General features: G+C 39.7%; 1 protein-coding gene across 1 annotated transcript; it reads left to right on the top strand.

Annotated features, from left to right (window-relative positions):
- Window positions 1–33,136: 33,136 nt before the first annotated feature.
- Window positions 33,137–101,002, top strand: LOC124553826. Its single transcript, XM_047127813.1, has 9 exons — window positions 33,137–33,233; window positions 35,380–35,466; window positions 38,374–38,436; window positions 41,733–41,825; window positions 43,403–43,495; window positions 50,771–50,818; window positions 63,683–63,745; window positions 90,480–90,517; window positions 100,964–101,002. Exons 2-9 carry the CDS (start codon window positions 35,398–35,400, stop codon window positions 100,965–100,967), a joined length of 471 nt encoding a protein of 156 aa, XP_046983769.1. The 5' UTR covers window positions 33,137–33,233; window positions 35,380–35,397; the 3' UTR covers window positions 100,968–101,002.
- Window positions 101,003–144,179: the final 43,177 nt, after the last annotated feature.

Below are 144,179 nucleotides of genomic sequence, written 5' to 3'. Positions count from 1 at the left end.
TGCCCCACGTGTTGAGCAATTCGGCGGTACGTCCACCCGGCCTCCCGCATGCCCACTATACGCCCTCGCTCAAAGTCCGCCAACTGCACATACGGTTCATGTCCACGCTGTCGCGGCATGCTACCAGTGTTAAAGACTGCGATGGAGCTCCGTATGCCACGGCAAACTGGCTGACACTGACGGCAGCGGTGCACAAATGCTGCGCAGCTAGCGCCATTCGACGGCCAACACCGCGGTTCCTGGTGTGTCCGCTGTGCCGTGTGTGTGATCATTGCTTGTACAGCCTTCTCGCAGTGTCCGGAGCAAGTATGGTGGGTCTGACACACCCAGTGTCAATGTGTTCTTTTTTCCATTTCCAGGAGTGTATTTTCTTACACAAGGTTGTGTAAACAGCTACTTTATCTCCCTAAATGAACACTGACATAACAAGATTGAATAGGCATTTTGTTGATATGACTGATTTGAGGAGTAGTTGGAGGAATAGGTCAGGCTGGAAGGCGTCAGTTTCGTTGCATGTGGCCGAGCTGAATGTGGAAGCAGAGTATTAATAAATTGTCCCATACCTGTGCAGATAGTATTGTATGGGTGGGTAAAGTGGAAGTGGTGGGGCTTTCATTGTGTGCAAGCACTACCTGCTTGGTGGATGCAGTTCAACAGATGAAGCAAAACTTCTAAGCTACAGTTAGTGGGTCTGCAAAATATAATACAGTCAGCTCACCTTTAGTACAATTAATAATGTAACTGACTGGAGTATCTAACAAGTGAACCACCACAATAACAGTTAATACAACTGCTGATAGTGGATGAAGCGATTACTGCAGACTGAGGGTGTCACTCCTTCAGAAGAAAAAAATTGACACACCTGCGGCTGAGAACAAGACTGATTCTTGGTGGGTGCTAAGTTATTTTGTGTTACGTGTAACATATTGATATGTAGAACAGCGTGATGTCTATTTCATGCCATATTTAATGCACTTTTTGTTGTAAGAACAAAGTGCAAGGTAAATTCAGAAAGCACATACAGAATAATAAACAATTACCTTATTAGTGCAAAACAGTTATTGTATGTAAACTACAAAAAATGCAGTAGGGAATGGCATACTGTCTTTCAACCTCATACAATAAACAACTCTAGTTTATTTCATGAGAAATATTTGAGACCATCTAACTAGGATTATTACATGACTTCAGTATATCATTGTTTGTTTACATGCTACACAATGACTGAAATGTAAGTATTAAATTATATGGTCATCTTTTCATATTTACTGTTACTGCTACAAATGCATATTCTTGATTTTTATTAATGACTTACCACAACAGTTTTAAACAGCTGATACCATATTATTTGCTGATGATACCAGCTTCAGGGAAGAATGATTATGAGATGCAGCAAAAAACTGACAAAACAACATAAGTGGCATAAAAATGGTTTAAAGATAACTGTCTAGTTGCCAATGACAAGAAAACTGTATGAACGAAATTCAACTGTATGAGGAACAAAAATAGGACCAACCTAAAATTCACATTATCGAATAGCCAAATTCAGCAAAAGAATCATACAAAATTTATAGGATTATGGATGGATGAACATCTAAGATATGAAAACATATAGAAATGCTTAACAAAAAATTAAGTAAGTACTGTTACATATTAAGATTGTTTAAAGATTGCTGCTATACTGAAACAGTGTTAACTGCTTATTATGCATACATGCATTGTCTACTGAAGTATGGTATAAAGTTATGGGGAAATACCTCTTTTGTGAAGCAGGCTTTTAAGCTGCAAAAGAAAGCTGTAAGATTAATAAATGATGCTGCTCACATAGCACCATGTAGAGGTATCTTTAAGGAATTAAAAATCATGACATTACCGTCAGTGTTTATATTTGAAAGCATCTGCTTCATTAACAACCATCAAGTTTCAGCTTTGAATAGTGAGATTCACAATTATCAAACAAGGAACAACAATGACTATCATAGGAATGTTCACAGAAAAGTCAATATATCAGAACAGTGCTGTTTACAAACCAAAAATTCTGTACAGTATATTGCTAGATAGCATTTTAAAAAATGCAAAACAGTAATACATTTCAAAAGGAACTAAAAAGTCTACTAATTAACAACAGCTTCTACAGTATTAATGAATACCTGGAATTTTGCTCAAATTTGTAGGTCTGCTTCATTACTCTCTAAATAAAAATTCATAATTATCAACCATTCCTACGTAAAAACAAACTTCTTTCGTCTATATATGTATCTAATTATGCACTTAGCTTTTGTGCCATATGTTACTACGCCTAGTTAACTAAAGTATTGGTTTTAATAGTTTTAGTGAAATCAACCAAGGGGTTTTGCTAGCTATTTGCATGTATGTATATAATTTTATAATCAAATTAAGCAGAATTTCGTTTTTGTTAAGAAGATGCGTTGATACCAATGATAAGATTTTGTACACGATGTAAATATGTAATATTTTATACTGTTCTGTACTATAACTCCAATATCATGAATGTCATAATACAGACACTAAATAAATAAATAAGACAGATCCAATGAAAAGGAAACAATTTACATTTCTTTCATAGGACAGTATTACATATACTCAATTATATTAGTAAGAAATTGCAAGAAACAAATACACAAAATTTGGAAGCGAACAAAGAAGTCATTGTGTGAGAGTCTGCCAGAGCAAGAAAGGAACTGTGATTATTTATGGCTAGTTTTGGGCAAATCACTTTTCTGGGGTTCAATGTAATCAAGAAGCTAGCTGTTGTTGTATGTACAAAATCTCCTTATAACAGAAGACTATACAAAGTAATGACAGTGATGTGCTGCTGCCTAAGGATCCATCTTTACCCCTTTGTGGTGATGACTCATGATTATTCTAATATATGAATGTCAGGTCTTTAAAAAATATAATTGGTAGTCTTAATATTCTCTAGAGTGTAAACAAGAAGACTACATTATCATTATAGCTTATCAGTGAAGATAAGCTACAACTGCATGTATCATATGGGTGAGGCCTTTGATATATGCCAGTTCTGTCATACTGTGGTAAATCAAGCTGGTAGCCTCCATCTATTCTAATTACACCCCAACTGCTACCAATAATTTTTCCTCTCTTTTCCGTCTATGGGCATCTTTTGGTTCTGATTTTCAATAACATTCATATGTGATGTAGGCATAAATCTTCTAATTTGTTAAGTAGGACAGATTTCATTGTTACAGTTGTAGTCTCAGTACCTCACAGCAAAAACACAATTCATTTTTTTTAAACCATGTTAATTAAAGGTTTATGATTAAAACTTTTACGTTAGTAAATAGCAGTGAAAATATTTTGAGATAATAGATAGATTTGGTAAAGATGATACCACTCACTGTAAAGACTCGCATTGCAATTTTTCATTAACATAGTTAAAATTTTGTGGAAATATTTAACTTACATGATAATTATCATTTAAGTTGAGAAGTAGCAACATTTTACATTGCAGATTTTGACTCAGTGCATTTAGCTTTCATATTTGGCTGCTATACTTCAGCTACTCCAGTTTTTATGCACAGGATGGCTTACTTCATTAACTGATTGAGCACTTAATTATGAATTTTACATAATCTACCGTGATGTTCAATACTGCGCTTGCATCCATAAATGGGTTAGTACCAACGCAGATGCATAAAATGATTCAGTATACTTTCCCAAAGTCCTAGACTACTATACTTTTTACAAACCAAATTGTTGGTAATAATTGTAGTCTACCCTAAGTGGCGATTTTTTCCCTATCACGTTAAAATATTGGTCATCATCCAACAATAGAACCTTGAAAACAATATGTGAAGAAGTGAAACCAAAATTGTGGTGGTGTGTACAGTTTTGAGCAAATACCATCCTGTACTCATTAAGATTTTCATCTTTATGACTACAGACTGTAAACGGACACTTTCCTCTAGCTTGTTAACAAAATGAATAGAGAGAAGGATAGGAAAGATGTAGAAGTGAAAGCTGTAGAACCCAGCCAGGACATGTTTGAGCCAAGTGAAAGTGTATTCAGCATAGGAAAAGTAAAAACTGATACTTTGCAGTTAATTTGGACGAAACTTGCAGTTAATGATCAGTTAACTATAATAAGAACACATAATGATAGCAAATTTACTTCACTACAAGGACAATTACATGACCTAAAAATGGACAACGATAGTAACATGGATAGAGTGCAATACCAAATAGACCAACTTAGCAAACAAGTTTCAGAGCGAAAAAGTGGGTTATCAGAGGGATTAAGAAATGTGAATGAAAATGTTGATGTTTTAGAAAATAAATGTATTGTTTTGCAAAATGAGTTCATTTTGAAATAGTCAAAGAATGTTAGTGACATCAGGGTTAAACAGAAGGCCATAACAGAAAAAGTTTAGACAAAAAAAATTTAAATGTTGAAAACAATATGCAAAATAATGTAAATGTTTTAGATCAAAAAATTTCAGCAGTTTAGGAAAATTGCATTCACAGAAATGTGTATTCAGACACTGGTATTGTGTGGTCCAACACTCCAATAAATTGTTTTCCATCAGACAACTTACATCCAGTCAAATTTCTGCACCACTGTAGATCTGTGTCAGGCATGAGTGTCAATCAAAAATTGAAATTTGTTAAAAGATGCCTTGAAGGTGAAGATCAACAATGGGTAAATTTAATTTTAAGCCAGTGGGAAACATACCCAAATTTTGAAAAAAAGTTTTTCAAATACATTTTGGAAAGAAGCTGAAGAGGGGAGAATTAAAAACGAATTTTTGAATAGTCCTAATTATAGGAATAGTGAAAGTACTCTGAAAGAGTTTTGTAACAAATAACTTAAGAAATTAACACACCTCAACAAACCATTTGACAAAATACATGGACTGATGCACTCAAAAGAAGATTACCAGAAAGGTTGCAGTGACATTTACAACGTGGACCTGACGATTGTCTTGAACAATTTTTATTATACATTGACAAGCTGGATAGAGCAGTATGAAGTATGAACCGTAACAATTGGAATAATAGAAAACACAATGGGAATCATTGCAGAAACAGAGATAATGGTAACTTCTATCAGGATCAAAATGTTAATAGAAACAGAAAGTTTGACCATCAGCAGGAAAGGCATTATGGGCATTTAATAGGAGAAACAATCATAGAAGTAACTACTTGGGAAACAGCAGTCGGCCTCAATGAAGGTTCACACTTTTGGGGCAAGGGAGCACAACAAGCATAGGACCCCCAATTTGCACCTGCCTTTAGATAATAATAACAATATTAATTATATAGTACAGGTATCTGAAGGTGAACAGAAGGAATATCAGATTTATCATTTATGTTTTGATAAAAAGTTTGGATTCTATGTTTAATTATGGTGATGTAGATACTAATCACAAATCAGAATGTGAGCGTAGTGATAATTTTGATGTATGTACTAACAATTTCTGCTTGGTCAGAAAACAGTGTTACTGATGTATGTAAATCTGGTGATGGCTGTATTGGATCTGAACTAGGTGATATTTTTGATATTGATGTGAAATAGAGCTGTGAAATAACTGAGGTTGGTAAGTCTGAGACTGATAGCTTATTGCAAATGAATGTAGGTGAGGTGAGTGACTTTGATGAAGATGAGATTTGTGTTGTTAATGATGTTGTTGACGAAATAATTTTGGAATAATATGATGATGATGATAATGATGGTGATGTTGACAGGTATCAGGTATTTGTGGAATTTAAGAATAATGAAGTTTCAGAGTTATTTGTGAATAATGTTGACAGTGCAGTAAGGCAAGTGGTGTATCTAATGATGTAAGTGAGAGTCATAGAATACCAATCCAGTTAAAGCTGTTTTTCAGAGCAATGATTCAAACAGTACAGGTAACTTATCTGTAAGGATAGAGAATAAAGGTGAAATTTTTTTGAAGTTTGTTTGGAACCACATTAATGATAAGATAGATAAATGTGCACTCTGGAATAAGTTAACTGTAGTTAGTCAAAATTTGTATCCAAACTGGTGGTATGACGTAAAAGAAGTGTAATTTTGACTGTAACATATTTTGTGTTCTTTCTGTAATAAAATGTGTTAGTTGTGCTATGGAATCCCTTCACTGTTTTCAATCTTTACCTGACAATATGAGCAACCATTTTCATTCTGTGGTACTAGTAAAGACAGTGTGGATGTAGCAATTGATGAAACTGAAAGTGATCTTTTACATGAAGTGTCTAAAAACAGAGATGATGATTCAGATTTTGGGTGTCCTTGCATTAAGATTAAGATCGACAGGTGGGAAGGTAACTGTTCAGTTGATACAGGTAGCCTGATTTGTGGTATATCTGAACAATTTAGAGACAAGATTGAGTATAGTAACAATTTTGTGGAAATTCCCATCATAGATGTAAAGATAAGAGGAGCTACCAGTAAGCAAAACGAATTGCTATAAATCTCAGTTAGTTTAACGTTTAGTATAGAAGATAAAACCTTTGAACATGGATGCTTAGTGATGCCTAGTCTGGAAGAAAATATAATTCCCATATGGGTTGGATAGTGAAAGTTGAGGCTTGTTTTGGATGGAATGCTAAAGAATGGTTTTTTTGGAACCTTTAAGTAATACTTATGTGAAAAATAATTTCTGTATTTTAAACTGTGAGAAAAGTTCTTACTATTTGCAAAACATTGTGAACCAAGGTGAGTACCAGATGTCTGATGACGATATAGATTTTGATGAGACAGGATCAAGATTTTGAAAGTGTAGTAGATTCTAAAGTAAGGGAAGCTACAGCTCCTAATGACCAACAGAAGGAACAACTTTAGAATTTGTTATTGGTGTTTAGAAATGTGTTTAGTGAAAACCCAGTGTAAGTGAAAGGCTATCAGTGCATGCTTTCCCTTAGAGATCATCAACCTTTCTTCCTCAAGGCATATAATATACCATTTTCAAAATGAAAAGATGTAAAGAAACATGGGGCATAATTGCGAGAAATAGGAGTGCTTACAATAATCATTTAGTTGCAGTAAGTAAGAGAAATGGTGGTGTGAGAATTGTTTTGGCCTCTAGAGATATTATTAAATTTCATGTCAGAGTGAATGACCACCCTGAGAACATGAATGAGATGTTACACAGATTGGATTATGTAAAATATGTGAGTAGTTTGAACTTTACCTCTGGCTTTTACCAGATCCCACGTGAAATTAATTCTGGAAAGTATGCAGCATTTTTGTGTTGAGGTAAGCGTTTTCAATACTGTGTGGTGCCATTTGGGCTAAATGTATCTGTAGCTGAATTCATAAGAGCTCTGGATTCTGTCTTGGGAAGTGAAGTGAGTTCAAAATTAATGGTGTATGTTTATGACAGTCTGGTCACTGAAAAGGTTTGGGAACGACATTTGGAAATGTTAAGAGATAGTGTATAGCTGTACCCTGCTGGATTAGTTGACTTATGTGGGATTATACATGTTGGGTAATGTAGTCATACACCTGTCAAGTACATCAGTGTTGTGACAGATTTGTAAATTGTCAGCCAAACTGCCAAAGACAGTGATATTCCAGATAAATATTTGTTGCTTTCAAGCAGAGGGATTGATATGCTAATACATCATATAACTTTAAATTAGTATGTCTTTTTTACCAATTTTAAATGATTCTATTAGGCTTTTATGTATGTAGTTTAGTTTGCATCAACAATTAGCAAATAGTGTAGAAGACTTTAACTAGTACAGACAATATAACACGACGCAAACATTTCAGCTTTCATATGCTGATTTTGGTCCTCAAACTACTCGATTATGTCATCATTCAAAGCTACTTATGACTGTGTTTACCTGTATTTATCCTGAGCACTGCAATATTGTATCAGACTGGAACTTGAGTTGTAGGGAAAGTCATGCTTAACTCTGTTTTGGGTACCTTTGGTCATTGCGACAACATTTGTGTACTCAAGGAGTCCGTGCAATGATTGCTTGAGGCTTCTTATAATTATTCTTTACATACGATTGCAATGATTGTGAATTTTATTCATTTTCTTGTGTTGAAACATTTTTTGCTTGTTTGTACGGTTTGGTTTGGATTCATGGTTTGGTACCTACATCGTGAGCTTGGACCCTAATATTTTTTCATTATTTTATCCTTTTATGAGTCAACATCTCCTTAAATACTCTGATTTATGTGGTTGATTGATTTTGTGCTATATTCCTCCTCATGACTGTAGTTTTGACTTTGTATTATTTGTCTTAGGACAGTACGTTCCACAGATCTCAGAATCTGAAAGCCATGTCCTGATATATGTGCAGGAGATATTTCTCTTATGTTGTCTGTAATGTGTTAGTCTTAGGACAGTACGTTCCACAGATCTCAGAATCTGAATGCCATGTCCTGATATATGTGCAGGAGATATTTCTCTTATGTTTTCTGTAATGTGTTATATATCAGATACTTCTATACATCTGTATTCTGTCTTTTGGCATCATTCTGTACACCTTTTGGCAAACCTTATAGCCTATCATAAAATATTGTAAACATGTTCTTTCCTAATTCTGTGAAGGGGGGGGGGGGGATATAGTAAAGGGAGACCCTCTTCTAGCATTACTTTTCTGTAAAGAAGTAGACAATATTAAAAATAATTACAACTTTTTTAAACAAATTAATATTATCTCAGCTGTTTTTTCAAAAATAATTTCACATGATTTTATACACAATATATTTCTGGCTAAAATGCAAAAAAAGAAACTGGTTTATTTTCCTTGTTAAAAATCGATATGTGTTAGTTTTGAATGTACAGTTAAAATTACTTTTATTTTAGAAATATTTGAAAATTACGAAATATTTGGCACACTTAAAATTCCTATTATTAGCTGCACAGTGTGAGAATATTTATTATATTTATTTCTGGATTCATTTATAAAGTAATGATATACATTGGTAAAGATTCATTTGTCAAGAAAATTTGTAAACTCTTTGGAATATCGTTAGTTCTGCATAGTGATGGGCTAAACTGCAATTTTACGATATCAGTGATCTCTCTGAATGCTACTTTTCAGTATCTGTTATTCTTAACTGTGATTTGTCGTAGTTAAGAATCGCAGTTAACAAATCCGGGTCTTGTAACCCTCCACACTCCTCCACTGCTATTTCTGTGACTCCTGATACTTCAGTGATTTCTGTGACTCCTGCGATTACTGCCACTCCTGTGATTTATCACCATATGAAACAGTTGTCCACACAGAAAATTGCATCTCAACAAAAGTGTCATTAGTAAGTATGTTTTATATTTGTTCCTCCACTGGCTTTAATTCTGTACTAAAGAAATAGTTGTGAAAATATTAATAGTGTCATTAGTATGTAAGAAACCATATAGTACCATAATAGTTTGTGTATAGAAAACGAATTCTAACGTATTTTATGATCACAAATAACCCATCTACATTTCAGTCACTTACTATAGCAATAATGGAAAGTATCATTGTCAACAGATCTGGAGAAATTGCTACTGCGTCTTTAGATTGTCTTCGTCAGACGAGAGGTTAGTTTCTAAGTGTTTCGATGAGCTTAATTACTTAAGTGAGATCGTTCTTGCAAATGTGAAACATCCCCCATTGAGTGGCATTCATTACAGGAAGTATTAGCAATGCTACGCTGCCAATTACATTGCTTGTAATTAGTAACAGCAAAATTGTTTACTAATCCTTGTGATTTAGCAGACGCAGTTCCGACTGATTCCTGGTTGCTGTCCGTATCTATCCACATCACGGCTCTTGAGAGAGAATCATGAAGATTCAAGACAACTCTTAGAGGACTTGCAGTTTAAATGTGCCATAATTATGAAATAATTGTGCAGAATGAGTGATTGAACTGAGTTTAATTGAAGTTATTATGTGATTTTAAAGGAATGGTAAATAAGCGTTAAATACTGTGAGTGAATAATGAAAATCTCATTTTCCCCGTGTTAAGCCATTCTATACCTGTAAATTTTCCGTCATTTAATTACTGGTAAATAGTTTTCCCATAATCTTGGTGTGGTGGCGCTGACCTGTAACATAGCCCAAGGTTTAGAGTACGCATTTTGAGGCCGTTGATATGGAAGTGGGCAGCAAGGATTTTCCAGTTAAATCAGGAACATTTTAAGTGCAGTGCTTGAAGGTGACACAGGAAGAGCTTACTTGTGCAGGTGGTTGTAATGTCGGCAAAAACTTCTTGTGTGTGCATTTGCCTTGTAGAATACCACGTGTAAAATTTTTCTCCAAAGTCTTGAACTGTATCGGAACAAAAGTGAGGCGTTCATATGACTCAATAATATTGTTTTCATTTAATTACACTCATACAGATGTCTCAGTTCTGCTGTGTTAACATTGCAAAGTCCTGTAGGCATGTGGAGTATTAACCACAACCATTGTATTGGAATCAGAATCAAACATGTTTTCGGTTAACTGTCTCTAAATGATATTTTCAGGAGAAAAAGGTAATGTTGCTTCTTATTTTCACAGCTGTATTTGACCAACCATAACTGGTGTTGAATGTGCATGTTGTGTTGTCATATAATATGCCAACACAGTACATCGATCTCGTGAGGCAGAAGGTTCTTATAATGAAGTACGAACATCGGGCAACAGATGGCACTGTTAACTGTGTTTTTTAGTTGATACTTGCGACTTCTAGCCACGACTTGTCACTCAAATCGCAGCAAATTCCATAGCATAACACCTGGTTTACAGAAAGCAGTACAAAATTTGGCCAATAGATGGCACACAACGTTGAATGTGAAATGCTACTTGCGACTGCAAATTGTGACTGAAATCGCAGTTAGATTCTGTAAAGTTGTTATTTGATATCTGTGACTTCTCAATCACTGTGATTTCTAACATGTACGCGATTTCCTGCCCATCACTAGTTCTGCAGAATGGATTAGTAGTGGGCATGCCTCTGATGTGATCAGACGTGTTTTAATTTTGGAAATAACAATGTAATTTTCGGATTTGAAGTGGAAATTTTAAAGACAGTGTGATATAGAAAAATGAAACAAAATAAGAATCACAGAAGCAGAAATTTCTGCACAGCCAATACTTCAGCATTATTTACATCAATTGGAACCATGAGAACCTACAGTGTCAAAAATTTCACCACAGGAATCAGCCCCAAGACATGAAGAACTGGAGCCAACTGCAAGCAAAAGAGATAAGCAAAAAGTTTGTTGTAAATCTCACTCCTCTTGAAGTTTATTAAAAGTCAGCAACAATCAACAAATGATGTGATGGAGGGGTAGATTACAAGACTGATGTGCTACTGAAGAGGCATAGCAGAAACTACATTAATCAGGTTGGTGGGCTTACAGTACTTGTGAAGTACAGCATCCTTGGTGTGGGTGACAAAAGCATAGAAAATGCAATTGAAGCAGCTGCACTGTTACAGCCCTCATTAAAAGCCATAACTATATTTTTGCACTGTATGTCAGGCACTAATATTGAAGCATTTGCATAGCCCTGGGAGACAATTGAGTAATTTTTTGCAAAATGATCTAAGTACACGAGATACATTCTTGGTGACATAAATATTGATATAAGACTAAGGCAACCACACAATTTAGTTTTCTTAAAATGCTATGATTAGATGACTTGTATTGCATTAATCATAGCTCATAATAATTTTTCTGTTGCCATCAGTGTTCATTAACGATACTTCATAAAATGTCAGGGTTTTGACTCTCATCATGTCCTGAAATGAAAAATATCCCCCTCCCCTCCACCCACAGAGTTATCCTACTGCCTACTCAACTTATATGATATCCTTGGCTCTCCCTTTTCCACCCCTGCTCCAAACCAAGTGCCCCAGGGGACTTATCCTGCGATAGATGCAAGACCTGACCCACACCACAACATGCTCCAATCCTGTCCCAGGCATCTCTCATCCCATCAAAGGCAGTGACAAATGTGAAAGCAGTCATGTGATCTACCAATATATCTGCAACAGATTTCTGGCATTCTACATGGTCATGACCAATAACAAGCTGCGTGTCCACATGAATGGCCACCACCAAACTGGCCAAGAGACAACTGGAACACCCAGTTGCTAAGCATACCACCCAGTATGATATGTTTGAATTCAATGACTGTTTCACTGACTAGATTCTTTCCACCCACCCCATCCCCACAATCTCAACCTTCCCTATCCCCTTCCCTGCTCCCACTCCAGCCCTACACAGCCTACTACCCCACTGGTGCACTGGCAAAATCCTTTTCCCATGTTCTAGATTTGTAATGACCCTAAATTATTGTTGTTCACATTTCAAAATGTCTACATGAGCAATTTTTGTCAGATCTCCATGAGTACATAAGATGCACATAAGTTGTTTTTCATTGTAAGTGTCAATTACTCATAGTGATATCTGAAACTGACATCAAGATTCAATGTACAGTTTACTGCAATAGGTGTGCAAATGTAGCCATTGGTAGGATTGTAGGACTCAGTTTTTGGATTATGCTGACTCTCATTTGTAATATCACAGTTATTTTGCTTTGGACTCTGCTATACAGTACTGAGAAGTTCATAAACCACGTTGCTTATTCACTACCTGTATGTTGTAATTTTACTTAAAACAAATTTCAATTACTGCTCTTAAATTATTTTGGCTGGCTATTGTACCACTTGCACCTACTCATAAATTTTTGTTTGTCTGAAGTAATAGTATTTCGATCATTTATCTTATTACACATATTTGACTAATCTTTATGGTACACAGAAAATAAAAAGCAACTGTGAAAGTAAATATCTTTTTCATGCTTTCTTTTATCATTCCTTACACAAGGTCCTTCCTACACAATATCATACCTACTTCACCCAGAGTACGTTTTTGCAGCTCTTTGTCTGAAATACATATCATGAAATATTTATGCTGGATAGTACATTTGTGGATGTAGATCTCCTGCAAGTGTTATTGCTCTTTGTTACAACAGTGTTCTGTTACTGCGAGTTCTAACCCAAAGAAATACTACTATCATAATGTGCTAACATTTTGTCAAAAGGAGGGAATTATGGGAGATCCAGGAGTTACTATGCTTATCCCTGAACTAATTAAAAATTTGATGACTAACACAAACTGAATTCAATATTATTCATCTGTCAAAGACAGTTTTAATCCAGGGAGGTACATAAATGCAGTGAATGGTTTTCTGTATCTTTTTATTTATTCTAATGATATGAATATAATAGAGGGAAACATTCCACATGGGAAAAAATATATCTAAAAACAAAGATGATGTGACTTACCAAACGAAAGTGCTGGCAGGTCGATAGACACACAAACAAACACAAACATACACACAAAATTCAACCTTTCACAACCAACGGTTGCTTCATCAGCAAAGAGGGAAGGAGAGGGAAAGACGAAAGGATGTGGGTTTTAAGGGAGAGGGTAAGGAGTCATTACAATCCCGGGAGCGGAAAGACTTACCTTAGGGGAAAAAAAGGACAGGTATACACTAGCGATGAAGCAACCGCTGGTTGAGAAAGCTTGAATTTTGTGTGTATGTTTGTGTTTGTTTGTGTGTCTATTGACCCGCCAGCAATTACGTTTGGTAAGTCACATCATCTTTGTTTTTAGATATATTTCTATTTATTCTATTTGACCTTCAGCAGTGCAACGCTATTTAGCCTAGATTGCCTGTACTTGGGATGTGTTTATTCTTTATAGATTCATCACCACAACAAACTCATTGCATTATTATGTAGACTGTACCATGATTTCATTACAAGATGTGCATATTATTAATATATATATGTTTTTAGCCCCCACTTATAATTTTAGTTTTCCTAAATTTCCCTGATGAGCTTTTAATTGACTTAACAGTAACTCTGACAGGCACTCTGTGTATGTAGAATAGAAATCTTCATAGAATTGAGCCATTTCTCATACGATTTGTTCACTTCATGAAATAGAAACAAACTCTTCAACTGTCATTGAGCACACTGTACAGTATAGCATTTAGTACTGCAGTTTTGGGCAACCCGTTTTTCGGTTGGAAAGGAAGTTGCTTACAAAATGCTTTTCTTTATGTGCACTCCTCTCTACACAGTTGTATGGGTAGCCGCATTTTATGTTTCGTGCATCACTGGGAAGCTTTTCTTCATCATTCTGGACTCTACAGTTGCTCACTGAAAATCTAAACACACTATGTAACATTACTAACTTGGTTACATTGCTGGTATTCTTTGGTAATGCTAAGCTTTTGAAGTCCCATTCTCAGAAACTGGTTGGAGATGTAATCTAATATTTCAATGGTGGACACGAAACCACTGATTTAAACTTGAGATTACTTCACATTTCTTAGCGCCAAAACTAATAATGATGAAGATTAACTTCTGCTATCAACTATTTTCATAGATCAAATATATTCAAGTAAGGTACTACACTGGTTGAATTGTAAACACATTCAAGTCTATAAAAATGTAAATGTTCAGAAAATACCATTTGAAAGAACTGAGTCACTGAATCTTCACTAACACTTTAACACAGAAAAGTTACGTGTTGTGTGGACAACTACAGACAGATTTTTTAACATGTCCAAGAAATGGTCACAATGAGTGACTGTAACATTAAGATCTGCTAATATTCGTGACTTTGACATTGAAACGTGGAATGGATGAGTGCACTCTATGAATTTTTACATTGAGACATTAAGAGGGAAAAAAAAGCTAATCATGACTCTGCCTTGGAGAACTTACTATTACGATTACTAGAAGCTAAATTCCAATTACTATATAAATGTCAAAATTAGAGGCAATGACATTATGAGGAAGCAGGTAATAATTTGGTTTATCTATGTGGTAGACGATTGGGAAGTAAATAAAGTTGGATGGATTATTTTATTCATACCATGTGCTTTGCCGTGGGTATTTACTGAGTCTCTTGTAAATTTCACAGGATAGTAGTTTTCTTCAGTTCTTAAATGTCAAATTACTCTGATAGCCAGAGCAATTTTTCAGTTCAGAAAAATTAGAGCAAGAATATTATAAATACAGTTGTGGTATTATAAAGATAATCAAAGGTCCTAATAATAATACTATTTTCTGAATGGTGGAAATTTTAATTACAAATAACTTTTTAGTTAATGAATTTTAGCAAATAATAAAATGTTTGATGAAAGAGTGAAATGAGGGCCTTCAAATAATTTGTCATTCTGGAAATAAAATTGTTACCTCATGATATGTTTCTGAGCATATGGCTTCCAAATAAAGTAAATTACCGATTTATCCTAAAGTACCACATATAGTGAAAAATGAACAATACCATTGGCATTAGCAGAACTCAAATAAACTGATGAATAATTAATTTTACTAAAACATCACCTACATAAGAATTTTGGTGCTTTATATAAAGTGGTACATCTACTACTAGCAAAATATAAAAAAGAAATAAAAAATGTCTGAGGAGTAGAATCATAGTAAATGGAATTATTCCAACTTGCTAAAATTCAAGTTCCTCATCTGTACAGTAGAAGCATGTCTTCTGCTGCTCCTACCTTAAAAAAGTGAGTTCTAAGGTTCTCAGATCCTAAATGGCACATGTAAATCAGTGTTTATGAAGTTACTGTTGATTGCTTTAGCACTGCAGATAAACTAGCTGGATTATGAAAACATGCCAAATTTAGGGAAATCTTTAACCCAGCATATAGCTGCGAGTTTCTGAGGGGAATATGACATTATAAAAAATAAAATGCTGTAAAATAATAACAGAGCACTTGTGTACACAGCACACAGTTCTACAAAAGCAAACTTAGTAACAGTGGCATACAAGATGAGTCAAATTAATATGAAAGATATGAAGAAAGTAAGTAAATATTCATTAATACAGAAGTAATAGGCATAGTTGTTAACTCATTTATTCCACTGTAAGGCAAGGTGGTCAATGTCTTTGTGGAAAAATGTTTGCAGTTGCCGCCGGAAACATAATTGTACCCAGGCATGCATCTCATTATCTGAAGCAAAAGGACAACCATGAATGTCTTTCTTCAGGGCTCTGAAAATATGAAAATTACATGAAGAGAGATTTTGACTTTATGGAGAATGTGTAAGGGTTTACCAGTGAAATTTCTGCAGTGTACTCTATAGGACCTTGGCAGGCATTTTGTTGGCAAGTTGCTTCAACTATGCAGCATAGTTTTGCTGGGAAGGCTTCACACAACCTCAATTCAGTCCCAAACTCTCCCCATGTTATTTCCATATTTTTGAAGCCCTGAAGAAAGACATTCTTGGCCATCCATTTGCTTCACACCAAGAGGTGCACACATGAGTACAGTCATGGTTCCATAGGCAACCATAAACATTTCTCTGTGAAGGGATTGACCATCTTGTTTCACAGTGGCATAAATGTATTCAAAACTATGGTGATGACATCTTCAACTTTTGTAGTCCTGTCTTCCTCAGTTGCCTTTATTTTCTGTAAGGCATCATCAGTGGCCTGGAATATGTACATATATTAGCTATTTTATTTACATTTTTGTCACTGTGCCTATAGGTTATAAACAGTTCTGGTGGTTGGCATTTCCTATTAAGTAGTAATGTTTTGAACTGTACTTACAGGTTGCATTGACAGTTTCTTACATATTATGCTCTTGTTGTTCTTCTTCTTATTTGCGGTTTTTTCCACATTCCACAGCACTATGCACTGAACGCTTGTTTTAATGCAATGTTTTGGTTTCTGTCGCCGACTGTCAAATGTTTTTGCCAAAGATCGAATCTTATTGCCAACCTTATGAGTGTAACTATTGAAGTATCTGTGGTCTGTTCGTGTATGCATTTGTGTATGTGTGTGTGTGTGTGTGTGTGAGAGAGAGAGAGAGTGTTTTTTGGTGTGACATTAATTTTATTTTATTTTATTTTATTTATTTATTTATTAATTTTTTTTGTTTTTTCTTTTTTTTTGTTTTTGTCCTATGTATATGTGTGTGTGTGTTTTGGTGTGATATATATTTTTTTGTGCTGTGTGTGTGTGTGTCTGTCTGTATTTTGGTGTTATACAATTTTTTTAATTATTTTCATTTCTTGTTCCATGTTTGTAGGATGATGGTTGTAGTGTTTTAAATGCTCTGCAAATGTGGAATGGTTTGTTTCATACTTCCAACATCTGATATGTTCTTTGTATCTTGTTTCAAAATTCCTGCATGTCATACCTATGTATACTGCATCACAACTTTGACATTCAAGTTTATATATCCCTGATTTTTGGAATTTGTCCCTCTTGGTAGCTGGCTGGCTTAGGTGTTATTGAAGGGTTTGGCCAGGCTTATATGCTATTTTGAAGCCCTGTCTCTTTAGGATGTTTGCAACTCTGTGTGTTAGTTTACGTGTGTAGATCATGGTGTACCATCTGGTTCTTTTCTGTGTGGTGTTGTCATTGTGTATGTTTGTTGAGTATGTTTGTAAGTTTTCAGCTTGTGAGTTCTTTTGTATTGTGGAAATGTTGTGTTTGTTTTTTATTTGTGTTTTTATTTTTTGATTGAGTCTGTGTACCACATGTGTGTCATACCCATTGTTCCTAGCTATTTGTACGATTGTACTCATTTCTTGTTCATAGTTTCTCTTGCTGAGTGGGATTCTGTTTAATCTATGTAACATGTGTCTTAGTGCTGCAAGTTTCTGGCTGTGGGGGTGGTTGGATGTGGAATGTATTATTGTGTCTGTGGCTGTTGGTTTTCTAAAGATGTTAAATGTTTGTTTTCCATGTTCTTTTTTAAATGTAATGTCAAGAAAAATTTTTTGATTTTCTTTTTCTTTTTCAAGTGTGAATTTTATGTTCTGATGAGCTTTGTTTATTTCTGAATGGAGTTCATCTATTTTTTAACTTGGCTCATCTAACAGACAAATGATGTCATCCACGTATCTGTACCAATATATGATTTTGAAACTTTCATTTGTGGCTATCTTATCAAATATCTGATTTTCAAGGTGACTGATGAAAATGTTTGCTAGTGTTCCTGATATTGGGTATCCCATGGGCAGTCCATCAGTTTGTAGATATTATTCTTTCTCAAACTGAAAGTAGTTTTGTTCAGTTGTCAGTCTGAGCATATCTGTTATTTCTTTTATTGCGTCTGTGGTGAGGTTTCTGTGGGATGAGAGATTTTGTTCTATGATTTCTATTGTTTCTGTGATAGGGATGGATGTATACATATTTTCTATATCGAATGAAATCAGTGATGCTGTGTGTGGTACCTGTATGTTCTGTATGTTTTCTATTAGGTTTCTTGTGTTTATCACTGTTACGTTGTTTTCTACTTTATAGTGTTTTGTAACTAACTTTTGGAGGTGTTTGGCTATGAGGTATGTTGGGGCTTTCTTGAAGTTGATAACAGGTCTCATTGGCATTCCGTCTTTATGTACTTTCGGTTGACTGCGGAGTGTTGGTGCTTGTGGGTTTTTCTGTGTTAAGTAGTATTTCTGTTTGTCTGTGAGTGTGTGTTCAATGTTTTTCAGTGTTCGTTTCACCGTTGCCTAAATTCGTGTAGTTGGATCTGACTTCAGTTTTTGTATGGCGTTGGTGTTTATGTATTCCTTGGTTTTTGTGATGTATTGCTCTTTATCCATGGGTACTGTTACATTTCCCTTGTCTGCTCTTGTTATTAATACGTTATTGTTTGTTAACTTTTGTTTTAACCTTTTTATAGTAGCTGCTTCTGTTTGGTTGTACTTATTGTGTGTCTGCCTTTTATTTCTTCTTTTACTAGTTCTGTTGTCAGTCCTATGTTTATTTCACAATTATTTTGTTGTTCTTCACATGCAAGGATGTGTTCGGTTTCTACTATGAGATTTTCTATGTATTGATTGTTCACTTTGCTATTGGTGCAGTATTTCAAACCTTTTTCCAAGAGCATTTTTTCGTTTTCGTGTAGTTCTGTCTCTGTTAGGTTAACTAAGCGTGGATGGAATGTGTGTTCGTGTTCATGTGGTTTCACATTTAAAATGTAAATGTATTTTTGCGTCTTTTTTACTGTTAGTTTCATTATCTTGTGTTTATGTTTGTTTTGCAAATGTTTCATTGCTGTGTATGTGTTGTGCTCAGTTTTTTCTACTAGTGCCATGAAAACTGCGGCGTTTCCTACGTTTTTTGCCAATTCTAGATGAGTCTCATAGAGCACCATGTTTAGGTGCTGTTTTTTCGAATAGAGCATCTTAATTTCATGTAGTAACCAATATCGTTCTGCAAATGATTTCGACTTTTGTGCCACTGTAGAACTGTTTTTAACCGCTACATTAATGTAACTTGGAATTAAATCGTTCTTTTTGCATGTTTTGTTGAATTTTATATGCTGTATCGTCTTATGGAGTTTGTCTTTAAATATGTCTGCTTGTGTCTGTATATGTGTGGATGGATATGTGTGTGTGTGCGAGTGTATACCCGTCCTTTTTTCCCCCAAGGTAAGTCCTTCCGCTCCCGGGCTTGGAATGACTCCTTACCCTCTCCCTTAAAACCTACATCCTTTCGTCTTTCTATCTCCTTCCCCCTTTCCTGATGAGGCAACAGTCTGTTGCGAAAGCTTGAATTTTGTGTGTATGTTTGTGTGTCTATCGACCTGCCAGCGCTTTCGTTCGGTAAGTCACATCATCTTTGTTTTTAGATATATTTTTAACACACACACACACACACACACACACACACAGAGAGAGAGAGAGAGAGAGAGAGAGAGAGAGAGAGAGAGAGAGTGGCAACTATCCTTTTCATAATATTATCAAACACTGATCTTCCTTTTTATTGATGTGAGATGACAAAGCAGTCCACGTAGAGTTACTGGTATCACTATTCCAAAGCAAACAACTGCTTTGTTGTTATAACCAGTGCGTGACTTGTGATGATATGACATATCGATACCTCTGATCAAAAAAGCATTAAAATATTGTTTAAGACATTAATTTTAAAAAATTCTCCCTGGTAGGTCACAGTAATGGCACCTTTTTAACTGCTTTTATTTTTATTTTTTTAAGAAATCAAACACTGGTCATAACTGTTGCCATTTCTGCTTGTTTTATTTTGTCAAGATTATGTCATTTCCAAAAGGTCAAACCAAATTGAACATATCTAGAAGAAACTGTTGTAATTAAGTGTTCTATATCATAGCTCACTATATACTCTCACAGACTGATCAATGTGAAGTCACAAGCAGAGGAGAGGTGACATGAGGAAAGAATCAAGGAAAAAGAACTGAATACATGACAAATAAGAAGCTATGTATCATTAGCTGAATGTATTATAATTGGCTCATTATACCTTACGCCAAACATAACAATATTGTGAAAAGGAGAATTTCTACTCACTATATAGCAGAGATGCTAAGTTGCAGATAGGCACAACAAAAAGACTGCCTCAAATATTTAGCCAAATATAGCTTCCATACCAAGAAGTCCCTTGCACACAGTCTAGCACCCCATGGTAGAGCCGGCCGCGGTGGTCGTGCGGTTCTAGGCGCTCCAGTCCGGAGCCGCGCTGCTGCTACGGTTGCAGGTTCGACTCCTGCCTCGGGCATGGGTGTGTGTGATGTCCTTAGGTTAGTTAGTTTTAATTAGTTCTAAGTTCTAGGGGACTGATGACCACAGCAGTTGAGTCCCATAGTGCTCAGAGCCATTTGAACCATTTTGAACCCATGGTAGTCGTATGTGCAGTGAGTAGTGGTCCCACCTGAAACTTACTGAGGGTCTCACTGAAGCCTTCACTAACTGTAATTATCCTCTAAACCTTGTACAAAAACAAATCTCCCAAGCCTTATCTTTCCAGTCTCCACCCACCTCCCAAGGTCCCACCATTTGGTCACAGAGGAGCATTCCCCTCAAAGCACAGTACCACCCAGGACTGGAGCAACTGAATTACATTCTCCACAAGGGTTTCGACTACCTCTCATCATGCCCTGAAATGAGAAATGTCCTGCCCACTATCCTCCCCACAGTGGTATTATGCTGTCGACCGAACCTACATAACATACTCACCCGTCTCTTCACAACTCCTTGCCTCATGGCTGATACCCCTGTAATAAACCAAATATAAGACCTATCCTACACATCCTCCTACCACCACTTACTCTAGTCCAGTTACAAACAACACCTCTCCAATGAAAGGTAGGGCTACCTGTGAAACCAGTCACGTGACCTACAAGGGAAGTTGCATTCTATGAGTGCATGACAACCAACAAGCTATCTGTCCATATGACATCCTTCATTTCAATGACTGCTTCATGGCCTGTGCCATATGGATACTTCCCACCAAAACCAGCTTTTCTGAATTGTGCAGACAGGAAATTTCCCTGCAATATATCCTACGTTCCCATGGCCCTTCTGGTCTCAACCTTCATTACTCATTGTCTTCTCTCATCCAGCCCCTTCTCTGTTCCAATTCCAGCACTACACAGCCGTCATTCCTCCATTGCACTCGAGTCCTTTTACTTCTCTCCTTTTCTGCTATTTCCCCTCCCCCCGTGCCCACCCCTTTCTCCACAATCATCTGTCTAACCTCCTGACTGCCCTACCCTCTATCTACCTCAACCCTGCAAGCTCCCAAACAGCACATCACTGTCCACCATCCCTTCCCTACTATCCCTCCCCCTATCCACCCCAGCCTTCTCTTTAGCCCCACCCAGTCACCACTCCCAACATTCACTGGTGCTGCTCCTCGCAGTGTGGCCTCATTTGCCTGAGACAGCAGTTGTATGTGTGATTTGCATCTGCATGAGTTTATATATGTTTGTTTGTCATCAAATCAAACAATGGAAAATCCAGGGTGGAATGTAAAAATACCAGAGAAGGAAAGTTGCTACTCACCATATAGTGGAGATGCTGAGTCGCAATAGGCACAACAAAAAGATTCACACAATTAAAGCTTTCAACCATTAAGGCCTTTGTCACCAGTAGACACACATACACGCATGTGCACACACACTCACGTAAACACAACTTGCATACACGTCTGCACTCTCAGAGAGCTGAAATCACACTGCGAGCAGCAGCACCAGTGCATGATGGGAGTGGCGACTGGGCGGGTAGGGATAATATGGTGGGAGTGGCACACAGTGAAGTGTTGAAGTTTAGACGGAGGGCAGGAGAGAAGGTGCAGAGGGTAGAGGGGGAAAGTAGCAGAAAGGAGAGAAATAAAAAGAAATTAAAAGACTGGGTGTGGCAGTGAAATGACGATTGTGTATTGTTCGAATGGGAACAGGGAGGGGGCTGGATGGGTGAGGACAGTGACTAACGAAGTTTGAGGCCGGGAGGGTTACGGGAACGTAGGATGTATTGCAGGGAAAGTTCCCACCTATGCAATTCAGAAAAGCTGGTGTTGGTGGGAAGGATCCATATGGCACAGGCTGTGAAGCAGTCATTGAGATGAGGGATATCATGTTTGGCAGCGTGTTCAGCAACAGGGTGGTCCACGTGTTTTTTGGGCACAGTTTGTCAGTCGCCATTTATGGCAGACAGCTTGTTGGTTGTCATGCCTACATAGAATGCAGCACAGAGGTTGCAGCTTAGCTTGTCAATCACATGACAGGTTTCACAGGTAGCCCTGCCTTTGATAGGTCAGGTTATGTTAGTGACCGGACTGGAGTATGTGGTGGTAGGAGGATGTATGGGATAGGTCTTGCATCTAGGTCTATTACAGGTGTATGAGTCATGTGGTAAGGGATAGGGAGCAGGGGTTGTGTAAGGTTGGACGAGTATATTGTGCAGGTTTGGTGGACGGCAGATTACCACGGTAGGAGTGATGGGAAGGATAGTGGGCAGGACATTTCTCATTTCAGGGCATGAGGAGAGGTAATCGAAACCCTGGTGGAGAATGTAATTCAGTTGCTCCAGTCCTGGATGGTACTGAGTTACGAGGGGAATGCTCCTCTGTGGCCAGACTGTGGGACTTTGGGAGGTGCTGGGAGACGAAAGATAAGGCATGGGAGATTTGTTTTTGTACAAGGATGGGAGGTAATTATGGTCAGTGAAGGCTTCAGTGAGACCCTTGGTATATTTTGAGAGGGACTGCTCATCACTGCAGATACAACGACCACAGGTGGCTAGGTTGTATGGAAGGGACTTCTTGGAATGGAATGGGTGGCAGCACTATCATAGCACAGGCCTACATTGATGTTTTAAGCATCTTCTTGCTTCCCACTGTTGAAGAGCAGTTCAGGGATGGCGATTGCATCTTTCAATATGATAAAGCATCTGTTCACAATGCACGGCATGTGGCAGAGTGGTTACACGACAATAACATCCCTGTAGTGGACTGGCCTGCAAAGAGTCCTGACCTGAATCCTATAGAATACCTTTGGAATGCCGACTTTGCTCCAGGCCTCACCAATCGACATCAATACCTCTCCTCAGTGCAGCAGTACATGAAGAATGGGCTGCCATTCTCCAAGAAACCTACCAGCACGTGACTGAACATATGCCTACAAGAGTGGAAGCTGTCATCTAGGCTAAGCGTGGCCAACACCATATTGAATTCCAACATTACCAATGGATGGTGCCACGAACTTTTAAGTCATTTTCAGCCAGGTGTCCAGATACTTTTGACCAAATTGTATTTATTTTTGTACTTACTGATAAAGTTTCTCTTTCGCTGTATGCTCCTTCCATCTAATAATTTGCAGACGCCGTTCTTTGTTTACGAAATATGACTTGAGTACACTTATAATGTGTTATGACAGTGAAAGGAACCTGTGACCACTGGAGGTATTTTATTTTACTTATTTTATTTTTACCACTAGAAATTTTTTTTATATTTACAAGAAACACCAAAACCATCTAAAATAGTGCTTTGCTTCTCCACCAGTGTGTGCCACAAGGTCCTCCAAAAAATGTTAACACAGCACGTACATATTTCATACCACAATCTAACAAGTCACGGTACTTCACCCCCGGTTTTGTTGCTTACTATCAGGAGCGTGCCAGGTGGCCAGTTAAACTGTTGAGGTCAGCATGATTGTGAAAACGAAAGTGAATAGTAGTTGCTTATTTTGGTTTGTACAACAGTTTTTACAAATGAGAAGATAACAAGCAATAAACTGCAGCAGCAACAAGATGATACCACATCTGTCTTTTTTTAGGTTTCCTAATGATCCCGAGAGGTATATACTGTCATGTTACTAAAGTATCACCAGGATTCGCTTGCAAACTACATGTATATAGATGATTAATGTTTGTTTTTAGAAGTAGACTACTAGACGTCAAACAAAACCTGTTCATTAGTATAGACAGTAATAAACTCGTGTGGAATGCAGTTAATCACACTGACATTCCAAATAAGCCACCTCAACTGACAGTATAGAGGAACCTGCCACAAAGGTACAACTATCTAAAGCTGTAAAACACTACTATGGCACAGAAGCAGCCAGTTCAACTCTCCATAAATCAGTGCCAGATTCATCTGAATCATCAACACAGACCTGCTTTGAAGATGAAGTGGTGAAATTAAGTGCAGTTATTTGTGTCTAGAAAAAACATATGGAGTATTGAATGTGCAGATCGTAGACTTCGAGCAAAACTATCACGGGACAAGGAAAGTGGCTGTCATTTATAAGTTCAAATGTGTGTGAATTACCAAGGGACCAAACTTCTGAGGTCATTAGTTCCTAGGGATCCACATTACTTTAACTTATGCTAAGAACACGCACAAGGACTCGAACCTCCGGTAGGAGGGGCTGTGCAGTCAGTGACATGGCGCTTCTAAACCCACGGCCACACTGCACGGCTCATTTTAAGTAAAGACAGCAACAGAAACTGTAGCAGAAGTATCAATCGAAGGAAAAACAAATTTTGAAGGCTATAGGGTCCCAACATTAAAGAAAAATATGCCCTTGGCTTGTGAAGCTAAATTAGCATGCCACCTGCAAGATGGAAAGACAAATATAAACTGTTTGCTATTTTATGTTTCCATCAGTGCACACATTACAGAGGTATGTGGAAGGGATACAAATTAAATTTGGGATAAGTGACAGTATGTTCCATCTTTTAATGCAGAAGGTACAACATTTCTCCAATACTGATAAACTAGTCCATATGTCAGTGGATGAAAAGTCTTCAACGACAAATTCAACATATCACAGAACTTCTGACAGTGTCATTGGCTTTGAGGACTTGGGGTTTACACTCACAGTATATTTCTCCCATTACTTGGCAGTTGCTTGTCCCACTTAGAATAATATAAAGATGAAGGTCATATTTGTGGCAACAGGTGACAATGGCAAACACAGTAGGCCTAAGGAACGACAAACGGGGCATTGCCCCCTTTTTGCATGTAGAAGTACATGTCTGATTTTATTTCATGTTCCTTACATCGAACTGTGTTGGGTTCACAAGGACACGGAACATGTCAGTTTTTTACAAATACAATATGACAATCTTACAGCATGTGAACATAATTATATAAAAATTTATACAGTAAATTCTTTGAGCAGCAATACAGAAAAGGACTATCCATATTTTCTTAGAATCATTAAAGAAGATAACAAAGGTACATACAGCAATAACTCATTTCATTGTTTTACTACATTTACAATAATTTTGTAAAAACTACCAGCATAAGATTAATATATAAATAACTTAATTCTTTTGAGTGTATTTAAGTATCTGATCCTCCCAAGTGAGGAAGATGATGCACCGGCTGAAGAACCAGTAGTCGGCTTTTACAACAGGGATGACAGAAGTGGCATTGCAAAGAGTAATATGATCGCAACACAGTTTCTAATGTAAAAGCAGCACCAGATGCCCCATCACAAACATATTACAACAAATGTAAGTAAAACCCTATTGGATAAAAATTACACACTAACAGCTTTAGTTACTACAAATTTGAAGGTTTAATGTTCAGTGTCTAAGAATTTCATTCATTCATTCTTTATTGATCAACAAATCATTTTGTTTACAGAGTACTACATGTTATGGGACAAGTCATACTTGTGAAACATTTAAAAAATACACAACACCAAATAAATACACCTATACTTACACAATTGTATGATAATTATAGATTACAAGATATAGTGTTAGTATATTCAAAACTTGTTTGAAATTAAGGTCAACAAGGCATAATTAAAATTACTGGATGAATTTAAAATCAAATTCAGTACAGATAAGCATTATGCAATTTATACAATAGTTATGATTTGCTGGATAAATATAAGTACATACAAGTAGATCAATTTTAAACAGTTGGTTAGGACTTGAAGTACAGAAACAGGACAAAGCATGCAATTTGAAGAAATGATTAACACAATACAACCTACATGGTTCCTAAAATCATTTAGAATAAAGTCAAACAATTACTGCATCAGCTAATTTTGGTGTGAGTAAATTTAAATCCATAACATAGTGTAATTAGTCGCGCAAGTTAGTTTATGGGTGACATGTCCAAGGTCCTTAATAATAAACATATGGAAAGATGACCAAGTGTGACAGTCCCAGGCACTCTTCCTAGCATTGTAGCCAAATCACACTGAAAATGTTGGGGAGGCAAACGAGAGACTGTCTCTGACTGGCAGAACACTGAAGATTTAACAGCACTACAAATAAGGTTGCTTACAGTACACCTTTCCATCCTCTGCCACAGAACTGCTTCACAATATGGGATCCTTGTGTGACTGAAGACCCCAAACGAGTTTAAAGGCAGCTCATTTTGTATTATTACAAAATAGAGAGGTGTGTCATATGCAAGTTTGGGTGGCAACAAAACACAGGTACTTTGCTTTGTGGTATGAGGATGTCATGAAATGACAGCTTTCTCCTGTAAATGTGAAAATATGTGGAACATCATAGAAATGAAAACGATAAATCTGAACCCACACTAATTGACTGAAGTGAATTTTTCCCCACATGCTTCAAGTGGAACAGGAGAGGAAGTGGTACAATGAACTAGCTGTCAGGCCCTTGTTTGGGAATTGCATATTAGTCACGCAGCTGTAAATCAGTCTCATGGCTTATCTGATGGGAAGATAATGAACTTTAAATTACCTCTCATTTTCACCTAATTCTGCTGTACTATATTGAGAAATCTCTGACCAGTAACCACTGAATCCCACAGAACAATCTCTGAAAATAAAAGCTAATTCACATCAAAAATAGACACCCAAAAATTTTAATGACTGGTCAAATAGGTGAAAGTTCAATTAACTCTGAAGATATTTCAATAAATTAATTAGAAAAATATCAAATTTATACACAAAATAGGACAGAATGAATGCAAAGGTAATTTTACAAGAGTTAAAACAACTGTGCTTCACTATGAATGACACTTATAAATTAATGCCTAGCAGTTCATTGTAATCTAACAAAGCTATGAAGAAACTGCAAGACTAAAATTTCTTAGGGCCGATAACATGCCGAGCACTTTTGTAAAACAAATGACAAAATATAAAAAATGAGTAATGGAATTTTTTTTATTATTATTATTTTTGGAGTTAAACAGGACAAATGACAACAGCCTAAGAAACGTATCTCCAGATATGTGAGAACAAATGAACAAGCAACATCTTAGCAGTTATAAATAAAAGTAGCCTTCTCCTCCCTCCCTCCCTCCCCCCCCCCCCTCCCCCGCCCCGTAAGGGCGGATTCCAAAGGCAGAAGCATTCATCAGCATGAGCTTTTCTGAAGGAAAGACATGTTTAGGAGAAAATACTGGAGGAAAAATACAGCAATGAAAGAATGACTTGCCACACAGTCCCGAATTGACCGAAGTATCTATTTTGGGACAGACATTTAAAACATCAGATTTTGGTTTATTTGCAGAATACAGGGGAAATGCAATCAGTCTACAAAGAAGATTGCTTATAAGTCACTTTTGCCACCCACCCTAGACTATTGCTCAGGTGTGAGAGACCCATACCAAACAGAAAGAGGTATATTGAATATACAGAGACTGTCTGAACAAATGGTTACATGTTGGATTCATGAAAGTCACACAGATGCCTTAAATGAACTGGTAGACTAACAGTCACAAAGTGTCCCAAGAAAGCCTACTTAGAAATATTTAAGAACCAGCTTTAAATGACTGTACTAGCCCTCTACATATAACTCCTGTAGGGATCAGGACAAGATTAGACCAAGTACAGATCACACAGAGGCACTTAAACATACATGAACATAATGGGTAAATTAATAACTGGTACACACTCTCTGCCATGCATTTTATCAGCAATAGAGCAAGTGGTAAATACCTATCAAATTCCAACACTTATCACTAACAAACCCCTATTTAAAGTTTAGGTATCTAGCAGATTTCAAGACATAATTTGCAAAATTTGCCATATGTAAATTATAAAAATAGAAAGGGCACAATATAAACAAAAGATTTAAAAATGAAATTTTGGAGGATAGCTCATCCGAGCCTCGAAATACTTCCCAAGGAGCATATTCTGCTCCAATGTTGCCTCTAGCAAAGAACGTTTCACTTCCAGGCTTGCCGGTTTCAACTCCAGCCTCTCATTTTCCCTCTGGTCTCTTTTTCTGTCTTTCCCACTCCATCTCAAGCCTCTCCTTTAAATAATTGCTCCTCTCTTCTTGGGAATCTCTTGATGTGCGACTCTTGACTTTAAACTTCTTGTGAGGGGGGATGGATGTACTTGCAGAGTCCTTAAATATTAACATGCAGAAAAATTGCTGACATGCTCATGCAGAAGTGTGGCATGGAGAAGTATTCCATCATAGTAATGTTAGCACTTACCCAGCAATGAAAATAATTTAGTACATGAAAGAAGGCACTAAAAAATACAGAGTTAAATCAGATTTGCTTGGATAAAGAGAATGAACACAATCAAATAGCAATGCTTTTAGGCACAATATTGTTACTGAAAACAGTTTTCATATCACTAATAAACCAGTTTAATGTAAATACCTCTAGAAGGAATAAGGGAAGACTATACATGTCTGCAATACTTAGAGAGGGTAAAACTGATATTAAGGAATGAAAAAATAAAGGAACTACAGTGCTTCTAACCAATTAAATTATTGGCATTAATAGTGTACAAATCAAACTGGGGTCATATTTGCTTGGAAGATTACTACATACAAAGAAATTTGAATGGAACTGTCAATGAGTGCACTGAAAAACGAAAAAGGTCACACAAACATCCAACATACTCCCACAGTTTCCACTGAGAGAACTGACAAACTGCATAACTTCGGACCGAGATCTTGCAAATAAGAATCAAAATTTTTTTTTATATTTACAGATATTGGTAAATCAAAATTGTGATACCTCCAGTTACCTTGGAGGATGAATTGAAAAATTACTTACTCACATAAACCATAAATTGAAGGATACAGAAAATAGGGTCATATACAACAAAAGCTATGAAACTGCAATGCTCACACCCACATGGACTCTTAGCATTTAGTAATTAACAGCTAGGACAGATAACCTTCGTCGTGTATCCTGATGGCCTGGAACAACCTGGTCGCTTGGTTGGTCGCTGCCTCCGCCACAACGTCTAAACAAAATAAGGCACTGTGTTAATGTTCATTGAAAACCGTTATAAACTAGAAGTCTCTTGAAGTTCATGTGATGACTGTATGAAGTATCGAATGTAAAGTTACATTCGATACTTGCACCATCAAGCAAAACCTCCGGGTAATTGTCGCTCTTGTTCTGAAAGATATCGTCCATAGCTTTCATATACACGAAGTCTTTCCGACCTCTCCCTAATTCCTTGTTGTCCATTGCGCCCTTATAAGAACGTAGCAAACATTGCCATTTGTTTTCATACTGCGCTGGCGAGAACGTCTTTCCCAAAGCTTTCTTGATATAAGTGGACATCGCGTCCCATAATTGCTGCTTCCGCTTCAGATCTCGGGTCTTACCGAGCCTTTGATTATGAATTCTATAGAATTCAATTACTTTCAGTGCAGCTTCCCTGTCCCACAATGCTTCCGGTGTGGGACGTGAAAGAAAGGGTTCTTCCGCACAAGGTGAATGGAAAACCAGGAACTCGTCCGTTACATTGTAGTCTGAAAATAACAAATATATAATAGAGTTTCCATATTCTCACCCATAATTAACATACACAGAACACTTTTTACAATTAATTAACAAATAATCTTACTTTGCATCACCTCGTCCCAAAAAAAAAAAAAAACATTGCTGTTGCTGCTGCACATGGTCGACGCTCAATGGTAACTAGAGGTGGCAAAAAATAACGTAACTGATAGAAATAACCGGTTACTGAAAAGTAACGGTTACTGCAATAACCCTTCCTCTGATACAGGCAGTTATTTCAATAACTGTCTAATGTCAACAGTGCCTCACGCCAACTGTTGACCGAAGATCGTACTACGCTTTCCCGTCAACTCACCGGAGATCTGGCTAGGAACTAAGGAGGGGGTAGACCATTTGGAAGGCGTTCTATAGGCCATGGGACTAACTGTGAGACTACGCGCCATCTGTTGATAAGAACTGTGTACTATATCGTGCGCCTTCGTTACTTTTAGCACAAACAATTAAATAAAGTTAATGTCCAAGCGGTGGCTGATACGAGCTGCAGTACAGGCATTAACAAGTACAGTCGTTCCCTTAAGCCACCGCCTCAGATGTCAATTTAGCTTGGACGGGTTGTATTTGTATAAGAAGAGGTACCAGAAGGAATTCAAGTGACTACGGAAATAACTGTCAGAGATAGGTATTTTCCTCTGGCAGTTATCGTTATTGGCTCACAGTTCTCACTCTCTGGCAGTTATCGGGCTACGGGGCTACCATTACAGGTAACCTGGAAGTTGGTAACGGAATAACTGTGTGTCTGTGTTCCCAATACAGTGACTCCAGTCTTAGACCCCGGTGATATTACAAAGACGATAGTTACTGGAGCGAACAAATATTTACGTACTTCTTCGGAAATAGCCGCTGGCCATTGCGAATGACAAATAGCATGTCAGAAAGTATAACATAATACAGTTGAATATAATAATTATTATCCTCATCATTTGTCAGGAGATTGTCAAAATATGTGAATATGTCACAGTAACTGCTAATATTTACATAATTGATATACTGTCAGAATAAAACACAGTTACGCACTTTTAAAAAATTTATCATACACAGAATACCCGATCTTGACTGTTGCAACCAAGTTCTGTCAAAACTGAAATCTAGCAGAATTTTTATCTAAGCTGGTCTCTCAGTCTCTGTTACGATATTCATCTACAGAGTAGAAGGAGGGGTCAATGGAAGCGTCTGATTCCACCCGTCTGCTTCGACGTAAAGGTGTGATTGTGTGTGAATGTCATTACAGCACGGTGTTTATGAGTTGGTTTTTGTGTCTGTGTAGGGGGTGGGGGCTGCCGATCTAGTTTACAGTGCCGGAATTTGCTGGTGGTAATTATTTTTTTTTTTTTTCTACCTGTGATGTTTTGTGTATTTATGGAGTATTGAATGTGATTTAATTTATGTACGAATGATTGATTTGTGGACTTTTGGGATTGTGGTTTTATTTTTCACAGTTGTAGGTGTTGGTTTTTTTTTGCATCAGTAGCTGTGGTGCACCTATATAGGTCACCGGAAATGACCGATTCCCATTTTCATAGTTGTATGTGTTGATGTTTTAGTATCGTCATCTGAGGTTGACCTATGTAGGTCAAGGGAAATGTCCGATTCCAATTTTCATACTTTTAGTTGTGGGTATTGGTGTTTTAGTATGGTCAGCTATGGTTGACCTATATTGTTCAAGGGAAATGTCCGATTCCTACAGATTTTTGTTGGTGTAGCAAAATGCTGTATTTTTTCTTTTTGTTCTTCATTTTGTGTTTTGGGATCATGGCTCTTTTTTTTTTTTTTTTTTAACTAGCTTGTCCTCACCCTAAAACCCCCAACTTCCCGCAGTTGTCCCATTGGTTTGATTGTATTTTTGGTGGGAGATGTTATTGTATTATTGTGTTTCGTGTTTGTTGCCATGTGTATGTAGTGACGTCATAGACACACTTAAAGTAGCCATTTCCGGCATATTGATGACGGGTGGAATCAGACACTTCTGCATCAAATAGTCTTTCAAACACACTGTAAACCGTGCTTTATCTGGAACCAAGTTTTTAATGGTTGCTGACTTGCTGGCAGTTTATTGAAAATGCATGTTCCTGAATATTGGACCCCTTTTGGACCAAGGTAGTGATTTTAGTTCTCTATGTAGATTGCTGTTCCCATTTCTAGTACTGACATTATGTATTGAGCTATTGGTTGGAAATTTCATTAAGGAATAAATATACTAGGTAGCAGTGGTTAGAATACAAAGTTCCTTGAACAGGTTCCTAAATGATGTTCTTGAATTTATACCACAAACGATTTTTATTACACGCTTTTATATGCGAAAAACTTTTGCTACGTTTGAAAGTTACCACAGAATACGCTCCCTTATGAAGTAATAAAGTGAAAAAATGTGGTATGCCCTTCCAACTGAATTTATTATCGAGTTGTAGTCCCAGAAACTTAACACTGTCAACCTTTTCGATCTGCATGTCTTCATATGTTATAAACATGCTGTAGCTGGAGAAATCGAGCAGTTACCAAATCTGACATAAAAACTGGATTAGCGTACTCACACTTTCCCCAATAGGACTAGCTTCTAAAGCACAGAAGTAAACGAATCTGTCACATTACGTATATTTTTTGTTGTATTACAAGGCTGTACACTTTATTCTATTATGTGAGCGGCACAAGAAATTAAGCTTCGAATTTAACCTACAGTACTCAGTTTACATATTACTTCATACTTAAAAACGCACGTTGCTAACATTTTACTTAAACAGTGCTGTGGCGAAGTTCCGCGTACTTTCTGTCGCAGCTGCGAAGATAACATTTGTAATAGCGACCGATAACCTACAAACATATAATATGAAACACTAATAATCGTTCTAACATCAACTAAAATGTACCCAGAGTTAATAAGCTAAGGTTATGACAAGATTCATACGACATTCCTGCCATTTTTCACTACTCGCAGTTGTACTGATAACTAAACTGATGGATTCGAACTATGTCGTTATTTAACTGTAGCCCCTCGGAGTATTCGCCGAAAATCAGCTACCTCTCACGTGAGTCCAACCAGAAATGGGCTGACGGGAAGTGTACGAGCAGCAGAAGTGAATCTGAAGTTCTCCCTTCTTGCCGCTTGGAGCGCTAGTGTCGCTCCAGCTGTGAAACGGTAACAAGTAACAACTTTTAACGGCAGTGCCGTTTAATGGGAGACTGTGTCAAATTACAAATGTAAACCGTGGAGATAAATAAGCAAAGGTAACAGTAAACTTGTTGTTTCATTCAATCACATATTTATTATTCTTGTAACTGCATGGGTCACACGAAGCATTTTCCATGTATTTTGTTACGATGTTCTGACAATAGTTGCAATATTGTATTAATTTAACGGCATTTTGCCTGGTATTTGAAGTTTATTTTGTGTATCCAACGGGCTGTATTTAAATTATCGTTGGGGGATTGGTTTATGGTTTGGGTTAGTGCGCGAATTTGGTTGATGCTTCTATTATGTTATGTTTTCCAAAAGAAACAACTTAATAATAATAATAATAATATTTATTCAACATCGAATAATCAAGTACAATCCCTATTCCCTAGAAATAATACAGTTTCAGGACATCATACAGATTATTCTTCTGAATACGTCAGTTTATAAATTACAAACTAAAGATTTGTTTGTATTAATATATTTTACGTTTTGTTTTCCATAAGCTTGTAATTTTTCGAAATGGACAGAGATCAGTAACTTTGGTACGCAGGTACTCCCTACGTATACTATACATCAATTGTGAAAAGTACAGGTGCTGCTTGTAGCCCATAGCGTCTTGTGAGTTACTTGCTATTTTCGTCCCATCCGATAAAATCTCTACATCTATATTCTGTAATCTGTAACTTCGTAAAAGAGACGATTTGTATTTTCGACGTTTTTTCAACAGTTTCCATATGTTGTGATCTCCAGTGAAAGTGGTAAGTCATTTATAATTTCTGTAGGAAGGACGACCTACGACAGCAAATTTCTCACTCTCACTATTTGGTTACCTTAATCGGTATTTCTGTTGTGATGTAATATTTTTTTTGTGAAGGAAAGACGAGGGATAAGAACAGCGTTTGTTATGATGTAATGTGATGCTTGTCCGTACTACAGTGGAGTAACTTCGATAGTATTGTTCAGTCGTTTAGTGCACATAGTTACTTCATTTCAGGAATGGGGCATCAGCAGAAAAGAAATGTTGGACATATTCATTTGTTGTGGCTATTTGGAATCATTTTAGTATCCTATTACTTGATCTGGAAATCGTGCACCAACAACAGTTTGTATTAAGATGCATTTATGAATGTTTAGTGTAAGGATAATGCTACATCTTTGCAGATAGATGTAGAAAGGAAGTAACTAGTGTAGAAAGAGCTGCTATATAGCCTAAATGTAATTGTCACCATGGGTTCACAGTTGAGATGGAGGAGAGGCAATAAATATGTTTAGTAATAGAATATTAAACATAGATGATGATAAAAAAAATTTTGATGGTTCTTGAAAAAGTACAGTGCATGTGGTTCCTTTTTTTTGCGTGAATGGATAAAAAATTCAGCACTGCAATATTTGCTCTAATCTGGGTATTCAGTTATGCCTTATAAAAGGAAAGCCTTACTGGAGCAACTGTGTCAAAAACACACATTAAACATATAATAAAATGATGCTGAACATCTCTTGTAGTTAGATTTTCATTTTGTACATAACTGAAGACAAACTGCAGACTAATGTCCAAGTTTAGAGGTTAAGTACTGAAAGTGCCACATACATGATTAAGAACTGCAAATTCCATTTTGTTCTTACCTGCATCAATGAGAACTGGATTATAACATTTGGATAATCATATGCATTCTGGTAGCCCCAAACTGAATCCCAAAGATCGAAGTCTCTATTTCAACTTATCTTTCTTAGTCTTTAAAATTGTGGTTGATGTTAGGAGCTGATTTTCAGTAGAAAATCCATTTTCCATTTATTAGTTGCTTTGATTCCTCATAATGCTGTAGTTACAGTCCTGTGGGAAAAAGCAATACACATATCAAGTAATGCTCACAGTAGTGTTATGTAGCTAGTGTATCTTAAACAAATGTCAGAAACAAACAGCATCAATCAGTTCTAGCATTTGTTTCTGTGGGATGGATTTTGCAAAACACTGATTTTCTCTCATTTTGAGATTATATGTATGACACTTCGTAATGAGGAAATGGTAAATCAGTTCATGTCATTGGACTCCTTTCTTCAGGTAGTGTAGAATTTTTCTAGTTTAGTGGTTCATCTGCTGCAGCCAGTAATGGACTGAAAATACTGCCTTTGAGCTGTATCTCACATTAATAATGGAAATTGAATGTGACTCTTTGTACCTGGTTCCTTGCTTTTCAGGGGCTAATAACTGCAGTAATGGACCACCAGAAAACTATTCGGATAAAAGATGAAACAAATGAAACAGCAGGTTCACCAGGCTCCATTGTAAGTAGTTACTTTGTAATTTTATTACTGTATTTTCATTAATTTCGGTGTGTGATATGTTCTGTGAATAAACAGAATTCATGTTGTATTGCTGAAAGTATGCAATAAAATATCCAGTAAGTCTTCGAGGTCACACACATCTTTTGCAGCACTATGCATAAATTGTAATATGTGTTAAAATTCACAAATGATGCAGGGGAGGTTTTAAATTTAATTTTTGTAAATGTAGGCAAATTTGTAATCCACTGCTTATTTCCAGTGATAACATCTTTGTATAAAATTAAGCTATTATGACAAAATAGTTCACGAGTGATTGGCTGGATGTCAGTTCCAGTAAGCACAGTATTTCAGTAAGTGTCCACACTGCCATCACGCAGTGTGTTGACTGTTAGTACGGAATTAAACAAATGGTTCAACACTGCTATGGCAACTTTGATCCACACTGTCCCTTTCATACTAACCTAGACCTTCAGCTTTGCTACAGATCAATTTAATAAATTTAAGCATATTCTTAATGCACTGGCAGTGGTTGTATGTTTGCTTAAAGGCAGATTTAATCTGAACTGATACATTTCCGTTAAGTGTCATCTTTAATCTACAATGCAAGAATGAAGATGGCATATTAATGAATATCAGCAATGTAATTTCAAAATATAGCAGGTTCAGGTAATGCATTATTACATTCTATACTTGAAAAGTGGACAATAACTAGACTTGAAGACAATAGATGCTTTTCATATGTTGTGCTACAGGAGAATGCTGAAGATTTTTATAGGGAGATCCGAGAGCTAATTATGAGTAAGTGGTTAAAATTTAATCCACAATTTGACTAAAAGAGGTTTGGGATAAAAAAGTAGAGAGAGACAAAGGATTGACTTCAGTAAGCAGGGGCAACTGCAGTAGCTGCAGAAATGGACTACTGGGGAGAGCTGCGTCAAACAAGGTTTAAGGCTAATCACAACAACAAAACAGTGCATTGAATAGAAATTGTAATTTCAGTATTAACAGTAAATGTTTTCTGGAACTGAAAAATAATTACAGGTCTAGTGAACAATACAAACTATTAGTGTAGTTTTTTCAAGTGTATCATATGTTACATAGGTGGTACCTTGGAGTTGTGTTTGTGTGTTCCTATTCTAGAGTGTGTTTGTCTGTTTTGTTTATGTCACTAGTTGAGTGGTGGCTTGAACTGTCTTTTTGCTATGCCAGCATAGGGCTAGTGGAGATGCTGGTCACTTAAGGAAAGCAGTGATGTGGATTGAGTCCTATACTATACCTGTAGCAGTTATATAGTTACAGCACAGCCTAAGGCCTGTGTTAAATAGGAAGGTGATAGTCTAATTGTGGTTTGTAAATGACAATGAATGTTTTTATAACAATCTTTTTCCATAGTTACCTTTGTGCATCTGATGAAAACCCTTGTTTTCCTACTGTAGTCCAGTATTTTCAGATTTTTAATATGTCTACAGGTGTTAACCGCACTCAAAACTTTTCTTCTGTAGATCCTGATAGTTCTTCAGTTTTTATTTTTCTAATATTTGCATATTGTTGGTGAAGTCATCCATTGAAAATTTCTTAGGGCTTGTATTGCTGCTGTGTTAATGATAATCGGTCTACCAGTGCTCAGTCAAGATATCTAATTGTTACCTTGAAAGAAGTTTGAAGAGATATTTACTGTGAACATTGATTTAAGAAGTTAGTTTCATATAATAATGTCTTGCAGTAGCACTTCTCTCTGAATGTGTAAACTAAGCCTCAATAAGATCAGTAACAGAAAATTCTGTAGTATACATTAATTTATTTTTCTGATACTGTATACATGCACCCTGATATATTCCAGAGTGTATATATTTGATGGTAGCAAACTTATGGCAAAAGTAAGAGGTTGTACATTCAGTATTGATGTTCTTTTTGTAACTATCTCTTCTACATACATCAGTTCATGACAAATGACATTTGTAGAATTGTGAGGATGTTACACAAATATTAAGGAATTTTTGTTGTAAACAATATAACTTGAAGTTTGATTCAAACTTTTGGTTGCATTGTAAAAGACTTGTTGCTTCCTTTGCCTCTCTCTTCTTGAATGTTTCCACAGACTGGTGACAGTACAAATGTAAGAACATGCTCCATAAATTGGCTTTGCAAAAAAATGTTGGCAGATTAGCTGTATATGTTGACAACATAGCAGACAGTATGCATTGAGTCAAGCTAGACTTTACATTCATTATAAGTCTGGCCTAAGAATAACAGTGTAGAGAAATGTGTTGTCCAGCTTTCAACCTTTTTGCCTTGATTTTATTTCATTTCTCTTCTTTGTATTTAACTTCTATTAATTTTTCTGAAAATTCGAGGATTATCTTGCCCATTTTCATTCTTTAAATGGTAATGCATCTACTATAGATAGTGCATTGTGAGCAAGTTGAATAATTTGTGATACAATAAAACCTGTAATTTCTGTGATAATAATCTTATGCCACTCCCATTTGGAATAACCACAGAAACCAAGATACACATGACATTTATCTTTTGCACTACTTCAATTGTGTAAGAATACCTGTTTTTCAATAACTCAGTGCTGTATTAAAGAAACTACCTTGGCTGTTTCATCACTCAGAAATTATTTGTAGAATAGTTCTGTAGTGACGAAGATGTTGAAAATAATGTGATTCTCATAATGTTAATTTCATTCTAATTGAAATACGACAAATCAGTTTTCCATCAACCAGAATTACTGTCACACAAAAGAACATATACCGAGAACTGGCAATAAAATGATAGTTGTGACATTTATTAATCTTGACAGTTACTTCAATTTGACTTCAAAGATGTGAAAGTTCTTAACAGTGTGTGGAGATTATGAGTGTTTAACTGTACTCATTTTGCTTTGTTTTGCTGTTACCACAGGTCCAGGTATACCACTCCAGTGTGAAAATAAAGGAAGAATGGCAGGAGACTGGGAATCAAGAGGTAATTCTAGTATTTTTGTGATTGAGTAGAATCTTCACAGTTGTGGGGAATGTAATGGAAGAGGTAAGCAATATAGCTATGTATTAGTGTCAATGTTTGTTCAGTAATGCTTGTAATGACGACTGACACAATATCATCATTTGCCCACTTGCGTCAAATATGGCATTGAAGACTAAATATAGTATTTTTTAGGCATTGCTCTATATGGGTTGAGGGATTGTCTTCGTACAGGAACAGTAATTTTAGTATATACATTAGTAGAATTATTATCTTGTACAAGGGCATGCTGAAAAGTAATGCCTCCACATTTTTATGTAAGTAGTGTCAACGCTTTTCAAATAAACAAGCTTTGTTAACATTTTACATCTTGTATGTTTGACTTTGTTGACAGAGCCACAACCTCACCTCTGCTCTCACTGCTTCAGTCACTATCTAATCGAAGTCCATGAAGGTATTGTTTAGATTAGGAAACAAATGAAAATTGGACGGGTCAAGTCGGGACTGTATGGAGGATCATCGATTACATTGAACCCAAGCTGCCAGATTGTTACAGATGTTGCAGCGCTAATGTGTAGTCGGGCATTGTCATGCTGAAGGAAAGGGTGCAGCATGTATGAACACTCTTTGAATTCAAAACCTGATCACAGTACACTGCTCCTCATGCACCAACACAGTTAAGTAACACATGTTCATGTTATGTGCTATAATCCAGAGCTCTCTAGCAGCAGATGGTTTGAATTTGGGTCAGTGGAGTGACAAAGCCAATCGAGGTATTTCATATTGTGCACATTACTCAGTCGAGTAACATGTATGACATGTAGTACCTCAACTGATACTGAGAACAGAATAAAAAAAATTGAGGCATTACTTTTTAGAACACCCATGTATATCCAAACAAAAATAAGATGTATGTGTGATTGTGTTGATGTATGTATAAAGTATGCATGATAGTTGCTGCAAAGCCCTGGACTTGATCAGTCATTTCCTACCTATTTGACCAGTTGTTTTGATGAGTAAAGTAACCACAGATATTTCTTTGACTGAATCAGTTGTCATTCTCATGGGAGGTGTGCTTAGTGGGCAGAGCAAGAATGAGAATTCATTATATCCTGTGAAAATGATGATGAAGTATGATTCAAGATATGAATGCTTTTCCTTGAAAATACTCCAGAATATCAGGAAACCCAAAGTGAATGTTGACACTTCCCAACACACTGCTGATTCATATCACCAACTGAATCAACATGATACTATATAATATCCACATGTACAACAATCTGGCAGTTTTTGTATTTTCCGCCTAAGTATAATCTATTATTAAAATTAAGCCCCATAATAGGCTTCTGTCCTTCGTTCTCTCTTCTATATTTCCATAAACCCTTACAATGTCATATACTTCAATTTGTTTCATTATCCTTGTTATCAAGGTATTTACCCAAGCTGCATATCAACTCTGTGTGCCTTGATTAAATTTTCTTCACTCTTTTTCATTTCTATGTTTTCCTTCATTAAATATTTTTTACTCTTTTCATTTCTACATTTTTTCTATGTGGAAAATCTAAAGGAAGATGTACAGATGGAGCAAACTCCATCCTGCAGAATGTGAGGTGTTAACAACTGCAGGGCCTCATTCATTTGGTCCCTACATCCAGTGTTCTCTGGATCACACACAGTTTACATTATAGTGCATTTAAAATTAGTTGCAACTTCTGAAGTTTGGCTCAGATCGACCAGCCAGTGCAGCTGACTGGTTATGTGCCAAGCATGCCTGACGTTTTCTTCACCTACAGCAATATTCCATGCTGGCAACTATGCTTCCCTCCACTCACTTTGTACTGAACTGTCAAAAGTCTCAACTAGTTTGAAATACGTTATAAACAACCTTTCCTTTCGTGCGTTGCATAGTAGGCCTTTGCTCTTCCTTGGCCCTTCCAGGCTTCGTCAACCTATTGGTTGTGCATTTGCACTACTTAATAGTGATGTTGCTATTGGCTGACTACATCGTGTGTCCTGTGCTCTGAATATCTGGTGTCATCGGGTGGTGAAATAACTGACTGGCTTACAAAATTGCGTCACAATTTTAGTGCTTCAGAAACTAACATGCTGTGTTGGGTTGAATTCGAATTTATACTTTTGTAATTACAAAATGTGAAAATGCAGTGTACATGTTGCTGCACATCAAAGATGTTTCTGAGAGTGCGTTTTTTTTCTTTCTTTTAAAATTTTCTCTGGGTTTTGCTGTCTAAGGTGCTGTGAAGAAGTGGTGCTGGTGTCTAAAACCTTAACCATTGAAAGGATTGGTATGTTTCACAGTCCCGCGGGATTTATCATGGTGAAAGTGTATGTTCGCCCTGGGAAGAGTGTATTTTTAACCAGGATTTTTTTTCCTTCTCTGCATATACACCCTGTTATAAGGCAGAGTTTATCTGTGCCCATGCTATGGACACTCTGTTGTGATTACTCAATTATGAACGTACCGTTATGTCCGTTGCACTGCTTTCAGTCTGTTCAGAAATGTGCAACTATCTCCTTTGCATGTCTTCATTTCCTCCTATTTATCCATTTGAAAAACTGTGTCAGCATAGCTCCAGAGTGAGGATTTGAGCTCAGGAGAATGATAATTCTCGTTCCTGGCACAGGATTTTCTTGTAAAAAAAGTATTGTATTGAAATCATGTATCGTTAATGTCAGGATGTTGTAGCTGCCCTGTCTCATTATTAATCACTACATGCAGAGTCCTTCATTAGATAGTTGCATGATGAGAAAGTTCTTATCACTACTTTTCTGTCCTAATGTACGGATATCACTTGCACTGGTGGTAATGCAGAATTGGTGGAACAGGAGGTTCTGGTTGTCACTGATGGTAGGATTTTGACAAAGTAGACAACTAACAGGAACTGAAGTGTAGATGATAGAAAAAATTGCCATGAGCATACATAAACAGTCCATGCAGCAGTCCAAATCATGCAGTGTAATGGAGGTAAGATCAGAAACTTAGGACCTCTGCCTGCCTTTTGCAAGCAAGTGTGCTACCAAAAATGCCCTTGCCTGTGAAAGGGAAAGGTCTTACTTCTGAGTACGAGTCCTGCACACAGTGTTAATCTGCCAGTGAGTTTCAAATTGATGCACATTCTGCTTCAAAAGGAAAATTTATTGTATTTGTACGATTGTTACTTTTTCAGCAATGTAATTTTTTATGAGAGGTGCAGTTGAAGACAAATCCCTCTTAATAGTCATACAGTAGTTACAGAAGTTTATGTGCAAGCTTTAAGTGGGTAATTAGTTTCCTTTTTCAGTTACTTCAAGATCCATTAAAAATTGAAGATCCATGTTATGACATAAAGGAAGAGCCAGGACTAAAACTGAATGAGAGACTCTCTGAGCATAGTGTAAGTTTTCAAATCAGTGTTGTTTTATGCTTGAGTTACAGCAAGACAATTATGAATGTAATGGCTGCATATAGTTAAAAGATCATAGATGGAGAGCCATTCTAACCTATGATACAGTAATCTGTAGTATTTGTGTAAAATTTCCATGACTCTGGTTATCCTTGTGTTGTACGTGTTAGCTGTTGTTGTCATTGTTGTGGTTGCATGTCCAAACATTGGTTTGAATGCAGCTCTCCAGGCTACTCTGCCCTGTGTAAACCTGTTCAGCTTTGAAGAACTGATGCAACTTACACCATTCTGAATTTGCTTACTGTATTTATTTCTTGGTCTCCTGTTGATTTTTAGAACCCCCCCCCCCCCCCCATGCCTCCACCCCCGTGTGCAGACTTCCCTCCTGTTCTAAGATGGTGATCCCTTGATGTCTCAGAATGCATCCCGTCAACCAATCCCTTTTTTAGTCAAGTTGTCCTGCAAATTTCTTTTCTCCCCAATACCAGTCAGTGCCTGTTCATTAGTTATGTGATCTACCAATCTAATCCTCAGCATTCTTCCATAGTACCACATTTCAAATGCTTCTGTTCTCTTCTTGTCTAATCTGTTTATCCTCCCTCTTTCACTTCCATATGTGGCTACACTCCAGACAAATACCTTCAGAAAAGAGTTTCTGGCACTTGAGTCTGTATTCAATGTTAACAAATTTCTCTTCTTCAGAAACACTTTTGTTGTTTTGGTCAGTCTATATTTTATATCTCTCTACTTGTACACCTATCAGTTATTTTGCTACCAAAGTAGCGAAACTCATCTACTACTGTAAGTATACTGTTTTCTAATTTAACTCCTTCTAACCTTTGACCAGTACAGCACAGCATTATTTGGATATACACTGGTAAGGCAACACTATAGCTACTCCCCACCATGAGAGTGAATGCACTGTGCTGTGTACACAGGGCTGTGGGGGTATTATTATGCTAAAGGAAACATATACCTGGGCTTCCATTGAACCTCTAGTAGTAACCGAATACACTGTGATTACTGTGGATTGTGTCAATATGGTTCCATTGATGCTTTGTGTTTCATAGTGGTAATGCAGATTTCCAGCTAGGTTACTATCCATTTCAAAAGGCCAGAATGATACTGCAGTGGTTTGAATAGTATTGCAGTGAATGAACATCCATGGTGTGGCAACCAAATTCAACTGATGTGCATCCATGGAACACATTCCAACCCTGAACTCAGAAACCAACAGTCCATAATTCATGGGATTTGCAGGAGTTAAATTCTAGGCAGATCTAGTGCCATATACCTCGAGAAACCTACCAAGAAATGGTCAAATCTATGCTATGCAGAAACACTGCTGTACTGTATTGCAGATATGGATCAACACACTTTCAGCCAGATGAGTTGATGTATTTGCTCAACAGCATGTGATACTATAATATCTGGTCAGAAAATTAACTTTATTAAATTACTCTTTGAATAAGATACGATAATCAATGAAAAGTATGATGATCTTCATACTGAAATATTGAGAGCTATGTTGTATGCACATAATGAGAGGTTTTGTTTTCTTTTCTCAGTATCTGGAAGACTCATTTTTAGCCTCGGGGTCCACTGATTCTATCAAGGAGGATCCAGTACTAACTTCAGGAGCAGAAGAAACTGAGAATTTTGTAAGTATTCACATCTTACAGATGGATTGCATGTGAAGTGAAAATATGTCATTTGGTAACTGTGGAGTACAAAGGATACATTACAGTGAATTTAGCATAGTTTGTACCTCTTGGTAGTTTTGTAGTATTGTATTATTCCACTTGAATTATTGTCAGTGTTTTGCTGAGTGCTCTGAGTAGAATTTCAACAGAGCTGTAACAATATATGTAGTCATATTTTCACTGTCACAGGTTGATATCAGTTACACTAAGATCATGATAATCCAGCAGATCCAGTAGTCCAACATGTGCCAGATATTTTCCCGTATTCTTTGATCATTTGCATGCCTTCGAGAAACATTGAAACCTTTTGGTGTGACATCTTTTCAGCAACAATTGTTTGCCTAACTGATTGATTATATTCTCATCAAGATATGCTAGTTATAATATTGGCTTTGTGCGAATATCAGTGATACTTCATTCACTAAACCTAAGTTTACAGTACTTATTCTTGCATCAGTGCTTTGGTATTTTAATTATTTAATGAAGTTGTAATGCTGTGTTAGTATTCAGATACTTCTATGACTGTCAGACTACACCACAGTAAAATGTTTGTATGTACAGTGAACATGTTTTCCAAATAGAGCAAAAGTGCACCTAAAGCAGCAAAACACAAACATGTGATTTTGACAAGCCACAAAAAGCTGGACAACATAAGCAGATTGGAAAAAAAATGAGAACCAAAACGGTATTATGAGTGAACTGTGATCTAAAATGATTGAAGAAACTGAAATGGAAAGCAATGTAAATGATGATGTGATTACAGCTGATTGCTCTGAAATTGTAAAAATGATAAATTCTGTATCTACCAGTGAACTGAGTGCTTTTTCAGGTGACATTAAGATGGATTGACATAGGCAGAAATTCAATCACGGAAAAAGAGCTGACTGATGATGTGATATTATACAAGTGTTGTGAAGTCACAGGAGGTGCCAGAAGCTTAGAGTGACGAAGGAAAAATGTCTGAAGCTAACGTCTCTTACATTGAGACTGTAGAAGCCTTAGACACTTAAGTGAAATTCGCTAATAGAAGACAATAATACAGTGCTTCTGAAGTTGTGAATCTGAACATCACGCAAAATAATTGTTGTCAGAAAAGGGCTCAATCAAAAACAAGTTGGAATTTCTGTAATGTTCAGGGTGCTCAGGAGATAATTTCAGTTAAACTGTCAGCGGTAGACACCAGTCTGGCATATTCCACACCCCTGAGGGCATCAAATAACTGTACTATTTCTAAGACAGTGATTCCAATTAAACTGCACTAAATTCTTGACAATAATCTTTATTAATTAGCTTCATCTTGATATCCTCAAACCAATTGTTCTTATTGTATTTTGTAACTAGCGTACAAAAGATGATTTATGCACAGTATATTGAACTTCTCTAAAACTTTGAGCCTTAAACTGTTGTAATAAAGCAATATACTATTTGATTTTTAATTCAATTTTATTTTTATAGAAAAGTAGTTCTTTTTCTGATACAGGATGTGGCCGAAAGCTTAAGTGTAAATGTATTTTAATTTTGCCTCATTGGCAACGAGGCATGTTATCTTTACATTAGTAGCAGTCTTCTATGCACTTCAGTAACTTTGATTAATGTGTTGGAGGCAAATACATTGGGCTGTTACCTTGTCAGTGAGTCTCTGTATTTGTGAGTTTGTGGCAAAGAAATTTCCAGGGGGGGGGGGGGGGGAATGATTAAATAAGCTAATATGTACACAGACTCAGCACAGTGAACTGGGGAAATAGTGACTGTCCTATAAATTTTTTTATTATATACTTTAGCCTCATGTCACACACATGGTATCATTAACGGTTTTAATTTATGACCAAGCTGTTATCAGATGAACTGTGCAAAAAATAAAGAAACACAGAGGTAGTAAACTACTATAGTGTGTTTAAAAGAAGTTGCGACATTTGACAATTTAGTGAAGAGCGAGTGTAGGGAATCATAGTTTACAATCGGTAGTGATAACACTGTGCGTATCTTAGGTTATGACCAATAGTCAGCTGCCAGGCAAACATTCTTTGACAGTAAAGAAATGACAATACTAAACAGAGCAGTTATATCAATGAATCTTTAATACCTACTCACAGTTATAGATTAAGTTGAGTGACCCCAAGGGAAGAATCATTGCTGTCTTCCTCAGAACTAGAACTGGCACTGGAGCTGACTGAAATGACTCTGTTCCATCTGTTCTTCCAGCAGTCCTTCATAAATCAATGTCTCCTGAATTTCCTCCTTGGAATAGCTGACAATTCAGGATCAATCCTGTGGGGTGAAGTGTGCAATGGCCTCTTCTTTTCAGCATTTCAACCTTAATGAGCGTAAACTTCTTGGTGTCACTTGCCACATTACCTCTCACCTGGACCCATATATGATGAGCTAGATTCAAATGAGCATGATGCAGAGGAAGCCTTGATTACACTATGCTCTTTAGTGTTAACTGGTTTGTTGACCTTGCATTGTGGAGGTTTTGGCTTCTACAGCATAAGTTCCATTAACTATGCTTTATTCATGCCAAATTCAATTTTATCTCATGGAATGTTTCTTTGTACACAGTGCATAAACTCAATTTCCTCCACTTCATTGTTAGTCTTATCCATTACAGCAGAGTGGTGTGGTACATTGTCCATTATTACTATCGAATTCAGATGAACATTTCACAGCAGAGCATCTGAAAACCACTCCATAAAAACTGTGGGATTCATTTCCTGATGATAGTTGCCTTGATTCCTGGAACAGCAATAAACAGGTTGGAATGAAGCCGTGAGCAGAGCTAGCAAGAAGGATGCCAATTCTGCCACTCTTGTCTAACTGTGCTTTGGATATTCCTTGTGCTGTGTGGTCCAGCCATCCTGTTGTCAATGTGTGACGCACATTAAGCCATGTCTCGTCCAGTCTGTTATGACGACGACGAACAGATTGTCACCAGTGTTGATCGGTGGCCAATGCTTAATAGAAACATATAAATCACAGCAGGTTTATCAGTGACATCGATAAGGAACTGGCTGCATGGTCTGGGTCTGCATTGACTAAAATAATTTGTAGTCATTGATAAAAAAATAATACATATTGTACTTAACTGGTGGTACAGGATTCTTCATATTCTGTAGGAATATAATTACAAACAGAGATCTATAGAGGCATGACTTATGCTGTACTTGAAATAAGCTCCTTGTTAGAGGTTACTTCCTATCGGTTGCAGGCTATACTACTCTCATACTTGACGTTCTGAGCAAGAGTGGACATGTGCTCACTATAGACTTGTTACAAGCCACAGAGCGATGCTAGTCATGACTCGCGGGTCCAGTGTTACTATTACAGGCTATGGTCGATAACTGCAACCCCTAACAAGTGTGGTATCAAACGTTGATCCCACAGAGTCTCACAGTGTCTTTAAATGAAAGAGACCAAAACCAAGCTTGTGAAGACAATTTCCGATAGATGACCTACCATTAAACTTGTGTGCTACTGAAACCGGTTATTCCTTGTGTTAATAATAACCATAAACATGTCAGCACATTGCATACTTGTGTCGATCTTGGCTACCCACTTATCAAAACTGCTTTTCTTGCCCAGAGTTTCTAGTAGAGAATAAATTGGTGTTGCTTCATCATTTGCATCTTCCTTTTTTTCCTTCTCCTTCCCAATTCTTAGCACCATACACAGGTCAATGTAAAGTGCAGCAGTTGTTCTGTACACCTCTTTTGTAACATCTAAAACCAGATAGGCACTTTTGCACACATGTTCATGATCTTGTCCATAGGTTGGAATTGCCTTTCTAATGCTCAATACCTTCACAGCCAATGAGCGTGTTCTTAGATAACCTCTTAAATTGTGAATTTCGTTTTCAGACATGCTGCACTGTTACATGCAACACAAAACACTTGTTCACAAAGCCTGATCACTGCAGAACACTTCAGTGCCAAGGAATAGCACTTTACCACAAAAGCTGATGTACATAAGTGCATCTAATGTGGGACAGAACATGCTACTGTTCATTGAAGGTCTGGAAATGGGCACTTTGCCAACGGTACCATTGATAGTGTGGTAGGTAAAGCTGGCTTGCCACTGGTGATATCTGGGCAACTGCTTCACATCCTGCTGTGAGCCAAACATCAAAAGTCACCATTTATTTGAAATGGTATGAGCTCAACGAGTCATTGGAAGTCCCCTACAGAAAAATTGAAACATGCTGTCTCTATAGTCACACATAATTGCAAAAAGTTGCTGATGCAGGATGTCATGCATGAACTGACCTCTTGATTATGTCCCTAAATGTTCAGTTGGATTCGTGTTGGGTAATATGGGTGGCCAAGTTATTTTCTCAGATTGTCCATAATGTTCTTCAAACCAGCTATGAACAATTGTGGTCTGGTGACCTGACATCATTGCTTGGGAACATGAAGTCCGTGAATAGCTAGAAATGGACTCAAAGTAGCCAGATATACCATTTCCTATCAGTGATCATTTCAGTTGGACCAGAAGACCCAGTCCATTCCATGTAAATGCTGCCCACACCATTATGAAGCCACCACCAGCTCACACCTTGTTGATAACTTGGGTCCATGGTTTTGCAGGGTCTGCACCTCACTCAAACCCTGCCATCAGTTCTTACCAACTAAATTTGGAACTCACCTGACCAGGCTATGGTTTTCTAGTCACTTAGGGTCCAACCAATTTCCTCAGGAGCCCAGGGAGCCACTGCAGGCAATGTTGTGCTTTTGGCAAAGGCACTCACATTGATCGTCTGCTGCCATAGCCCATTAATACCAAATTTTGCTGCTTTGTTGTAACAGATACGTTTGTAGTGCTCACGTTGATTTCTGTGGCTATTCCACACAATGTTGCTTGTCTCCTAGCACTGACAGTACACACACACACTGCTGCTCTCAGTGATTAAGTGAAGGCCATTGGCCATTGCGTTGTCCGTAATGAGAGATAATGCCTGAAATTTGGTATTTTCAGCACACCTTTCACACCATATATCTTGGAATATTGAATTCCCTAATGATTTTAAAAATGGAATGTCCCACACATCTAGCTGCAACTACCAAACCACTCCCCAACCATCAGGAGAAGAATGTCTCATGTACTGTACCAAATGTAAGCAAACATATAATTGTGGCACAGTTCATGTTTTTATTAATGTGGCTGTTTTACCAAGTGCTCAGACTGATGGACTGTATGCTGAATTTCATGGGACCTTACGGCAGCAATGGCCTGCATTGCATGGCCCTTCATGCCTTCTGGATTCTTGGTTTTCCTTGTAGGCTTCCTATTTTAATTTTCACCACAGATAAAGACCAGATGCATTAAGGTTGGCAAGACGCAGGCCATTTTATATTTCACAAATGATCACTCTAACAATCTAAAAGTATTCTGTTAAGAATATCTGTAATTACTTCTGTAGAATGGATAGCACATTAATTTTGATGGTACTAAATGGATTGCATTGTGTACATTTGGCTCTCTTTCCAGTAACTGCAGGAACATATCTCTTATGAACTGCAGAGACTTGCAGCTATTTAGAACACTATCGATGAAACAGGTGCACAACATACAATTCCTCAAAAGGCTGTACCACACATTGACAGATAAAGGTTGTTTATTCACTTTTGGCCAGCATAGTTTTTAGCTGACCAGTGGGGCATGATGTAAACTTTGATTTGCCTGTGGCTTATAAATAATACTTAATGTAAAAAAAAAAAAAATCTGGGGTGCTACTTACATTCATGTTCATCTGATTACTCTACTGAAGTTGTCTTCTCCCTTGACAAATTTTAACCCTCAGCCACACACTTGCTGCATTATTTCTTATTGCCTTTTGATGAGCCTGTCAACTGATTTCTTCTTGTTGTCAGATAGTGCCAAATTTGATTCAGTAATCACTAGTAATCAAATCTACAGCCTTCTTCTGTAGTAGTATATTTTAAATGCTTCTATTCTCTGTCACTATCCATCATTATTATCATCCATTTTATTATGTATCATCCATGTTTCACATCTGTAGAAGGCTACACGCCAAACTAATGCCTTCAGAAAAGACTGCCTAACAGCTTCAGTCTTAACAAAATGTTCCTTTTTTCGGAAGTGCATTTCCATGCAATTGCAAGTCTGCATTTTATAACCTTTCTATTTTGCCCATCATCAGTCAGTTTTCTATTCAAGTAGCAAAACTCGTTTTCTACAGGTAGTGTCTCTCTCTCTCTCTCTCTCTCTCTCTCTCTCTCTCTCTTTCAGCATCACATTCTTTAATTTCACTTCATTCCATCACCCTTGTTTCATTTTTCTAGATACTTATCTTACAAGCTCCTTTCAAGACCCTGTCAGTTCCGTTCGATTTTTCTTCAAGTCTTTATTTGTCTTTGATATGATTACAGTGTTATCAACAAACCTTAGTTTTTATTTCTTCTCCCCAAACGTTAATTCCATTACCAAATCTTTCCTTTGTTCTTTTACTACTTGCTCAATGTCCAGTTCAAAAAACATGGGGATGAGCTACAACTCGACCACACTCGCTTCTCCACTACTGTCTTCCTTTCATGTCCTTTAACTTTTACAGTACCAAACTCATTTCGTAACAACTTGCAGATAAGTTTCACTTCTCGTGTTTTAGCTGTGCTACCTTCAAACGTTCAAAGAATTTCTTCCAGTCAGCATTATCAAAAGCTCACCTAACATCTAAAAGTCCTATAAACAGAGGCAAGCCTTTCTTACCTGCTGAGGTTAGTTGTTGTGTCAGTATTTCTTCATGTGTTTCTACATTTCTCCGGAAACCAAAATGAACATCCACAAAGCTGGCTTTTGTAATCCACTACATTCATGTGTAAATCATTCATGACATTATTTTGCAATCATGACTTCTTAACTGATGGTTCAGTAATATTCACACCTGTCAGCACCTGCTTTCTTTGGAACTGGAATTATCACATTCTTATTAAATTCTGAGAAGATTTTGTTTATTTCATATATCTTACATGCTAAATAGTTTTTTCCTCGTGAATGACTGAATAAATAAAAACACTGGACTTACACTTAAAGAGAAGTGATTGATATTGAGTCATGTTTTAATTTGGTACATGCCATTAGTGTATTCTCCTCGTCCTCTTAGAGAAAAGTACTTTATGCAATAAATCATTTGAGAGTTTCGTAATGTTGTGAATTTAGTGTGTGAATTTACTGCATGTTCAATGGTAGTAATGAGTATCTAACATTATTTCTTTCTTATAGATGTTCAGCGATCCCAAATATGATCCTCTGGGAGTAAAGACAGAGGAGGTAAGCTACTGCTATGTTTTAAGGTCTGTTAAGTCTTTCTTTTCTCTGGAACATAACTATCTCTTGTCTAGTTTCTAGCTTGTGCACTTAGTGGAAGCTAAAATTTCAGAGGAGGAGGGTGTAGTATTCATAAAGAGAAACACATTCAGCTTTATGTGCTACACTTTTTTTACAGGTGGATACTAGGGGAAACACAAAATTCATACTGCTAATCCGTAGTAACTTTCGAGGTATTGGGATGTCTAACTGATTACAGATGAACATGTAGTTTTATTGTATATGATATCTGCAGGAGAAATAAGACACCTTGCTTTTTGGAATGATTAACCCAAGTTCTGCAGTTACATAAGCCTTCACTGTACTCGTAGCATTGTAGTTTGTATTGGAAAATGTTAAAACTTCTTTCAAAAGGAAGGAAATTTCAACTCACTCACTTTTCAGATTATGGGATAACACAACTGAGAAGGAAATGAGAAGGACATGTACTTTGTCATCACTCATTTCACCCATATTTATAATACGTGCAAGGCTTGGCCAGAAATAAAAGTGGGTACTCCAGATGTCCAAGCATTTAGAAAGAATAGCATTTTGGTGCAGATTGGGTAAGGCATGAGCCATTTATATTACTGTAGTTTATAGATAGTGGTTGGCACAGTGGAAAGAATACCAAACAGTTATCCGAAGGTTATATGTAAATTGAAGGTTGAGAGGGGTGGAATGGAAAGGAAGGGGGAAGGATCACTGCTGTCAGCTGCATTGGGACATTGTGCGGAATCAGCAGCGACAAGTGAAAACACATACGTCAAAATACGTTTTGCATCACCCCAGTTCCCAGAACTTCTGAAGACAGACATTGACTGTGGGTACTGTATCACAGACAAAAAACCCTTTGACTGTTCAGGAATGTCACTAAACCTGCCCAAAGATGTAAACAACCAGGCATGAGCAGTACCTGTTAGGTGGAAGTGGTCCGACAGCCGATCAGTTCCGGTTATTCCACCAGGAAGGAGGTACAGGGCTCATGTTGTCTGTAGTTCAGCCATGCTTAGACAGTCAATACCACATTTTGATTGTGTCTGCATGGTTACTTTGTGCCAGGAAGGGCTCTCAACAAGGGATGTGTCCAGGCATCTTGGAATGAACCAAAGCGATGTTGTTCAGACTTAGAGTTACAGAGAGATATGAACTGTCAATGACATGCTTCGCTCAGGCCCCTAAAGACTACTAATGCAATGAAACCCTGACAACAATGCCACTCTGCTGAATAATGCCTTTCGTGCAACTACAGGATGTCTTATTATGACTCAAACTGAGCACAATAGGCTGCATGAAACACAAGTTCATTCTTGACTTCCATGGCAAGGTCCATCTTTGCGACCATGACACCATGCAGTGCAGTACAGATGGGCCCAAGAACATGCCGAATCGACTGCTCAGGATTGGCATCACGTTCTCTTCACCGGTGAGTGTAACGTATGTGTTGTGACTCGCCGATCATTCAAAGTGCCGCCGCGCAATTATGCGCGTCCTCTACATCCGGCGCTGTCTGCCAGCCATGCAGCAGCCACGCCACCTAAGCGGCCAGCCATGCAGCGGCCGCTAGACTTGGACTCAGTGTTCATTCGAATGTTACCTTGTTCACATGTGTTGCTTAGTCAACTTACTTAGTGACTTATATGTGTTGTGTCGTTTTGAAATATATGTGTTCAACTTGACGTTATAACAATTGGCGATGAGGATGAGATTTTTCCTTTTCATCGTTGACCCACCAGTTTCCATGGCTACTGTCGCGCAACTATTGCAAGGTCTCATTGACCAGCAAATGCTTATAACATCGGCGATTCACGATTTGGTCGCGGCATCTAATGCGGGCCGTTTCTCGTCGTTGCTTATACCTCCTTTTCCTCCTTACGACGAGACGGCGGAAGATTGGTCTGATTACCAAAAACGTCTTCGACAGCACTTCCTGGCATTTTATGTCACGCACGAACAAACATGTAAATCTCTGTTCCTTTCGTGGATTTCACCGCAAATGTATCGGTTGTTGTCGCAATTGGCTCCTTTGAAAGATCCTGTGTCTTTGTCTTTTGCTGAAATGTGCTCACTTCTGCCCGCATATTTTCAAAAGCAAACAAATGTGGTAGCCTCTTGTGTTGCCTTTAATCATTGTCAAAAACAACCGCATCAATCCTATCATGCGTGGGCGGCTGAACTTCATGGCCTCAATCAAAAGTGTCAATTTGTTACTGACGTTCATAAAGAATCCTATGCCGATTTCATGGTACGGGATGCTATTATCCGGTCGGCGCCCGACAAAGAAGTTAGGCAACGTGCCCTTCAATTGGCAAATCCAACTCTAGATGAAGTCCTCTCCATCACACAGTCTTTTGAAATTTCTCGCATCGCTGGGGTGCAAATAGAGGCTTAGGGTGACGTCGCGGAAATACAACCTCCGTGCGCTGTTGACAACGCGTGCGGCATGTCCCTGCCGGCCGACGTGGCTGCAGTAGGCTCCCACGCGCAGCCTCGGCCTAACTGTAAACAACCCTCTAAGAAACTGCAGCAGAACCCCTGGCAACTTCCTTCATGTCCGCGGTGTTTTACGAAACATTCACGGGAGGAAACATTCACGTTGGGCTGTGTGTCACAATTGCAAAAAGAAGGGTCATGTGTCTTCCGTTTGCAAATCAGATCGCATCCATGATGTTCATGAACATGACTCTGATTCTGCTTCTGTGTTGTCTGTCAATTGCACTTCTTCCCTTTCAGGGAAGTTATTCCTCACTGTCCAAATCCTTGGTAGGGATGTCCACATGCAGGTGGATACTGGTTCTGCTGCCACTATCATCAATTCTCAGACATATCTTCAGTTGGGCTCTCCACTCCTATCACCTGTCACTTGGCAATTATGGACGTACAATAAACAGAAGATTTCTCTCTTGGGACAATTTAATGCTGAGGTATCATACAAATCCGTTGTTCACACTGTTCCCATATTTGTGGTCGACCAGAGTAATGCAGAGAATCTTTTTGGTTTTGATGCCTTTCACGTTTTTGGGTTCTTTATAGATGACTCTGTCAATATCGTCTCTGATGCTATTCCTTATGCTCAATTGGATTCGTTGTCAACGACATTTTCGTCCCTTTTTCCACCTGGGTTAGGTGGCGCAAATGACTTTGAAGCTCATCACGCTCAGACCCACTGCTCGGCCTAAGTTTTTTCGGGCACGGCTCATTCCTGTGGCCCTTCGCGATCAGGTAAAACGGGAGCTGGATCATCTCACTACTTCGGGGGTCTTGCTTCCTGTCACTTCCAGTGAGTGGTCCTCTCCTGTCGTCGTTGCTAAGCCCAATGGTGATATTCGTCTCTGTGGCGATTTTAAAGCCACTGTAAATGCACAATGCCTCATTGACACTTACCGTATGCCCCGACCTGAAGAATTGTTTACTAAACTTGCTGGAGGCCAGTATTTTTCTAAAATTGACCTTTCAGAAGCTTATCATCAACTTCCTCTTGATGCTGCTTCCCGGCATTTTCTGGTCCTTAACACACCTTTCAGCCTCTATCAGTACCAACGTTTGCCATTCAGGGTTGCCAGCGCCCCTGCTCTCTTTCAGCGATTTTTGGAACAATTATTGCTCCCTGCCCCTGGGTGTATCAATTACATGACGACATTGTTGTCACTGGCTCCACCACTGACGAACATCTTCAGAATCTCCGCACATTTTTGCATGTCTTACAGACCGCCAGTCTTAAGTGTAATCTTCAGAAATCGCAGTTTTTTCAGGCATCTATTACGTACTTGGGGTTCCAACTCTCTCGGGATGGTATTCGTCCACTTCAGCAAACTGTCACGGCGATTGATGCCCTTCCTCGCCCTACATCTGTTAAGGAACTGCAGGCTTTCTTGGGGAAAATAGCATACTATCACAAGTTTTTACCATCTGCTGCTTCGGTGGCTCAGCTGTTGCATCGACTGTTGCATAAAAAATGTGCCTTTTCTCTGGTCCGCGTGATGCGATGCAGCTTTCCAGAAATTGACGACTATGCTGAAACAGGCCCTGTGCCTGGCTACTTATCGACCTGGCCAACATCTTGTTCTTGCCACAGACGCCTCTCCATACGGGGTCAGTGCAGTCCTTGCGCACCATTTTTCTGACGGCTCTGAACAACCCATTGCTTATGCCTCCAAAACACTCACGGATGCCCAACAAAAGTATTCTCAAATTGAAAAAGAAGCTTTGGGCATTATTTATGCTCTTCATAAGTTTGGTGTTTTTCTCTATGGATCCAAGATTCATCTTGTTACGGATCACAAACAACTTGTTTCCTTGTTTCATTCATCATCGTCACTTCCCAACAAGGCTGCACACCGCCTCCAGTGTTGGGCTCTTTACTTGTCTCGTTTCAATTATGAGATTCATTTCCGGCCGATGGCTCAACATGTGAATGCTGATGCACTGTCTCGCCTTCCCATGGGTCCTTATCTGGCATTCGATAGGGATAAACTTTTGTGTTTCCACCTGGATGTTGCCGAGCAGTGGGTTGTGGACGGATTCCCCATCACCGGGGACCAGCTGGCGGCTGCTACGGTTTCTGATCCTACCCTCTCCCGGGTTCTACGCTGTATTCAGAAGGGTTGGCCAGATTGTCCATCCGCTAAGATTTCTGACCACTACTACGCTTTGCGCTACCACCTCACGGCTAAAGATGGTGTTATCCTCCTTTCCACCGACAATGCTTCGCCGCGTGTTGTGGTACCTGCATCTTTGCATGATTCGGTCTTGCACCTCCTTCACCAAGAGCACTTGGGTGTCTCTCGCACAAAATCTGTGGTGCGCCGCCATGTGTATTGGCCTGGCATCGACTCTGAAATAGCACACATGGTCGCTGCCTGCGGCCCTTGTGCGTCACAGGCCGCATTCCCTGAAGTCATCTTTGTCACCGTCGCCTTCGCCTGAGACGCCCTGGGAGCGCATTCATGCTGACTTCGCGGGACCTTTTTTTAGGTACTTATTGGCTCCTCGTAATTGACGCATACTCTAACTTTCCTTTCATTGTCCGTTGCATGTCACCTACCACCGTGGCAATCACAAGTGCTCTCACCCGCATTTTTTCTTTGGAAGGCCTTCCCTCTACTCTTGTTACTGATAATGGTCCACAATTTGCCTCTTCTAAATTTGCGGATTTTTGTGCTTGTCACGGCGTTATGCGTGTCACGGCCCCTCCGTTCCAGCCACAATTAAACGGTGAGGCTGAATGACTGGTCTGCACATTTAAGGCTCAGATGTGGAAACTCCTGACTTCTCCTGCTGCTGATGATGCGCTTCTCCAGTTTCTGGCTTCTTACCATTTCACCCCCATGGGCGACCACAGCCCGGCTGAGCTCTTACATGGCTGACAGCCCCGCACGCTACTTCATCTTCTGCGGCCTTCCAGCTCACGGCCGCGGGTGCTTTCGCTTGGCCGGTTCACCGCCGCCGATCTAGTCTGGGTATGGCGATATGGCAGGCGACCAAAATGGAGTCCGGGTCGCATCTTACGACACCATGGCCGACACCCGTATGAAATCCATACGGGACACGGGTTTTACAGTGCGTCATTCGGACCAGCTTCGGCCTTGTGTGCCGGCAATGCCTGTTCCGAATGCCGCTACACCACCTTCGGCTCTACCTGACGCTCAGGATCTTGACATCTCTCATTACTCACAACACAGCCCTCTCACCATCATCTCGGTGCCAGTACAAGAACGGACGCCACCAGGAGATGTGCCCATGCAGGAACCGGATGACCATCTACTGTCAGAGCCGATCTACTCGCCTCCTTCTCCTACGGATGCCGACACATCACCCATGTCTCCTGTTATATCAACTGGACTTGCCACAACGGCACATTGGTGCACAGGTCCGTAGCAGATTCGACCCCTACGTCTCCTGTCATCTCAACCCGTTATCATCGGGGACACTTCCATCTGTACGGGAAGCCTCCTCCTCGAGAATTTTTTGGCCAGTCAAACAATGCCTATGCACGTTAGCAATCTCCAGGCCACCTCCATCAAGACCAGTGAAAAAATTTCAAAGGGGGGAAAAGTGTTGTGACTCGCCGATCATTGAAAGTGCCGCCGCACAATTACGTGTGTCCTCTACATGCGGCGCTGTCTGCCAGCCATGCAGCAGCCGTGCAACCTAAGCAGCCAGCCAGGCAGCGGCCGCTAGACTAGTACTCAGTGTTCATTCGAATGTTACCTTGTTCACATGTCTTGCTAAGTCAACTTACTCAGTGACTTATATGTGTTGTGTCGTTTTGAAATATATGTGTTCAACTTGATGTTATAACAGTATGCCTTCAACCAGACAGTCGTCTGAGATGTGTTAGGAGGCAACCCGGTCAGGCTGAACGCCGTAGACACACTGTCAATCAAGTGCAGCAAGGTGGAGGTTCCCCTCTGCTCTGGGGTGTCTTATGTAGAGCTGACATACACCGCTGGTGGTCATGGAAGCCGCCGTAATGGCTGTACGATACGTGAATGCCATCCTCTGACCGATAGGGCAACCATATCAACAGCATATTGGAGAGGCATCTGTGCCTCATCATGCACATCTTGTGATTGACTTCCTTCAGGTAACGACATCACTTGACTAGTGTGTCCAGCGTGTTCTCCAGACCTTAACCCTATCGAACATGCCTGCGATAGATTGAAAAGGGCTGTTTATGGACAATGTGACCCACCAACCACTCTGAGGGATCCACTCTGAATTGCCATTGAGGAGTGGGACAATCTGCACCAACAGTGTCTTGTTGAACTTGAGGATAGTATGTTACGACGAATACAGGCATGCGTCAATTCAAGAGGATGCGCTATAAGGAATTAGAGGTACTGGTTTGTACAGCAATCTGGACTACCACCTCTTAATGTCTTGCTGTATGGTGGTACAACATGTAATGTGTGGTTTTCGTGAGTAATAAAACGGTGGAAATGATGTTTATGTTGATCACTATTCCAATTTCTCTACAGGTTCTGGAACACTCTGAACAGAGGTGATGAAAAACATTTTTTTATGTGTGTATATACCAGACTGTGCTTTAAACTTAGGATCTCCTGTTTGCTAGGTAGATGTGGTAATCACTGCGTCATCCGGGTCACAGTGTTATTGCAACTGCATGGATTATCTCGGCTTGCCTCATAGCTGATCCACACTCAAATTGGGCACCATCTATCCACAGCCCTTGTCTATTTTCTCAATATTAGCTTTTCTGAGATTTGCACAGGAGGTCAGACGTATTTGTGGATCCGCTCTGAAGGAGGTGGATTCATTGCCTAGCTAGGCCTATGAAATTATAGGAATGTGTGGTGCCTGCTCTTTCGGACATGGACAGGAGCTGAGGATAGGTGGTGCTTGCTGGGAGTGTGGATCTACTGTGAGGCAAGCCAATATTGTCCATGCAGTTGCGATAATACTGTGTCTAGGATGGCGCAGTGGTTTTCGCACCTACCTAGGAAGTAGGAGATTCTGAGTCTGAATCCCTGTCAGGTATACATTTTCACTTGTCACTGCCGATTTCCTTTCCTTTCCTTTATTCCCCTCTCCACCTTCAATTTACGTGTAATTTATAACAGCTGTGGATACTGTATGGTGTCTGTTATTTCAGACATGTCCAAAATAGCAGACACCCCACATTTATATAATTCAAATAATGTTGGGACAAGTCGCTATGAGGATGATTCTTGTAATCATTCAACAATATTGTGAAAGTTGCTGCTCACTATATAGCAGAGATGTGGAGTCACAGTTAGGAACAAAAAAGACTGTCAAAATATAGCTTTCATCCTCTAAGGCCTTCATCGGAATTAAATGACAATCACACACATACACACTCGTGTAAATGCAACTCATGCACACGTGACTGCAGTGTCAGGCAACTGAGGCAACACTGCAAGCAGCAGCTACAGTGCATGATGGGAATGGTGACTGGTTGGTGGTGGTGGTGGTGGTGGTGGTAGTGGTGGTGGTGGTGGTGGTGGAGGTGGTGGTGGTGGTGGTAGGATCTATAGAACAGGTCTTACATCTAGGTCTATTACGGGGTTGTGAGCCATAAGGTAAGGGGTGGAAGTAGGGGTTGTGTAAGGATGGACAAACATATTGTGTAGGTTCTGTGCACGGCAGAATACCACAGGCATGGACGAGTATATTGTGTAGGTTCAGTGGATGGCAGAATACTCTGAGTGGTTATTCTGCAGTCCACTGAACCTACACAATATACTCGATATCCCTACACAATGCATTCCCAACCCCTTATCTCATGGCTCGTACCACTGTAGTAGATGCAAGATATGTCCTGTACATCCTCCCACCACCACCTACTCCAGTCCGGTCACAAACACCACTTATTCCATCAAAGGCAGGGCTACCTGTGAAACCAGTCATGCAATCAACAAGCTAAGCTGCAACCACTGTGCTGCATTCTATGTGGGCATGACAACCAACAAGCTGTGTGTCTGCATGAATAGTCACAACTGTGGCCAAGAAACAAGTGGACCACCCTGTTGATGAGCACACTGCCACACGTGACATCCATCATTTCAGTGACTGCTTCACAGCGTGTGCCATATGAATCTTTCCCACCAACACTAACTTTTCTAAATTGTGCAGTTGGGAATATTCCCTGCAATATATCCTACGTTCCCATGACCTCCAGGCCTCGGCCATCATTAGTCATTGTTCTGTCCTATCCAGCCCATTCTCTGTTCCCATCCAGCACTACACAGCCCTCATTCTTCCATCGCATCTAGATTTTTTCTTCTCTCCTATTCTGATGTTCTCCCACTTCTCCACTGCACTTCATCTAACCTCCCAACTGCACATACACTATGTAATCAAAAGTGTCTGGACTGGTGCCCTAAATCAGTAATGCTGGAATTTAATATGGTGTTGGCCCAACCTTAACCTTGATGACAGCTTCCACTCTCGCAGGCATATGTTCAATCAGGTGCTGGAAGGTTTCTTGGAGAATGGCAGCTCATTCTTCATGGAGTGCTGCACTGATGAGAGTTATCGACATTGGTCGGTGAAGCCTGGCACGAAGTCGGTGTTCCAAAACATCGTAAAGGTGTTTTATAGGATGCAGGCCAGGACTCTGCAGGAATGTTATTGTTATGTAACCACTCTGCCACAGGTCGTGTATTATGCACAGGTGCTCGATCGTGTTGAAACATCAGTTGCCAGCCTCAAATGGCTCTTCAACAGTTGGAAGCAAGAAGGTGTTTAAAACATCAATGTAGGTTGTGCTGTAATGGTGCCATGCAAAACAACAGGGGTGCAAGGCCTCCCCCCCCCCCCCCCACCCCCCTGTGAAAAACATGACCACACCATAACACCACTGCCTCTGAATTTTACTGTTGGCTATACACCCACTGGCAGATGACGTTCACCAGGTAGTCGCCATACCCACACCCTGCCATCGGATTGCCACATCATGTACCATGATTTGCGACCCCACTCAAAATTTTTCTGCTTTTCAATCATCCAATATTTATGCTCTTCGCACCAAGTGAGACATCGTTTGGGATTTACTGGCATTATGTGTGGCTTATGAGCAGCCGATCAAGCATGAAATCCAAGTTTTCTCACTTCCCGCCTAACTGTCATAGTACTTGCAGTGGTTCCTGATGCAGATTAGAATTCCTGTGTGATGGTTTGGATAGATGTCTGCCTATTACACATTATGACACTCTTCAACTGTTGGCGGTCTCTGTCAGTCAACAGACGAGGTTGGCCTGTCGGCATTTGTGCCATACGTGTCCCTTCATGTTTCCACTTCACTATCACATCAGAAACCGTGGACCTAGGGATGTTTAGGAGTGTGGAAATCTCTCATACAGATGTATGACACAAGTGACAACCAATCACCTGACGACATTCGAAGTCTGTGAGTTCTGTGGAGTACCCCATTCTGCTCTCTCACGATGTCTAATGACTTGTGAGGTCGCTGATATGGAGTACCTGGCGGTAGGTGGCAGCAAAATGCATCTAATATGAAAAAGTGTGTTTTTGGGGTGTCCGGATACTTTTGATCATATAGTGTAGCTGCCCTACCCTCTTTGCACCTTGTCCCTGCATGCTCCCCAACAGCACTTCACTGTCTGTCCTCGCTACCCTACTATCCCTCCCCCTCCCTGCACCCGCCTCATTATTCCCATCCAGTCACCACTTCCATCTTGCACAGGTGCTGCTGCTTGCACTATGGCCTCACTTGCCTCAGACTGCAGTCAAGTGTGTGTTAGTTGCATTTGCATGAGTGTGTATGTGTGTGTTTGACATCTAGTTTTGACAAAGGCCTTACTGAACGAATGCCATATTTGTGACAGTCTTTTTGTTGTTACTATGAATAAGAACAATCCACATAGAGACCTAAAATCACTTGCCTTGGGCCAAAAAGGGATCCAGTATTCAGGAACACACACTTTCAACAAATTGCCAGCAACCATTAAAAACTTGCTTTCAGATAAAGCACAGTTTAAACAGAGGTTGAAAGAATTTTTGATAGGCAACTCCTTTTACTCTATCAATGAATATCTTAACAGAGACTGTTCAGCCAGCTTTAGTAAAAATGTCTGTTAGATTTCAGTTTTGACAGCACTTTGTAACAACAGTCAAGATTAGGTAAATGTATTGATACTGCATAACAGTGTTTCATTGTGACAGCATGTTAATTCTGTAAATATCAGCTGTTCCACTTTACCACATTGTATTTACGTATTTAAACAATCTCCTGACAAATGAACTGGGTTGTACATACACTCCTGGAAATTGAAATAAGAACACCGTGAATTCATTGTCCCAGGAAGGGGAAACTTTATTGACACATTCCTGGGGTCAGATACATCACATGATCACACTGACAGAACCACAGGCACATAGACACAGGCAACAGAGCATGCACAATGTCGGCACTAGTACAGTGTATATCCACCTTTCGCAGCAATGCAGGCTGCTATTCTCCCATGGAGACGATCGTAGAGATGCTGGATGTAGTCCTGTGGAACGGCTTGCCATGCCATTTCCACCTGGCGCCTCAGTTGGACCAGCGTTCGTGCTGGACGTGCAGACCGCGTGAGACGACGCTTCATCCAGTCCCAAACATGCTCAATGGGGGACAGATCCGGAGATCTTGCTGGCCAGGGTAGTTGACTTACACCTTCTAGAGCACGTTGGGTGGCACAGGATACATGCGGACGTGCATTGTCCTGTTGGAACAGCAAGTTCCCTTGCCGGTCTAGGAATGGTAGAACGATGGGTTCGATGACGGTTTGGATGTACCGTGCACTATTCAGTGTCCCCTCGACGATCACCAGTGGTGTACGGCCAGTGTAGGAGATCGCTCCCCACACCATGATGCCGGGTGTTGGCCCTGTGTGCCTCGGTCGTATGCAGTCCTGATTGTGGCGCTCACCTGCACGGCGCCAAACACGCATACGACCATCATTGGCACCAAGGCAGAAGCGACTCTCATCGCTGAAGACGACACGTCTCCATTCGTCCCTCCATTCACGCCAGTCGCGACACCACTGGAGGCGGGCTGCACGATGTTGGGGCGTGAGCGGAAGACGGCCTAACGGTGTGCGGGACCGTAGCCCAGCTTCATGGAGACAGTTGCGAATGGTCCTCGCCGATACCCCAGGAGCAACAGTGTCCCTAATTTGCTGGGAAGTGGCGGTGCGGTCCCCTACGGCACTGCGTAGGATCCTACGGTCTTGGCGTGCATCCGTGCGTCACTGCGGTCCGGTCCCAGGTCGACTGGCACGTGCACCTTCCGCCGACCACTATCGACAACATCGATGTACTGTGGAGACCTCACGCCCCACGTGTTGAGCAATTCGGCGGTACGTCCACCCGGCCTCGCGCATGCCCACTATACGCCCTCGCTCAAAGTCCGTCAACTGCACATACGGTTCACGTCCACGCTGTCGCGGCATGCTACCAGTGTTAAAGACTGCGATGGAGCTCCGTATGCCACGGCAAACTGGCTGACACTGACGGCGGCGGTGCACAAATGCTGCGCAGCTAGCGCCATTCGACGGCCAACACCGCGGTTCCTGGTGTGTCCGCTGTGCCGTGCGTGTGATCATTGCTTGTACAGCCCTCTCGCAGTGTCCGGAGCAAGTATGGTGGGTCTGACACACCGGTGTCAATGTGTTTTTTTTTCCATTTCCAGGAGTGTATTATATTCAGGTGTTTTATGTTATACTTCAACATGTTCCATGCCCGTGAGAATCATATCATTTTTTGGGTCTGTGGAATGAAAATTTAATCTAATCTAATCTTTGAGGGAAAACATTTTTATATCCTGCCAACCTATCAGTACAGTTTCTCTTTATGTGATGCAGTCTGATGTTCTGTTCAAATGTTACAGTCATATTTATGTAACATTGCACAGTGTGGTCTTGACAAAAAATAATGGGTAATTACCAGTATCATAAGTACATTAAATTCTTTTTATGTTGGAAATATAGCACTGACCACAAATTCTCTATAATGTACAAAAAATAGTTAGGTGTAGATTATCAAGTGGCTGAAGTTACATTATTTAAATTATGTAGCTAATTTATGGGACTAACATTATTTAGTACAGAATACATTGTTAGATTATCTCAGCATGTGCTTTTGGCAGTGCAATCCAAATTTAACTTCCCCACCTACATTTAGTGGAGATCCATCTTATGCTATCTTTTACGCAACGTACTTAATTTCCAATGTATAATAATGAGAATGTTAGGCTAGTGTTTTGTTTAGAACCACAGTATTCAATTCTGTATACTTAATTTTTTTTTCAATTTTTCTATTAATGGTCTTCAAATTGTGCAGGGCTCAGCATTTGAGAGTGATTGTCTTGATGAGTACGATCCATTGAGCATAGCAGATGATGAGGTAAGTCATAGATCACATTTATTTACTGTAACTTAGGATATCATCATAATTTAATAATAACTTTGTGTTACCCCAGAGTTGTTTACGTAGTAACATTTCATTAAAGTTTAGGGAAGTGATACATGAACTGACAATAACTGAATGAGACACCATGAAAACGTCAAGTATAATGCTGTTGTGTGCACTGATACATCTGATTTTCCTTTCTTTAAAAAAAAAAAAAGGATGTTTTTTAAAGGCGGTGAAATGCCCAGTTGCTAGTCACTGTGTAAGTAAATAACTAAGTTAACTTTTCCAATGAATATTTCAAAGCAATAGAAAATTTTGATAGAGAAATTGTATAGTGATGTAATACGATTCAGAACCGGATTTTTTTTAAGTTTGTTAATGGGCTCCAGAATTGAAGAACAGTGTTACAAAACAACTATGAGCTGTCATGATATGTATGTAGTTATTTATAATAAACCAGTTTTGGTAAAGTGACCATCATGTCAATTCCAGTGACAGTAACAGGTTGTGGATAAACTATGTCTCTTTTAGTTTAGGTTGCTGGAATATAATGTAGAGCTGCTATCATACAGATGGTGTAATGCTGATTGCTTCATACACAGGAATAGCTACATGTTAGTTCTGTTTTCACTAAAGGTGAACTGTGTTACACTAATTTACAAAACAGTGCAATATATCCAAACACCTCTAAAGAGCTCCATTAATATATGGCATACTTCTTAGCTGAGTTGTGCTGTGTAAAATGACTGTTGCACAGACAAATGCAGTCTTGATGTTTTTTTCTTAAAAATGTCTGTTGAAATAGCTAAGTTTTATAATGTCACCTGAATGCCGACAAGTTGTTTTAGACATTAACACCCTCAGTACCAGGCCTACTTTATGTACCTATCCCTACAAACCAGGCAATTTCTTCAATATTTTGATAATCACTGCGTCAGATCTTTTTTTTGGATTGTGGCAAATTTGGCACCATTTTGAAGCTGCGCTTTTCATCTTTAATTCTGTGCAAAAGAAACTACTTTGGAATGCACAGCTCTAAGGTACAGTTATAGAAATCACATATGTGTTTTAAACAATTTAGAAAAGTCATATGGATAAGAGAATGCAATTGTCATTTATTTTTAACTAATATCATGGCACTACATAACATCTTTCTGTCAGTCTACAATAATTGCATACAAATTTCACACAGACTCATATTGTTTTTTAGTGTGGAAAATTTTGAAGCAAGGTTCCAGGCAGAGTGAAACACCACACTGTTCATATTTGTACCATGTCTCTTTGTGAGAAGCTTTGCCATTCTCTTTCTTACTCCCGGCACCGCACACATGACACAGACGAGCAGCATATTTCTTTGTAGTTGGAGGTATGTGCTGCAAAAAATGTCTCTTTGTCAGTTGACCTACAGTTCCTTCATTCCTTTGTATGACTTAAAGTGTATCATCTTCAATAAGCTGAGCTGCAATCATTGTTATGAATTCTGTTATTGTTACTTTCTTGTTGTGCACTGCATTGTATAGCCAAAAATCATTTGATACTCCCCTCAGCAGCAGATGGAAACATAATTTTCACCACCATTTTACTGTTTTTTTCTGTTCTGGAATGGAATGGAATGGATTGTACTGCAGGCACTGGTATCCGATATCCACTCCAATTTTATTCAGATGGTAATCCAGTACCTGAAGTGGTTTCATTACCAGACCCATTTTTCTTAATATGCATATCAAATGTGGCCTGATGCCTTGTAGACAATATATACACATCCATCTTACCCTTCCACTTCATTGCTAGTACATTATCTTTACACGGAAAAGACAGTTCGCCCTTTCTCAGCTTATTAGATACTAAATCTTTAGGTACTCCTTTCAGCTCTCTGAGATTGCAGATTAGTTCTGTGGGATAGTGTTTACCTGTGAAGATCTTTGCAAACCTTGGCATACTGGGTGAGGAAGTTATTGTCACTACAGATATGCTGTCCCTTGGTAGCCACACATCAAGGGATGGATTTTTTGGGGTGGAAAGTTCTGCAGTTATTGAAAAGCGGGTACTGGTTGTGGGTGGTGGGTTTAATGTGAACATATGTGTGGATGGAGTTATCAGAGAGAAGGGGGTCAGTGTCTAGGAAGGCGGCATGCTGGATACAGAGGACCAGGTGAAGTTGTTGGGAGAGTAGGTGCTGAAGTTATGAAGGAACGAGAGGAGAGGGTGTCTTGCCTCTGAGCCCAGATCATAAAGATGTTGTCAGTGAACTTGAGCCAGACCAGGGGTTTGGGGGATATAATAGGTTAGGAAATTTTCCTCTAGATACTCCATAAACAGGTTGGAATAAGAGGGTGCCATGCTGGGTGCCCACAGCTTTGGTGCAGATACATTTGTGTACCTTCCAAACAGAGTAGTCGTGGTTGTGTGTTAGGACAAAATTAGTAAAAATTATGAGTAATGAGGTAGTGGATGAGTTGGTGAAGGAAGTGGCTGCTGTCATTGCCATGAGAGGCTAGAATACAGGCTACAAAACCCTTTTCAGTTGGAGTGCAATAAAATGCTACAATGGAGTGTCCACGATTGTTGGCTGCTCCATAGTAGCTGGTTTTGTGTTCCCCCTGAAAGAATTTCAGCCCTCATTTCACCAACACCTCCAACCTTGTCTGAAATTTAGCCTCCCATGTAAAAGATACCACCCACTTTCCTCAGCAACTCTGCGTCATCCACGTTCTTTTGCCTCCTAGATCTGTACTCATCACTCTTGATGCCACTATTGAACACTACCTCTCCCACTGTCCTTCAGTCTTCCAACCCACCTCATTTCTCATACACCTTATTAATTTATCCTAAAATACAACACTACTACTACTACTACTACTACTACTACTACTACTACTCTGAGGTGAAAGTATACCAACAAATCTGCGGCACAGCCATGAGCACCTGCATGGCACCCTCCCTGTTTATGGGCTATCAAGAGGAAACTTTCTACCCTCTGAAAACTGTAAACACTTTGTTTGGTTCAGGTTCACAGACATCGTCTTCATGATCTGGACTCAGGACCAAGACATCCTATCCTTATTCTTTAACAACCTCAACACCTTCTCTCCAATCTGCTTCACCTGGTACTCCTCGACCCAGCATGCTACCTTCCTAGATGCTGACCCCCTACTCCCTGGTGGCTCCATCCACACATCTGTCAACATTAAACCCATCAACCAGCATCAGTACCTGCATTTCAACAGCTGCCAATCCTTCCACACCAAAAAATCCCAACATTACACCATATCTGAAGTGACAGCTACTCCCTTGCTAGTATACTAAGGTCGTGCAGAGACCTTCACAGACAGGCACTATCTCCCAGACTCTGTCTGCAAACAGATTTCCCATGCCATATCCCACACAAGTCAACCCTTCCACAACCCCAGTACTCAACAAACGTGTGCCACCTTCGTCACCCAATATCACCATGGACTTGAACAACAGAACCACATTCTTCGCCAGGGTTTGATTAACTCTCATTCCACCCTGAAATGAGGGACGTTCTAACCAAGATGTTTCTCACTCCCCCTAAAGTGGTGTTCTGTCACCCTCTCAAACTCTACAGCATCTTAGTCCATGCTACTGCCAATTTCAGCCCCTTACCACAGGAGGAGGAGGAGATTAGTTTTGAACGTCCCGTCGACAACGAGGTCATTAGAGACGGAGCGCAAGCTCAGGTGAAGGAAGGATGGGGAAGGAAATCGGCCGTGCCCTTTCAAAGGAACCATACCGGCATTTGCCTGAAGCGATTTAGGGAAATCGCGGAAAACCTAAATCAGGATGGCCGGAGACGGGATTGAACCGTCGTCCTCCCGAATGCGAGTCCAGTGTGCTAGCCACCGCCCCCCCTCTCGGTCCTTACCACAGGGATATGATCCCTGTGGAAGACCTAGGTGCAAGACCTGCCCAATCCACCCACACAGCACTTCCTATTGCCGTCCTGTCAGGCTTGTCCAATCCCATCAGAGGCTGGCTACCTGTGATAGCAGTCATGTCATTTACTGCCTCTGTTGCAGTCATTGCACAGCTTTTTATATTGATTGATATGACTACCAGCCAGCTGCCCAGCAGAATGAATGGCTACCACCAAACGGTGACCAAAGAGCAAAGTAATCACACTGGGGCACGACATGCAATTGAACATAAAATGTCTGATTTTAGTGGTTGCTTAGCAACCCAAGCAATCTGGATCCTGTTTCAACTGCGACCAGGATGGTCGCGGGGTAACAAGAATGGAAGGCGCGGTGGGACCTGTGGAGAACAACAACACAACTGAAGAGGACGGACATGACCAACCTAGGACGGAACGAATACAAGAAGACTGAACAACAGAGTCACAAGGAAACAAACTCGTACACGAACCAGGAAGTAAGCAGTCTAGCGCAAAGCGAGGTGTAAACCGACATAAGCAAGATTAGACTGACTGGCTGAGCGAGTGGCCGGCGTTTAAGTATGCTATCGGGGGCACAGCTATTGGCCACTGTGACCACGTGTTGCACTGTGACGCCCCCACACTAAAAGCGGGCCAGGAGGCGCGCGCCACCACAGCTCAAGGCGCGATGGTGCAGAGACCTCTATGGGTCTTCAACGCCCATGATGTCCGCTGCAGATTCAAATTCCTTGGCATGCGGTACCAGATCCCTCCCCCCTGAAACTTGCGCGTAGGGGCAGAAACGCCCCGGACGGTGCCAAGGTGGGCGGCAGTGGGAAGAGGAACTGGGCGTATCAACCGCTAGCGGCGGGGAGGAAGGGATGTCCGAGGTATCCATAACAGCCGATCCAGGGTCCAGGGTGGGGGAGGGAGCTGACGATCCACCCGGAGGCAGAGAGGGCTGACAGCAGGCCTGCAGGGGAGACGGCAACCGGGGGCTGGGACGGTGACTCAAGCACCACGTCCGTACCCAAAGTAGGTAAGGAAAGAGGCGGCGGTGCGAGTTCTGTAGCAGCACGAGGGCGGAACTGATTGTGATGGCTGTGCTCCAACCCTTACATCATCTGTACCAACTTAACACGCTGCCCATGGGCCGCGACGACCGTGGCGGGTGTCCAACCCGCCTTGCGTCCATACTTGCGGGCCCACATCGCCGTGCCAGGGGCATACCGCTAGGAGGGCCAGGAGTGGGGGTGGGAGGAGGACGGCAGCAGCAAATGCAGCAGGGTCCGCGGCTGTTGCCCATGAAGAAGCTCTGCAGGATGGTGACCAAAAACGAGGTGAGGGCCGATGTGGTTGGAGATGTGTCAACCGCCTTAGTCAACTGGTGTTTAGAACTGCGGACAAGCCTCTCCGCCACAGAACATGCTTGTAAGTCGCCTGGACAATGAACTGCCCATGAAGGGGAATGGAACCATCTCCGTAGGCGACCAATCAGCAAGAGGGAGGTGACAACGCAGGGGAGCCCAGCCGTGTATATGTCGCCATATTAATCAGGGAGACGGTGGCCCCTGTGTTGACCTGAAAACTGACATCCTCTTTGAAAATGCGGAGTGTGAGGAAAAGCTATTGCGCTGATGGGCCATCCTGTGGGACGACCGATTGCAGAGCATGGACAGTATCTTGAGGCCCAGGAGGGGCAGGACTGGATCCAATCGAGCGACTGCGACAAACCAATCGGATGTGGCCCTTCTTGTTACACAGCGTGCACGTTTTCCAGGGTTGGGGACAATCAGCCCGCGAATGGCAGTAAAGCACTGTGGGCAAGACGAAAGTGGGCCGCGCGACCGGTGATGAGGGGCGATCGAAGGTGTCGATATCATAGAGACGTCGGAACATAAAGAGTCCCGACGGCACTGGCCCCTGTCGGTTGGGCCATGTCGACGCCGCAAGGGCGGAACCCGCCGGGACACGACGATTGCTGCCACCTGCAGTCACACCATAAGACGCTCGTTAGCCGCTTCAGCAGTTTCAAAGGAGTGGGCAATGCGGAGAATGTCGTCCAAGGAGGGGTTGTCAAGTTTCAGTGCCGCAGTACGGACCTCAGGGTCGGGAGCCAGCTGAACCACCACATCCCAGATCAGGGAGTCCGCATACGAAGCCTTTTACACTGCTGATTGGTGCACATAAAATCGCATCGACGGCTGAGACCCTGCAAGTCCGTGACCCAGGAACGATACGATTGACCAGGCTGTTTATGGTACTGGTGGAACTCCAGCCGAGAGGCGACTACCTGGTAGCGTTGGGAACAATAGTTTGTCAGCAGAAGGCAGATCTCCTGGAAAGAGAGAGCCACAGGATCGGACAACGGTGCCAACTTGTGGAGAAGAAAGAACGTGTCCGGAGAGGCCCAAGACAAAAACAACACTGCAAGCAGTTGTCTGTGACTTGAAAAGCTGTGAAATGTTGTTTCAGCCTATGTAAGTAGGTTTCCCAGTCCTCTTTAGCACCATTAAAGGGTGGAAATGAATGAGGATGCAGGAAAGCATCGGATGCCTGAGGACCCTGAAGCTGGTGTGCTAATGCGTCCTGGGCATCGACTTTGTCCATTAGCAACTGCAGCGACTTTTGTAAGATGTCTGACTGGAGCTGCTGCTGCTGCATGACCTACTGCTGTTGCTCCAGCAGATAGACCAATTTCGCCTCCATACCAAGAACGACCACTGTTTACCTTGTCGCCAAAATGTAACTTGACCAGGACGGCTGCGGGGTAGCAAGGACGGAAGGCGCGGCGGGATCCGCGGAGAGGGCTGCGAACAACACAATGGAAGAGGACGGACACGACCAACATAGGATGGAACGAATACAACAAGACCGAACAAGAGTCACAAGGAAACAAACTCGTATACAAACCAGGAAGTAAGCAGTCTAGCACAAAGCGAGGTGTAAACCGACGTAAGCGAGATTAGACTGACTGGGTGAGCAAGTGGCTGGCATTTAAGTACGCTATCGAGGGTGCCACTACTGGCTGCTGGGACCATGTGTTCCAGGCCCACACACTAAAAGCGGGCCAGGAGGCGCGCGCCACCACAGCTTAAGGCGTGATGGTCCAGAGACCTCTATGGGTCTTCGACGACCATGACGTGTGGTGCAGATTCAAAATCTGCGGTGCGCGGTACCAGAGTTCCTTTTCACCACCACCAGGTTTTCTGAACTGTGCAGCTGAAAGTTGTTATGACAACACATTCTCCTCTTGTGAGATCATCCTTACCTCAACCTACCATAACCTTCTCTCCTTACACCATCAATCCAACAGTTACTGGCCTCCTACTCCCACCTGCTCTACCACTTCTTTTCAATTCATCTTCCCTCATCCTTATTGTGGTCTGTTCTCTGCCAATGCACCTGTGGGTCTTTTCCCCATTTCTGCTCCTTTCTTTTTCCACTCCATGTCCCACTCTCCCTTCCACACATCCACCTGACACTATGCCTGAGAGCTTTGTCATGCCACCAACTAGTTGCTATGGAGTGGCTGGTAATTACTTAAAACTTACAAACATCATTCAACCACAAAAATTCAAAGCTGTTCAGAATTGTAATATAAAAAAGTGTTGGATTTGAAATTGCATTGCATATGTTGATGTGGAACTACATACTGAGGTAGTTTTAATTACTGGTGTATATAAATATAATACATATAAAACATAACATCAATTTCAATAACAAGTAAACACTGCTTAAGGAGGACAAGTGCAAAACAAATAACATGAAAAGTGCAATCCTCCGCCTGCTCTAAATGAGAAGTAGCATACATAAGTGTTAATATTGCTACATGCACTGCGTCACATAAACAGTAGAAAAGAATTAATCGTTTATTGTGCACATATTGACACAACAGAACAAAGCAAAATAAAAAAGTTTATAGGAATATGTACAACTTAAATTTCTAAGTGGCATGGTACTATCTAACATTTGTTATGAGAACCGATGTTATGTAACATTTTATTCCTAACTGACATAACAATGTTAATACAACCAGAAGTCACTCGCCATGACTAAAAATGAAGGCATTGAACATAAGTATAAGCTGTTACCAATACACATGTAAATTGTAAATGATATAACAAAAGAGGAGGAGGTACTTAAAAATAACATTGTGATAAGCAGGTACAAGAGAGAAGAAAGATGCTGATACAGGGAAGAGCAAACCCTTGGTGGTATACTCAATAAATCCTATAAATGTCAAAAACCATTTGTGATTCAAACGACTGTTTGTTCAGGATGTTGTGTGGATTATTCATGCAGTGTTTGTAAATTTCTAGTTCTTCAAGTATATATAAATCTATACCTTTCGATTCAGGGTGCAATATGGACATTGCACAGTCATTTCTCATTTGGTCCTAGGGAATATTTCTCAATATCTGAATGACATCTACGGGCAATAGATTTCTTACAATTATACCGTCTGCACCTCGTATTAATCATGACCAATCTGCCCCACATATATAGAATTACATGATCCACATGTAATTTTGTAAATGCCTGACATTGAATAGTTGTGTACCTTTTGGTCTATTGAAGTACGTAAGACAGAACTGATTTTCTTCCATGTGCAGAAGCCAATCTGTACAATCTGTACTTAACCTTTTTTGAAAGGCCTAGCAATTTGTTTACAAAATTGACCTGAATTTGAAATGGAAGCATACTTACTGGTATCATATTTTGAAACAAGACTGGATATTTGTTCATCAAAAACAGCTGTGCCTCTATCACGAATAAATTCTTTAGTATACCCATTGTCATTACGTATTTGCGTGGTATCAGTTTTCCTGTCTACACAATCACTATCAAGGTTCATTGTTGCATGTGTATGAAAGGTCACATAAAAATGCTCATTTGTTTGCAGAGGGGAGGCACAAATCAGCACCAATCCAAATGTCTGTAGTTATAGGGTTGCAAAATCATCAAAACCAAAGCCTGTACCTTCCATTTTTAACCGTAAAGTCAAGGAAGTTGAGCCATCCATTACTTTCTACGGATATTTGCATGTAACTGATTGAGTTCATTGGCTAGGTGGATCACATGATGTGCATCACTGGGAAATAGGACAAATACATCACCAACATATCTGTGATACTTAAGTATGTTACCAGTAATGGATTTGCTATTCTTGAAAGAAATTCTCCAAATTGTTAATGTAATGCCAGACAGTCTGCAGCTTATCACTGAAAATGTGTTTTACTGCAAAACAGTGAAGTAGTTAAAAGAAAGAGATTATAGCTTCTGTCATGAAAATAGACACTGCAAGGTCATCTAACCATTCTACAGCATTGCCAGTTAGTGATACTCTCCAACGTTGGTAAATGTTCTTAAAGAATGTGAGAATATCCTGTTTTTAGTCTAGAGTATGATGGAGTACTTTCCAAAAGAAAATTCTTCTCAACAGCTGTGAAAAAAAACCTAAAATGACATAAGTTTTGAAGAAAAACAGAACCACTGACATATTTGGACTGAAAACAATATATGAAAATTTTCAAAGTTTATGGATGCTTGTGATACATACTTTATCTCAAAGCATTACATTGTTCTGAGATCAAAAGTAGAATTTGTGTTCTGTTGGACCTTGTAGAAACTTACAGCAAGAAAGTTGTTAAGAAAAGTATGAAATTAATTTTGGTAACATCTGAGATGTGATTATTGTATCATGTCACATATGAATGCATGTAATTTATGTTAAGACTCTGTGTGCAGCAGCATGGGAGTACTTGTATGTTGCTACCAGTATCTTCGTTGTGATGGCACACCTTAACATGGACCAATTTTTTTTTTTTTTTTTAATTTGCAGGTATTACCAACACTTCATCTTTGCAGCCATCACCTATATCACTGATACAAGCTATACTGAAGGCACTTTCAGGCTGGTATTTCTGCTCAATCCTAGCAAAATATATTTGTATGTATGGTTTTGTGGAACAAGTTTCATCGAAGTATACTACATGACTATTGTCCTCAGCATACAGTAAGTGCATTTTACACAAAACTTCATTCTTGCTGCTGCAATGACTCTACATTCCATTACAAATATTTGTCAATCATTACACCTACTGAATCAAAAACCAAGTGAGCATGGAAGACAAAAGATTGACGTGTCTGAGCCAGATTTTTTTTTTTTTTTAGATCATCCTGTATTACCTACGTGTCAGATACTTTTCTCTGTTCTACAAAGTGACTCTTCATCATAGTCATCAAACTACATAGTATTCCATTTCTATTTATAACTCTTTCTTGGAGAATCAAATCATGTCTTTACATCTGCAGATTCTGTTGATGTTATGCCACTGTTAATAGGGAGTTGAGTCAATTCAGAAATACCACAAGGTTTAGGTCTCATTTTATGAACTAGCACAGTTCGGCCAGATCAGTCAGAAATCTTCAGTGCGTTTGATATGACCGCCTTAGATATTTTTGGATGTCTTTTTGCCCTTTATGCCCACTGACAGTAGTAGTACTACATGTAGGCTGTTGCTCCTACATTTCACTCACTGTCAAACACATGTCACTGCACCATCCCATGGAAGACTGAGACCACACATGAACACAACATATCACATGGAAATACTGAACATTCAGCTGGCACTAATGCGCTGCACTGTCATCTGTGTACATGTGGCCAAAAAAACTATGAGGCAGATGAATCATAGATCTTAGCACCTGAGTTCTGTGGGGAGCAGGTGTAACCTTAAGGTGTCTAATTTCATTACATCCACTCTAGTTCTAGTAGCTCAAGCATTTCTCCAACACTCAATCTTCCTAAGCATCAGAAGGATTGTGCGTACAATTTGTGGTGTCGTGTCAATCACAATATTAGTGGAAGGATTGGTGATATCTAAAGAGGTGATAATAATGGTGGTGTCCCTCAGAACCCTTGCCATTACTTATCTATTTTTTACAGTCTTAAGTTTCAGTCAAAGTAAATCCAGCCTTCAGGTTTGCGTAGCAGAAGCTATTGACAAAGTAATTAGACTCTGGACAGCCATTCAGATGAGTTAGGTGGTTCAGACACTTTTTACTTCAGTTATCATCCTTTTAATTATTTGTGCATTTGCCTGTGCCAGAATATTGAAATTTAATCCTTTACTCAAGAGATTCTCTTCATCAGTTGAAAGTTCTATCTTTGACAAGTTCACTACTCTACCCAGAAAGGGGTATTTGTATTCAGAATGAGTTTTGACAGAGTTAACTGGAGGAGTACTTGCATGGAATTTACAGAAATGCATCCCACTTTTGTCACATCTTTCCCAATACAAAAAAAAAAAAAAAAAAAAATAAAAATAAAAACTAAAAAAATAAAAAATAAAAAAATAAAAAATATCACGGTATTCATTACTCCACCAAACAGATACATGAAATAAGATATTCATTTACAAATTACAGTACCAGTAATGTATGTCAACTGTCTGGCCCAATATGCTGTTTTCATTTCACTTTTCACAAACATGGTCACACTTGTATGTCGTGTACTCAAAGAGAGCAATTAACCTTTAACCTAGACAATTAGGAATCGTGTCACTACTCGAACTGTCCTTGTTGAGAAGAAGTTCTGTTTCATTAACCATCATTTTCCTTCTGAAAATGTAAAGCAGGTTGACCTCTTGAATAGCCCAGCAAGTCATAAAATAACCTAACCATGACATAAAGTTATGAAGGAGGTATGTTACGATGTTGAAAAAAATGTGTAGTCTGCAAAATACTGGCTAGGTCACTGAAGGAAAAAGTCATTGACTGAATACAATGCGACTTTATTATTTCAATATTGCACATTTTAGCATTTTCGATCACGAGATATCTCTTAGAATAAAATAAATTGAATAAAAATGGATTACATAACCAATTGCCATACTGTCAGGCATTTTAGCTGGCTTTATCATTAATGATTTACAGAATTTTCTTTTAGTAATAACAAATCCATTACACTGAACATTCGTATCTACCATAGGTATGTCAGAGGTGTATTTGTCTTATTTCACAGTGATGTATATGATGGAATGAATCTAACCAACGAATTCAGTCAGTTGCTTATGAATATCCAATTTGCTGTGAAAATGAGAAGTAGTGGATGTCCCATCTTCCTTCACAGGGAGATTAAAAGGGAAGGTACAAATTTTGGTTTTGATGTATTTTGTAAGTCTGGGGGCACTACATACATAATGACTGGTGCTGATTTGTCCTTCCCCTGTGCACTCATATTTTTTCATCCAGTGTATTATAGACTTGAAAACTGAACATCGATAGGGATTGCATAGACTGAGAAACTGATATCATTGTAAAAATAGATATGGAGAATGGGTATAGCTGTTTTTGATAAAACGGTTTCTGGTCTTATTTCAATTTGCTCTCATATCGTAAGCAAGTCAGTTTTGTGAACAAATTGCTAGTGCTTTGAGAAATGCTAAAGTTCAGATTGGCTTCTCTACATGCAAGAATTTAAATTGTGTGTTACATCCTTCAGTTCACCAAAATGTAGATAAATTTTTGAGGTCAGGCATTAACAAAATTACTTGTAGACCGTATGATAGGGTATACGTGGGGAGATGGGTTGTAACTTTAGGACTAGATTTAGAGAGCATAACTATAAGAAAGCTTATGCCCTTAGATGTCATTTAGCTAGTGAGAATCATTCCATAGGATCAGTTGACTGCAGTATCAGTATTGTTCTTTGAGTTGTAAGGTATAGATTTAGATATACTTGAAGAATCTGAAATTTCCAAATGATGTAGGAATAATCCACACGACATCCTGAACAAGAAACCAACTCAAATTGTAAGTGGATTGGCGACTGTCTGCAACTGAGTCTGTGGCCTGGGCTGATGGTGTGGCTCGATGCTTGCTGTACAATGAAGCTAGTTGTATCACACCATTGCACGGCCAAGTTGACAAATATTTAGATTAAAGTTCAGTCTTGATCACGTTATGTCTGTTTTAATGAGTAACCGGTTTCGGTTTTTTCTATAAAACCATCATCAGACCCATTGGCTCCTTTGGGTTGGTAGGTGGAGCTCTCCTTGCTGCTGTGCAGTCAACTGATCAGTTGACTGCACAGCAGCAAGGAGAGCTCCACCTACCAACCCAAAGGAGCCAATGGGTCTGATGATGGTTTTATAGAAAAAACCGAAACCGGTTACTCATTAAAACAGACATAACGTGATCAAGACTGAACTTTAATCTAAATATAACAATTAATTGGTCACTGAATTCCAAAAATGTTTACCAAAATTGTGCAAGTTGACAAAATTTGTTTTCTGCTCTTGAGAGGGTACTAATTTGGACTGTTATATTGTTTTGCACTTTGTAGTGTCGTGGACTTGTTAGTGCTTCATTCACCTCATGATCTCTGGCTGTTTACGGGCTCATAGGAACATGTGCTCATTTCCCTGTGGGTTGTTGTACCCACCAGAGCCTGTGGTGATAAACAGCCTACCTACACCACTCGGGATAGAAAATTTATTATTATTGTTTTAAGAAGTTGTGATGTTGGGTTTTCATTTTACTTGGTAGGTATGTCAAATACTAAAAGGGTTTATCTGAGATACTGGAGTGCTGTAAGGTTTGTGGAGAGGAGGAGACTCGCATTAGTGGAGAAGATGATTGGATGAGTGTGAGGGTACTATCAGTACCAGGTGAAACCAACCACAGAGCAGTATGTGAATCACTCACTTTGTGAACAAGTAAGTTTGGTTAATCTGCCTCCTAATTGTCCAGTTGTTCTGAAATTGTTGGAATTGAAAGCTAGTTCTATAATATATGTAGTCAAAGCCATGCTAAGGAAACATACCTGAGAATTTGCGGTGTGAAGTCCTCAAAGGTGCCACTAATTTATGAGGCATTTCATTCAGTTGCATTTCTCATTAATTATACTGTGGTCTACATATTTTTGTGACATAGTATTTAATATGTGGCTGATCTTAGAATTTAAGACCAACATTCTTGTGTTTCATTTTTTCAGTGTTATCCTTGTTTGAAAAGTGGCTAAAATATGTTAATACTTGACCTCTTTCCCAGCTAATCAGCCAATTATGACTTTCCTCTCCAAGAATCTACAATGTCCTGTACAGTATTCAAGAATCTCAACCATAGACATACACAGGGTGCTAAAAAAGTTCTCCATAGTTTGAGAGGTGATAGTATGGATTAAAATAACACAGCCAAAACATGGGCTCTAAACTGTATAGCATACCTGAAGAGATAGAAGGGGTGTGTTTCATAGTAACAAAGAGGAGCAGGTACTTCTAGTTCCTATGGTATGCATTTCAGTGTTTCTGAAGGACATTGAAATGTGAAGATAAAGACTACATAAACACAAACATTGAACTATCAGTACTATTTGTCTGCACTTGCTTGATGCAGACCACATGATCAGTTTGTGTATAAACTAGTTTTTTAGTACTTTATTGTATGCTGTGTTGAACTATTCCTTCAGTAATATTCATTTTGCTTGTAACCATGCAATAATGTCTCCTTTCATACTATGGTGATTAAGTTTCTCCATATGCAGTCACCTGTGGGAGCACACCCATCTTTTCCTTTTTGCCTCAATCTGTTTGACCTCCTCCTTAACTGAGTCAATATATATATTTCTGAACTGAAACGAATAGAAGACAAGAGTAATTTGCTAGGCATGCATGTAAGACAGTGCTGCTAAATTTTGGTGTGTGGGCATTCAGTGATTTAAATTGTGTACAAGTTAATGTTGGATTGCATAATGTTTAAAAATCTGGAAACAATCATGCTCTAGACAGGAAGTCATTATTGTTGGAGATTTTAAGAATTTATGTATGAACAGGGACATAGGGTGGATTAAATTATGCAAGTTCAGAAAAATATGAAATGAAGTGTAATTGGACTGACATAAAAGGTAATTGTAACAGTATTAATAGATACTGACACAGCATAAATCAAGAATTTTGAGCAAAGGTTAATAGGAACATGACAGGATGTGCTTCAGTAAACAAAAGCATTTTTAAGCGTGCTCAAGAAGGTATTATGAGAAGATGCAATAAACTTATGACAAAAGAAATAATAAGAGTATGAAGAACACAAAACAGAAACTCATGTTGGGTAGACACAACTTTTTATCAGTTAAGATGGCAAATATTGCCGTAATTAATGATAGAGGAAGAATACTACTAATATATCCAGACACCTTCAATAGTTTGTGTTTTTAACGTGACATGGATAACCAAATGAAAATAACATTTCAGAAGTAATGTCTGGTGAAGTATAATGTGACAAATGTTAAAAAATCCATGTTTTTTAAAATTAAATTCCGTGATAACGATTGATTGTAATGAAATTTCAAAAGAAATTGGCAGTCTCTTGTATAGGTGAAATATGTAGCAAAGTAATATTGATAAATGAAACAATGGAATTCCAGTATGGATTAATGACTATAAGGTGAAGGGGATAGATTGCTAATCATCATATAGAGGAGAAAATGAGTAATAGACAGGCACAAAGAAAAGACTGCTATCTGCTTTACTTTTAAGGTTTCAGCCAAAGTTCTTCTTCTGAATTGAAAATGCACACACTCACTCGCTCTCTCTCTCCTTCTCTCTCCTGCTGTCACTGGCCCAAGACCAGACTACAGATCTTAACTACGCCTTATGAGAGAAGCAATCTCTGGATGTTGGGGGTAAGCAGGAGGCTGATGCGAGGAAGGGATAGCAGGGTATGGCCGGGGAAAGGTGTAGTGTTGCTTGTGGGAGCTTGCAGGGATGTGTTAGGGACAGGATAGTGCTGCTAACAAGGGAACCTCCCCATTGCACCCCCCTTCAGATTTAGTTATAAGTTGGCACAGTGAATAGGCTTTGAAAAACTGAACACAGATCAATCGAGAAAACAGGAAGAAGTTGTGTGGAACTATGAAAAAAATAAGCAAAATATACAAACTGAGTAGTCCATGCGCAAGATAGGCAACATCAAGGATAGTGTGAGCTCAGGAGCACCGTGGTCCCGTGGTTAGCGTGAGCAGCTGCAGCTTGGTTCAAGTCTTCCCTCGAGTGAAAAGTTTAATTTTTTATTTTCAGACAATTATCAAAGTTCAGGCACTCACACATAATCAACTTCGTTCTCCAAAATTCTAGAACATGTTCAGATTTGCTTGGACATAGGCAGGATTTGACGGTCTACACACAAAAAAATTTGAAAACGTTAAAAACATATGTTTTGATAGAGCACATAGAACACATAGAACACAAGGTAGATGGGTCGACAACATTTTCCTGTTATGTGATGCACATGCCATCACCAGTGTCGTATAGAATATATCAGATGTGTTTGCCTGTGGAGGAATCGGTTCACCCATGACCTTGCAATCAAATGTTTTCGGTTCCCATTAGAGAGGCACGGCCTTTCGTCTACTAATAGCACAGTTTTGCGGTGCGGTCGCAAATGACAGACACTAAACTTATTACAGTGAACAGAGACGTCAACGAATGAACGGACACATCATAACTTTGCAAAAATAAAGAAAGTAAACTTTTCACTCGAGGGAAGACTTGATTGAACCAAGAACCTCTTGATCCGCAGCTGCTCATGCTAACCACGGGACCATGGTGCTCCTGAGCTCACACTACCCTTGATGTTGCCTATCTTGCACATGGACTACTCTGTTTGTATATTTTGCTTATTTTATTCATAGTTCCACAGAACTTCTTCCTGTTTTCTTGATTGATCGGTGTTCAGTTTTTCAAGGCCTATCCACTGTGCCAACTTATAACTAAATCTGAGGGGGGTGCGATGGGGAGGTTCCCTTGTAAATACAGTCAGGTGGTTGGAGTGGGGGATAGGGAGCTGAAAAGGAGAGATGAAGAGAAGGGAAAAGGGACTAGTGGATGATTGGATGGAATAGAACACTTTGTAGTGCTGGAGTGGGTGCAGGGAAGGGAATAGGTAGGTAAAGGAGAGAGGGACATGTGAAGGTAGCAACCAGAGCTTACAATGGGGGACTGTATTTTACTTTTTCAAGACACAGTGCACTCCCACACCTGAAAGACCTACGAACAAAGGGCTTCCAGTTGTTGAACATTTTGAAATCCCTTGGTGGAAAAACATGGGGAGCTGACAGGTCTCACCTCCTACAGTTTTATAAGACACTTGTTCGATCACGCTTAGACTATGGCAGCGTGGTCTGTGGATCGGCCCGCTCTTCCCATCTCCGGATGTTAGATGCTGTCCACCATGCGGGCATTCGGATATCGACTGGAGCCTTTCGGACCAGCCCAGTTCAGAGTCTGTGTGCAGAGGGTGTAGAACCACCACTCAGGATTCGGCGACATATCCTTTTGGCTCAACAGGCACTGAAAATCTCAGGGTCACCTCAGTCATTGGCATTTAGTTCAGTGACCCAACCCGCCTTCGAACGACTATTCAGGAATCGGCCCCATGCAGCCCAGCCATTTGGTATGTGTGCTACATCCTGCCTCAAGGATCTGGATCTCTCGGGCATGAAAGTGCACACCCAGAGATGGAACGCACTGCCACCTTGGTATCTTCGGAGGCCCAAAGTGATTTTCAGCTTGATGCAGTACCTGAAAAATTATACTCCAGATATGGTTTTTACAACTTTGTTTTCGTCTGTTTTCAGTATGTACCATCGTTTTATCATTATTTATACAGATGGATCCCAGCAGGGGAATGTTCTTGGTTGTTCTGTGGTTTTCCCTGATAGGGTTTTTAAAGTGCATCTTTGAGAACAATTTACAAATTATGATGCGGAGTTATATGGCATTCTAATGGCACTGGTGAGCGTACACAGACATCACCATATGAGTTTTATTGTCTGTGCACTCTTAGTGCACAGCAAGCACTTCACCAAATGTGTCCAGTAGACCCACAGATTCAGCTTATCCGTGACTGCTTACAGTGGCTCCAACGCCGTGGCAAGGAGGTGATCTTTTGCTGGGTACTGGGCCACATTGGGATACAGGGTAACGAAATGGCTGATAAAGCTGCCAAGGAAGCATGTTGAGATGGTGCTGTCCATCAATGTCCCATCCTGTTGCATGCCATCATCTTATTTTCTGACAGATGCATCATGCGTCAGTGGGAGACTGAATGGTTGCAGGTGTTGGACAACAAACTGCGGTCGCTCAATCTGACCACAGAAGCTTGGCGGACTTCGTGTCAGCCTCGTCACTGGAAGGAGGTTTTGCTTACCAGACAGCGCATCGGGCATAGACCTTTCACACACAGCTTCCTCCTCCGGGGGGGAGGATCCACCTTTCTGTGAAGTTTGTAGCGTGCCGCTTTCAGTTCAGCATATTGTGGCTATGTGTGTTAACAGCGTGGTGAAATTTTGTGAACTATCAGGCCTTATCCCTGAACTGGTGAGGAAGGGTGGCTGAATTTAGTACGTTATAAACTGCTCTGCATGTGCGTACAGCCTTCGTCCCCACCCATGAGATTTCCTATTGAGTTTTCATCAGGGCACTGATGACCATGCTGTCGAGCACCCCCTCATCCCAACTCATCACCACCACCATCATCATCATCATCATGTGATGGTTGAGGTGCGAGGGTTGAGGGTATAGGCATGTAGAATATATTGCTGTGAGAATTCTCAAGTGTGGTTTTCAGAAAAGCTAGTGCTGATGGGAAAGGTCCAGATGGAGCAGGTTTTGAAGCATAATGTGTTGGTCCAGCTTTATCTTGTCCACAGTTTGTTGTCGGCCATTCATGTGGACCGACAGCTTGTTAGTTTTCATGCCCACGCAGAAAGCCGCACAGTGGTTACACGTTAGTTTGTAGATCACATGACGGTTTTTACAGGTAGTCCTCCTTTGATGGGGTAGGAGATGCCTTTGACTGGACTGGTGTAGGTGGTAGTGGGAAGATGTATGGGACAAGTCTTGCATCAGGATCTATTGCAGGGCAATGCGTATGAGGTGAGGGGCTGGGGATAGAGGTGGATTAGGGATGTATAAGGATATTATGTATATTTGGTGGGTGGCAGATCACCACTGTGGCATATGGAAGGAAGGATAGTGGGTAGGCTATTCCTCATCTCAGGATAGATCGAACAATGAGAGACAATCGGAGCCCAGGCAGAGGATGCAATTAAATTGCTCCAACCCCGGGTGGTTCTGAGTCATGGATGTGGTTGGATCGTGGGCATGTGACAGCTGTTAGCTGACTGGAGAGCCAAGACATGGGCGATTTGTTTCTATACAAGATCAGGATGGTAATATTAGTCTCTGAAAGTATTAGTGAGACCCTTGGTGCATTAGGAGATGGGCTGCCCATCGATACAGCTGTAATGACCACCATGTGGATAGGACTTCTTGGTATGGTATGGGTGCCAGCTGTCAAAGCGGAGGTACTGATGTTGGTTGATATGGATGGAGGTACTGATTTAGTTATCCTTTAAATGGAGCTCAACATTGAGAAAAGTGGCTTACTGAGTTGAGGAGGATCAGGTGAAGCAAAAGGTGGAGAAGGTGTTGGGTGAAGCAAATGGGGGGAGAAAGGGGGTGAGTTTCTGGAGTAATGTGAAGAGGGTGTCCTCACCCTTGGTTCAGATTGTGAAGATGTCCTCAATGAATCTGAATCAGGTGAACCCAGGGCTGGAACAACTGAATTTTATTCTCCACCGGAGCTTCAGCAACCTCTAATTGTGCCCTGAAATGAGGAATATCCTACCCACTACCCTTCCCAATCCTCCCAGAAGGGTATTCCGCCACTCACTGAACCTATGCAATATCCTTGACAATCCCTACTCTACTCTGAACTCCTTGCCTTCTGGCTCATATCCCTGCAATAAATCTAGATGAAAGACCTCTCCCATGCGTCCCCCCCCCCCTCCCCCCCACCACCACCTATTCCAGTCCAGTCAAACTCGTCTCTTATGCTAGCAAAGACAGGGCGACCCGTGAAAGCAGTCATGTGATCTGTAAACTAACTGCAATCACCATTTGCTTGCTAGATTGGCATAACAGTAACAAGCTGTCTGTCAGCATGAATGGGCATTGGAAAACTGTGGCCAAGAGACAGCTGGACAACCTAGTTGTTGAACATGCTTCCCAAGATAATGGACTTCACTTTGACGACTGCGCCATACAGATTCTTCCCATCAACACCAGCTTTACTGTACTGTGCAGATAGGAACTCTCCATGTAATATACCCTATATTTCTGTACCCTGCTATCCCCAGGCCTCAACAATCACTAGTCCCTGTCATTCATATACCTATCCCCATTCCTACTAAAACACTACAGGGCCTTGTATTCCACCATTGTGTCCAATAGTCTTTTTGTCCTTCTCTTGTTCTCACATTTTCAGTTCCCCTCCTCCAGTCCCAAACCTTCTGAGTGCACCAAGCAGCCTATTCTGTCCCTGCCACACTCCTGCAGGCTCCTGCAAGGAGCACTGCATCTTTCCCCACCCCTACTGTGCTAATTCTCACAGTCTCTGCCTCAAGTTGCTCCTTACATCCGCAACTCATGGATTGCTTACCCCTCCAGGCACAGATGCAGTCTGTTTCTGACCTCAGCAGCCAGGGACAAGGGTTGGGCATGTGAGTTGCATGTGTGTTTTTATTTTTTACTTCAGAAGGCCTTTTAGTCGAAAGCTAAAAATTATAGCAGTCTTTCCTTTGTGCCTGCCTGTGAGTCCACTTCCCTATATGGTGAGTAGCAGTCTACGTTTTTTATAATACTGTTGTTAATATTGATAAACGATTGTTGTTTTATGTTCAAATTGCATTTGGATTTTCCATGAAGTCTTATAGTCTCATACTTTTATGTGACGATCAATTTTCAGCATAATGGTGATTGACGAGTGGTATCAAGAGAATATCACGTTATGAAATATCAACCACATGTGATGTCACACTGAAAATATTCAGTGGTGAATCTGAGTTTGTTAGGAACTGGCATTCTTACAAAAAACTGCAATATAGTTGTGGTAGAAATGATAAACTATTTTATATCAATTTATTAACTGCTGGAATGAAATTCATAATGGGTGTGCTTGAGAAAGTTCATAAAAATATTTGTACTTACTGATTGGTACTAAAGAAAATAAGTAAACTATCATACAAACTTTTCTAAACAGCATTTATTAGCTCAAGAAGTTATAACAGGAGATGCAATATCTTTTAAAGGGTAGTTCGTACCACTTTTTCACTTTAACCTTACACGATTTTTTCTTACTGATTGCCTACTAACGTAAAGCAACGACTTACATCCCTCACTGGATTGGTGTAACTAATGAAACGATTTTATTGAAAAAAATCGATAGTCTATAGATTGAAAGATATTTAGTTATTTTTGTTGTTCAGCTGGTTCTGGTGGTACATTATTTTTGTGGTTCAGTATTGATCTGCAACATGCCGTCTGATGCACACAACAGCCGCTGTTGGTTACTTCAACGCTGTTACTGGTCTAAAGCTGCAGCCTGATAATGTTTATATGTATGCTCCTCACATTTGTTGTTAATGTATCAATTTCATTATTTATGCCTTCAAAGAGAATTACTGTACCCCCATGTACCTTTTATTGTACACAATTTTGCTGTTAATGTAACAGTTAGGTTTGAAAAATGTTCATTCGAATTGATTCATATAAATATCTACTAGCAACCCAACTAGGCGACTGCCCATTGCCAAGACATCTTCCAGTGTATGTATTTCATGTTCTAAACCAAAGTAATTCTGACAACATTGTTCTATACAACTCCATGTGTTTACAGACTTTTGCCATTCTTAGGTTTTTTCTGTTAAAGAGATTCATGATTTACTCCTTAGGGGATATTAGTATAGGGATTAATGTAAATGAGTGATGTGAACCTGGCTGCCATTGGACTGTGAACACCTTCAGTTTAGACAGGAAGCTTGCGTGTGTTCCTTGTGGCAGACTTATGCTAAAAAGTATTGTGACTGTTGAGAAAAAATCTGCAGTGTATTAGATAATTTGCATAAGTGGCTGCTTCTAGAATTTTCAATGAGCTGTATTGCACTACTTTAATAATGAATTCTTGGTGGTGATAAGAGTTGTGGGGCACTGCACTTCAGAGATGTAGATAAATATACTCCCCATTAAGGTCAGAATGATTTTAAACCTATTGCAGGGCTCTGTTGGATTTTACGCGGAGAACCTTAACCCCACTGACAAAATCTCTGTGTTTTGGGAATTGTCTATGTACATCTCGCTTCCAATAATCTGGGTTCATGCGGGCTTAAAAACATGCATCTTTGCCAGAAACTGCTACTCATTACATTTACAAAACATGCTACTTGCTATGCTTGAATTTGTAACTGAGGCATTTCTCACTGGAAACTGACAATTTATCCACAAAATCGTACATGAAACATACTGTATACAGTCTCACTGGCTTTCAGTTCACTTTCAGGAAACAGTCTTCCATTTTTTTATTATTCATTCACTTTTTTCCCTGACGATTGTTCTCATTTTCCAGAGAGGCGAAACAGCAGTATAGTCAAATGAATTTTTTTCTTTATACACTAACAATATATCAAGTAATTTCAGTACCTCATTATGTATGATAACCTGTTCTTTGCAAGACTCATCCTAACTCTCTTCCTCCATCAAACACTCCTTGTTCAATGTATCTGTATCACTTAGCTGTTCAAATACTTGTGCACAGGCATTGATATTTGACAATTTGTGGACATTTTTGTCATCTACCTTTTCACACTCAGAAGCTATGATTTTACTAGAAAATAGTAATTCCATTTGTGAGGGAATACTTAAGTCTTTGCATATTACATGTTCAAAAATTGTCAAATGATGTCCAAGTAATATGCAGTCAGGTAAGCTGGAGGTTGCTTTATTTTGGTGTAATGAACCCATGTTCACCCACAACTCACTACAAAGTAATTGCATTTCATTTGCCTCCTTACTGTTATTTATCTTTGTATCTGTATTGCTCTGAAAATATCTGGACAGCAGTGCAAATCTCGACAGTTTGCACAGGGTGCCTTGTTTGGAAACAGACTTGTTCCATTCTCTCATAGTACTTGCTGTTGACAACAGTAAATGCCTATTTTTTTCTTCACTCACAATCTTGCATTCATTTATATCTTATTTTCCCCCCTCCAACAGTTTGGTTGTGCATTAAGAGTGATACATAGCAGTATGTGTAGATATATTGATGGAGAGTTGTCCAGCAGTCTGTGTTGACTGAATGCAAAGGAAATGCAACACTATAACAGTATGCTGAGTTATCAGACAGCGACAGCATCCATGTTACAATACTATTGGATCTGTACATTGGCATTTTGTGCTTGCATTTTTGTAATTGCATATTATGTACTTATTCATGGTGCTAATGGTATTTTCTCAGTAACAAACTGCGTAACAAACTCAGTACATCATAACCTCATCTTTAATGTATAAAGAGTCGTGATTGACCATAGGTCCCTTATACCAAACTTAGCAGAAAATATCCCATGACAACCTCTGAAATTATGTAATTTTGATTTCAGTTTCACAATGTTCAGGTCAGTTGAGAAGTAAACAGACCTTGTTCAAGGAGTGCATAAATGCCATATGTTCCAATAACATAGCAAAATACTCAATTTTCACTGCACAAAACTTGTAATAGGCATGGTATGAAAATCACTGAATACTGTGCTGAGAAATGTTGTCTCATGAATATGCTTTAGGAGATAGAAATATGCATCATAAAAGAATATCACTTGTCCATCTTCCCAAATGACAGATTGAGTTAGCCAATTCAGACTTTTTACACAATCCTGTTCACCTGATTTCCGCACTGAAACATGTGTATACATCACTAAAATGTTGCGTTTGTTGTTCACAATAGTAAATAGAATGTTAAATTCCGTAATATTGCTGTAATAACAACTTTCTTATTTATTTTGGTTATAATTAATGGTCATTCAAGGAATATTTAATTGTATGCAAGTCTTTGTGACCAAAATATTTAGAGAGAGAGAGAGAGAGAGAGAGAGAGAGAGAGAGAGAGAGAGAGAGAGAGAGGGGGGGGGGGGGGGGGGGGGAGGAAGTGCATGTGCATGTGGTGTTCTATACTGCTTGTCTTTTGTAAGTTCCACAGAGTTGTAGAATCTGGGTTGTTATTCTGTCAAATATTATCATTTTCAAAGACAGTCAACACTGCCAAAAATGAGAGGGGGGTTCTGTAGTAAGTAACACAAAAATAGCAGTGTTACAGTTGTTCACATTACTTCATGTAAAGTCTGATAAGTGTCATAACTCAATTCTAATTTTGCTTGTTTTGTATAGTGCTCCATGATCTCAAAGAATGTTCCCCACAACAGACAGCCAGTGTCTTATGTTTAACATAAACTAAGTTAAATTATGATTGTGAATGGCTTTCTGATGATGAAACTGTTGTTTCAAAACCAGTAAGTGCGGATTTGTTCTTAATAAATTTATTAATAGTAGGTTTCTGTTTTTATTTATTTGTAAAAAATAACTTGTAGCTTGAAGATGGTACATTTCTTATTGGGAAAGGAATTTTTGGTGCCAAAACAGCCAAAATTAGAAACATTAAAGGAGAAATACTTCAGATGAGGGTGACAGCTCTTGCACTTACAGATCCAAGTAATACATCTAGCCATTGATTGCAATGTTTTATTATTCACAACACAGTTATAATCTTGCCACTAAGGCCATTGTCGGATGCTTATAAGAGTGCATTAGCATAAATGAAAACTATAAAAATATCCAGCATTTTTACAAAGATGAGCATATTGAAGATGGTTGTTAAGAAATTCTGAGTGGCAACATAACTTGATCTTCAAAAATAAAATCCTGCTAAACAGGCTTCCCAGTGTCCTGTTGTTGTTGTTGTTGTTGTAGTTGTTGTTGTTGTTGTTGTTGGTGGTGGTGGTGGTGGTGGTGGTGCACTGGGGCCATTGAAATCACCTGAAATCAATAGAATTATGCTCCCATCAACATACTTTGGTGTGTGAATCTTTTTCTTTGTATGTGTTGAGCTGTATATTTGTACAACATTTTGCGATTTTCATATTCTTGCTGATGCGTTTAAAATAGCTGATTCATGGATAATAACTAGTTGTATGTTTGTTTTCTGCATACTTGGGATAAATAAATATATTAAAGTATATTTTGGTCAAGTGTCCAACAAACAAACAGACAGTATAATGTTGAAAGAAGCGACAAAATAATATTAAAAATGAATACTCCAAACTAGCTGAAATCTGTAAAAATGCCAGCTTATGAACATGTCTGCATTTTCCATAATTTGTTTCACGTTTCTGCATACCCTTCGTTCATTAATTGTATAATATTACCACTTTCTTTCTAAGTGAAGCACGTATTAAGCTGACCAAAGCTGCATTCAGTGTGTTGCACTTTTGGCACGTGTATATATCAGATCTTAAATATTAGTTTACAATTGCAGGCAGTTGTTCAAGGATAAGATGGAAACATTCTACAGATTCAAATAGTGTGCCTGAATGGAACTTGAACCGTAAACTTTGTGTTTCATGGTCTGATAAATTTGTTCAATCTCCCAAGAAGTTTCAAAACAACACACTCACTGCTGCAGAATGAAAATTTCATTCTGAAAACCATTTGTTGTTTGGTGGTTCCCTCTTATGAGGGGTACACAAAAAACAGTATTATTTTTTTTAAGCCATAAATTTTCAAATTGTTTAGAATACAACATTATCCCCTTCAAAATACTCTCCATTACAACTAATATATTTGTTCCACCAGTGCTACCACTGTTGAAAACATTTTCTGTAGTCATCTTTAGAAACAGCTGACAGCTCTACCCTTGCTTTCTTCTTGACTTCTTCAGTGTTGTCAAATCTGTGTCCTTTCATTCGGCCACAAACTGTCTGTGTGAAAGTGCATTGTCGTGGTGGAAGAACCAGTCCCCTGTCTGCCACAATCTGCTGAATCAATCTCCAACATAGCCCCCTAATCTCTGACAGTTGATCAATTGTCCATCAACAGCCTGTGAGTACAAGGTCTCGAATTTCTTCAATAGTTTTCTTGATTTGAGTAGTTGAGGGATGTCCAGAACGAGGTTTGTCATCAGTTAAAATGTTGCCATTATCAAATTGAGCAAGAGAGGTTTTCCCATAGCATCGTCCTGTTAAGATGTTTTCCACATTAAAACAGTTCCACAGCACTTTTACTGAGCAGGAAACAAAATTTCACAGCTCCATGTTGTTCACTTAAAGTTGCCATGATAAAAAATGAAACAAGAACTAAACAGTGCTAGCACCAACAATCACTGCAGATGAAGAGAATGAGCCAGGTCAACAACATAGGGCATTGAAGTGGCAGTGAGTTGCACTATACATCCCTAGTGGCAGCAATGTGTACTACACAAGCTCTGCCCATGGCAATGTTGTGCCAATTTTTTTTGGGTACCCCCTCATATTTCATATGGTGACATAAATGTGATACTGATTCAGAGAGTAAATGAAGTGTGTGCACTGCCTCCTAAACTGCCATAAATAATGATCTAACATCGGAATATACCGCTGACCCACAAATGAAATTCAGCTCCAGGCATATCTGAATGCATATGTATCTGATATAAAGTGGAAGAGTGCATTTGTCTCCATGGATGTGCTGAAGTACTGTTTCTTGCTTACTAAATTTCTGCTGTCTGTCTGTACACAGCAGTTTGTGGTATACATTATAAGTTAATTTCTGCATGTTTCACAAGTAGGCAATGGATTCCGTATTTACCAGTTATCTCTTAATAGAAGTAGATCATTTTCTTAATTGCATCTTTACTGCTGTACCTTTCTGAATTCACTGCCTAATAGTATTATGAATTTTTCAGGAGGTAGTCTCAACAATATGTCCACCACACTGTACACGGTAAGGTTTAAATTACTCACCCTACTTTTTATTTTTATTATCTAATGGGAAACTATATGCATCATATTGAGGATATATGTTATTGTATCAACAGTCACCTATGTTACAGGGCCTTATGATCCATAATATGAGAACTGTTCAAAAATTAACCTATGACTGGTTATTAAAAATGGGCAAATGCTTATAGCTTTGTGACACTTTTATGGTTGGAAATGAGACTTTAAAGGTCATGTCAGATGTGTTGCATTCATCAGTTTGTAAGCAGCAAGTAAATAAAAAGAATGGTGTTATTGTTTCTCCACCAGCTGTGGGGTACATTCTGCCATTTGCTTCCTGCAAACATAAAGTGCCAGTGCTTCCAAGATTTATGTTGATTGTGTTTTTGGGGGAGGGGGGAGGTTTATGAGTGATGGTTTTGTGAAGAACTTGTGCAGAAATTTCAAGGCCAGTCACGCAAATGATCATCTTAAAAGTGGTTAAAGAAGACGTTCATATGTGGTACATGAATTAATGCAACATGTTGACGGAATTGTGTGTGCAAGATGTCGGTTCACAATTTCTGAACGTCCTGAGGATGTGCCGCAGATTTCAAGGACAACCTCATTAGTGCTGTCAGAGAGGGGTTAGTTTTCCATTAATTTTGTGTATGGTGAGTACCAAAATGTCTAATGATGTTTACAAAACAAAGTACAGGTTCAACCTTTACATTCCATCTCTGCTACCATGAGGAGGGAGAGAATTTCTGAACAGAAGCATGGCTGGGTTGGGACATTGATGTGAGGTACATGAACTCTGAAACTAAGAAATAGTGCACGCTCATTCTCTCAGTAAATCCAAATAATTCTAGGAGGCACCAGCAAGCAGTAAAATGATGCATATTTGGGATTGTAAAGTGTTTTTGACAACAGAGTTCATGAGAATAACAAACGAGAATACTGAGAGACTTGTCGGAAACTCTGGGGTTTCAAATGGCTCTGAGAACTGTGGGACTTAACATCTGAGGTCATAAGTCCCCTAGAACTTAGAACTGTTTAAACATACCTAACCTAAGAACAGCAGACACCTCCATGCCTGAGGCAGGATTCAAACCTGTGACCGTAGTGGTCACGCGGTTCCAGACTGAAGCGCCTAAAACGGCTCGGCCACAGTGGCCAGCAAACTCTGAGGGCATTAGGTCATCACTGAAGAAATCATCCTCCTTCATAGTAATGCATGATCCCATACTGTGAATCGAATGAAGAAAATATTCTGGCTTTTCTGCAGAGAAATCATTTAGCAGCCTCCAAATTGTCCATACTAGGTACCAACCACATTACGTCCATTCCTCAAGATGAAGGCATGGCTGGTTATCCAGCAGTTAATAACTGATGAAGAGCTGAAGAGCTGAAGGATTATGTCATTTGGCTCAAGCCTGAGGGGGCACCATCACTTGAAAGGATGAAAAAAAAAATCACATACAACAAATATTTGAACTTGTGCAGAACAGCAAGTAAGTACAGATTGTATATTAAAAAAAATATGTGTTTTCTCTCTTTTTTTAGTGTATAGTCAGAGGTTAATTTATGAACAGCCCTCATACATTTGGATGTGGAATTTTCACTTCATGAGCACCAGCTGAGAAGGAAGTCGTTTTGTACTATTCACTTTTAATCCATTTTACCAGTAAGATAAAACAGATGAAATAACAAAACCTAAAAGCTGTGTCCTTAGGGGTTCACTGTATGAAACTCTTCACCTGGAACTAAACATAGTGAAAGGAACTGCAATGATGCCTTTCACTCATTTCATTCACAGAAACAAAATAAATTGACAGTAGTTGTGCATCTTCTTGAAGTTGAATACACTGTCAACAGACCACTATGTCTTTGACATACAGCACAATAGTTGTAACACTGAACATTCTTAAAACCTATAAATTTTATTGCAGAATGTAACATCTAAATTACATTCTACATGAAAAGACATACAGTGATACAGTACTATCCTAAACAGATTTGAGAAAGTTTTGTGTGTAAGAAACCCCACATACTGTGTTTCTCATGATTGATATAGATCTGATCTTCCTCTTTTCTTGTAAATGGTGAAATGAATACATGTGTGATATTTGTAGGTGGTTAAGTAAATATTTACCAAATTAGGAATTCATTCATCTATTCTACTGAAACTGAAGGACAGACGATGATGCTTTCATTTGTGATAACAGTCACTAAACTGAGTGTTTGCTGAAGTTGCAATATAAACTCTTACGTAATAATTTAGTTTTTATACCAGTGTTTTTGTAGAACAGAAGAACATCATTTTGTTAGTCAGTGGACAGTGACTTGTATGGATACAGGATGATAACGTGTGGAGCATGGTGGTGACGATCTGATATCATTCAGGGTATCCCAATCACATGGTGAGAGGCCTTCCTTCCCCGGCAATGGTGCCCAACAGCTCAGTGATGCAAGTTGCTAGGGCTTATTTGTGCAGCTTGAAGGGAGTGAGCTTCCAGCAGCTCTTAACAGGATGGTGATGGTGGTGTGGAGTTAAATAATGGCCCCTCTGCCAGAGGAAGGTTATGGAGTGTCATTGCCTGCTCACAATGCAAGGTGGAGGGGGCAGCAACAACAGCAGCTAGTACACCTACCTAGTACAATTACAGTTTGACATATATGACCTCTTGTGAGCTGGTGGTAGAAAGCTCCAAGTCTTCACACTGACATATGAGAGATTGGCAGCTCACAGTGGCTAATCCACTAGACCGGGGTGGCAGAAGCCCCAAAGGCAGAGACATAAAGACATATAGTGAACGGTAGTCACCTCATCAAAGACCCTACCTCAGAGTTGTCTCACTACAACTGGAATATAGAAGAGCTCAGGAGCTTGAGTATTTATAACCATCTTTTGGAGGTGGTGACATTATACCTTGGCAAGGATGACAGAATGTTGCTTGGGGGGTTGTCAGCCTTCTTCAATGCAGCTCAGTATCTCAACTGTGGCTGTAAGCTCTTCAGCTCAGCACTGTTGTGTGATGTCAGTGGGCTGAAAGGTATTCCTGTGTAAGGTTTACATGCTGTTATGGCACCTTGCAGTGCTGTCAGAATGACATTATGTGTCCTTCACATTTAGGTCATTTTGCTGAATTAGGCCGTAATGCTGAACTCGTGATTCGGACATCTCGCGATGTGTGGCAGTGGCCTCACTTGTATATTGCAGCATCAACTCTCCTGCTGTTTGTTGTTTCAGTTGTGTGACACTGCTTGAGACTGTTTCAGCATGGCTCAGTGCTGGCAGGGGAAAACTTCAAAAATTTTTATACCTGCCCAGTGTATCTTCCTGTGGTGCAACACTCAACTTCCCTTTTCAAAATCTGCCCCAAATTTTTCTCATTTCACTTCCGAAATAGTGTCAGTACGCATGTGTTACATGGATACTTATACTCTTGTTCCAGAACTATGGTGTCTAGTCTCTGACAAACTTTAATATATATTGTCTTTTGTTGTCTCACTCAGAACTACGAGTCTCGTGAAACATGAATGAAAAATGTGTTGCTATGAGGAGAATCTTGTATCCTGGTGACGACTTTCTCGTTTAAGAAACACCTAAAGCTAAAGCTCCACATTCTGCCCCTGAGTGGCCATTCAGTACCCACCAGCTGCCATGTCATCCTCTGCAAATGGTGTCATTTTGATGCGGTATGGAGGGGTATAGCATCCACCCACTGCTCTTCTTGCTGTTGCCAATTTCACAGACCTTGGAGACATTACTTGCCATTGAAATGGGTCCTCTGTTGGCATTACAAGGCTGGCCCATACATGATTTCATTCCTCCCACCTAGGAAGAATCCTTGGCGAGACCATGAGTGGAACCTGAGTCCTCCACGGTGCAATCAGACATCCTGACAATTCAGCTGCAGAGGAGGATTAGTACCTCTAGAATTATCCCAGATAGAACTACCTCAGTTTATCCTGTGCCTGTCCCAGAGAATGTCTGTCCCTTATGCTAACATTAATAGAAAATAGTCTTCAGTGTAGCTCTGTAACGAATGGTGAGAAAGTGTCAAGTAGTCGTATGAGTCCATGATCCGAGTGAAAACTCACAGGTTTGCTGCACCAGGTGATTATTGCAGGCTATTGTTCCCTAGCCCTTCGTAGCTGTGGGTACGCAACACTGTAGAAATGAACTTATGAGTGAGTCTGGAGGCTGAAATGACTGGCTCTACTACAGGTCATTTTACAATTGATATATACAGATTAGTAGATTATGTTCTTGTACATGCAGCATGAATAATGTGTAAAATGACCACTTTTAAAGATTAATACATTGTTGGGTTGATACAAAATAGTAAAGCATAATCTGACTGCATCACATATTTGACACAAATTAAGCAAACAAAACCTTTTTTTTTTAACCCAGTAGGAAACACAATGGGGAGAGAGAGGTAAAAAATGTTACTGAGAATTTGTGTGTTCTGACACATTTTCTCAGTCTATTTAATTCACTGTTGTCTCGTGAACAAGAATGGACATACACATACTCAGCCGACTGCTGTTACATCATAATGAATGGATGGTGCTGAAACATGATGTACTTTCGCACATTCAGAATAAATGAAGAGCATTACCGCATAATCTCTTTCAGTGTTCTTACTCATAGGTGATGTTTACGTGTACATATAGGGTGTTTGGATGCTTGCACTGAAGATAAACAAGCAGTGCAGGAATTTAAAATGTGCAAACAAATGTTTGTGGTGCTTTATTCTGTTGTGTTGTTTCAGTGTTTTCATAGTTTTTGTGTGTGTGTGTGTGTGTGTGTGTGTGTGTGTGTGTGTGTGTGTGTGTGTGTGTGTGTGTGTTTTAGTAAGCATGAACAATTTCATTTCAATGACAATCACACACCTCTGATTCTCTGTCAGCATATACACCATATCAGGTAGGTGATACCCTTCAACCATTCCCTAATGTACTGCAGCATTATTGTATCTCTAAGTCCCTGTCCATACACATTATGTAATTATGTACAGAGTGCACCATTTCTTTGTCAAATGTTTGACTTACAAAGGTCTAAGCACTCGTACACAGAGGAATGTCACTAATCCTTGCTGCCTTTCACCCTTGTCATCATGGTTTTGTTTTACCACTTTAACAGCACACATCAGCTTATAATACTGCAGTATCTTCTCTGCAAATTCATTAGATGACATGAAGACTTGTTGTACAGTACACTTTTTCATTCCAGTGGCATTCTCACTTGTTAGTTTCGCATAATCTTGTAATTGTGTCATGGTGGTGAAATAATTTATGCACTGTTATTGTAACAGTGTGGATTCTTCCTTGTCATATGTTCAATGACTTCCCTCTCATGGCATACATCAAGAAACAGTATTCTACATATTGCTTGCCCTCTATACTATTAGTCTCATCAACACATTTACCTTGTTGATACAAACCATAAATTGAAATTAATGGATAAGCCTCTCTCACTCTGTTGCCAATACATACATCAGTCTTTCATGGACACAATACATATTATCATAGCAACTAAAACACGTGGAACTTGAGCAAAAGCTGACAAAGTGAACTATAACCAAACTCTAAAAGGAAATGACAGCTGGTCCACTGATACTATCTCATAATAAAAACAGATCACACACAACCTGACGACCAAAACATACCGAAGAGAAAACACATATAAACAAACGTAATTTTAACTGAACAAATAGATACACATTAAAAAGAAAAACAAGCTGAAGAGAACCTTCAGTGCTGATAGTCATGAATTCTCAATTACATGACATGTGATACCTGTCAGTGCCATCAGTTATACATTTCCAAGACCCTTTGATCGCTCAGAACATGAAGATGTGAAATAAGTTCTCAGACTACAAGCATTAGATGCCCCTACTTACCTTTCAACATCTGCTAAGCATTAGTAATTTGGGGTTATGGTATCCCACATTAGACATAGTCGCTGGTAGTTGAAAGAATAGTGAAATTATTTCCTTTTCTGCATACAAGGTCCGTTCATAACATTCCAGAATATTTACAATTTCATGCTAGTGATTTGTTGGAGTGAAATTCAGTTAGCATCCCTGCATATGCTTGTGTTTAACGTGTAACTGCTGGAAGTTTCATTTTTGTGTGTCTGTAAGTTATTATTCAGTGCTGTATTGAGCAGAACGTTGTGTCACACAGTTCGTAAATTTCGAGATGCTGGGGGGGGGGGGGGGGGGGGGTAGCCAAGCAACACATCTGCTTTACATTTTGCATGACACACATACTAAATGATGGAGGAAGCCAATGTTGATGAGTGCTTAAGCCATACTTGGTGGTAGTCATGACTGACATGGTTTAAAAATGTCTGGATGGAAGTTAAGGGAGGCCCTCATCCAGGACGCCCTTCAACATCTACCAGCGACACTCATGTCAGAAACGTCAATGAAATTGTGTGTGCCAATTGAAGCCTGACTGCCTGAGAGATTGCAGAAGAATGTAACATTTCAATTGGATCATGTCACAAAATCCTTACACAGTATCTTGGAATGCATCGTTTTGTTGCAAGGTTCATGAGTCAAGACCAGAAATACCCCCACCTAACTACCTGTGAAGAGTTTTTGGATCACGCAAATGAGAAGAAGATGTTCCTTAAGAGGATTGTAACTGGTGACAAGACATGGATCTACAGTTATGAAGCTGAGACCAAGGTTCAGTCTTCACAGTGGTTCAGGAAAGGTTCTCCAAAACCAAAGAAAGCTCGCCAGGTCAGGTCAAATGTGAAAGCAATTCTGATAGTTTTCTTTGTCTTTGAAGGATTAGTCCATCATGAATTCATGCCACAGGGACAAACTGTTACTCGATGGTACTATTGGGATGGTGCAATGCCTGTGAGAAACTGTTAGAAGGAAATGGCCTGAAATGCTGTGGGACAATTCATGGCTCTTGCATCATGATAATGCACTCACACATTCATCCCTATATATGCGTGCCTATTGCACAAAAAAAAAACACTGTGCTGCCTCAACCTCTGTACTATCCAGATCTGGCACCTGTGGACTTTCTTTTTATATCCAAAGTTGAAAACCCCATTGAAAGGACGGATATTAGCAACGATAGAAGAGATGGGAGAAAATTGGCAGACAGCACTTCAAGCATTCCAGCAATAAGCATACCAAGACTTATTCTGGAAGTGGAAACAGCATTGGGAGTGGCGTTTTAAATGTGGAGGAAAGTATTTGAAGGGAGACCAAGCACAATAAGTGAACTGTAAGAGTAGAAAAATTTTGTGGACAATGTTCGGAATTTTTAGAACAGACATCTTATGATGGCTTTTACCCTCCCACACTCACTTTGCTACCAGTCTTATACTCAGGTGTAAGTTCTCCTCTCAATTTGCTCTTTTTAGTGTCCATTTCACAGTCTGTTTTCCACACCTTCTTCAAAAGCCTATCCTCAATAAAGGTTCTTATGCCATCATGGGAATTGTAAGTCGGCAGCATGATTACCTGTGCTGCAAAAAAAAATGGCTCTGAGCACTATGGGACTCAACTGCTGAGGTCATTAGTCCCCTAGAACTTAGAACTAGTTAAACCTAACTAACCTAAGGACATCACAAACATCCATGCCCAAGGCAGGATTCGAACCTGCGACCATAGCGGTCTTGCGGTTCCAGACTGCAGCGCCTTTAACCGCACGGCCACTTCGGCCGGCACCTGTGCTGCAATGCACTGCCATGTTGAAGTATTACTCTGTCTTTGGTAAATATCTCATGCGTACACGGAGTCAATGTGACATTGAAATACAAAAGTCCATACCTTACTGTTGTATATACCACTCCACTAAGTTCAATAAGTCTGTATTATGTAGTGATGAATTTTTTTATTCTCTCCTATTCGACTGGTTTGTTGGTTAATGCTTTACGTGTCTCCTGAATGTTTTCTCCAGCACAAAGACTGTTCCCCAGATTGTCCTATCAGAATCTGTGTACAGAGATAAATGCAGACTAGGTCATGTGTTGCAATTTGTGTAATGGCACAGAACTTACTCTGCATGGGCGCAGTCTGGCATGTCTCATGCTGGCGTAGGTCACGTGTCTTTACTAGTTGGAACATGCACCTTCATAATGCCAGGTGTTTCCTTTCTTGCGTGATCATACCATTGTTGCTTCGCTGCATAATTTACCTCCTCTAAGTATGTGGCACTCCTTGGAGCCACTGCAAGATCACTGGGATTCTCCATTCTCACCTGACGTGACATCTCCCGCAGTACTCTCTGCAAAAACACATCTAACACCCTGTTCTCGGCCTCCTGTAACAGCATTCTATTCGTCTCCCCATCCAGTGACAGTTTTAACATTTGTGCATTCAGCTTTCGAATCCCGTCTGAGAAAACCTCCACAGTCTCATTTCTTCTCATAACTAATGCACTTAATTTTTCCCAAAAGAACCTGGTACTATTCTGGTTTTGGTACCTCTCCCCCACTCCAGACGCTTTTGCAGCTATGACAATGTGGTTGCAGTGGTCCAAACACCATGCTTGTGAACTTTTAGATGATGAAACTGGTACTTTGTATGTCAAATAAAACATCGATTCAGTCTGACACAAACCATTTTACAGTTTCCTCAGGTGGTACATCATTCCTATACTGCTTGTATAACGTTTGTGATGGCACTAAACCTACAGCTTAATGTGAACCAAGAATGACAGGAAACATGAAACCTATAACCCACAAAGTTTCTGCCTGGAAACTGAAAATAAAGAGATGAACGTTTGACATCCTGTGCAGTGTATACTTGTGCAGTTGCTGAAAGACCAAAATATAGACAGAGGCACTATACTTGTAAAATTCATGCAAAATTTGTGTGGACCTTTGTTATGAAATTGTGCTCATAAGTGATTGACATGCAATGGTACTTACATTAGCAATATGGCATATACACAAAATACTGATCATACAAACATATTCTATACTATTCACTTTACAGTTCACAGCATGGTCCACCTCTTTTCAGTTTTGCAATTGTTTGTTACATGAATTGGACAAGTGTTTGATATGTTGAAAAGGATGGAATACATGTCGTTATTCTCTCTCCAGGAAGGCATAGATCAGTTTTCCAAAACTGAGCTGCCAACTAGCAACCCAGAAGGAGGCCGATACATTTGTTTTCCTCCAGCAGCAGAAGTTTTATAAATTATGACGTGGTACCATACCCAGAAAACTCTCATGTCAACTGACTCTGGCTGTGGAAGCCTATGCAATTATATTAGCAACATAGTTCTTTGCTTGTGTGCAGCAACTCAATGATACACCACACCACACAGTACATTTTACATTTTGGCTATAACTTCAGACTTGCAGAACTGGTGTAATTATGACATACAGCAGTACTATCCATTGAATTATTTCCATCACACACCCAAAAGCTCTGCAGTGTGGAAGCTGAACATTTGGTACACATTTCTGATGAGCAGTGCAATTTTTGAACTGCTAGACAATCATTCTTGTGCGGACCAGGTATGAGTGTGGGCCACCAGATACAACATTGATTCTGTCCAACACAAACTATTTATAGGTTTCCAAAGATATATAACAGCACCTGTTTAAGAAATTCTTATATAATTACAGTTTGGAAATAATGGTATGTTCACATTATCCACTATGAAATGATCATCATGGATGGTAAATGTATGTGATGAAACAGCAACAGCTTATGAGAGTAGTAGTCTGTTCCCTTGTTATCCATGACATTTCGACTAGACTTCCAATGAATATTAAGCTGTTAGTTGGTATTCAGTTGGATAACTTGTGAAATGAAAATATTGATTTATTTCATAATGATAAGTATTTTCCTTGTAATTGTTGAAGCTATCGTGGATACATAATCGACTCTAGTATTATAAAAATTAACAAAAACAATTAGGTTTCAAGTAAAATACATGTCTCCTGTGGCCAAAGTTTTGAATTCTAATCATTAAAATTCAGAATTTGAACATCATGCTCCAGAAAGGCTAATCTTTCTGCATTTTTAGGCAGTGATTTACACCTTTTCTTCTTGTAAACATTCTCAACATCAGAGAAAAGGCGCTTTGAATAAGCACTACTTCCTGGTGCTGACAAATATTTTGCTGCAAGATTTACTAAATATGGAAATTCATCTTTCCTCGCTGGCCACCATCTGTATGGATTGTTATGACTTGATATGCTTTTAATTCTTAAATAAAGGTATTTTTTAGTTGGAGCTGTGTTTTTTCCCTTTCTATGCCCTGGTATGAGCTGTGTTTTCCTGCAATCACTTCTTTCAAGCAGTTGATAAAAAATGGGTGAATTGTCTGGTGTAGACTCTGCTCTTCGGTTTTCATCCTTGTGGCGTGAATAGGGGACGAATTTGCACTATTGTTCCTGCTTGTTTCACAGTTCATCTGTAGGTTATCAATCAAAATATACTGCCATACTTTTTTTTTGTTGCAGGTGACTGGTGAAAACATTCATGTTGAACTCATTCCTAAAGTAATTGCCACCAAATAATTTTTATTTGTTGTGAAGGCTTCAAATTGTTCTTGCAACCTTTGTTTTATGACAAGCCTCACCTGGTTTAGTCTTGGTGTTAGCTCTGCTGTGCTCATTTATCACACTATTGCATTAATGTAACAACATACAGAATAATTTCAGAAGTGCAAGTGTGTACAGAACTTTTAATTTTTGTTATTTCCTCAAATGGTTGTAATAATGTCAAAAGTTGATCTAAGAGCTCTCACTGTGCAGCAGTCAGATTATCACTTTTGCAGTGTGTGAAATAGAGTGAAATGGCCATTTTTGTTCAATTAGCCTTATGAGCATATAATTGGTGGAATTCCACTGTGTACTGACATCTTACACCAATTTAAGCTGAAGGAGCTTAACAAACTTTTGGATAGATGCAGTTTTTCCTGTGCAGTGCCAGGGTGATCAAAATGAGTTATGATCCTACTACCTGTTGCTATCATTTGAGTCGCACTTGACTGAGTTACCAGACATTTGTTAACAATTAATTGATGAGTATGAAAGGAATGATGCACTGAGTTCAACTCTGCATTGATAATGGATTTTACTACTTTTTGTCTGTTATCGTGAATTATGACAGCCAGCTGGATGTCCCGTAAACTTGCAATTTCCTGCAAACGAGTTGGTATGTATTCTGCTGTGTTGTGCATCAAAGTGCTTGATGCTAAGTACTACATGTTTGACATTGAATTCACAATCAATAAAATGCACAGTAAAACTAAAAAAAAAACACTGTTTTGATTGTACAAACACGTCCACATCCACATGTCATGTGCCAGAGAAATATAATGAGTCTCTGAAAGTAATGTTTTGAACCACCTTATGATATATTTCTGGAATTATTTTGTCTGAAAAGTAATGGCAGCTTGATATTGTATACTGCGCCAAAGCATTATTATCAGTCTTCTAAACCCAGCCCTTTCTACTATGTTACTGCCTCACTGACAAGTGCTATCATTTCAACAAGTTACAGATAGTATTTCTGAGCCTTTGGATCAAGAACATCTCAGGGTTTACACATTTCCACACATTCTTCAAGACTCAGTTGCTGGTTTGGTGTTAAATGTTGACTTACATCTGTAATTTATTGCCCCTTAGGAAACATAGACTGCAACTTAATGTTCGTCGCTGTATGTATTTTTCAAATGATTTTTCATTTTTGATGTTGCTTTTTTTCCAATGCCACCATGAGAAATTTGTATTTCACATAGTTTACATATAAAGCTTTTTGGACTATTTTAATTGTATTTGAAGTATGTCCATAGAGACGATTTTCTGAGAAGCCTAATCGATTGTTATTAATTAAACCTTACACAGTTGAGATTTTAAACAAATCGAAACATAGATAGTACATGAACTGTGCGTATTATTGATGATGTGTATTTTGTTAACAAAACATGCAGCATGGTAACAGTTGAGTGCGCAGGATGACACGGCATGGGTGGGAGGCAAGTGCATTTGAACAAACATGTGAGAAATAAACATGTTGAAACAAGTTTTCCTGCCATGTGCTGGATGGGTACTTTTGTCTATTTAGTTGGAAAGCCTGCAGAATATTAGGTATTCAGTGTGTGGCTCAACATACTATTTGTTGCAAGTCTGATTTCAACTTGAAAGACAGCCACCAGTATCGGACAACAGACCACAGTGTTTCCTGTATATAAGACTGACCGGAAGGCAGGACTGCTAATTTTGTGTTCCAACAACTACTTGACTACATAATCGCAGAGCAGTTAATATACGTCCACCACAGGTAGTCCCTCCATAACAGTCCATATTGTAGAGCTTGTTACACATGATCACCACACTCAAACATTTAAGGTTAAAGTCATGTATTCGTTCTCCCATTGCTCCACATACAGATTAAATAGCAAAAGGGACTGAATAGCAATCATGTAAGATATTCACTACAATGTGTTGTTTGCAGGCTTGTAGAGTACACGAAGTCGTCTTTCTAAGGTGTGAGGTTTAGCAAAAGTGGCATCTAATTCCTTAGCACCCCACACAATACTTACCTATCATTCCTGATGAATTGTAAGGGCTTTTGTGTGGGAAAATGTGCTATGATACTGATACTGATGTTAGGGTTGCCACAAATGCTGGAAATCAGAGAATATCAGGGAATTTCAAATGCATCAGTGTAACCAGAGAAAAATCAGGGAAATTTGAGAAAAGCATTGGAAAAAAATGTAGTTTTTCGTCTCAGTAGATGAAATTGTTTGCTGGGATGTCATGAATTGTGCACAACTGAGTACGTGTGTTGCTTCCCTACTCCTTCATTCTTACTGTTTCTCCCCTTTCTACCACTCCCTTCAGTGTACAGTCGGTGCTGTCACCACTTTTTCCTGCTAGCCTAGCAGCTGCTGACGAGACACAGGGCGGTGTAGGGAATGGTTTGCTTGGATTTGGGATTTGATTCTCAGTGTTGATGCAGTGGCTGGAGATGGTGGTGTGCATGAGTTGTCTGAGTGATTGTGTGAATGTGTGTGTGTGTGTGTGTGTGTGTGTGTGTGTGTGTGTGTGTGTGTGTGTGTGTGTTGTCGTCTTTTTCTGACAAAGGCTATGGCCAAAAATTTATTTGTCAGTGTGAGATTGTCTTTTATATGTGCCTGTGTGACTCAGGGATCATCTTTATGGTGAGTTGCTATTTTTCCCCATTAGTATTAAGTTTCAAAGTATTTGCGCAAGCAGTCTGTTGCATGGATTGATCACCATGGTCTCATTTCATTAACATGGGCTCTCACATGTGAATAGCTGGTCACTCAAGTGGATTTCAATGACCAGCCAAAAGTGCAAGCCATTCCTGTGGGTATCTCTAACAGACTGGGCCTGCCAATCTGAAGCTCATAATTGCCCACTAATGAGCAGACCCTGTCCGTCGGATCTAGTCTCACCAATCTGCCAGGAGGCCAGATTTTCATGATTTATCCACACACCCAGCACTACAGTGCTCCTCGGCAGTCCAGAGGCCACAGACGATGAATTTCAGGAATTTCTACTGTCTCACAATAAGTACATTGTCCAGTGTGATGCTTCATAGACATTTTATTTATTCTAGTACATTTTGGCACTTAGAAAAGTAGTTTATATATTAGAAAGTATGGACAGTAAGAAGAAGAAAATTGTGGCAGCCGCTGGCACTTTGTATGCTGTGTACTCATGTATTTCTTGAAAGGAAAACCACACAAAATCTGTAAAATAATAGACATAACAGAGTGGGTAATAACTGACATAGTAGAACCCACATATTATTGGTTACCTATAGCATTGATTTACGTACCTCTACACCCCCCCCCCTTTTCCACATGCTGCCTACCCCCCACTCCCCTGGGCCCATGCTGCACTTCAGTGGGTACACTCTTGGCTACTATGGGGCCCCTGCCTTTGCAGCTTCTTTTCTCTTCCATGCTGCAATTCTTTCCTCTTAGAATTCTGTTTCCGATCCCTTGGGGAACATATCTGGGACGTTTTTGGAAATGTTCCATACTCTCCGTAGCTGACATGTAAACAGTCCCACCACTGTTTTTTGTTTCTTTACCCATTTTTCATTCACCTTCTCCTGGCCTTCCTCCGCTTTAGTGTTGAGGCTACCCTTTTTCCTTCTTCCTCCTTGTGCCCTCATGAAGGCTGGCCCACATGTCTGACACAACAGGTGACTGAGTAAGGCGTAATTCGTAGCCCCGAGTTGACTGGTAAGTTTCGAATGTACCCCTTGATACAGGCCAAGCCCAGGGAGAGGTGATTGTCTGAGCTGCTAAATTCTCAAATTGCCGATTGGTCCCTCTGTCAGGTGTTCAGGAGGCGTGAACAATCGCCTCAGTCAGTGTCTACAAGACAAAAACAGAATGAGGCTAACAATTCAAAGACCCTCCCAGTTGCACCACGGTTCCTCGTGGTTTCATGTACTGAAGACGTCCAGTCCTTCGCATTGGTAAATCTGTTTCTTATTCAGGAAGGTTTTGATGCAATTGCCAGCCCTGTGAAATCCTGATCTCATTTACGGAACAGCACTTTGCTTTTGGAAGCTGCTTCTGATTTGCTTCTCCACTGCTATCCTGTTCCTGTTTTGGTCCATAGAACTCTGAATTCTTCCAAACAGTCTGAACAAGGCCAAAGTCCAAACGTACCTCTCTGATCAGGGTATCACTGCTGTCCGTCGGTTGATGAAAAAGACATGCTTCATAGGGCTCACATGCACTCTTTTTCTCACCTTTGATAGAGTGGTGCTTCCATCCAAGATCAAAGCAGGCTATGAAGTTATGAGGTTCCATCATACATTCTGAACGTAATTTGCTGCTACCAGTGTCATCATTTCAACCACACTTGAACATCTTGTCAACACCCAGCCAAATGCATAACCTGTGATAGGGATGCACATGAGGGTGACTGCTTCCTGCTCCCCACTGTGTCAACTGCAATGGCGACCATGCTGCTTCCTCTCAAGATTGTCACATGTATCTTGATGAGTGGGCTGTCCATGAGATCAGGGTAAAGGAAAAAGCTCCTTACCAGGTCGCTCACAAGTTATTGGCTAGTTGCAAATGCTGCGTTCTACCATCTGGTACTGATAGTACTGTTCTTGCTGCATCTCACTCCATGAAGGACTTGGCCAGGGTGACATACGACCTCGAATTCAGCTAGGAAGTACTGAAATCGCCCGTGTTATGGTAGCATCACAGTCCGTTCTTCCAGCTGTGCAACAAGCCATCAAACTCTTACTTTACAGGCTGAAGTCACCAGCTACACAACCAGGAGGCCGAAAAGGACAGAAGGAATACTGACTTGAAGACGTCATACATCCCTCCAGCCAACCAGTCTTCCTCTGCTAACAGAAAGGCTTGAATAAATCCAACAAAGGCAAATGGTCTTCTCCTTCACAGACTTAAAGACCCTCGTCAACAGTACAGGGCTAATACAAATGATTGAAACGATTTCATAGATTCACTGTAGCTCCATTCATTGACATATGGTCACGACACACTACAGATACATAGAAAAACTCATAAAGTTTTGTCCGGCTGAAACCGCACTTCAGGTTTCTGCCGCCAGAGCGCTCGAGAGCGCAGTGAGACAAAAAGGCAACAGGAGCCGAGAAAACGTATGCCGTGCTTGAAATGCACTCACATCAGTCAGTCATAACAGTGCAACAACACTTCAGGACGAAGTTCAACAAAGATCCACCAACTGCTAACTCCATTCGGCGATGGTATGCGCAGTTTAAAGCTTCTGGATGCCTCTGTAAGGGGAAATCAACGGGTCGGCCTGCAGTGAGCGAAGAAACGATTGAACGCGTGCGGGTAAGTTTCACGCGTAGCCCGCGGAAGTCGACGAATAAAGCAAGCAGGGAGCTAAACGTACCACAGCTGACGGTTTGGAAAATCTTACAGAAAAGGCTAAAGCAGAAGCCTTGCCGTTTACAATTGCTACAAGCCCTGACACCTGATGACAAAGTCAAACGCTTTGAATTTTCGGCGCGGTTGCAACAGCTCATGGAAGAGGATGCGTTCAGTGCGAAACTTGTTTTCAGTGATGAAGCAACATTTTTTCTTAATGGTGAAGTGAATAGACACAATGTGCGAATCTGGGCTGTAGAGAATCCTCACGCATTCATGCAGCAAATTCGCAATTCACCAAAAGTTAACGTGTTTTGTGCAATCTCACGGTTTAAAGTTTACAGCCCCTTTTTCTCCTGCGAAAAAAACGTTACAGGACACGTGTATCTGGACATGCTGGAAAATTGGCTCATGCCACAACTGGAGACCGACAGCGCCGACTTCATCTTTCAACAGGATGGTGCTCCACTGCACTTCCATCATGATGTTCTGCATTTCTTAAACAGGAGATTGGAAAACCGATGGATCGGTCATGGTGGAGATCATGATCAGCAATTCATGTCATGGCCTCCACGCTCTCCCGACTTAACCCCATGTGATTTCTTTCTGTGGGGTTATGTGAAAGAATCAGTGTTTAAACCGCCTCTACCAAGAAACGTGCCAGAACTGCGAGCTCCCATCAACGATACTTTCGAACTCATTGATGGGGACATGCTGCGCCGAGTGTGGGAGGAACTTGATTATAGGCTTGATGTCTGCCGAATCACTAAAGGGGCACATATCGAACATTTGTGAATGCCTAAAAAAACTTTTTGAGCTTTTGCATGTGTGTGCAAAGCATTGTGAAAATATCTCAAATAATAAAGTTATTGTGGAGCTGTGAAATCGCTTCAATCATTTGTAATAACCCTGTATTGCCATGTGATACCCTTGCCTGGCCGACCTCCATGTCGCCAGTGTGCACCACCAACCGTTTTTCTGCACTTGACTCTACTGGCCAACAGCAGAAGAATGCCAACACTTCTGTGGGCCTCGTGGATCCTCCTGCCTCTGTGCCCTGTAGCAGCGAATCTTCACAGGCTGACACTCAGCAGCCATCGAGATGACACCCCTTCATTTTTTCCTCATCATGACTCTCCCCCAATGGAATGTTTGCGGCCGCCGATCAAACAACAAATATTAATGGCTGCTTTTATAATTGCAGCGTCCACTTGTTCTCTGCCTTCACAAAACAAAATTGCATCGTCCGCTTAGAGCTTTCACATTCCTGCCCGGTCCGTTTTGACCTTTCACCAATTTCAGCATTCCATCTCATGCTGCTCATATAGGATGATGTTCATAGTCAACCCACCTTCCTGATAACCTGTCTTCTAGCTGTTGCAGTTTGCTTGCTCACTTGACCTTTGCTCTTTGTACTGTTACCATCTCTCCATCATTTGATGTCACCAGGGCTGACTTCCTCCAGCTTATTCAGCAGTTACCTCATCCGTTTCTGCTGCTCGGTTACTTTAATGCCCACCATTCCATTTTTGGTTCTCCCAAAACCTGTCCAAAACGTGCCCTCTTGGCTGACATTCTTGATCACCTTAACCTATTCTGCATTAACACAGGAGCACCCACGTTCCTTTCACACTCGTTGCACAACTATTCCCGTTTGGACCTATCCTTCTGAAATGAATTGCCCAGCTTGCCCATCATCTCAAGTGGTCCGTTCTTTCTGACACATACTCAAGTGACCATTTATCATGAGTTACCCATTTGCCGACTCCTACTCCATCTGCATGCACACACAAATGACAGCTTACTGAGGCCGACTGGAGACTTTACTCTTCCCTGGCGACCTTCGATGAACAAGATTTCCCCAGTTGTAATGACCAGGTGAAATATCTTACAAATGTGACCTTTACTGCTGCAGAACATTCCATTCCTCATACTTCCCGTTTACCATGCTGTATCCTGGTCCCTTGATTGACTGAGATGTGCCACGATGCAATTCATGTGCAGAGACATACTGTTCACGAACTATTTGCAAAGTGCATTCATTATAGACAGATATATGCACTGTTGTCGCGTTCTTTGGGATAGGAAAAAATCTAGCCGGGTTTTATTCAGTAGTTCTCTTAACAGTTCCACTCCATCTTCCGTCATGTGGACTAACCTTCAATGCCTCTCTGGGACGGATATCCATTCCCCAATTACCAGCCTGACAGTAGCAGGCAATGTCATCATGGAGCCTGTGCTGTCTCCAACACCTTGGGCCACCATTTTGCGGAAATTTCAAGCTCCTCCCACTGTCACCCTGCCTTTCTCTACCGGAAATGAGTGGAGGCGGCTTAGGTGATACCCTTCTCTTCTCATAATCGTGTTACAATATTGCCTTTACTGTGAAGGAGCTAGATAATGCTCTCACTTCATCCCAATCCTCTGCCTCAGGGCCAGATGCTGTTCACATTCAGATGTTGCAGCTCATTTGTCTTGCAGGCAAGCAGTTTTTGCTTAATACGTACAATCGTTTCTGGACAGAGGGCAGTTCTCCCATGCCTGATCAAGCAAAGAGAGACCGTTTGATCACAGGTTATAAAAGTCAGTATGAGAGAGTGGTTGATGGAGTGATTGGTCAAGGATTCGATACCACAGTTTCACTAATCGGTACATCATTGTAGTAGACCTGTACAGTATGATCACCCACAAATGGGACTTTCCGCTATACAGGGCTTGCCGTACACTGCTAGATGTCACTACACATGCCATCAGAGGAAGCCGAATTTGCATCACCTCACTGGCTGTAACTGTAATTGGAGAGCACGTCTCTAAGCTTGCTGCACTCAGAGCTCTGCCCAAATCTCAGCATACTATCAGATCGCAGAGGACCCCCAGTGGGGACACAATGACCTAGCATGATGCTACTACTCATATAATATTCAACAAGTGATAGAACACTATGCTGATAACCAATGATCCACAGTACTAGTGAACTATCAAGCGTTTGGAACAGATACATTTGGGAATAACAAACATGTATTATTCTTATTTATCTGATCATATTGTAAATAAACTTGCTGATGTGTTAACCAATTATTAACTGGAAGGCCTATCTATATAAAGTGGCGTATATGCTGACTGAGGTAAACAAGAACGTGAACCAAATGACACTACTCATGGTCTCTCTCTCTCTCTCTCTCTCTCTCTCTCTCTCTCTCTCTCTCTCTCTCTCTCTCTCTCTCTCTCACACACACACACACACACACACACACACACACACACACACACACACACACACCTTGTGAAAACACAATAACAAAACAATCCACTCCACACAACACTTGTCTGAACATTCCAGCTGACAAATCCTGCACTTTTCCTTCATTCTGAACACCCTATATGTGCATATAACCTGTCAGAAGAAGTGCAGACATAAAGAGATTATTTAACAGTTGGCACTGATTTTGCATACAGTTGGCACTGATTTTGCATGTGCAAGAACACAGCATGGTGTGCCACAATTGATTGTGATGTATAAGAGTAGAAATGTGAGTATATACAGGAGCTGGACAAAAATGTCTGAACACCATGAGATATGCATGCTTGCACATAAATGCAGTTGCTAGCCATTTCTAAGGTTGCGCTGTTATATTTGAGCAGGAACAACGCCTGTGTAATGTCCTCAAAATATTAAAAGTGTTAGTCATGATGAGAACAGTGTTCTGTGTAGTTGTGAGGGCATTTTGCTGGAGCTAAGTGAAGATGAATGTGGGTAAGTTGTTGGTGCTCATATGGTGAGTGCATCCGTAACTTCCTATAATGGATGCTGCCGTAACTCAGTTGCCTGAAGTGTTTGGTGTTTCAAGAGGCACCGTGCCAAAGATTTATAGCACATAGAAGAAAGTTGAAAAACATCATCCACAGAGTCACAGTGGACGAAAATGTGTGTTGGGTGCCCACGGTGAACAGTCATTGAAGAGGACTGTATTGAAAAATTAGAGGGCAACACTGCAAAAGTAGCTGTGAAACTGAATGTTACACTCACTAACCCTGTCAGCACCAAAACAACATGAATGGAGCTCCATAACCAGTGAATTGCTAAATGAGCTGCAATCCAAAACCATTCATTAGTGATGCAAATGCCCATAAGAGGAAAATATAATGTCAAAGCAATAAAACCTCAACTACAGAGCAATGAAAGAAAGTCATTTGGTTGGATGAGTCTTGTTTTACACTGTTCGCAACTTCTGGATCAGTTTACATCCCAAGATTAAAACGTGGCAGGGAATCTGCAAGATCACATCACTGACAAGGATTGTGTGACCTTACATCTTAGGTAAAAATACCTAACGATTTATTATAACTTTTCTTATTATAGTTACAGACAACTCTATTAAGACCATCGCTTACCGCTGTGTTTAGAAAGCACCTGATGATGGCAATATGCTGAAATGGGCACATCATGAGTAATTTATAAAATGAAAACCATTAAAGAACAGTGTTGGTGGCTGATACTCGTAATAAAAATTATTGTATTTTATTTCTGTTCTGTGTGACTTCATGATGACATGAATTTCAGATTGAGTGGTTCTTCCTTGTATGTGGTGATTCATACATACTTGCAGATAGGGCTTTTGGTGTTGTAGGGAAGACATTCCAAAAACTTGAAAGTATAACGATTACAGAAAAATATGCAATATATTTGATACAGTAGGAACACTTCACTTCCTTAATTCTAATTTTTCCTGGGTCAGTTGGTACAAACTCAGTAAAACATCAGTTCCAATGTGAAAACCTTCCAAATTAGTAAAGCTCAACGATTCACTATTCATCATGCATCAGCAATGGTTGGTTCACAAGCTGCATGTGCAATGAAACCATTGTGCAAACACAAAAATCAATCGAAGTGTGATAAGGCATCATTGTATACTGCTTCGAAGAAAAGATTTACCAAATAGTAGTCATGTACAACAAACAAAGAAAAATAACTTGGTATCCCTACTTAGTGCAGTGGACTATAAACTGAACCAAATCCATTTATAAATGAGTGAGGTAGGGGATAACATTGTACACTTACTTAATGTGGATGGAGACAATGGTAACATAGAAATTCATTGTGATGACTGATTTTTTGAACCAAATATTGGTAATTCTAGGACAATTTAGTTCCTGTATGTATGATCATTGTTAATGTGGTATCTCTTAAAAAATGAAACAAAATAATTCTTTCAGACTTTAACGAAATGCCATTGTAGAAGACTCAGTACAGAATTAATATATGACAGCCTCTAAGTAAGGCAAAGGGAAGTTATGTTCCAAATTTTTTAATGCTAGGTATGTCCTCTACAGTAATTTGCAATAAATGTCACAAAGTGTGTTAGTAATGTGTGTTACTTGTGCATGAAGTATAATTCATACACTTTTAAAATAACTTTTTTAATGAAGTGAATCAAATCCGAAATTCAATTTCTTAATTATGACAAATACCTTATCATTTTTCTAAAAGATGTATCGGTGAATCTTAGACAAACTGTACATCAATTATGGTTTGCATATGAGAACTGTTGCACCTACAGGAAATTTTCCATCTCTAGTGAAAAATTTACCTAGTAAGATTTGGTAATTTTTGGAAACAAGCTCCACATATTGGATCAACCATTTATAACATGAGGTGTTGTCATCTAGGATTTTTAAGTGGATGCTAGAAGCACTCAATCATGAACACACGTTTTGCTTTGTCTCATAAGAAGTAGCAGACAGTGCAGTTTGCAGAGAAAGGAGAATATGAGACTGTTTGCGCTTTAATTGCTTGGGATTTTACCTATCATGTTGCATGTAGTGGCCCATGGGGGCAAGTAGCTCATGAGCATAGTTGTTCCCAGAGACATATCGAACACCTGTGTGAAATTTTGTCGCCTATACTGGATGAATTCCACACAAGCCATATATGGAATCTATTTCACAAGGAACATTTTGCAAAGATACTATGCATATGTTGGAACAACAGCATATTAATTACAGCAAGCAATGCATATACTATTAAACTTTGGGAATCTGTAATAGTTGCTATCCCTAACACATATATTGTCATCTGAACTGTATATGACTGTAGGCTATAGATATGTACATCCTTCTGATACAGCAGCAACTGAATCAGAATATCTCCCTGACAATGCAAACATATGAACCACTGAAGCTCTATTTCCAATATTTGAACTGCTATGTCTCATGCTACACGTTTATGAAGGAATAAAATATAATTACAATTTGTAAAAGAATAATACTATTTATGTACCATGCATATTTTTGATTAAACTTCTATTCATTGTTAATATACATTTGGTACTTTGGGACCTGGTGGAAGTAAATCACCATTATTAAGAACACATTATCATTCTTTTTTTTTTCTACATCAACCCTATTGAATACTCTGTAATCCTTCACACATGACTGCTCTTTACATACTTTAAGTTTGGCATATATTTCTTGTAGTCCAATTGAAGCACCAGCAGTCAGGAACACTTTCTGTAAACTCTGCTTGTATTAGAATTTCTGTTTATAGGAAGTAATACTAGCTGAATTAGGTGCAACACTCACACACACACACACACACACACACACACACACACACACACACACACCTATACACACATTTAACTCCTTATCCTTATTTTGAACTTCATGTTCCACTTGACAGTATCTTCAAAGAGTGATTGGCATACAATTCCCACAGAATGAGTCTCTTCATGGTGATCCATATTGAATTATGAAGACCACACAGGTTCATGACGCTTGTATCCTTTAAATACACACATTGCTTTGGGGATTGAGATGGTAACTTCATGGCATCTCCCCAAAACATTTCAACAATGGTTATGCTGTTGCTGCTGAAGATACTGATGCCTCAAAGAAATGGGTTGTTCTTGGTTTTGACGTGACCCTCGATGTATTTCAGCTTGCTGCACAGTAGATCCCATTGAGTGTCATCACACTGTACTGAGAGGAAGTCGTCCAAGCTGCTGGGAGAGGCTCAATAGCCTGGAGCTTGTTCCCATGGAGGACCGAAGGTGATGCCAAAATGGCGCCACTTCCTGACAGACAGCAACACAAAGATCATCGGCGGAAATATAAGAACTAGTGGCTGAGGCATGAGGACTGCAGCCTTGGCAGCACCATAAGCAGATTCGTTTGCTGTCAGACCGACATGACCTGGAATCCACATAAACATCATGGTGGCTCCATCAAGAGTGAGCAAGTGACAGTCTTCCTGGACCCTTTGCACAGGAAATGGAGGTGAGCGTGTGGCGTCATTGGCCGGAAGGCCCCTTGCAGGGCAGGTCTGGCCGCCTCGGTGCAGGTCTTATTACATTTGACGCCACACTGGGCCACCTGCGCGCCAGATGGGGATGAAATGATGATGAAGACAGAACAACACCCAGTCGCTGAGTAGAGAAAATCCCCGAATCAGCCAGGAATCAAACCTGGACCCATAGGACGGCAATCCGTCACGCTGACCACTCAGCTGTCAGTGCGGACACCCATTGCACTGAGTGATGGGCGGTGTACAGTGCACAGAGGCTTTGAAAGGTGGTGAGAGAGTCTGAGCAGGTGACACAACTGAAAAGCATGTTTTGCCAGATGTACTCCATAGCTTGATATAGGGTGAAGAGCTCTGCTGTAACTTCTGAGCAGTGTGCCAGAAACTGATACCAAAAAACATTGGCGCCAATGACGAAGGCACACTTGACACCACGGTCAGTGTGAGAGCCATCAGTGTACACAAAGGTACTATCGCAAAATTCCATGTGAAGGTCGTGAAACTGAACACGTTAGAGTGTGGCTGGTGTAGTGTCCCTAGGAAGCGAATGAAGGCCAAGGTGAACATAGGCAGCTGCACGAAGCCAAGGGTCCACACTCACCAGGAAATTGCAGGGAGCATGAAGTTAATCTGCCAGAGCACGAGCTGAAGGCGAACTTCAGGAGGTAACAGACCAGAGGGATGCACCCCCATTGGTGATCAAAGGAGTCATCAAAGAAGGTGGCATACAATGGGTGGCCATGCATGGAAGACAAACGGCATGCTTATCTGCTGAGGAAATCACGGTGGTGGGAAAGCGGTAGTTCGACAACCGCTCTCATCTGGGGTACTGTAAAAGGCATCAGTGGGCAAACAGATGCCACGATGGTGGATAGTATTGAGATGGTATAAGGACAGACGTGCAGATGCAGAAAGAAAGCACCCATAGTTGAGTTTCAAATGGACAAGGGACTGGTACAAATGAAGGATGGTGGTTTCATCCGCACCCCAAGAAGTACCATTGAGGACACGTAAGACACTGTGGGACCAGGTACAGCAGGTTGCCAGGTAAGAGACGTGGGAGGACCAAGAGAGTTCTGTATCGATCGGGAGCCTCAGGAAGTTCGTAGTTTCAATGAATGGAGGAACAACAGGCCCAAGATGTAAAGATGGTGGGAGAAACTAACTGTGGCACCAAAAATTCAGACAAACGGTTCTGTCAATGGAAGAACAAAAGCCATTGTCGATGCTCCATGAGTCAAGACAATCGATACATCGCTGAAGACACTGCTCAATAAGACAGGTCCAAGGAGAACTGCAATAGATGGCAAAATCGTTAACAAAAAGGGAGCCAGAGATGCCCGGTGGGAGACAGGCCATTATAGGGTTAGTGGCGATAGCAAAGAGGACAATGTTTAGGACAGAACCCTGTGGCGCACTGTTTTCCTGCATAAAGCTGTATGAAAAGGCAGAACCCACACATACCTTGAAAACTCGGTCTTTCAAAAATTCGGGGGAGATGGCCATGGAATCCCCAAGTGTACAGAGTACAGAGGACACTAGCCCTACAGTGGTTTTCGTAGGTCTCCAAATCGATAAACACGGATATAATCTGGGATTTCCACGAAAACCATTCATGACATGGGTGGACAAAGCGACGAGATGGTCAACTGCAGAATGGCGCGCTCAAATTCCACACTTGTAGTGGTTAGTAACTTGTGAAACTCAAGCCACTATAACTTTTGGGCATTTAAAAAAGTTCCATTACTTTGCGAACACAGCTGGTGAGAGAGATGGGGGCAGTAGCTAGAAGGAATGTGTTTGTCCTTACCGGGCTTAGGTATGGGTATGACAGAGGCTTCACACCAGTATCTGGGAAGCGAGCCCTCTTTCCTCTCCCACTTCAGTGTATTGGATAGAATCTTTCACTCTCCTGGTATTTAGTTACAGGTCTTGTAACTGCGTGATTTTGTTGGGATACTCTCTGTTGCATACCTGGTCCCAGTTCTTAATAGTACTGTGAGTATGAAGTGTGTTCAAAAAGTATTAAACCTTCGTATGCTGGTAATTATTATTTTTGGATTTTATCATGTCATACCTGTTTGGCCTGGGTTATTTGCAAGGCATCTTCAGTGGCCAGAAATAAATGAACCAGAATTGCATGGACAAAATATCAGAAGTTGTTCATGGATAACTTTTTGGTAAAAGGGCCTATGGTCTCCAGCAACAGAATTATTGCATTTTGTTGTGTTTCTTGCTCTTTTAGCTTTGTATCTAGATTGAACTGGCAATATGTCCGCAACAATGCATATTTTGATCTCATAGGATGTGTGTTCTGTTTCATAACAAACTTGCTCAGCTGACTCATTGTACTTGCTTTTTACAGTTTTCGTCCTGAAGCCTGCTTTCAGCATTGCTCAATCAGGCTAGTATTTCCGGCAGTTTTAGTTGTACATCAAGATTGACACACAGCAGTATGGATAGATTTACTGATAAAGAGCTGGCTGATATGCACATAGTGCTTGGGACCACTGAATGTTAGTATACTTATGCATAATTTTGTTTTGTGTTATACATTTTGGTTGTTACAGATTACAGATTTCTTCATTGTTGTGAAGAAGATATTTAAACAGAAATAAGGGAGACTGTAGCAACAAACCAAATAAATCATAATTACATTATTACTCTGTAATGAGCTGCTGGAGGTTAAGAGTCTTTCACATCAAAATAATCAGGAAGTATCCTTAAACAACCTATGAAAGTTTCTCAGTGAAATCCACCCTTTGTTTGTGTTTATACTATTTCGTTTTAAATTTTCAACATTATACAATGAGCGTATAAAGAGTTCTAACACTTTCTGCTTTTCTATGACACATAATAGTCTGAATTTCTATTTAAAACTTTCAAGGGTCGTTTTTTCTAATTAAAAGCTATTTTTCTGCTTGTTGCCATTCAAAACTTCGTTTTGTCAGAGTCTGTGATGACACACACACACACACACACACACACACACACACACACACACACACACACACACAGAGAGGGGGAGAGAGAGAGAGAGAGAGAGAGAGAGAGAGAGAGAGAGAGAGAGAGAGAGAGAGAGGTGGGGGGGAGGATCACACATTCAGTAGTTGGCAATAACATTCAAGGGTTGAAAACAGCGTCCATAACATCATATAAATGAGTGTACTTTATCTAGTGCTGTGAAAACGAAATTTCATATGACTGTAAGCAGAAGAATAATAGATGTAAAACTGAAAAAGAACCCATATAGGTCAACATCTATAAAATTTGTAAGTAGAAACTGAAACTGTTGCTGTGTCATTGTTGTTGTTGTGGTCTTCAGTCCTGAGACTGGTTTGATGCAGCTCTCCATGCTACTCTATCCTGTGTAAGCTTCTTCATCTCCCAGTACCTACTGCAACCTACATCCTTCTGAATCTGCTTAGTGTATTCATCTCTTGGTCTCCCGCTACGATTTTTACCCTCCATGCTGCCCTCCAATACTAAATTGGTGATCCCTTGATGCCTCAGAACATGTCCTACCAACCGATCCCTTCTTCTGGTCAAGTTGTGCCACAAATTCCTCTTCTCCCCAATCCTATTCAGTACCTCCTCATTAGTTATGTGATGTACCCATCTAATCTTCAGCATTCTTCTGTAGCACCACATTTCGAAAGCTTCTATTCTCTTCTTGTCCAAACTATTTACCGTCCATGTTTCACTTCCATACATGGCTACACTCCATACAAATACTTTCAGAAATGACTTCCTGACTCTTAAATCTATACTCGATGTTAACAAATTTCTCTTCTTCAGAAACGCTTTCCTCGCCATTGCCAGTCTACATTTTATATCCTCTCTACTTCGACCATCATCAGCTATTTTGCTCCCGAAATAGCAAAACTCCTTTACTACTTTAAGTGTCTCATTTCCTAATCTAATACCCTCAACATCACCTGACTTAATTCGACTACATTCCATTATCCTCATTTTGCTTTTGTTGATGTTCATCTTATATCCTCCCTTCAAGACACCATCCATTCCGTTCAACTGCTCTTCCAAGTCCTTTGCTGTCTCTGACAGAATTACAATGTCATCGGCGAACCTCAAAGTTTTTATTTCTTCTCCATGGATTTTAATACCTACTCTGAATTTTTCTTTCGTTTCCTTTACTGCTTGCTCAATATATAGATTGAATAACATCGGGGAGAGGCTACAGCCCGGTCTTACTCCCTTCCCAACCACTGCTTCCCTTTCATGTCCCTCGACTCTTATAACTGCCATCTGGTTTCTGTACAAATTGCAAATAGCCTTTCGCTCCCAGTATTTCACCCCTGCCACCTTTAGAAATTGAAAGAGAGTATTCTAGTCAACATTGTCAAAAGCTTTCTCTAAGTCTACAAATGCTAGAAACGTAGGTTTGCCTTTCCTTAATCTTTCTTCTAAGATAAGTCATAGGAAAGCAGAAAGTGCCAGAATTGTTTATAACCTCATTATATAATCTCAAATATGTAAAGAAAATAGTTTAAACACAAACATGTATAAATTTCAGGCCACTGCAGATGCCATACAAACAATAAATGTAAAACTTGATCACATGAAAGAATTTTACAGCCAGTTGCAGTTACTTGAATGGAAAATGATAAGCTTCAACATAATATTACGCACAACTGTAGCCAATAGCAAATTTCTGTATTTATTTGGATATACAGAACCCTAATACCCTTCAAAGTAACCTCCTTGGCAGTCCACAAGCTTCTCGCTTTGCTCATACCATTGTTGGAAACAGTTCTGGTATGCATCATTTGGAATGGTCATGAGTAGGGCCATCGAAATCCACGTGATACCTTCTTTTGACACAAATTATTTTCTTTTAAGTTGCGTTTTCAGCTTGGGAAGTAGCCAAAATCCACTAAAAGCTATGTTAGGGGAGGAGGGAGCTAAACTACCGACAGCGATGCTATGTTTGGTGAGGGTGAGATGGATAGAAGGGTTGGGTGTGTTATCATGATGGATATGCCAAATTTTACTGTCAAAAGTTTCGGTCGTTTGTACTGCACAGCATCATGAGAGCGATAATGGACCTTCTGATAGCATTCCTTTCTGATGGTTTCGCCATATGGTGCATACTGATGTTGCATCTCTCCATGAGAGGTGAAGAAAATGGTCAACCTGACCTTGACATCGCCACATACGTACCATGATTTTTGCAGCGTGGGGAATGTCTGATCTTTCAACTTGACCAATCCATCGTAGTTTCTGGCTTGTGCCCTTAAACCAATGTCTCACTGGCTGTGACCATAGTGTTCAGAGAGTTGGAGAACTGTTTTCATTATCCAGCATGTCCTGTAAAATTTCCAAATCGTGTAGTGTCTACTCCATCATCAGTAGTTTTGGTTTGAATTTCACAGACGCTGTCCTCATGCACTAACCGTCGGTAAAAATTGAGTTTACTGATCCAGTACTTACTCCTGTGTTGATCACTATTTCTCGTATTCTGATACAATGTTCTTCCTTGACCAAAGTCTGCTTGTTGAGGGTCTGTCTGAATGTGGTTCACTGTCTGTTGATGTGTGGCCAATTTGAAATGGTTGGCGCACTTCTTTATTCATGATATACTCATGGCATGTTGAATGGTGTGAATGGTTTTCACTAGGATATTGCTAACCATTTAGCAAAATTTGGTGCAATATTACTGCTGAATTTCTTCCATCATATTGCACCTGATGAATGCTCACTACACATCCCCACTCATGGGCCAGTGGAAAAAAAAATCCCAACTGCACATAAATTCCCCACTCCACATCGCCATCAAAGGAACTCTCTCACTCATCAATGGTTTATGTGCAAAAGAAGAAAGTTTGATCCTTTTTTAACACATCTAATGCATTAGGTCATTGCCGACTTGACTGTCTTGGATTCCAGCTTATTTTTATTTTCTTTGGCCGTATTCATTCTGCTGAAACTTCAAAACCCAGAAACTTCACCCTATGTAAGCATGTCCAGGTTTGCTAGGTGGTAGTATAACTCCATGTGTACAAGGAGTTGTCAACAATTTTGTTAGGTCTTTTTGAATCGATTCAGAAGGTAAAATCTATGTGTACCACTCAGGTCTTCAGTTCTGCAAGAGACCATCATTTATAATTGTTATGAATGTGGTACTTCATCTGAAATGGTACATAAATGGAAATAGGCTGTGAGGGCCCTTCAATACATAATGCAACATATTTTTGTTTTGAAAGCAGGTTGGTTTTATTCAGGATTCCAATACGCCATATTATTCCCCACTCTTTTGGAAACAAAACACTGTTTTTCAACATAATCTTCACTCAATACAAGGGTGTTACGCCACTTTACAGGGAGGGGCTGTATGCCCACATGGGAGTAGTAATGGTACAAAAGAATGCAATCGGTAATATAACCGAAATTGCCATGTAAAGTGTTGTAACCTGAATGATGAACCCAAATCGCGTTGCTTGTGTTGTTACTTTGATGTTACTTTCGCCTAAGATGTAATTGGTGCTTATTTAAGTTCAGTTTCTGTAAAGTCAATAATCTGTCTTCCATACCCCTAATCTCGTCAGTGAAACTTTTCTTTTTTGCTACCGAATGCGAAATTTAGTGAATTACTGAAATTTTGATGTGTGAGCTATTTTCTGGCGTGGCCAGTTACGCGGCGTTGATTCACGAAAACGCAGGCCACCTACATAATATTTTGCTTTCACTTCGTCCAGCTGACTATTAGTAAAATGCTATGCATAATATTCACACTTTATCTAACAACCATCATAAATAATAAAACTTTTTACATGTGATCATGCAGAAAATATTTTGTGGTAAGGGCTATGGGACCAAACTGCTGAGGTCATCGGTCCCTAGGCTTACACACTACTTAATCTGACAAGGGGAGGCCGCCAATTGTGAAATTCAGATTCGATTCATACTGCGCATAATAAAAGCTCATGGCCAGAGGTGTAATGTGGCAAAGCACCAAGATGCACTTCTCAGCCATTGTCGAGAAAATCGACAGTTAAAAGAAACCGTTGCCGTGAAATACTCTCTACCTACGAGTAACAATTTTCTACAGCGTCGTGGCGCAGCGGTAAGCGCTCGGGTTCGTAATCCGAAAGTCGCCGGATCGAATCTCGCGCCATGCAAATTTTTTTATTATTAGTTTTTTGTAATTTATATATATATATATATATATATATATATATATATATATATACAAACTATTAACAACAACACTCTAAAAGGATGAAGGAAATTTGGAAACTGAAGAAATCTAATACATTGAAGAGTAGCCAAAGTTGATTCATCGTACCCTCCAACTGGGTTATTCGAGAGAAAAAAAAAACTATTAATGAATTGCTTATGCATCTTGGTGAAGGCGGATCACTCTCCAATTGTACCGCCTTCATTTTCCCGTTTGTTCAACAGGGTGTACTAAAGCTCTCACGTCCGCACTGATTATATATATACAATTCCCGGCAATCATTTGCAACAATTATGCATATAATAAGTTGTTGAAAGTCGTTTGTCGTGGAAAAACTGGCGACTTCGAACATCATTATGTTTTCCGCAAACAAAGTTGTGTTTCACAAATGTTATTAATTGTCTTCATAATGTTAACCACGTATAGTTAACGGAAGACGTAGAAACGATATTCCGAAACGAATACGTATAGCGTAACTCAAACATTCGAATTAGAATAGAGACCCCACGAACACAAATTTGCTGTGGCAGGTATGAAATATGAACACTGTTACTCGCTCGTTACACTTGAAGGACAGATGTTGAATGAGCCGAAACGAGCCGCCGCATAACAGCGTAGTTGCCTTCTAACTTCGAAAGAAGGTAGATGCGGTCCCTAGCGCAACTTATAACATCGTCGAAAATCAGTGTGGACGTGAGAGTTTCCGTACACCCTGTTAAACAAACGGAAAAATGGAGGCGGTACAATTGGAGAGCGATCCGCCTTCACCAACATGCATAAGCAATTCATTGATGTTTGAATTACAAAAAACTAATAATAAAAAATAAAAAAATTGTGTAGTGCGAGATTCGATCCGGCGACCTTCGGATTACGAACCCGAGCGCTTACCGCTGCGCCACGACACTGTAGAAAATTATTAATCGTAGAGAGTATTTCACCGTAAAACAGTTTCTTTTAACTGTCGATTTTCTCGACAACGGCTGAGAAGTGCATCTTGGTGCTTTGCCACATTACACCTCTGGCCATGAGCTTTTATTATGCACAGTATGAATCGAATCTGAATTTCACAATTGGCAGCCTCCCCTTGTAAGCTAAACTAACTTACGTTAAGGACAACAAACACACCCATGCCCGGGGGAGGACTCAAAACTATGAGGTGGGGAGGGGGGGGGGGGGCACGCCAACTCTGACGAGGCGCCTCAGACCACGCGGGCAGAAAATATTTAATTTGCATAATGCACAAGGTAAACTGCAAATTGAACTTTGTGGTTAAAGAACAGCGTTGATCGAGGTTCATTCCTACGTAGAAATATTGCCCTACTCTCTGCACACAGTTGCATTTTGTACCTTACGCACTCTTGTGTGTGTTGTGAGTTCCAATTAGCAGCTGTAACAGCAGACAACCTCACTAAAACCAGACGAGAGCATTGATCAACTGATCAGTTATAATTTATTATCACCTGTAAATAACTGACTAATTCAATAAAGATCAGTCGCCAGGTCTGAAGGAGCAAATTTTATTCCAATTTTCTGAAATAAGCGTGAACGTATTTAATTACTTTTACCAAACTGTAGATGCCTTTGCTGACTTGTTGCTTGACTGAAAAGTTACCTCTCTGAATGAAATTTTGTTTCTGTGTTCATCCAGATAAAAGATGGCAAAATGAACTGAATTCTTAATATTATTAGCATAGTTGCTATTAATGCAATACAATTGTTGACCAGAAATGCACTGAATTGATTTTAACTTTAAATAATTCTTTAGAAATAGTATTTTGTAATTAAATGACGATTAATTTTAACAAATGACCTATAAGCAGGTGTCCAAATTTTCCCTGTAAAAATAGTGCTGGTCTGAAGGAGCATATAACATCGGAACATAATGATGTATAAGACGATAAGTTCTTGTTTTTATACTGTGCTACAAATAAACTTGAACCACAATACTGATAATTAAATTGAATTGACTTTAGGACAGAAGAAAGCTTTTTAATCTCAAATAACTGTACAATAATGCCAATAATTCGTCCTATGTTACTACTAAAGTGGTCACAGATTGAAATTACTGACTGGTAGTTTTGTGAACAGATTTGAAGGTTTTTAACAAAAGTTTTCTGCCTTGGCTTTTGTTGTTACAAGTTGAGAAGCCGCAGTTGAGATGGAATGGCGGCTGGATAATGTCTTCACCTCTCTGTAGTGGTAGCCATTGTTACATGCATGCGTTTGTGCATTTTGACGCCATTATGGCCTGGTTAGGTGCACGCCACATTGCCACCAATTGAGTCGGAAATTCTCACATGTGGACAGCTTGTGTTACGAAGACGACTTTTCCTATCATTCAGAACTGATATCTTCAATCTTTATGCCACTGTCATTTAAACAAGCACTCATAACTTACTGCACAAGAATGGATCACACTTGCATTCACTCTTATATTTACCATAATGACCCTCTGATGTCTGCCCATTGTTTCTGATCCCTACCCTTGTTCACACTTTTTGCTCACAGCGCTACCTATGCATAAGGATACTCAATTTAACGTTTGTACATAGTTTTATGAATTGGAAAATAATAAACCAGGAAAGCACCAGTCTATTCCTTTTTCAACAAATAATTATTGAGTGAGTTAAAATAATTAACAAAAATCATATTTAGCACTTCAACATTTTGTGATGAAGTACAGCTTATATTTAAGTGTTATGGTTTCCACTGGCCCTAGCATATCTGTAGTATGAAAAATTTCTCGCAACCCAATCAAACAGTATGAAAAATTAAGTGCTCAAATCCAGGTTACGTTACACATCACGCTACTGGCCATCATTTGGGCCAGCATCTTGCTGCATGAATAGCCTCTCCATCATCCATGCACTGCATCCTGTGGAGTGCATCCTTCATTGGGGCAAACACAGTAACCTCTTCACAGTCCTGGAAATCCTTCGCCATGACTGGTACCATATGAGTGTGTGGCTTTGAACTGTCTCTTCGTAGGAGAGGTGGACAGGCGCCATTCCATGGATTGCCATTTTGCTTCCAGTTTGAAGTGATGGACCAATGTTTCATTGCCTGTGATGACATTCGACAAAAAATTGTCATTATCAGCCTTGGAATGCATGAACAATTCTACACAGATGGTCCTTCATTGTTCTTTGTAACCTTCTGTTAGGTGACAAGGAGCCCAGTGGGCAGCCATCTTTGAGTCCCCCAACTAGAAGACGAGTGTGTCAGCACTACCAATACAGATGTTCAGATTTACAGCGAGAAGTTTGATTGTAATCCATCCATCATCTGAAATGTGAGTGTCCACACATTTCAAAGCTGCAGAAGAGATATCTGTGTGTGGGCGCTTTGCATGTGGGAGATCGGACAGGTTTGCGCAACCTTGTAGTCATTATGGCAGACGCCTCATCAACGACTCAACATGCATTTGTTCACTGCCAGGTCTCCATAGACATTCTGCAAGCGCCTCTGAGTATGTATGATGTTCCGGTTTTCTTCCAACAGAAACTCAATGACAGTTCTCTGCTTCGGACACACCTCTGTTACAGACAACTAACTGAGTGGTTAGTAAACTGGACCGATATTCGGGAAGATGACCATTCAAATCCTCATCCTGAATTAGGTTTTCTGTGATTTCCTAAATCACTCCAGGCATATGCTGGGATGGTTCTTTTGAATAGTTCATGGCCAGTTTCCTTCCACATCCTTCCATAATCAGATCTTCTGCTGTGTCTCTAATTACAACGATGTCAGAATTGAGTCTGCTGTGATCAAAAACACCTTGTTATTTGTACACTTATTTATTTCTCAAGCTTGTTTTGGCGACAAATTTCACCATCATCATGGATTTTTTTAAATCTAAAACATACAGAGAATATAGTTATACAAACACAGTAACGCATTATTATGTTTTTACTGTTCGTTTTTTGAAATATAGTTTTCTACGGATAGTTTCATACTACCTTATTTATTTTTACGTTATGGCATGTTTTTAAGAATTATTGTCGCTTTTTGTGGCATATTTTCTGTTGCGGCTGTTAGTAATCAAATACGAAGAGGTGAACTTACTATGTCAGCTTTATACGCTTGAGGTTGCGGTAGTGTTGTGGAATACAGTTTTGGTGTGTACTGTTACTTGGTTATTCATGTACTCACGTTTGTTGGGCGACATGTAGCTGATTCTATACACAGAAAAGCAAGACTTTCGCACTTTCAAGAACATTACGCCATCTTGCTGTTCACATGTGTTGCGAGAGATGTATCACATGTTGCGAGAAGGCTATGAAAACTGTAGCAGGAGCTACGATGACTTCTGTTCCTTGTTTATGTCTCTGTGTGTGGTGGGGAAACTTTTTTTTATTTTTTATTTTATTTATTTATTTATTTATTTATTTTTTTTTTTTTTTTTTTTTTGCGTGTGTGTGCTTTCTGTTCTGTGTCCTTGGTCAGTTCTCCGAGAGCAGTAAAGAGTGTGTTGTTGCAAAGTGTTGTGTTTTTGTTTATTATACTTTTCCCTTCCGCTGTACTCTTTTGTATGTAGTAATTTTCTTCTATTATTAGTTGTAGGTGTAGACTGCTTCACTCTTTAGAGCTCAGATGTGCTCTGTGTATCTCGCTCGGAAGTTTCTGCTTGTCGTTCCTACGTATTGGGCCTGACAGGAGTTCCATTGTGAGTTGATATATTCCAGCGTTGCTGAATTTGTCTGAGGTATTTTAATCTTGTCTTAGCCTTTTGTTACTAACAGCTGCTCACACAGTTGCAGATGACATGATGTATGCTGAGAAAAGACGACAAAAGAAAAAAACACAGAAAATATGCCTCAAAAAGCGACAATAATTCTTAAAAACATGCCATAAGACACAATAATAATCTAATGCCGTGTGGCTAGGGCCGCCCGTCGGGTAGACCAGTCGCCTGGTGCAAGTTTTTCGAGTTTATGCCACTCCGGCGACTTGCGTGTCGATGGGGATGAAATGATGATGATAAGGACAACGCAACACCCAGTCCCTGAGCAGAGAAAATCCCCGACCCAACTGGGAATTGAACCCGGGCTGTTAGGTATGACAGAATGTCACGTTCACCCCTCAGCTACCAGGGGCGGACATGACAGGAATTAATAGACTTCGATTGTAGAATGGTAGTTAGAACTAGACATACGAAGCACTCCATTTCGAAAATCGTTAGGGAATTCAACATTCAGAGTCATGCAGTATCAAGTGTGTGCCGAGAATACCAAATTTCAGACATTACTGTGTACCATGGATAAGACAGTGACTGATGACATTCACATAATGGCCAAGAGCAACAGTGTTTGCGTAGACTTGTCAATGATAAGAGACAATCAACACTATATGAAATAACCACAGAAATCAATGTGGGATGTATGACGAACATATCTGTTAGGACAAGGTGGTAAAATGTGGCGTTATGGGCTATGGCAGCAGATGACCGAGGTGAGTATCTTTGCTAATACCTGCAGCCTTTCTTAGGCTTAGGACCATAGTGGTTGGATATCAGAGGAGGAAAACCGTGGCCTGGTCAGAGTATAATCGATTTCAGTTGGTAAGAGCTGATGGTAGGGTTCGAGTGTGGTGCAGTCATGAAACAAAGTTCTCAAAAAGGCACTGTGCAAGCTGCTGGTGGCTCCATAATGGTGTAGGCTGTGTTTACGTGGAATGGACTGGATCCTCTGGTTCAAGTGGACCAATCACTGATTGGAAATGGTTATGTTCAGCTACTTAGAGACCATTTGCAGCCATTCATGGATTTGATGTTCCCAAACAATGATGATGGACCCTTTATGGATGACAATGCACACACAATTATTTGCAATTGGGTTGAAGAACATTCTATACAATTTGAGCAAATGATTCTCCCAATTAGATTGACTGATATGAATCCCATCAAACATTTATGGGACTTAATTGAGAGGTCGTTTCATGCAAAAATTCTGCAATGGCAAGACTCGCAATGATGGCTGATTATACAGGCAGCATGTTCAGTATTTCTGCAGAAGACTTCCAATGACTTTTTGACTCCATGCCACATCGAGTCGCTACACTATGCCTAGCAAAATTAGGTCTAGCGAGAGATTAAGATATCCCAGGACTTTTGTTGCCTTGTGTATCTTGTAGTACAGAACGTTTATGTTCTGCTAATAATGCCAAGCAAGCAAGGATGTGATAGTTGACACAAACGAATAGGTATACAAAATTGAAATAGTATTGACAGTGTAAGTGGCATAACTTGACAGAAGATGTCAGATACTTGTTCTTAATACTGTTTTTAATCACCAGTAGCTGACACTGTGTATGGGCACAGCTTGTCAGTTACTGGGGAAATCAACTTCTGCAGTTTTTCAGCTATTGGGATTGCCCCATCTTTCAACAAATCTGTCACAAAATGCCCTTCATGTTACAGTGATTGTAACAGGTTGTGTGATGTTATGGCATTCTGCAGTGTATCAATTTCGCCAGTGTATTTGTTTTACCAGTATATCTATTTTTCTAGTGTAACCGTTTATCCAATCTAATGGATTTTGCAGTGTAACCGTTCCGCCACTGTAATGGTTTTTCAAGTGCGATAGTTTTTCGAGTGTGATAGTTTTTCGAGTGTGATAGTTTTTCGAGTGTGATAGTTTTTCGAGTGTGATAGTTTTTCGAGTGTGATAGTTTTTCGAGTGTGATAGTTTTTCGAGTGCGATAGTTTTCCGAGTGTGATAGTTTTCCGAGTGTAATAGTTTTCCGAGTGTGATAGTTTTCCGAGTGTGATAGTTTTCCGAGTGTGATAGTTTTTCGAGTGTGATAGTTTTTCGAGTGTGATAGTTTTTCGAGTGTGATAGTTTTTCGGGTGTGATAGTTTTTCAAGTGTGATAGTTTTTCAAGTGTGATAGTTTCGCGAGTGTGATAGTTGTGTGAGTGTGGTAGTTTTGCGAGTGTGATAGTTTTTCGAGTGAGATAGTTTTTCGAGTGTAACCATTTTAACCGTTTTTAAGTGTAACAGTTCAGTTGTAACCATTTTCTAGTTTTTCCACATCTACATACACACTCTGCAAGATGCTATATGATGCGTGGCAGAGGGTACCACAGCACCACATACCACTATTAGTCATATCCTTTCCGGTTCCACGTGCAAATACAATGATGGGAAAACGACTATTTACAATCTGTTGTATGAGTCCTAGCTTCTGTCACTTTATCTTCATGGGCCTTATGCGAAATGTACATTGAGAGCAGTAGAATCTTCGCTAGAATGACACTTCAAACGCGCATCCAACTATCCCGATTTATGTTTTTCGCAATTTTCCCACACAAGGCAAATGCCAGGATGTTTCCATCAAAAGGGCATAGCTGATTTCCTTATCCATTCTTCACTAATCTGAGCTTCTGCTCTGTCTCTAATGACCTAATTGTTGATCAGATGTTAAACACTAATCTCTTCCTAGCAGTAGTGTCTTTCTGCAGTCAGCCTCACATGCTGGTTCTCTAAATTTTCTCAGTAGTCTTGCTAAAAAAAGAACATCGCCTTTCTTCCAGGAACTCCTATTTGAGTTCCCGAAGCATCTCTCTAATAGTCGCATGTTGTTCGAACCCAGCAGTCACAAATCTAGCAGCCCAACTCTGAACTCTTCGAAGTCTTTCTTTGATCTGAACTGCTGTGGATCCCAAACGCCTGAACAGCAATCAGGTATGGATCATACTAGTGTTTTATGTGCCCTTTCATTTATTCGTGAACTATGCTTTCTCAAAATTCTTCCAGTAAACTGAAGTTTACCATTCACTTTCCTTCTACTTACCTTTTGTGGTTGTACTGTGTCACACCGTTTTGCAACTTTAGAGATTGATATTTAATTGACGTAGTTGTGTCAGCAGCATGTTATTGACACCACTAAACATTAATTCTTTTCCAGTCATCCTTTTTCCTCCCACAGTGTCTCGATGCCAACACTTTCCCATACACTACAGCATCATCAGAAAACAGTTGCAGATTACAACTCACCCTATTCATCTGATAGCTGGTGCATATTGACAAAAAGTGCGCTCATATCACACGTCCCTGGGGCACTCTTAACCATACCCATTCTTCTGATAAATTCTCTTGACCAGGATGACATACAGGGTTTTATTATTTGAGTAGTCTTGTAAACACACACAAGTCTATGAATCTACTCTGTATTTTCTGACCTCTATTAACAGTCTGCAGTCGCCCATGTGTAAGGTATGTACCCATTGCTCTTCATTATGGTTCATAGGATAATGTGCAAAAAAAGAGTTGACACAAAGTCGCATGTGTGATATCTTCTAAATCCCAGCTAATTAGTGAACAGACACTTTTATGTCTTAAAGGAATTTATTATATCTGAGCTCATAATATGCTCAATAATTCCACAGCAGACCAGTGTTAGGGATATTGGTCTGTGATTACATAGATCCATTCTTTTTTATTTCTTATATACATAAGATACCTGCATTTTTTTCCAGTCGCTTCCGAGTTTGCACTAATGGGAGAGTCACAGTGAATGCAAGCTAAGTAGGGGGCCAATAATATAAAGTTCCTCTGTAAAACCGTATTTGCATTCCATCTGGACTTGGCGACTTATTTGTTTTTAACCCTTGCAATTGCCTATCACACCTAGTCACTCCGGACTGGCCTACAAGTGACTGAATATAAACCTTCGACCTCTTTGGTGATTGTACACATAACAAAAATTTTCTCAGTTTCTCGGAAAGATGTTTCACTTAGGTATGATGGTGGAAGTTGTTGTGAGCTTTGTGCATCAATTTTCGTATGGATGCACGAATAACTACTAACTTTTGCTTGACAATATTAGTGCACTCTGTTTTGAGCTGAGAGTGCAACAAACTCTGTTCCCTCAGCAACTTCTGAATTTTATTATTAATACATGATGGGTCTTTTCCAACCGTAATCCACTTACTTAATGCACAAGCCTCCAGAGTGCTATTTTTCCATTGTTAACTGTTCTTCAGGGTAGCCATCTACCCAGTGTAAACATCTCTCCAGTACTGTCTCTTTTCCAGAGTAATCATTCTTCAGAATAACTGTTCTTTAGTATAACAATCATTCTTCAGAATAACTGTTCTTCATTGTAACCATTTTAGACCCTGTTTGGTGGGACAATGAATTTCAGTTGACACAGTGATGGCCATTACACCACATGTATCTTTAACTGCACTTTATGAAACACGTTTGGGGACTGTGTCGTTGATCATTCACTAACATCAGGAAATGTAATCATGAAGTCAATTAAGGAAGTTGAGAAATGTCTTCTACTTGCCACTTGTTCCCACAAACAAAAACAATTAATCAGGAAACTGAAATTTATCGATAGTATTCTATCACCAGAAAGAGCAGTGTGTATATACAGTAGATTTATCCCAAAAATGTAACAAGTTGCCTGGAAAATGTAACAAGCTACCCTAAAGGGTAACAAATTACCCTCCATTCTACAACGAAACTGACGAATTGTATGTGGGGTGATGGGAACATTTTGCTACAGTGTTGGGGCAAACCCACTTCATATACACACTGTCGACTCCTGGGGATAGAATGCTATAAATTAGTCTCAACTTCCTTACTAATGGCTTTTGCATGTTGTAACAAGTTGCCTCTTGGTAGAAGTCATAACTAACTTCCTTGATGTCATGATCAGCTTGCTGGTGTTTGTCCATGTATGTAGACACAATCTCCAAGTATGTCATTTGTCGCTGAGTCGAGATAAATCCATGTGCTGGATAATCACAGTGACCACGTCAGCTGACCATCAATGCATCACCCATCTAAAGTCGTTACACCGGAAAGTGGTTGCACTGGAAAATGATTAGTGACCTAGCATGGAATTACTGTACTATTTGTGTGACTTTGACAACAGAGAAACCCTTATTGCTCCTCTATACAAATGTGTATTACTTCTGTTCAGTAGGCTGTTTCATCAAATTGTCATGTAGTTTCCTCTGTGTGACAGTAGAAGACAGCTTGAAGATGAAATTAATACCCTGGAAAGAGTCACTATGATGTTTGACAGGCTTTGATATCAATTTTAGAGACGAGTTTTTGATGCATTTAGATATAGGAATAACATTATTTCCTTTAGTAACAATACAAATGCACTTTAAGCTTTAACATAGATCAGCAGTAGTACCCATGTATGATTTGCAGTGTACAGAAACAATTTTTATGTATTTTGATGAATTTTATTGTGTAGCTCAAAGATTGTACTACTCTCGTGGACTAATCTATAATTTATTACGATAGTGGCTATAAGCTAGCCATGTGCAGTTTAATAAATACATTTGTATGGCATGAATGACTGAGAGACGCTAAAAGCCAGGTTCAGCTGCCAAATTCCTTCGTGTCGATAGGGCCCTTTCCTTGGTGAATTACATGAGCTGTGTGTGGTAGTTTGTCTATTAAGTGGAGGTACTCTAATGGGTGTATGTAGTGTAGTGTCATGTTTGTGTTGTATGATATGATGATGAGTGAAATGATGAGTGAAATCTGGTACAGGCACATAGACTACTACTCTCAAATACTGTCAGGCAGGCTACCAAGCTTAACATCTCCATCTGAAAGATGGCTCACCATCAAAACTGTCAAATGCCCTCACTTCATGAGATACTGCTGAGAAGTTTGGAATTTAATCCACGACATTGGCACAAAGTCTCCTGATCAGGGACTTTACGCCACTACCCTTCCTGTCCTCTGTACTGTAAAGGCAAAGGGATAATTGTCACTAGTACACAGTGTACTGGTACAGTCATTCATCCAAATACTGGCCATGACTGATGGTAATTAACTTTGGTGGTCCAATGGGATCTGGTGTATCCACCTCCATGGCTGTTGACAATTTTAGACCATTTAGGTGTGATAATATTTAATTTGTGAGTTTGGTGTGCCTTTCAAAGTGTGGTTCAAAGATTGAACTTTGGTCAACACAAAGGGCTGCTTAACTAACAATATTTATCAGTATGCCAGTATGGAAGCCATGTCTATTTTTAAATCTTGAAGAATGATTTAATCACAGCAGTAGTAATAAGCAACCACTTTGTGTGTGTGTGTGTGTGTGTGTGTGTGTGTGTGTGTGTGTGTGTGTGTGTGTAATATGCACACCCACAAAAAATTCAGATTGTTTGGATACTTTTTAACAGACCCAAGACTGCTGTCTGATGATACATTGTGACTGGCTGCCTCACTTTAATACACACTAGAATACTGTGCCATGACTGGCTAAAGAGGAGAGGTGGTGGGGGCAGGTTTATGTTGTACAGTAATGGTCAAATGTCATTGATGAAGTCATTGCCCCAGGCAATCCAAAAGCCAGAGGCCAGGTTTTCCCAGAGTTGCTGTAGCATTGCTTCTTATCACCAATACATTATGGAACCACACTATTTCCTCTCATCTTGGAAATAATTATCCAATTCCTTGAGAAATACTTTAACATTAATGTTAATGTTCCTCCCATAAGGTAAATCTTTAATGTCAGTGCATCGTGTGCATATGTAGTTATGCAAGCATCTGACATGCTTTTATGACCCTGGAACATGACTTCATTTAACCCTTATGCGGTCACACAGCTTTTGGTAATAGTCAGTGCGGGGCGTTTCTAACACCCCAAATAAAAGTGGCTATAATGAAGAATTTCTAACATTGTACAGCCCTATCAGCAACTGTGATAATTGAACATGTAACAAGACAGCCTCAGTTGCAAATAGAAACCAAACTTTACCCAGGTTTCAGGCAAAATAAACCGGCTTTCTTCAGAAGCGAGTGACAGTAAACTACTGCATGCCAAAGTTTGGCCTTGTCAAGTATAAAACAGTAGCATAGTAGTAACTAGTCATAATCTATGTTACTTGGGCCGAAGAGAAACAGGAGGCCCAACTGCACAGTCAAGATCGGTAGGCTGCAAGAGCTGCACTGGAACTATCCGTGGCGAGCAGCTGTGTACCTAGCATTGCTGATAGCCATGTGCATGCACACATGGAAATGTAGATACATAACAGCAGCTATCTTTACATTAGGAATTGGATTAATATAACCATTAAAACCTTTAATGGCGTAATATGTAAAAGAACCTACTTCTGAGGTGACCGAGAACCCTATAATAGATTCAGAGCCTGTGAGAAAGAATAGCTATTACTCAGCAAAATTATTTCTCAATTTTGAATACATTGCTCAATCTCTATCTCATTAATTAATAAACGTGTATGTGTGGCTATTTACAGGAATGATCTGTAATATCGTGGAGAGTACTTCAGTATGACTAAACATCAATAATGACAGAAGCGCCTAAAATCTTAAAAGTAGATGAATTTGAATTAACATAGTATTTGTAACTGCAATGAATACATAATTAACAAAAATTGCGTAGGGTAGTTAGAAACTGAGTAGGCCTGGCAGAACTCAGGTAGTAACATAACATGATGTAACACGTTAATCATGGTACTACAAAAGTATAAAGCTATGTGTGAGGTTTCCGTGGACCTTTTTATAAATTTGGCATACAATGCCATAAATGCAGTGGAACAATGTATATGAATATATATTGTGTCAAATTACATATTCTTAGTAAAACATAGTGGTTGAGAGAAAGAAAGGCAACAGTATGTAAATATTTTGTACTTTAAATAAGTTAGTGTACAGGTGTGTTAAACCAACATTGTATAACACTGATTATTGAAGAAACAGAAGTTAACCATCAGTATCACTAAGACTGGGCGTGCAACGCCACAGTCCTCAATTATATAAAAAGTTTTTTTTACCTGACATTTGACCAAATTTACATTTAGGCATTTAAACATATGTTTCTGCTTACGAATAACATTTAATATCAGTGTGATTGGGCAAGTAACGCCACAGTCACAACTAAAAGTCAAGGTTACATTTTCACACTTAAATATACATTTCCGGCTCATGATCCTAATCCACCAACTAACACAGAGCTATTAAATCGCGAGGTTAAAGGCACTGGGCTTGGCATCCTTGAGGAGATGTAAATCTTTAAACACGTGCTGCTCGATAAAGAAAAACTACTTAATGACCAGCTACAATTGAGAAATAAGAACTTTTTCGAAGGTTTCCAAGCTTTACTTCACCAGCCCTTGCGTTACTGTGCCTTGCAGTCCCCGACGTCTTACTCCACTTTCTTTTATTGAATACTAATATGCTGTTCTCACCACTTCTTAGCTGCCAAGTACATTTGCTGGTACGCCTTCCTTTCTCGTAACTCTAATCATGAGGTTAAAATGTGAGTATACGGTGTGACCAGTTTACAATCTGTGGCATACACCTGTCTCTAAGCTCCAAATATGAGACAATAGTTTGTTCCTACGACCTTTCATAGTTTATAAAGTACACCATTTTTCTCGTAATTATATTTCTGTGGCTAAAACCAGGAGTACACAGTACGAAGCTGCTTACTAAGCCATTTACAATTTATGGCATGCAACCTTTCTTTAAACTCTAAATACTACAGCAACGATGTGATGCTAATGGCCTGTCATTGCATAATTTATATGGCAGTATATGTTATTGTACAACGATATCTAAAAATGTCCTAGTCCTGTAGCGTACATCTGTACTTTGTTTACTAACACAATAAACGTGGCCCTCATATGTTACTTTAGGATCTAGATCATTTCAGGCTGTCCTGAACATGGACCACAAATGCGCTACATATGATTAATGCTAAACCGCATTAGCGACACGTTCAAATTTACTCATTTTAAGAGCGTCTTACAGCCTGCATTTAACATGAGACCAGAATCGGTCTGTATGTTATTAGTACCTTGGGATTGTACACCCACTCATGTTACCATAAGCTGTTAAAAATTTTGCTGACACTTACTTACGTGAAACGCTCGCTTTTATCCTATTTGTTAGATATTAAATATCTGCTTACTTGTAGTGAGTGTGGATACTTGTATCCAATCTGGAATATGACGGTGTGATCCATACCTATTCACCATGCCATAGCTGTTAAGTAATCATAATGAGACAATATTATTCTTCTCAATCATAGCCAGAAATGTGTATTAAACTGTGCAAATGTAACCTTGACTTTTTGTTATGACTGTGGCGTTACGCGCCAAATCACACTGATATTAAATGTTATTCGTAAGCAGAAACACATGTTTAAATGCCTAAATGCAAATTTGACCTAAATTCAGTCAAAGGAAAAAAAATTATAATTGAGGAATGTTGCGTTGCACGCCGAGTCTTACTAATACTGATGCTGAACTTCTGTTTTCACATTAATCAGTGTTACACAATGTCGGTTTAGCATACCTGTACACTAACTTATTTGTAAGTACAAAATATTTAGGCACTGCTGCCTTTCTTTCTCCCAACCACTACGTTTTACTTAGAATATGTAATTTGACACAATATACGTGCATATAGATTGTTCCACTGTATTTATAGCATTATACGCAAAATGTAGAAAAATGTCCTCAGAAAACTCACACATCGCTTGATACTTTTGTAGTACCATGATTAACGTGTTACATCATGTTATGTTACTACCTGATGTTCTGCCAGGCCTACCCAGTTTCTAACTACCCTATGCAATGTTTGTTAATGCTATCTTCATTACTGCTACTAATGCTATGGTAATTAAAATTCATCTACTTTTAAGTTTTTAGGCGCTGTTGCCTTTATTGATGCTTGGTCATACTGATGTACTCTCCATGATATTACAGATCATTCCTGTAAATAGCCACACATACGTTTATTAATTAACCAGATAAAGTTTGAGCAGTATATTGAAAATTGATAAATGGTGGATAAATTGAAATACCTGGGAGAATTTATAACAGGAAGGAACAGGAGCAAGGAGGGAATAACTGAGAAGATGAAGGAGAGGAGGTCAGCATTCTGCATGACGAGAGAGATATACAATAAAAAGAATATATCCACAGAGGCAAGGATAAGCCACCACAAGGCAACGGGGAGGAATGCGGTATTATATGCTGTTGAGACGATGACACTAGGAAGAAATGGGGAAGAACAAGTAGAGAAAGAAGAGGGGAAAATTCTGAGAAAAATACTAGGTCCCAAAAGAGGTGGAGAGAGGTGGATGCGAAGACCTAGGAAAGTATTGTACCGGAACTTGAGAACAATGCCCGGGGAAATCAGACTCAAAAGGGCAAGGTTTTCTGGACATGTAGTTAGGATGAGTATGGACAGAATGATGAAGAGAGTGTGGGAAACAAGAGGGAGAGCAGGGAAAGATAGGAACCAGGTGGGTTGTTGAACTTCAGAAGGACTGGTTGGAATTGGGAATCAAGATCGAAGGAAAGGAAAACTGAAGGAACAAATATACACCGACCAGTATGCCAGAGATCAATGACAGAAGAATACAGGAAAACATTAGAGTGTCACCAGTGGAGCCAACAGGAGAAACGGACACTGAAGTTCTGGAAAGAAGAGCGGGAGAGAAGAAGACAAAGAATGAAGAGGTTCTAGGAGAAGAAGAGGAAAATGCAATCCGTGAAGGGGCTACCTGTGGTCCTACAGAGGCTGTAACGCAAGAAGAAGAGGAAGAAAATTGAGAAATAATTTTACTGAGTAAAAGCTATTCATTTACGCAAGCTCTGAATCTGTTATAGGGGTATCGGTCTTCTCAGAGGTAATTTTTTTTCATATTACGCCATTAAAGGTTTTAATGGTTATATTAATCCAATTCCTAATGTAAAGATAGCTATTACTTCCACGCACACATGCGCATGACTATCAGCAATGCTAGGTACACAGCTGCTCGCCGCATTTAGTACTGGTGCAGCTCTCGTGGCCTACCAGTCTCGACTGTGCAGTTGAGCCTGATGTTTCTCTTCAGCCCAATTTATGTAGATTATGACTGGTTACTATGGTGCTACAGTTTTATACTTGACATAGCCAAACATTGGCATGCAGTACTTTAGTGTCACTCGCTTCTGAAGAAGGCTGGTTTATTTTGGCTGAAACCTGGGTTTAGTTTGGTTTCTATTTGCAATTGAGGCTGACGTGATACATGTTCAGTTGGCTATAATGACATTGTTGTGCAGCGCATAACGGGATATGAATATGTTTACTTCACAAATGGCTATTTAGAATGTTATCTCCTGGTACATTCTCCTTTTATTAATATTACTTCAGTATTAAATTGGGTTATTTGAAACATATGCAGTAATTCCCATTTTCTTACAATATTTTGTTTAATTATTTATTTCTGCTATTCTTCATACTGTATTACAGGTTAAGACATTACACATATAATTAAACATTATGAAATCAGTCACTACCACTGTCTACAAGGGGTGTGTTATTATAACACTTTTGACTCACATTTCTCATGTGATTTACACGCATAAGTTTCAAACATCGACCTCAGTGCGATTTAACTTTTATATCTTTCTAAGGACAAATTGTACATTTCCTGCACTTACAGAAGGTGTTCAGAAGGTGCTGCATTTTTGCTGTCTTCAATTCCCGCCATTTTAGCGGTTTTCTGTCTAACTTGTTTAGGCAGGGAGTGAGTGGCTGTTCGCTTGCACACTATGGGATTTACTAATGACCTTCTGACATCATGTAAAAAATCCTCTCATTGTTATTGTTTACATATATGATGAACGCCTTATTTCAAGCAATGTCAATCATTCGGAAAAAGAGGGCAAGTGGCCAGCGTTTAGTTTTTCTTGAGGTTGAATAAGTAGTGCACATTTCATGTATTGTGTCCACACGTTTTGGTGTGATTGTAGATTTTTATAATTTCTGGTTTCTTTTCCTCCGCAGTATTAGCGTCAATGGCACTGTCATGATACGAAGATGAAAGGAGAATAACCTTTTTGCATTTCTTTGGCACATATGAAACTATGGTGACATCCTTTCTGAATCCAAAAAGGCTGCTTCTAAGTTCATGGCATCTCATGCAAACAAAGTGGTGAGGTAGCTCTATCTTATTCATTCCAAGAGTTCCTACTACTGTAAGATACTTTTTCAGGAGCTCTTCAGTCAGTGGTATGGAACAAAACCAGTTGTCTAGTGTCGCATTGCGTCCTGTACCTTCGATAGGCTGTACACGTCTATTTACTAGCTCCTTAGGCGAGTTTGATAGTGCAAAGGGACCCTCTGGGTTTTTTCCCAACATAGATTTCCATTCCCAAAGTATATGATGTTCTTGCATCACATAAGGTGAAAATTTTCAAACCATGTTTCGCATGCTTGCTTGGTATATACTGTCAGAAACTGAATTTGCCTCTAGATGCAACCAGTTGTTCATCCACTGTTGTATATTCTGACACAGTATAATTACTACACAGTTTTACATGAATAATTGAAACACTTCTCTGAACACAGCTAGGTGATCAACTTCACTATGTTGTAGTCTGTGTCGAATATCATCGAATCTCAAACAACACAGCAAGAAACGAAAGTGCTGTAAACTCATTGTTCCGTGCAATATTGCAATTCCAAAACCCTTTGTGTCCCATAAGTCTTCCAGATTTTGATGCCCTGCCCGGTAGTTCCCAGCAAATATCAACAGATCAAGAAGAGATTGGATTTCTTCCTCATTTCTTGACATCACGGTCTCCTGTAAAATGTGATGCAAAGTGTTGTACATAAATATCTGTGCACGATGTAATCATTCTAATTATTATGTTATTTATAAATACTGAAAAACCGTCCACAGCAGTTTTCGCAGGTTTTGCGATACCTTACACACCAGGGAGATGAATAATGAGGTCTACACTTCTAGTTCTTATGTTGTGACTAAGACAATTTTTCATCCATTTTGTGACCCTATCCTTTCCAATAAAAAATCTTGCTTGCTTTCAGTATCCTCTGCACTTATTTGCAGTTCCAGTGCCAGGTTGTCTTCATCCTCCATTTCCGTCACTGTGATGGGAGAGAACTTCACAACTGTTAGTTTCCTCCTCTTCCTCTTCTCCTCCTTCAAACGTTTCTTCTAAGATCTCTTCCAGTAGTTTCCGCACTCTTTCTTGTTCTAGTTCATAACGATCCATAGCTGTTTTAACTGCACAGAGTGACAAAATACAAGCAGCTCCTATGGAACGTTACTGTGTGCTTTCTTGCAGCACTGCAAGATAAAGAGTCATGCGGGGTGCCGCCAGCACCCCAAGGCACATTGTTGCGTGTTTTCTTGGAACTTGAACTTCCATTGTAGATTCTATTGTTACTCAAAGCTTTCGTATTACTTCCTAGAAAGGTTCGACGCTATACTCCTATCCATTATCTAATAATCCATCAATAAGAATGACTGGGGTGTTCTGAACACCCCGTGTGACTTCTTAAGGGTTAGTGGGCACCAGCTACCGCTCTACAGATGTAAATTTGTCTGGCTGTTGATGATACCATCCTCCTGGTATGACACAATGCTTACCTTTTTTCTTTTCGATTCAGAAAATTCTTGCTGAACAGCTATGTTCAGCACCATTTTCTCCAACCTTTTGTTTGCACTTCTATCTTTTTATCCGTTTGCTGTATGCTTATTTTCTACCTGCTGACTAGGTACTATAGCAGGTCATGTTCATCTGTTAGTACTACCCTTAGTATACAGGCTGATTCAAAACGAATACCACAACTTTAGGAATTTAAAACTCTGCAATGACAAAAGGCAGAGCTAAGCACTATCTGTCGGCGAATTAAGGGAGCTATAAAGTTTCATTTAGTTGTACATTTGTTCGCTTGAGGCGCTGTTGACTAGGCGTCAGCGTCAGTTGATGCTAAGATGGCGACCGCTCAACAGAAAGCTTTTTGTGTTATTGAGTACGGCAGAAGTGAATCGACAACAGTTGTTCAGCGTGCATTTCGAACGAAGTATGGTGTTAAACCTCCTGATAGGTGATGTATTAAACGTTGGTATAAACAGTTTACAGAGAATGGGTGTTTGTGCAAAGGGAAAAGTTCTGGACGGCCGAGAACGAGTGATGAGAATGTAGCACGCATCCAGCAAGCATTTGTTCGCAGCCCAGGAAAATCGACTCGCAGAGCTAGCAGAGAGCTGCAAATTCCACAGTCAACTGTATGGAGAGTCCTACGAAAAAGGTTAGTTATGAAACCTTATCGTCTGAAATTGGTTCAAGCACTGTCTGCAGCTGATAGGATTAAAAGAAATGATTTCTGTGATTTTATCCTTGCTCAAATGGAAACAGATGAATCTTTCGTTTCAAAGATTGTGTTTAGTGATGAAGCAACTTTCCACACTAACGGGAAAGTCAACCGTCACAATGTCTGTATATGGGGCACTGAGAATCCGCGGGAAACAACTCAGTATGAACGTGACTCGCCTAAGGTGAACGTTTTCTGTGCCATTTCAGCCAATAAAGTTTTTGGTCCCTTTTTCTTCGAAGGTGCTACTGTAACTGGACTACAGTATCTGGAGATGTTAGAGAATTGGCTGTTCCCTCAGCTCGAACAAGAAGCGCAACAATTCATATTTCAGCAGGATGGAGCGCCACCATATTGGCACTTATCTGTCCATAACTACCTGAACGTCAACTACCCGAGGTGATGGATCGGCCGCCAGGCAGCCCGTGACAGAACACTTCATCACTGGCCTCCAAGAAGCCCTGATCTTACCCCCTGCGATTTTTTCTCATGGGGGTATGTTAAGGATATGGTGTTTCGGCCACCTCTCCCAGCCACCATTGATGATTTGAAACGAGAAATAACAGCAGCTATCCAAACTGTTACGCCTGATATGATACAGAGAGTGTGGAACGAGTTGGAGCATCGGATTGATATTGCTCAAGTGTCTGGAGGGGGCCATATTGAACATCTCTGACCTTGTTGTTGAGTGAAAAAAAAACTTTTTAAATACTCTTTGTAGTGATGTATAACAGAAGGTTATATTACGTTTCTTTCATTAAATACACATTTTTAAAGTTGTGGTATTCTTTTTGAATCACCCAGTAGTATAAATGATTTCTGCTCGTCATGATGAGAATGTTATGTTATGTTAATGTGTCAACTAATTAAAACAAATCTGAACCTCTGTACTCAAATATTTTTGTTTTCGCTGTTTTACATATGTCTATGTGATTGTCATAATTTTTTACCACCTGATTTCTAGTTCAATTGTTTCAGCTGTCTGTGTTTATATAGGCTGGTGTACTACATGCATACATCTTGAAAAAGTATGCAGAAATTGGATGCTTCTCACTCTGTGTCAGCTATCGACTAGGTGTCACAGACTCAAGTCTCTAACTATTGCAGCCAGTGCAGTCAACTACGAGGTGATCACATGTGTGTGTGTACATCAGGTACAGAACCAAGAAACCCTGTCCACACCTCATTTCCATGCAGCACTCCACTACTTTGCCAGTTTACCCCATGTTACCTCTGTGTGTGGTGATGGTCTCAAACACAGGCTTTGGGAGACAACATTCACAATTATCCATTGGCAGATCTCCATAATCATTATCCATCAGTGCCTGTGATGGCCCGTGAAAGGACATATTCTGCTTTATCTCCTATGTTTCTTTTTATATGCTTGATAAATCATCTCATGTTGATGCTACATGAGTTGCATCTTTGCCATGACAATATTTTGAATTTCCTTCCAGGGTTGCACTAATTTGTTCAACTTGCTTATGGCTTACTTCCATCTTATTTTCAAACAAATTTTTCTTGTTCAACTTTTAAGACTTTTCCACAAGAGTACACACAAGTGTGTAATTGCTTATTCCCTCCACAGCCAATCTCATGGACTCGAGTTATGTTGAATTCAAAACACAACTTCTTAAATCGTTTACCTCTCTTAAATGCAACAAATTCTTCCTTCCAAATTCCCCAATTCACCCTTTCTTGACAATTATGATAAACAGAACCAAGGTACAACCAAAGCATCATCAGAGTGGCATCGTACTTCAGTTTACAATGCAAACAAACATTCACACATAAAAGGCTGTAGACTGACAATTTCACACTGTAGCATGTCAGTGACTGATGATCAAACATCAGACAAATTATCTTTGAACTGTAGAACATTCTTAAATTCATAAAACTGCATGTACTCTACTCCTGTGCTTGATGCCATAAAGTTGTACATAATATGTTGTTGTGAGCTTGGTGCCACTAATTACTATGCAGCATACAAACTGAATTTATTCATTGAATGCCATGCAGCCATGTTCTGTTAGTCTGACTGTATTTCTGTCTTCCAGGAATCTTTGTCTCTAAAGTGACTTCTCTGTTTATAGCCGAAAATATGGTAGCAGGTACATAAAGAAATTTGAGTAGTAGTAAGTAAATTGAATTTTTGCTCTACCAACTTTTAGATAACAACAGCATTAACTGTGCAAATTGATATTATTTCCATAAATTATTGTTCTATTATTATCATATCATCAGTGTAAATGCATTTCTGTAGTATATAAGCTTGCATATAAGTGTGTAATGTCTTGTAACTGGCAATAGGGGATTGACCTCAGAAGTTGTGAATGTGTATGCATTTCGTTATGTGCATACTGTGAATTCTTTTTAAACAATAATTGTTTTTCTGTATTCAGTAAATTAGGTAATACCTGCCCTTCTATTAATGCTTCAGGTTGACTGAAATCACCAGTAAACCAGATACAAATGCATTTGAAGAAACATACCTGCAGGAAGCAACTGATCATGATCTTGACATCACTCCAGAGAAATCAGCAGATTTCATAGGAGGTGTAACTCCAAGACAAGTGTTTTTCTCTCATAAGGAAAGCACATTGTGCACTATAAATAATTACAATTCAGAGGAAAATAATTTCACCTGCAGTTCATGCAAGCAGAGATTTTCATCAAAATACTGTCTCATAATGCATGTGTTCACTCACATTGATGATGTAATGCCACCTGAGCATATCTGCAAATGTGGCGAGGTATTTATGTCTCATGACAGTCTCATGAAGCATGCTACTATGCAGACAGTGAAACATCTAGAGAAAAGTAGACAACACACCTGTGGGAAATTACTTAATCCGGCTGATTGTCTCAAGGGACAAACTTTAATACATATTGGCAAGAGACCATACAAATGTTACCTTTGTGGTAAAGGCTTTTCTCGTTCTTTGAATCTCAAGAAGCATTCGCTAAAACATATTGGTGACAGGTCACATGAGAGTGATATCTGTGGGGAATCGTTAACTGTGTGTGATAAACTAAAGATGAACACATATCACACTGGTAAAGGGCCACATAAATGTGAAGTGTTTGGGAAATCCTTTACTCAATCTAGTGATATCAAACGTCTCCCAATAAGTCGCACTGGTGAAAGGGTACATAAATGTGGTGTCTGTGGGAAATGCTTTGCTTATCCTAGTAATCTAAAAAATCATTGCATTATTCATACTGGTGAGAGAGCACATGAATGTGGTATCTGTGGGAAGTCCTTTACTCAACGTGGTAATCTCAAACGTCATTTAATAATTCATACTGTTGAAAGGGCACATGAAAGTGATGTGGATGAGAGGTCACATAAACGTCATATCTGTGGGAAGTTCTTTACTCAACGTGGTCATCTCAAACGTCAGTTAATAATTCATTCTGATGAAAAGGCACATAAATGTGGTATGTGGGGGAAGTGCTTTGCTCATGGTAGTAATCCAAAAAATTACGCAACAGTTCATACTGGTGAAAAGCCACATAAATGTGGTGTCTGCGGAAAATGCTTCGCTCATGGTAGAAATCTAAAAAATCAAGCAATCATTCATACCGGTCAAAAGCCACATAAATGTGGTGTTTGTGGGAAATGCTTTGCTCATGCCGGTAATCTAAAAACTCATGCAATAGTTCATACTGGTGAAAGACCACATAAATGTGGCGTCTGTGGGAAATGCTTTGCTCATGCTAGTAGTCTAAAAAATCACGCGATAGTTCATACTGGTGAAAATCCACATGAATGTAGTGTGTGTGGAACATGCTTTTTTCAAGCTAGTAGACTAAAAAATCATGCAATAATTCATACTGGTAAAAGGCCACATAAATGTGGTGTCTGTGGGAAATGCTTTGCTCATGCTAGTAGTCTAAAAAATCACGCGATAGTTCATACTGGTGAAAATCCACATGAATGTAGTGTGTGTGGAACATGCTTTTTTCAAGCTAGTAGACTAAAAAATCATGCAATAATTCATACTGGTAAAAGGCCACATAAATGTGGTGTCTGTGGAAAATGCTTTGCTCAAGCTGGTAATCTAAAAAGACATGAAATAATTAATACTGGTGAAGGACCACATAAATGCGAAGTCTGTGGGAAATGCTTTGCCCATGCTTGTAGTCTAAAAAATCATGCAATCATTCATACTGGTGAAAGGCCACAT

This window comes from Schistocerca americana, chromosome 11 (assembly GCF_021461395.2).
Source record: "Schistocerca americana isolate TAMUIC-IGC-003095 chromosome 11, iqSchAmer2.1, whole genome shotgun sequence".
Classification (NCBI taxonomy): Eukaryota; Metazoa; Arthropoda; class Insecta; order Orthoptera; family Acrididae; genus Schistocerca; species Schistocerca americana.
The sequence above is the reverse complement of the archived record's forward strand: the minus strand, read 5'-3'. Positions and strand labels throughout refer to the sequence as shown.

Excerpts from the sequence above, each read along its gene's own strand:
- LOC124553826 (XM_047127813.1), top strand. The coding sequence starts at position 35,398 with ATGGACCACCAGAAAACTATTCGGATAAAAGATGAAACAAATGAAACA. Across the intron at positions 41,826-43,402 it reads AGAGACTCTCTGAGCATAGT|TATCTGGAAGACTCATTTTT; the intron begins GTAAGTTTTCAA and ends TTCTTTTCTCAG. Across the intron at positions 43,496-50,770 it reads CAGAAGAAACTGAGAATTTT|ATGTTCAGCGATCCCAAATA; the intron begins GTAAGTATTCAC and ends TCTTTCTTATAG.